The 144,179-nt window shown below is 38.3% G+C and overlaps 1 protein-coding gene and 1 pseudogene across 3 annotated transcripts; one reads left to right on the forward strand and one right to left on the reverse strand.

The window, feature by feature from the left end:
- Positions 1-35,663: 35,663 nt before the first annotated feature.
- Positions 35,664-116,506, forward strand: FAR1 (fatty acyl-CoA reductase 1). Of its 3 annotated transcripts, none has more exons than XM_032639667.1 (13): positions 35,664-35,814; positions 37,538-37,635; positions 68,675-68,870; positions 79,196-79,371; positions 86,469-86,648; positions 89,585-89,762; positions 90,800-90,844; positions 90,968-91,086; positions 92,005-92,072; positions 93,572-93,743; positions 100,859-100,988; positions 105,227-105,354; positions 115,976-116,506. In XM_032639667.1, the coding sequence occupies exons 3-13, from the start codon at positions 68,682-68,684 to the stop codon at positions 115,998-116,000; spliced, it is 1,410 nt and encodes a 469-aa protein (XP_032495558.1). In that variant the 5' UTR covers positions 35,664-35,814; positions 37,538-37,635; positions 68,675-68,681; the 3' UTR covers positions 116,001-116,506. The 3 variants fall into 3 exon arrangements, with proteins under 3 accessions (XP_032495558.1, XP_032495557.1, XP_032495556.1); XM_032639665.1 differs by lacking the exon at positions 115,976-116,506 and adding an exon at positions 107,707-110,618 and having other exon boundaries at positions 35,665-35,814; XM_032639666.1 differs by lacking the exons at positions 37,538-37,635; positions 115,976-116,506 and adding an exon at positions 107,707-110,618.
- LOC116758348 lies at positions 46,702-47,182 on the reverse strand (annotated as a pseudogene).
- Positions 116,507-144,179: the final 27,673 nt, after the last annotated feature.

Genomic DNA, 144,179 nt, shown 5'->3' on the forward strand with positions numbered 1-144,179 from the left:
TTGTGGCAAGCGGGGGCCACTCTTCATCGCGGTGCACAGGCCTCTCACTATCGCGGCCTCTCTTGTTGCGGAGCACAGGCTCCAGACGCGCAGGCTCAGTAGTTGTGGCTCACAGGCCTAGTCGCTCTGCAGCATGTGGGATCCTCCCGGACCGGGCTTGAACCCGTGTCCCTTGCATTAGCAGGCAGATTCTCAACCACTGTGCCACCAGGGAAGCCCTGTAGTGAGTTTTGGAGGTTAGAATTGTGAGACCTCTAACTTTGTTCCTTTTTTTTTTTTTTGGTATGCGGGTCTCTCACTGCCATGGCCTCTCCCGTTGTGCAGCACAGGCTCAGTGGCCATGGCTCACGGGACTAGCCACTCCGCGGCATGTTGGATCTTCCTGGACCGGGGCATGAACCCGTGTCCCCTGCATCGGCAGGCAGACTCTCAACCACTGCGCCACCAGGGAAGCCCTAACTTTGTTCTTTTTAAGATTGTTTTGACTATTATGGGTCTCTTGCTATTTCATATGGATTTTAGGATCAACTTATCCATTTCTGGAAAACAGGCAATTGAAATTTTGATAGGGACTGCACTGAATCTGTAAATTTAGGGAATATTGCCATCTTAACAATATTGCTTCCAATCAATGAACACAGGTTCTCTTTAATTTCTATCAGCAGTGTTTTAAAGTTTCCAGTATATGAGTCTTGTACCTCCTCAGTTAAATTTATTAAGTATTTTATTATTTTTGATGATGTTGTAAATAGAACTGCGTTCTTAATTTCATTTTCAGGTCGTTCATTGAAGGGTATAGAAATACAGCTGATTTTTGTATGTGATCTTGTATCCTGTAATTATGCTGAATTCATTTATTAGCTCTAATAGTTTTTGAATAGATTCTTTATGGTTTTCAATATGTAAAATTATGTCATCTGTGAATAGAAATAGCTTTACCTCTTCTTTTTCAATTTGTATGACTTTTATTTCTTTTTCTTGCCTAATTGCCCTGACTAGAACTTCCAGTGCTAGGTAGTGGAAAGAAGTGTGAAAGCAGATATCCTTGTCTTGTTCCTGATTTTAGGGAGAAAGCTTCAAACATGATGTTAGCTGTGAGTTTTTTCACTGATGCCCTTTATTAGGTTGCGGAGCATTCCGTCTCTTCCTGACTTAATACAGGTTTTTTGTTTTTTTCCATGAAAGGGTACTGGAATTTGTCAAATGCTTTTTCTGCATCTATCAAGTTGATTATGTGACTTTCCCCTCTTCGTTTTCATAATATGGTGTATTACACTGACTGATTTTCATGTTGATGCACCCTTACATTCCTGGAATAAATCCTACTTGGTCATGGTGTATAATCCTTTTAATATGCAGCTGGATTTCATTTGCTACTATTTTGTTGAGGAATTTCACGTCTTTTATTTTTTATTTTTAAAATTAATTAATTAATTAATTTTTGGCTGTGTTGGGTCTTCGTTTCTGTGCAAGGGCTTTCTCCAGTTGTAGTGAGCAGGCACCACTGTTCATCGTGGTGCATGGGCCTCTCACTGTCGCGGCCTCTCGTTACAGAGCATGGTTCCAGACATGCAGGCTCAGTAGTTGTGGCTCATGGGCCCAGTTGCTCCACAGCATGTGGGATCCTCCCAGACCAGGGCTCAAACCCGTGTCCCCTGCATCAGCAGGCAGACTCTCAACCACTGTGCCACCAGGGAAGCCCCTACGTCTTTATTCATGAAGGACATTGGTCTGTATTTTCTTTTATTGTGATTTCTTTGTCTGGCTTTGGTATCAAAGTAATACTGGCCTCACACAATGAGTTAGGTAGTGTTATCTCCTCTTCCATTTTTTTTTGAAGAGCTTGAGGACTGGTGTTAATCCTTCTTTAAATGTTTGATAAAGTTCACTAGTGAAGCCATCTGATCCTGGGCTTTTATTAGTTGGAAGTTTTCAGGTAACTGAATCAATCCTTTTACTTGTTACAGGTTTATTCAAATTTGCTATTTATTCTTTAGTCAGTTTTAGTTTTTGTGTGTTTCAAGGAATGTATCTATTTTATCCAGTTTATCCAATTTGTTGGTGTACATTTTTCAAAGCATTCTCTTATAAACTTTCTATTTATGCAAGATTGAAAGTAATGTCTCCATTTTCATTCTTGATTTTATTAATTTGAGTCCTCTCTCTGTTTTCCTGGGTCAGTCTAGCTAAAAGTTTAATTTTGTTGATCTCTTCAAAGGACCAGCCTTACACTGATTCTATTGTTTTTCTATTCTCTATTTTGTTTATCTCTGCTCTAATCTTTATTGTTTCTTTTCTTCTAGTTACTTTGTGGTTAGTTTGCTCTTCTTTTTCTAGTTCCTTAAGGTGGAATGCTGGGTTGTGGATTTGAGATCTTTCTTCTTTTTTAAAAATGTAGATGTTTACATCTATAAATTTCCCCCTGAGCACTGCTTTCGCTGCATCTCATAAGTTTTGGTATGTTGTGTTTCTGTTTTCATTCATCTCAAAGTATTTTCCAATTTCCTTTTGGATTTATTCTTTGACCCATTGCTTGTTTAAGACTGTGTAGTTTAATTTCCACATATTTGTGAATCTCCAGATTTTCTTCTTTTATTGATTTCTAACTTCATTCCATTGTTGTCAGAGAAGATACTTTATAACATTTAATATTTTAAACTTTATTGAGATTTGTGTCATGACCCAACATGTTCTGTGCTGAAGAATGTTCCTTGTACAGTTGGGAATAATGTGAGTCCTGCTGTTTTGGCTGAAGTATTCTACACATGTCTGTTAAGTCTAGTTGATTTATAGTCATACAAGTTTTATATTCCCTTGTTTATCTTCTGTCTAGTTGTTCTATTGATTATTGAAAGTGAGGTGTTGAAGTCTCCAATTACTGTTGTTGAAATGTCTATTTCTCCCTTCAACTCTGTCAGTTTTTGCTTAATATATTTTAGATCTCTGTTGTTAGTTGCATATATGTTTGCAATTGTTGTATCTTCTTGATGAATTGACTCTTTTATTATTATGTAATGTCCCTCTTTATCTGTGTAACAATTTTTGTCTTAAGGTCTATTTTGTCTGATATTAGAATAGCCACTCCAATTCTCTTTTGCTTACTGTTTGCTCTCTTTTGATTACTGAAATATATTTTTCCATTCTTTCATTCTGTCTATTTGTGTCCTGGATTTAAAGTGAGTCTCTTGTAGACAGCATATAGTTTGATCAAATTTTTATCCATTCTGCCAATCTCTGCTTTAAATGTGAGAGTTTAACCCATTTATATTTAATGTAATAACTGATAGAAAAGGATTTACTTTTGTGATTTTTCTATTTGTTTTACATATGTCTCATATCTTTTTTGTTCTGTAGTTACCCTATTACTGCCTTCTTTTGTGTTAAGTGGATAGTAATTAATTAAGTAATAGATTTCTAGTATACTATTTTTTTCTTTTCAATTCCTTTACTATATATTTTCTAGTTATTTTCTTAATGGTTTCCCATGGGATTACAATTAACATCTTAATTTACAACAAGATAATTTCAGTTAATACCAACTTAGTTTCAATAATATATAAAAACGTTGTTCCTATATAGCTCCTCCATTCCCTATGCTGTTATTGCCTCAAATTACATTTTTACACAATATGTGCCCACCATAGATTTATAATTATTGCTTTATGTAGATTTTTAAAAACTGAATAGACTAAAAAGAGAAGTTATAACCAAAAATACATTAGGACTAACTTTTGGGCTTCCCTGGTGGCACAGTGGTTGAGAATCTGCCTGCCAATGCAGGGGACACGGGCTCGAGCCCTGGTCTAGGAAGATCCCACATGCCGCGGAGCAACTAGGCCCATGTGCCACAACTACTGAGCTGAGCCTGTGCGTCTGGAGCTTGTGCTCTGCAACAAGAGAGGCTGCGACAGAGAGGGGCCCGTGCACCGTGATGAAGAGTGGCCCCCACTCGTCGCAACTAGAGGAAACCCACGCACAGAAACGAAGACCCAACAAGCCAAAAATAAATAAATAAATAAATAAAATTTTTTTTAAAAAGACTAACTTTTATATTTAGCTATGTGGTTACCTTTATTAGTGGATATTTCTTCATGTGGATTTGAATTTACATCTAGTGTTCTTTTATTTCAGATTAAAGGGCTCCTTTTTTCATTTCTTGTAGGGGAATGTTTACCAGAAACAATTTCTCAGTTTTTATTTATCTGCGAAAGTCTTGGTTTCTTCCTTTTTTGTTAGGCTTTTCTTGTGTGTGGTAAAAAAAAAACAAACAACACATGACATAAATTTACCATCTTAACAACTTATAAGTATATGTTACAGTATTGTTAACTATATGCACATAGTTGTACAACAGTTCTCTAGAACTTTTTCATCTTGCATAACTGAAACTCTATATTCATTGAACAACAACTCCCATTTCCTCCTCACCCCAGTCCCTGGAAACTACTATTATTTCATTTCTATGAGTTTGATTACTTTAGATATTTCATATAAATGGAATCATGAGTGTCTTTTTGTGATTGGATTATTTTATGTAGCATACTGTCTTCAAAGTTCATACTTGCTGTAGTATATGACAGGATTTCCTTTTTTAAGACTGAATAATATTCTATTATATGTATGTTCAATATTTTCTTTATCCTTTAATCCACTGATGGGAATTTAGGTTGCTTCCACATATTGGCTATTGTGAAAAATGATGCAATAAGTATACCTCTTTCATTCCTGCAAGATCATTTTGCTGGATATATAATTCTTGGTTGACAGCGTTTTTTTTTCTTTTAGCATTTTGAATATGTTGCCTCATACCCTCTGGCCTCTGTGGTTTCTGATGAGAAATCAGCTGTTAATCTTATTGATGATCACTTGTACTTGACAAGTCATTGCTCTCTTGCTGATTTCATGATTCTCTTTGTCTTTGATTTTTGACAGTTTGATTATAATGTATCTTGGTGTGTATCTCCTTGATTTTGTCCTACTTGAAGTTCACTGAGCTTGTTGAATATGACCATTCACATCTTTTATCAAATCTAGGAGGTTTTCAGCCATTATTTCTTCAAATATTCTTTCTGTCCCTTTCTCTTCTCTCCTGGGACTCCACTTACGTGTATGTTGGTATGCTTGGTGGTGTCTCACAAATTTCTGAGATTCTTCATTTTTTTTCATTCATTTTTCTTTGTTCTCCTCAGATCGGATAATCTCAATTGACTTATCTTTAATTTCACTGACTCTTTCTTTTGCATATTTAAATCTGCTGTTGAACCCTCAAGTGAATTTTTAATTTCAGTTATACATTTTTCAGCTCCAGAATTTCTGTTTGGTTCATTTTTAAATAATCTCTATTTATTTATTGATATTCTCTATTTGATGAGACTTTGCTCTCTTGGTTTCCTTTACTTCTTTGTACAAGTATCTTTTGAATATTATAATGCAGCATCTACAGAAATTATATTCTTTCTTCCCCAAGGTTTGCTGTTCCTGCTTGTTGTTCGTTTCTTTATTGAGTTTTCTGAATTAGTTTTGTAAACACTTTTTTTTTTGGTCATGTGGGCCACTGAAGTCTCTGTTCAATTATCTCAGTGATCAGCTAATGATTTGACAGATTTCCTTTAATGTCTGGAAAACAACAACAGAAAACCTCCCAGTTTTTTACGGGTCTCCATGTGCATGTTGCGACACACATTCAACACTTATCCAAATGTTAGCAACTCTGCCTTAGACTTCACTTCCTGCTTGAGCAGAGACTTAAGGCCAGCTAGAGGTGAGAGCCCAGGGTCTTCTCCGGTCTTTTCTGAACACACACCAGCCCTGGGCATGCAATGCCCTTCCAGAGTCTTGGGAACTTTTCAAAAGCCTTATTCCCCAAAGCATCTCATTTCCCAGGATTTCCCCTCCCAAGCTTTTCTATTGCTTGTTCCAACTGTTATTTTTTGCCCCATGTAGCAGCAGATAATACATTTGCCTTTAAATGTTTTTGACAAATACCTCCAGGTAACTGCCTTAGCATCGGGAGAGATCCAAGTTAGGTGAAATAAAGTCAAGCCCTTTGATCTGGTCTTTCAGGGAACCACCAGACAAGTTAAAAAAAAAAAAACTACCACAATTCTTTGAGAATAAGGTCTGCTCTTCTCTCTCTGGCACTTGGAACTTAACCTATAATGCAAGATGTCTTGAAAGCTGCTGCTGAATGAACCAGGGAGTGAGGGATGGAGGATAAGGAGTGAAAATCAAAATTCCACAAAGCTGTCTTACCAAGATTCACCTGTTGTTTTTTTTTTTCTTGATTAAGCATTTGCCTGGTTGCAAACTTTTTATTACTTTCTAGAGGTTCTGATAAAGTTGTTTTTGACAGTTTTATTTTTCCAGTTTATTTACTGCTTTTATGGAGGGGAAGAACTTTGGATTTCCCTCTCTACTTTAAAATTTTCACTGATGTGGGAGTTCCCTGGTGGTCTAGTGGTTAGGATTTGGTGCTTTCACTGTTGTGGCCCAGGTTCAATCCCTGGTCAGAGGAGTGAGATCCCACAAGCTGTGCAGGTGGCCAAAATTTTTAAAATTAAAAATAATTAAAAAATTAAAAATTTCACTGATGTCACTCTGATTTAGGTTTCTGAAACTCATTTAAGGACTTTCTACATCTAGGATAATAAATCTATTCCCTTAAATTTTCTTTTATTCTTTGAAAGATATGTTTTTAAAAAAACACATGGATCTGAGAGACTTCCCTGGTGGTCCAGTGGCTAAGACTCTGCACTCCCAATGTAGGGGGCCCGGGTTCGAGCCCTGGTCAGGGAACTAGATCCCACATACCACAACTAAGAGTTTTCATACTGCAACTAAAGATCCCGCATGCCTCAACTAAAGCCCGCATGCTGCAACAAAGATCCCACACGTGGCAATGAAGATCCTTAGCACCAAACTAAGACCTGGCACAACCAAATAAATAAATAAATTATTTTTGAAAATAAAAATAAAAAACATATGGGCCTGAAATTCATCAGAATTTATTTTTGTGAACAATGTGAGAAAGAGATTGTGGTAGGCTGAATAGTGGTCCCCCAAGAACCACTGAGTATTATCATATATAGCAAAAGGAACTTTGCAGATGTGATTAAGGATTTTTAAATGGGGAAATTATCCTGTATTATCAGAGTGGGTCTGAAGTAATCACAAGGGTCCTTAAAAGGAGAAGGCAGGCAATCGGAGTAAGTAGTACTAGGAGATCTGAAGTGGAAGCAAGAAGTTGGAGTGCTGCAAGGAATGAGCCATGAGGCAAGAAATGGGACATGAGGAAAGGAATGCAGGCAGCCTCTAGAGGCTAAAAAAGGCAAAGATACATTCTTTCCTGAAGCTTCTAGAATGAATACAGCCCTGCTGATATCTTGATTTTAGTCTTCTGACCTCCAGAACTGTAAGAGAATAAATTTGTGCTGTTTTAAGCCACTAAGTTTGTGGTAATTTTTAACGCAGAAATAGGAGACTAATACAGATTTCTTACTTTAAATTTTAGCCAAAGGAATGAGATATGACCTCACACCTGTCAGAATGGCTATCATCAAAAAGTCTACAAATAACAAATGTGGCGAAACGTGTACCCTAGTACACTGTTGGTGGGAAGGTAAATTGGTGTGCACTATGGAAAACAGTGTGGAAGTTCCTCAAAACACAAAAATAGAGTTATCATATGATCCAGCTACTCCACTCCTGGGTATATATCCATAAAATAACGAAAACACTAATTTGAAAAGATCCACGCACCTTGATGTTCATAGCAGCATTATTTACAATAGCCAAGATATGGAAGCAACTTAAGTGTCCATCAACAGATGAATGGATAAAGAAGATGTGGTATATATACAATACAATATTAATTAGCCATATAAAAAGAATGAAATTTTGCAACAAATGAATGGACCTGGAGGGTATTATTGCTTAGTGAAATAAGTCAGATGGAGAAAGACAAATACTGTATGTTACCAAATATGTGGTATCTAAAAAATAAAAGAAACAAATGAACATAACAAAACAGAAACAGACTCACAGATATAGAAAACAAACTGTGGTTACCAGTGGGGAGTAGCAAGATAGGGGTAGGGGATTAAGAGGCACAAACTACTATGCATAAAATAAGTACACTGCAAAGATACATTGTACAGCACAATATAAGCAATATTTTATAACTTTAAATTTATAAAATCGATTTAATCTATAAAAATATTGAGTCACTATGTGATACACCTGAAACTAATATGATATTTTAAATCAATTATGCTTCAATAAAAATATTTAGCCAAAGGACTATCGAAATATACCCAATGCCAAGTACTAAAAATGTATCCTCTCACTGATTGGAAATGCAGGGGTTGGGATGGGATGGAAGGGTTGTGCAAGAGTAACATGATCTGAATTATGTATTAAAAGGATCATTATGGCTGCTGTCTTAAAAATAGACTATGTGGGAAGGTGGGGATAGAAACACAGGAAGATAAGTGAGGAGGCTATTAATCCACATGAGAGCTATGGTGACTTGAAACAGGGTAGCATAAGTGGTGGTGATAAATGGCTAGATTCAAGTTATATTTTAAAGGTAGAAGAAGTAGGATTTCCAGAGTGACTGGATGTGAGGTGTTAGAGGAATCCAGGATCATTTTTTGTCTGAGAAATGGATAGAATGGAGTTGCCACTTATTAAAATAAGAAAAACTATATGAAGAGCGGGTTTGGGGGAAGAAAGACAGTGTTGGACATGTAAACTTTTACACTCTCCAAGTGGAGACACCAAGAAGTGGTTGTAAAAGTTATTGACTTGGGAGTGGGGTAAAGGTCAGAACTAGAGATAAGAATTTGGGGGAGTCATCAGCATATAGATGCCACTTAAAGTAATGATACTGGATGAGATAATCTAGGGAGGGAAGGTGGATAAAGAAGAGAGCTGGGCATTAAGCCTTGGTAGACTCCAATAAATGCTGAGGAGGAGAAATCAACAATGGAGGCTCTGAACAAATGGTCTATGAGGTAGAAGGAAAATCAAAGAGATATGATGCCCTTAAAGCCAAGTGAAGAAATATTTCAAGAAAGAGGAAATGATCAACTTTGTCAACCACTGCTGGTGGTTAACAAGATGAAACTGAAAAATAATCATTGGACATGGAAACATGAAGATTGATTACTTTGCCAAAATTATAAAGCCTGAATGGAGTGAATATAAGAGAGAATATGAGGATAGGAAGTAAATAGACAACTCTTTTGAGGAGCTTTGCAGTAAGGTGGAATTGAGAAATAAAGAAGATTTTGCAAGGGGAAGTGTGGTCAAGAAGCATTTTTTGAAAGATGGGACGTACTAAGTTACACGGCTCTGAGCATCCTCTAGCTAGTGATCTGACGCAGTATCATATTCCTCTGCAACTTCCCCAATACACTCTGCCCTTTGGAAGTCTTTGTCATAAACAAAATGTTCCATTCTCTCAACCTGTTCTCTGAAACTTTGCCTATTTATATGGATCAGCCCCATGTACACCAAGTTGGGCTGGGAGTAGAGGAGATCAAATCCCAATCACAGATGTTCCCTGCTCCTTCTCTTTTATGGGGAATTTATCACTAGATACATACCTTTTGTTTTCAAAGATGCATTTCCTAGGGATTCTCAAATTAGAATCACTTTTGGCCTGTGTTAATGATGTAAATACCTTGCTTCTACCCCAGACCATTTATGGCCCATGCTGACCAAGTAACCTTGTTTTTTATTATGTGACTACCTCACCCCATACCACATGGCCACAGCTGATTGAGGCCAGGTAGGCACCTGACTGAAGAACTACCAATACATAGGCACCTGACTGAAGAACCACCAATACATAGGCTGGCCCACATCCTGTACAGTGGAATGACATGAAATTCTTTGCCTTAACTGAGGAAGGAGTTTGCTTACTAAAGACTGGACCTTACAAAAAGTGTAGATGCAAGAACATTTTCATTTTATATGCTGCAAGCACCTTCTGCCACGCAGGATGGAAAAACAGATTACTTTTAGGAGCAGACCCTCCCCGCACTCTGGAAAGTATTATTTTTGCATGACTTTTTAGTTACATGAATATGAGTCAACTTTCCTTGGGGAATTCTGTAAAAATATACAAATATAGATGGTTTATGTTGAAAAATTGAGGGTCCTATTTAAAGGGGTAAATTGTTTTTGTTTTTTTTAGCAGAACCACATCCCTGAAAATGATATTAAAAACATTTTTTCTTAATCTGGAAATAGAATAGCCTACACCTAAAAATCACTGTTTTGAAGGAAGGGATGTGATTTTGTCCAAGTAACTAGAAGTAGGAAATTAGAACTGAAGACAAGCCACAAATATCCAAAACGAGCTTGACTGTTTGGTTGTAAGCCTACATGTGATATTATAAAAGATTGAGTTGTTCACATTTTGGAAAATGGACGGCTCATTATTTTCAGAGGAATCTTATGATGAGAACCTAAGGTAAGGGAGGATAGCTCTGAGAATGGGGGGGTGAAGAGAATGTGTGCTTCCACCTTCAATCACCCTGGGACAAGGTGAATTCTGGAGCATAATCTGAGGACTCTGTGGGGAAGATAAAAGCAATGGCCCCCTCCCAGAACCTTGGGGATTTGAGGAATGTACTTTAGGGAGGGGAAATTGACTCAAGGGCACTCTAGCAAGCTTTAGGTTGGCCCTCCAAACACTGTGCTGAGGCAGTCCAGGGGCAGCACTAGGGTGAGGCCAGCAAGACCGCCAGGGGGCAACATGTCAGGAGGCATTCCCTCTTACGGTTGTACAAGTGCGTGGTTGGCATCACAGAGTGCATGCCTTCTGAAATTCTGTTCTCTGGGGGCCTTGCTTGCTTCACCCTAGTCCTGGCCCTGTGTGGCACTCTGATTATTGGGGAATGAGCTGTGGCAGAGTCTCACTCACAGAAGTTTAACTGCTGAATCCTGAAAGTTTCAGTAAATTAAGGATGAAAGCAGAGGCTCAGAAGCCTGATCCCTGAGGGGAGCAGAACATGCCAAATGCGAATCGAAATACGCAACTTTGACACATTAATTATTTTGAGTGGAAGGCATTTGAGAAACAGCAGATGCAGGAAGGGCTCTCTGAACTTCTCCTTTCTACCTAAAAGCAGATCATAAAATTTCCCATAAGAAAAGTGTCCTCCACGTATCAGGAAGAGAAGAATATTCTTATCACCAGAGATCTGGAGTCAATGCCAAAACTGATCTGTACAAACCAACCTACTAAAACAACCCTTATCTTTCATTACTTTCCCCTAATATTTCCTAGTCACTTCCTCACAATTTACCACTCCTAGAAGGTTAAACTCTTTTCCTTTGTCTTGTCATTTCTCCACAGATTTATTGTCTTTTTGATTAAAAAAAGAAAAAAAGGTATATAAGCTCTTTGTCCTAATTGCTTCTTCGGGTCTTCAGTTTTCCTATAAAGGCTCCAAGTGCACATAACAATATTCAATAAAATTTGTATATATTTCTCCTGTTAATCTCTCTTATGTCAGTTTAATTCTCAGGCCTGGCCACAGAACCTAAGAGGGTAGAGGAATGGTTTTCCCTCCCCTGCAGGGGTCATGAATGTGTTGAAGAGACTAATTGAAAGTTTGAGTATACAGGAACTGTGAGCTGGAGAGAAGATAAAGGGTGAGGACGAATTCGTAGTAGGGAAAGAAACAGATGCAGAGAATAGCAGACAAAGAATAGCTGATCATGGTGCACTAGAGAGATAGTACTTCAGTTTTTACTGCTGAGGACCCAAGAGTTGTTTTGGATTCTGCATGACCACCCAGTCCCATGGGACCCAGCTCTACCATGGTTCCAGCCATTCATGAGTGAAGCTCTCTGTGGCAAGCTGCAGAAAATGGCTCTGACTAACTTAAGCAGAAGGGAATTTATTCAAAAGGCATTGGCGGGGGGACTTCCCTGGTGGTCCAGTGGTTAAGACTCTGCTCTCCTAATGCAGGGGCCTGAGTTCGATCCCTGGTCGTGGAACTAGATCCCGTATGCATGCCGCAACTAAAAGATCCTGCGTGCTGCAACTAAGACCCAGCGCAGCCAAATAAATAGATACATAAAATTTTTTTTTTTTAAAAAAGAGGCATTAGGGGTATAATCAAATTGACAGGAGGTGGGAGAGTCAGACTTGCGGACTGGTGGGAAGCAAGACAGCCCTAGAGACAATAGCTGTCTCGGTGGTAGGAATGGTCTGGTCAAGATGTTGCTATACAGACAGAGTGAAATTTGATAATTGATAGCTTCAGTCTCTTTGTCCCTGTGCTAGAGATTCAAATTCCAGGGAGGGAATATACAATGCCCTAGCTTGAGTCATGGGCCTGCCCTCCTAGCTTGGGTTACGAGCCAAATCTCAAACAATAGCTCCAAATTAATCAAAGTGGAAGAGGCAATAGGGGAAAAGGAAACTGGGGGGCTAAGAACAGGAAAAGATGAATATAGGGAAGCCAAACCAAGAACTGTCCACTGCCCAGCAACATGGCTTTCTGTCCTTTTCCGTGTTGCCATAGGCCTTCCCACATGATTCTGATTCCTGTCTTTTGATTCCTGTGAGTACCATTACCCCGGCTATCCCATAACTGTTACTTGAATGATGATTCTCAGTCCCTTGCAACAGAGACAGCTGAGGCAGATTGTGAGGAAAAGGGTGCTCTTCTGCTTTTTTTTGGTCTGTCTCCTACAGAAATTATCAAAAACCTCTGAAAAAAAGATCCCAACTTGCTTCTTCAGAGACTGTTTGGCTCTGCTGGATCCTCTTGACTTGTCAGCTTTTTCTTGGGACATTTCCCATGTGGGAAGGGAAAGGGGTCATAACATAATAGTATTTCCTTTCTCAGTTAATGTTTAGCATGGTTCGGCTCAGAGATCAGCCCAAATGGGCAATACATGGGCCCTTACACTCCCTCATTCTTTTTTTTTAATTGAGCTATAATTCACATGCCATAAAATTCACCCTTTTAAGTAATGTGACTCAGTGGTTGCTGTATATTCACAAACTTGTGCAACTATCACTACTATATAATACCAGAACATTTTCATCAGTTACTCCCCATTTTCACCTTCCCTCAACCGCTGACAACTACTAGTCTATTTTCTTTTCTTTTAATAAATGTATTTATTTATTTATTTATGGCAGCGTTGGGTATTCGTTGGTGTGCGTGGTCTTCCTCTAGTTGCCGAGAGCGGAGGCTATTCTTTGTTGCAGTGCGCAGGATTCTCATTGCGGTGGCTTCTCTTTGCTGCAGAGCACAGGCTCTAGGTGCGTGGGCTTCAGTAGTTGTGGCACGCAGGCTCAGTAGCTGTGGTGCGCGGGCTTAGTTGCTCCACGGCATGTGGGATCTTCCCAGACAAGGGATCGAACCCGTGTCCCCTGCATTGGCAGGCGAATGCACTTAACCACTGTGCCACGAGGGAAGTCCCTACTAGTCTATTTTCTGTCTCTATGAATTTGCCTATTCTGGACATTTCATATAAATAGAATCATATAATATGTGGCATTGTGTGTCTGGTTTCCTTCATTTAGCATAATGTTTCAAGGCTCATCCATGTTGTAACATGTATTAGTACTTTATGTCTTTTTATGGCTAAACAACATGCCATTGTATGGATACATCACAATTTATCAATCCACTCATAATGACAGATATTTGGGTTGTTTCTACTTTATAGCTATTGTAAATAATGCAGTTATGAACATCATGTACAATTTTTTGTGTCCATGTGTGTTTTCAATTCTATTGGGTATACACCTAGGAGTGTAATTACTGGGTCATGTGTTAATTCTATGTATAACATTTTGAGTAACTGACAAACACCATTTGCAAGCTATAAGGTTCTATTCCAGATCCTCAGCAACACTTGGCCCTCATTTTTATTTTAACCATTCTGGGGGGTGAGAAATGGTATCTCATCGTGGTTTCCATTTGCATTTCCCTAATGGCTGATGATGCTGAACATCTTTTCATGTGCTTATTGGCTATTTATGTAACTTCCCTGGAGAAATGTCTATTCAAATCCTTTGCCCATATTTTAGTTGGATTGTCTTTTTACCGTTTAGTTGAAAGTGCCCTTTATGTATTCTGGATACTAGTTTCTTATCTGATATATAATTTGCAAATATTTTCTCCCATTCTGTGGTTAGTTATTTCACTTTCTTGACACTGAAGCACAAATATTTTTAATTTTGATGAAGTCCAATCTAATTTTTATTTGGTGGCATTTTTTTTAACATCTTTTTTGGAGTATAATTGCTTTACAAAGATGTGCCAGCTTCTGCTGTATAACAAAGTGAATCAGCTATACATAAACATATATCCCCCTATCTCCTCCCTCTTGCGTCTCCCTCCCACCCTCCCTATCCCACCCCTCTAGGTGGACACAAAGCACTGAGTTGATCTCCCTGTGCTATGTGGCTGCTTCCCACTAGACATCTATTTTACATTTGGTAGTGTATATATGTCTGTGCCACTCTCTCACTTCGTCCCAGCTTACCCTTCCCCCTCCCTGTGTCCTCAAGTCCATTCTCTTCCTCTGCATCTTTATTCCTGTCCTGCCCCTAGGTTCTTCAGAACCATTTTTTTTTTTTAGATTCCATATATGTGTGTTAGCATATGGTATGTTTTCCTCTTTCTGACTTACTTCACTGACAGTGTCTACGTCCATCCACCTCACTGCAAATAACTCAATTTCGTTTCTTTTTATGGCTGAGTAATATTCCATTGTATATATGTGCCACATCTTTTTTTTTTAACATCTTTATTGGAGTATAATTGCTTTACAATGGTGTGTTAGTTTCTGCTTTATAACAAAGTGAATCAGTTATACATATACATATGTTCCCATATCTCTTCCCTCTTGCATCTCCCTCCCTCCCACCCTCCCTGTCCCACCCTCCCTGTCCCACCCCTCTAGGTGGTCACAAAGCACCGAGCTCGTCTCCTTGTGCTATGCGACCGCCCCCCCATTAGCTATCTATTTTACGTTTGGTAGTGTATATATGTCCATGCCACTCTCTCACTCTGTCACAGCTTACCCTTCCCCCTCCCCATATCCTCAAGTCCATTCTCTAGTAGGTCTCTGTCTTTATTCCCGTCTTACCCCTAGGTTCTTCATGACCTTTTTTTTTTTTCTTAGATTCCATATATATGTGTTAGCATACAGTATTTGTTTTTCTCTTTCTGACTTACTTCACTCTGTATGACAGACTCTAGGTCCATCCACCTCACTACAAATAACTCAATTTCATTTCTTTTTATGGCTGAGTAATATTCCATTGTATATATGTGCCACATCTTCTTTATCCATTCATCTGTCGATGGACACTTAGGTTACTTCCATGTCCTAGCTATTGTAAATAGAGCTGCAATGAACATTGTGGTACATGACTCTTTTTCAATTATGGTTTTCTCAGGGTGTATGCCCAGTTGTGGGATTGCTGGGTCATATGGTAGATCTATTTTTAGTTTTTTAAAGAACCTCCATACTGTTCTCCATAGTGGCTGTATCAATTTGCATTCCCATATTTGGTGGCATATTTAAGAAATCATTGGTTAATCCAAGGTTACAAAACCTTATACTCATGCTTTCTTCTAACAGTTTTATAGTTTAAATTTTTACATTTAGTTATTTGATTCATTTTGAGTTAATTTTTTTATATGGTGTGAGGTAGGGGGTACAAATTCATGTGGATTTGTTGCTGTCTCCGTGTCATTTTGCACATGGATATCTTGCTGTCCCCGTGTCATTTGTGGAAAAGATTATTCTTTTCCCCATTGAGTTGTTTTGGTATCCTTGTTGAAATCAAATGACTGTAAATATAAGGGTTTATTTCTGGACTGTCAACTTGATTCCATTAATCTATATTGCTATCTTTATGCCAGTACCACAATGCCTTGATGATTGTAGTTTTGTAGTAAGTTTTGAAATCAAGAATTGTGTGTCCTCCAACTCTGATCTTTTTTCAAGATTACTTTCACTATTTCAAATCCCTTGCTATTCCATGTGAATTTTAGGATCAAAAGAAAAGCTGTTGGTATTTTGATAGTGATTGCACTGGATCTGTAGATCAACTTGGGGTATATTGCCATCTTAACAATATTAATTTTTCCAATCTGACCATGTCTTCACATTTATTTAGGTCTTCTTTAATTTTTTTCAAAATTTTTAACAATTAAAAAAATTATTTCTAAATATTTTATTTGTCTGATGCTATTGAAAATGGAATTGTTTTCTCAATCTTATTTTCTTACTGTTGTTTACTGGTGTACCTAGGTACAATTGATATTTGTATATTGAGCTTCTATTTTGCAACTTCAGTGAGTAAATTTATTTCTTAGTTTTAATGGTCTTAATGGAGTCTTGGGATTTCCTATGTACAAGATTATGTCATCTACAAGTAGTAGTTTTACTTCTTCCTTTCCAGCCTGAATGGGGCTTTTCCTTTTTTCTTTTCTTTTTTTTTTCTTTTTGCCTAATTGCACTGACCAGACTCTCCAGCACAATGTTGAATAGAAGCGGCAAGAGCAAACATCCTTGTCTTGTTCCTGATCTTAGGGGGAAGCTTTAAAACTTTCACCATTAAGTATGATGTTAGCTGTGGTTTTTTCACAGATGCCCTTTATCAGATTGAGGAAGTTGCCTTCTATTCTTAGTTTGTTGAATGTTTTTATCAGAAATATTGAGATTATATGATTTTTAAACTTTATTCTATTAATGTGGTGTATTACATTGCTTGATTTTTGTATGTTAAACCAACATTGCATTCTTGGGATAAGTCCCAATTGATCATGGTATATAATCCTTTTTTATACGTTGCTAGACTTGGTCTGCAAATGAATAAATATGCAGCTATTATTTTGCTGAGGATTTTTGTGACTATATTCACAGGGATGTTGGTCTGTAGTTTGGTTTTGTCATTTTCCTTGTGACGCCTTTGTCTGGTTTTGGCATTAGGGTAACACTGGCCTCATAGAATTAGTCAGGAAGTTTTCCCTCCTCCTCCATTTTTTTGAAGTTTGGAAAGGACTTTAGTAATGCAACTAAAGCCAAGAAAATGAAAGACTGTTTTGTGCTGCATAATTCTACCCTTAGAATACAAAATATTACATACCAAGATAGACTATTACGAACAAGATACTAAATATTTAAAAGACAAAAATCAAGCCAACAAGTTTTGTCCCAGATTAAGTTTACCCCCTCCTAAAATTCCTAGAGATAATTTACTTAATCAATATCACAAATTTATTTTTAAACCAATGACTTCTGTGTTGGTGAAAAGGCAAATAAAGTACACTCTTTGAAAAGCATTCAAGAAGCACAGCAACATATTAGTAAGAAAGTAAAAAGAAATAAAAATACTATCCTCCAGAAATAATCATCAGAAGTATTCAGTGAACACCATTTCAGACCATGCTCTATATCACAGTTATTTAACTCCATATTTAAATGTATTCATTGTTTACCACCAATCCTCTTACTTTACCTTCTGTATACTTAAATCTCATGGATATATGGATTTTTTTTTTTTAAGTAGTTTTGTGCTAGGACTCCTGGGCAATGTGATTCCTGAGTTCCTTTCTGCTTAGGGATGTTAATATGCTTCCTTACATGTGTAGTATTCTTGTCTCACATTTTAACTTATTAGAGATTGTTCTATTATTTTCTGGCATGAATACTGTTGTGGAAGAGTCAAAGGATAATCCCATTGCCCCCTCTTATAGATGACCTTCTTTTTCTGGGTTGATGCTTAAAGAACATTCTTTAATCCTTGAAATTCAACTCAATTTGACATGTTTCATCTCAGGTAAATCATTCTGGAATGATCAAAATCAGCCCTTTAATTTACAGTTTCAGTTTCTTTTAATACTTTTTTTTGCTGCATTTTTTTGGTCACCTCTATTTAGACCTCTTTTTAAAAATCTTTTATTGGAGTATCATGTATTTACAATGTTGTGTTACTTTCTGCTATACAGCAAAGTGAATCAGTTATACGTATACATATATCCACTCTGCATTTTTTAAGCTCACTCTTCTAGGGATAATCATTAGTCTTATGTTGGATAATGTTTGTCCTCTGCAATGTCTTACTTCTAATTGCTTTCACCTTTGTTTTCTTCTCTTATAAGTGATCAACCAGGCTTTCTTTTGTGTTAGAAATCCCTTTTCAGTTGTGCCCATTCTATTTCTTCCTATTTCATATTAATTTGTTAGAGAAAGTTAGTTTTATTTTGGTCCTTGAATTGGTTTTGCAACTCTGCAATTTCCCTTTCCATCTCCTGGTCTCATTTTATCTGGTATTTGAGCTCTTGCTTTATTGAACGGAAATTCTTATTAAATTTTCCTTAGGTGTACTTATGAACATTTTTATTCCGCAAAGTATTTAAATAGTTCCAGATGTTTCTTCCTTAACATCCCACACTCATCTAAACTTTCACCATTTGGGTATTTTGCAGGGGCAGAGAATGTTTAATGCATATCCTTATTTCTGTCATGTCTTAACCCTATCAGTTAGGATGCTTTTGCCTGCAAATAACAGAAGCTCTAACTAACAATGTTTTAAACAATAAATACTTTCTGTTATCTGACATGTCTAGTATCTAGAGGTAGTCAGCTCCAAGGTTATTTCTGCAGTTTAACTATGTCCTTGAGGATATAATCTCTTCCCATTTTTCTGTTCTGCCATACCTCAAAATCATAGGATGGCTGCCACAGCTCCAAGATTCAAGTTTATACACACCAGCATCCCAGGCAACAAGGAAGGGGATGGGCTAAAAGGGCCTTATCATTTTTTATCTCTCTTTTTTTCAGAAAAGGAACTTTTCCTAAGAACCTCTCTCCCTTCCACCCCAACCCCTAAACGGACTTCTCCTTTCTTTTTTCCAGAACTTGATCATATGCTCTTCCATAAATAAGTCACTGAAAAAGGAGAACTGGATTGTCATGATTGGTCTAAGACAGTGATTCTCAACTGAGGGTGATTTTGACCTCCAGGGGACATTTGGCAATATCTGTGAACAGTTTTGGTTGTTACAACTTCAAACCAAAATCAAACCAAAACCAATATTGGCAAGGATATAGGGGGAGAATAGTAGTGGAGTATGTGCACTACCTAACTATACACCATTGTCTAGTGGAAGGAAACCCATTTTCAGTTAGAATACTAATGAATAATTTATTTTTCTCACCAAAAGGGTTGTTAAATTGTCCTTCCTTTGCCATACAAAGGACAAAATAGAACTCAGAGAGAATGTAGAGGTCCTAGATATATCGAGAGAAATGCTTCAAAATCATGCAGTCAGAAAAAGAGAAAAGTAATTGGGGTTTAACAAGTGAAAAATACTTCCGCAGAGTATAAGAAGAATAAACTTATGAAAATAAACTAATCAAAACAGTCCTTAATGTGAACTTTGTAAATAACTTTATGAACAAAAGTAAAAGTTAAGTAAAACAGAATAAATTAGAAAAAAGGACATCCATGGTAGACAGAATAATAAGTCCTCAAAGATACCCATGTCCTAACCCCTGGAATCTGTAAATGTTGCATGCAAAAGGGGTTAAGATATGAATAAATTGTCATGAAATAATAAAAAAATTGTCATGAAATAATAAAAAAATCAAATATTTCTTGATTATCCTCTGAGGCCTAGTGTAATCACAAAAGTTCTTACAAAAGGGAGGCAGGAGGGTTGGAGTCAGAATAAGAAATGTGACAACAGAAGCAGAGTTGAAGTGATGCCATAGCCAAGGAATGCAGATGGCCTCCTCAAACTAGAAAAGGAAAGGAAATGGATTCTCCGTTGGAGCCTCCAGAAGGAATGTAGCCCTGCTGACACCCATTTTAGACTTGATCTCCAGAACTATAAGATAATAAATTTAAGTTGTTTTAGGCCACTAAGTTTGGGATAATTTGTTACAGCAGCATTAGAGCATCCAAGTACAGGCTGACATACAATAAGAACAGCATGAGACAAAGCAAAGATCATCTACAAGACTTGGACAATGCAAAGACAAGAGGAATCAAAACTGGATCAAAATAGAGGCAATACCTAGCTAAAAACTAATTAAGAGTTTTCATCATTTTTCATAGTAAGAAAACTGGACATTTCTATGGGAATTCACTGTGTATTTGTTACAGTTTGATGTATGTATTATTTAAGGTTCTCCAGAGAAACAGATCCAATAGGAGATTTTATATATGTGAGGTGGTGTGTGTGTGTGTATGTGTGTTTTAAGGAATTGTCTCATACAGTTGGGAGGGCTGGCAAGTTTGAAATCTGTAGGGCTGGCTAGCAGCCTGGCAATTCAGGTTGATGTTGCAGTATTGAGAACTCTGCAGGGCTGCAGGCTACGAACTCAGGTAAGGCTTCTATGTTGCAGTTGTGAGAATTCCTTTTTCAGGAAACCTCAGTCTTTGCTCTTAAGGCCTTGAACTGATTGAAAGAGGCCCCATCATATTATTCAAATTGCACTGATTTAAATGTTAATCACATGTTAAAAAGAAAAAACAATTACAGAACATCTAGTCTGTTGTTTGACCAAACAACTGCGCATATAATCTAATCAAGTTGACAGATAAAATTAACCATCACAATGTACACATGTACATTTAACTCTATAGTAGAATACACTCATTAATTAACAACAAATCCCTTGTATTCATCAATTTGCCTTACTAGTATTTAGATAAAGATTCTTAATCTGGAATCCATGGACCTCTAGAGGGTCTCCCATCTTCAGGTGGGGGGAGGAGGTCCATGAAACATTCTAATTACATACAGCATTTTGAGTTGATGTGTGTTCATTTTTCTGGGTGATGAGTCCATAGTTTTCACCATATTCTCAGAAAACTCTAGAAGGGTATGAGACTGGCCAAGAAAGGTCAAGAAGCCACTATAGACAGACATCTAAACTGAGTGGACCATTTTTGACATTTGAAGGCTGGGTTCTCATGTCTGAAAAAGCAGCACCCTTACCAACTACCCTGGGAGTTACTCATTACACAAATGCTAAGTCCTCACCAACTGCAAATAATAGATTAAATATAAATCTTTGCTTTCCAACAACGTTTTCTATATCTTACTCTGATATGATATTGCAAAGTGGGGGCATGGAATGGTCTCATAGTTCAGTCCCAAATGAGTCTTTCAGAAGCAATTTTTCGGTCATTATAATTTTATGGGTGAGCTATTTAGTTAATTCCTGGCAGTGGAGTGAGCAGCAGTGAGGAGCCTTCTAAAATTTTAGAAATGAGAAAGAATGCTGCTCTTTGAATCCTAAACCTATCAACTCAACACATATAAGAAGCCAGCAAAATGTCTCCTAGGCCCTGAGAACAGCTACATAGTTAAAGTGAATAAATCAATTAATAGGAAAAACTAGTATTTTAAAGCAGTTCAGACTACAAATAGGCTGCACAGGGGAATTTATAGGGTGATGGAGATACTCTATGTGATACTGTAGTTTTAGACAGATGACTTATATCTTTGTCACAACCCATAGAATTATGCATCATAAATAGTGAATTTCTGCATGCAAATTTCAAAAATACCAACCAGGATGCCCAGGGATCCCAGGATGGAATGCAGACAATGACTAATGAACATAATTGTATTACAAATGTATAATATAACTTGACTGAAGGAAGTGAGGAAAACAGGAGCTAACAAGTAACTTTGGAAAACCATGTTTTGACTGGATACTTTAAGGCTAAAGACAAAACTAGTGACATGAGTTAGCATTTCTGAAACTGCTTTATATATATACTAGGGTAGAAGAATTAAATAAGTTGTAGATAATAGGAGGCAGATTTCCAACTGTCAGATAATAGTTAAAAAATTAATTACAGAGAAAGAGGCTAGAGTTAATCCTATAGTGCTGTATTAGAGTTGGGGATGTATGAACTCACGTTTATTTTAAGATATATGTAGACAGATACAGAAACATATATATGTGTGTTTACATGGGTGTCTACATGTACACACATACATACACACACACACATTTACTAGCTTTGTTCACTGAGTGGGATGAGAAACAGTGGCAACTCAGTAGCAGTGAGCACACCCAGGACCCAAACCTTGGTTTCTAAGTATAATTTTCCAATAAAAGGATACTGGAGGCAACCTGAAATAGCTCTCAAAGCTAGAAAAATTTGGCCAAAGCTGGAACTATTTGAGCAACAAAATAATGACAGTACTCTATTAAGACCCAAAGAATAAAATATCCATGAACCTATACTGATATAAACAATTGAATAAATAAGTAGATAGGTAAGTGCTGAAGAAAGAATAAATTTTTCTTACAGAAGAATTCAAAACAATATTTGTAGATACTTCCTCCTCCAGGAAGTAGAGATAATTCCCCTCTCCTTGAGTGTGGGCTGGATTTAGTGACTTGCTTCCAAAGAAAGTATGGGAAAGAAAAATAGTAACTTTCAATGGAGAAAACTGGCAGGTACTACCTTAACCAACTGAATAAGGTTAACATCATCAGTAATAAATCATTTTGATATCATATACCTCCTGATACATGATGTGCAGAGAAGGTACTTCACCTTTGTGGTAATTTCCCCCAAAACTCATAACTCTCATATAATCAGGAGAAAAACCCAAATTGAAGGACATTCTCAAAGTATCTGACCAGCTCTCATCAAAACTGTCAAAGTCATAAAGAACAAAGAGACTGAGAAACTGTCAAAGATTGGAGGGGATTAAGGAACCGTGATGACTAAATGCAGTATGGGATACCAGGTAGGCTCCTCAAATAGGAAAAGGGCATTAGCGGAAAAACTGGTAAAATAAAAATAAAGTGCAAGGTTAATGGTATTATAACTATGTTAATTTCTTAGTTTTGACAACTGTACTGTGTTTGTGTTAAGATGTCAACAGTAGGGGAAGCTGGGTGAAGGGTACAAGGGAACTCTTGATACTACCTTTGCAACTTTATAGTAAATCTAAAGTTATTCCAAAAGTATAAGGTGGTTCTGAAAAGCAAATTCTGACAGAGTGCCTAGTACAAGAAAAACGTTCTTCTGTGGGTCAAGAATACTTCCCCAGGCCTGAGCTGGCTGAAATATGCCTCAGGTCTAACTATATGCTTTGACTGGAATTCCCTGCTTATTCAACAACTTTTGGAATGTTGATTCAGCCTACAAGGGACTGTGGTCCTGGGAAAGGAATACAGTGAAGAGGGCACAGGAGCATAATGTCACTAGAAAGACATATCCCCTTACTATAAATCAATCATCCAGCATTCAAGCTAATTGCACCAACTCAGAAGATTCTGTTATGAATCTCTCACTGAGAACCTGTTCATTCTAGGGTCCAAAGTCTATTTTCTGGACTAGCAAGCCTCAAATTCAGACCTTACAGTCTGGTGGGTTCCCTCTCCAATTCCTCCCCACCCCCACTCCCAGCACCCCTTTATCCACGTATCCACGTATCCAGCCCATTAGGCCTCCCAATAGTCAGCTCTCCCAGTGATACCTCCAGGAACACCATACCAGCTATATACAAGGTATTTCTGATATCTTGGCATCCCTTTTACTTTCTTGAATAACATGAGTACCAGTTTAAAAAGTGAGATTCCCTCACTTGATATTTTTACTAAGTAAATATTGTGGCTGTATCCTAGAAAAATTAGGGCACAACACCAATAAACAATGACTCTAGAATACAGCCTCTACCAGGTTTTTACTGTGCTGAAAGAAAAGAACTTGATTCTCTCCTTCCTGTATAACTAATTTTTCTTTAATCTCTGTGTACATTACTTGTGCTTTTCCTTACCATTCTATGTTTGAAGGCCTATGTAACCTGAATTGCCACTTTCCTTTACAGAGATGAAGAGAGAAGTACTCATGTCATTTGTATTTCAAGTATTAAGTCATTCCTCTTTCTCGCTTTTTTATCCATTCTAAAACTTTGCCTTGAACATCAAGTTCTTCTGGCCCACATGACTCTAACCTGGTTGTCAATAATTTTTAGTAACTATTGTAACTGAGAGCTTTTCTTTCCACTCAAAGTTCACCAAACCCTATACTAAAAACAGAAATGTGTTAGTGAATCAAGCAGAGGCATGCAGAGCATCTTCTTGTGTAACCCGCAATGAAAAGTAAAGTTGCTGAATATTAGTTTCCTTTTCATTATTCAAACTTGATTACATATAATTTTGTGTGTGTGTGTTTCCTACAGTAAATACACACTTAACTTTGAGAAATGGATGGGGTGATTTTTGACTGAGAGAATTTTTGTCTTATTACTACTGACAAGCCTGGACCTTGAAATGCCTGATTTCTGTATATTTCTCTCACAGGATTGGGTAAAGAGTGGGAAATTTCCTTCCCTTTACATTGTGGATGAGCAGTTGACCCCCCTCATTCTTCTCTCTGGGAGCTGATCCTTGCCAGGGTCCCAGGGCCTTGACTCAGTTTCCTCTTCATTCTGGTCCCCTGTTCCATACTGTGCTCACAGTAGGTGAGGTGAAGGCGAAAGCAAGCAAGGAAGGGGGAAAAAAGCCCAACCCGCTGTTGCCACGATATTAGTCAACACCATGTCCTTCTGCATCACCTCCTTCCTAACTTTTATACTACCCTCATGGTCAAGAAAGGCTGACTGGACTGGGAACTTCCCAAGTTGGGATTTTATGAGAAGGAGAAGGAATGAGAAAGGGTAAACTCCATCCCAATACAGCTTCAGACCCTAATTCTCCCACTCCCTGAAATAATGCCTCACCCTTTTCCATAGAACTTTCTTTAGGTTCTTTGTACACTAATTTCTTGCCTCCTGTTTCAGCCTTTGGTCAGTCCCTATTCTCCCTGCTCCTCAACCATCCCACACCCTACTCCATTGTTATGCTGTTCTTGCACCAGTGCCAGTAATGCGGAAGGCCCACTCTCATTGTCAGAGGGAAGAGAACAGCACCTCCAGGGAATGGTACTGAAGAAAGATTTGCTTCTAGCACCTCAAGATGGAATTCTGTCACTTACCTTGATAAACCTAAAGAATAAGCATATACCACTATCTCTTGATTCATTTATTTTATCAATGAATGATCAATTAACTGCCTAGTCCCTCCACCTTTTCAACGTACTCACATATTTCCAAGTGAAGATACTTAGTAGGCAACGTTCAGGGGACAGGATAAGCCTGGATGTTTAAATTTGGGAGTTGTCAGCATCCATATGATATCTGACATACAGATTGAATAAAGGCGCAAGCTTCAATCCTTATAATAAATTTTAGTAAAGCTCAATTTCTTTTTCATTTCTGTATATATACATATTTTAAAAACACATCTATAGAAGTTCTCACATTTTCTTCCCACACATGCCTGGGGTGGTAGAGCCTTGCTTTGCGGAACAGTGCTCAGGGATACAGAAATCCAATGGCCAAGTTCTACAAAATGTACATTTTCAGTTTTACTGCAAACCGCCAAATTGCTTTTCTAAATGCAACGTACTAATCTGCAAGCAGTTTATGAAGGAGCTCCTCTTTCTTCACATCCTTTCTTAAACTTTATATTATCAGACTTCATACCTGCCAGTCTGTGGATTGATCTCTCCCCTCAGGGATCAGATTCCTGCTCTATCTCATTAGAGGAGGAACTGCCACTCTCACCTTAGCACAAGACCTTTGCCCATTTAATGTCCCTGAAAATAAGATTATTCCACAGAAATAAAAGTTTCGTTAGTGGGCCAGTAATTAAATGTGGATTTAATACTTTCTTTTCTGATCCCTATAATCACATAACGTTAAGACATTGTACCAAGAGCCCATTAAGCACTACTACCTACTACTTGGCACATAAGTAAGCCTTCAATAAATATTTTGTGAATGAACAGAAGGAGATGTCACTACATAGCCATGTACAAATACAACTGGGCATCTCTCTTGATCCCTCTCTTTTTGTTGCTTCCCTGACATGAATTACCAGGTCCTGTCAGTTCTACTTCTGAGATATCTTTTGTGGCCCTGTCTTATGAATTTCCACTACCATTGCCCAAGTTATGGACATCTAAATCTCCTCTCTTCCTTTCTCATTCTTCCATCCCCAAATTGAAAATGTGTGGGTTATTCTCTCATGTTTATGTGACATTCTACATGCTCATCTTCTGCCTAGAAAATACTCACCTGACAATATTCTTACTTATCCTTCAGAATTCAAGTCAAATATTACCTCCTCTGTGAAAACTTTCTTGACTCCTGGGCAGTTTCTCCTCTGTGCTCCCACAGATGTTCTAGTGACTCTTCTCATTGGACTTACATTCTGTTGTGTTCATCTTTTTTGCTATCTTGACCAATGCTGTCCAATAGAAATATAATGCAAGCCACATGTAACTTTTCTAGTAGCCACATTAAAAAATGTAAACAGAAACAGATTAAAAGAATTTAAATATTTTAATTTAACCTGATACATCCCAAATATCATTTCAACATGTAACATTTATTAATGAGGTATTTTATTTTTTGGTACTAAGTCTTCAAAATTGTGCGTGTTTTTTATACTTATAACATATTCCACTCCAGACCGGCCACATTTCACGTGCTCAATAGCCACATGTGGTTAATGGCTCCTGTACTGAAAGACTAGTATGACGTTCAAAAGGAATCATATCTTGTTAATTTTTGTATTCCCAGGTGTTCGACTTGTCAGAAATGCCTAACAAATGCTTGCTAAATGAATTAATGAATAAATGAACAATGATAAAAATTAGCTAGTGCTGATTGCATGTGAAAGGCACTGTGGTAAGCAATATACATAACTTCATTCCTTTCCCTACCGGCAAATGTTTAGTTGGTATTCAATAGCTACTTAAGAGTCATTAAGTAATTAGTCTTGGGAAAGCCACTTGTTTGTTAAGAACTCAAGTTTTCCTACTTGTGAAAGACAGAGGGGATGGGCAAAGTGAGACTTAGACCAGTTCTGAAATAGTGTGGATATAAATGAATGCAGAGCATTTAGAGTTGAGTCATGAAAACAATGAATGATCAGATAAATTTTAGGAGACAATGTTGCACAGTGGAAGGGCACAGGCTTTGGAATTAGGCACACCTGGTTAGAATTCCCAGCTCCACTACTCAGTTATGTGCGCTTAGGCAATGAAATTAAATTTCCCAGTCTTCCACTTCTTCCCTGTAAAATGGAGACAATAGCTACCTGTTGCAGGGTTCGGAAATAATACCTATAAAGTCTTTGGCATGTTAGTATACCTTTAAAAAACAGAAGACATTATTATTGGTTCTGAGAAGTCTTTCATTCTATTTTTTCCCCCTTAGGATTTAACAGTCGTAAAGGTAAGAGTTTAGATAAGGCTTACCATGTGCCGGAAACTGTGATAAAAAGCTTAAAAATATTAACTCATTCAGCTTGATAGCACCCCTATGAGGTAAGTGCTATTACTGTCATTTCCATTTACCCTCAGTGATCTGAGGCACAGAGGGTAAGTAACTTGCCCAGGGTCACACACATAGTAAGTCGTAGTGCTTCGATTCTACACCCAGGTGTTCAGAGTCAGGACTGTTAATCACTGCTCTATTCTTCTCAAGCCAACCACTGACTAATTTATTAGAAAAAACCTACAATTGGCTGCTCTAATAAATATCATAACAGAGTGGTTAAATGGCTTTTTTATGGAGAACCTAATCTGCACACTGTTCTCTGATCTGGAGAATAAGTGATTAGGAACTGAGTTAAATATAAGTTTTATTTCCTTAAGAGTCATACACGTGTGTATACCCTGACAGATTTTTTTTACACATAGGTGTGGTGTGCTGTCTGAGGTTCTCCCAGTTCAGGTCCTTTGTTTCAGCTGTTTCTGGGAAGAGGGCTTTCCCTAGAAGCTCAAGGGTGAGCTGATACTGATCTCAGAGACTTTAGGCACAGTTCTCAAAAAGCACCACCCAGAGAGCAGGACATAGGGGAGTCAGAGTCTGTGGCTTACCCCTTGGACATGCTGTGATGTTCTAATACAGATAATGAACTAGTGATTCCCACTTCTGGGCATCTGAAGCAGCTCAGTTCTGACTAATGTGCAAAGAGAGTAAATCCCTAAAAAAGAAAGAAAAAGAAAAAAAGAATAATTTCCAGGTCTCAGGGTCCTACTGAGTTACTACTGCCCCCAAAGTGAGCTCCAAACAATGACAATGCCACCCACAAAAGAAGGGCAAATGACCACCAAATCAGTTGTGGGAAGAAACAGGCCAGCAAGATGGTTACTTCTTTCCACAGTGACACTTGGAAAAAAGACAGCAGATGGTATTTAAAGAAATGTTACAAATACTGTTCCTCTTCCTCCCAATACCTGTGAGTCGGGTAACACCAGAACACTGTTAGCAATAAACAGGGTCTGGAGGAGACACTTGAGAATGTAGGGAAGGCAAAATTTTACCTCTACCTCCTTAGGGGTTTTCAGCTGGGCCTGAGAATTAAACTGACATAAGACAGGAGAAATGTATACAAATTTATATGTTTTACGTGACATGGGGGCTCTGATAAGAAAATGAAGACGCAAAGAAATGGCAAAACCTACAGGCTTTTACATTAGGTTGAACAAAGAGAGGAAATTGTGGGAAAGTAACTAAATTATATGGGGAGGTTAAAGGAAGATAAGAATTAACAGTTCTGTTTATACAGGATTCTCAGCTTTGATTCCCCATTGAAGAATGTTTCTTTCTTCTGGTATAGGAAGGGTATCTTTCACCTGGGAGATTTTATCTCCTGTTTTCAGGAAGAAATGGGAAGATTAGAAGGCCACTTTGGCATCTGCTATTCTTTCAAGTGCCTTTAGTTCAAAATAATCCTTATGTCACAGTAGCATATTTTGGGGTGGTATATTCTGCCACTTTTTATTCCTCCCCTGTGAAACTTTACCCCAAAGATTCATAGTGCAGAATCTGAGCTTGCAGATTATTCTGTTTCTCCTTGAATTAGTCTTGAGAATAGGTCAGTTTATTTGAACAGTTGTGTCTTAGTTAAGGAGGCAGTGGTGCAGGTGAGAGCAGTAGCTCATCTAAGTTAGATCTCTATATGATGTGAACAATCAGGCATTTAGTGAGGGATTTTTGTTTTGTTTTGTTTTGTTTTTTTATGGTACGTGGGCCTCTCACTGTTGTGGCCTCTCCCATTGCAGAGCACAGGCTACGGACGCGCAGTCTCAGCGGCCATGGCTCACGGGCCTAGCCACTCCGCGGCATGTGGGATCTTCCCGGACCGGGGCACAAACCCGTGTCCCCTGCATCGGCAGGCGGACTCTCAACCACTGCGCCACCAGGGAAGCCCTCTCCAACTTTTTTAATGTACTGCTGTGTTTGACATGCATCAAGCAATTTATTTTTACTATACGTCCTGATTTTAAATTGAGTTTAAAATTTTACAATCTTAAACATCTAGTAGAGATAACATAAATTCATTTGACTAGTAAACCCAAATAGAATAAGTGCTATGTCTTCATTATATTTACTGTTGACAACTCTGAAGACATGACTTAAACAAGCTTTTATCCCAGATCCTGTGAACCTGAGAAACATTTGGGTTAGTTTCTATATTTCTGAGAGTTTTAGGAATACTTTATATAAGCATTTATTTTTTTAAACCAGTTAAATAGAACTCTTTTACAGAGTAGTTTTGGCAGTATCATCCAGAGGTAGAAAAATATTACATATATACATAGACATATAGAGACATATACAAAAAGAGATCTTACAGTTTTCATTTTAAACCTTAGCCATGAATTAGGTATAAATATAGAAACACAAAATTTACTAACTTATACAAGAGTTATCTTCATCTTATTAATTTTTTCCTTTCAATTTGACCTTCCCATAGGTAACAGTAGGATAATTGTATAGGGTGGGAGCTCTCTAAAAAATCCTTTTAGATATAGAAGTCCAAATATTCAAGAGTATACCTATTTTAATTATGACTCAAAACCAATAAGCCTTTTATGGCTTAGCCACGGACATGAGAGGCATCCCCAAAGAGAGTACAGAAGATGCAGCCCTCCCAAAATCCAGAAAGTTCACTCCCAGAGTTAGCCTAAGAATGCAAAGAGCTTTACTGTCACAGGCAGTAAGAATAGTGTTTGTGAAACTGGTGTCTCTTGTTTCCTACAGGAACTTGAAATGTCTCCAGCTATAGACCAGCTCATTTGTGGCATCGGGTGGGTGACATTAGGATAAGGGCTTCCTAGCACTATGAAGACAACAAAGGTCAGACAACCAAGGCTGCTTATGGACTGGAATCTCTCAAGACAAACTGGAATCTCTCTTAAGACACACTTCTCTGAGAGGTGGCAAGGATGGACAAAGAGAATGCTGCTTGTCATTTTGTGTCTTGATTTCCACCCTGTCTGGCTCGTTACCTGACTCAAGCCAATACTTGTACTGTCCAGTCCAGCTGGTGGAGACCAGAGAGAATATTTTCCCTGCTCACAAAGCCAAGCTCTGAAGATGTGAAACAAGATGAATGGTGCAGCTCATTTTATGATTTTCCTCCTTATGACAAGCACCACTAAAGACAGAGACAAAGAAACAAAGACTAGGAGGCTGTGGATTATAACCGATGGGTACTCAGAACCAAATACAAAGGTCACAACTCAAAGAACTAAGTTTTACATACTTTTTCTCCTGCCAAGCTACATTTAGAAAGGGAAAAAGATAAGGAGAGACTTTCATTATTCTTGCTTTGGTTGGGCCATGCAGGCAGAGATCTAAGGGATTGATGTGTAAGAATTCTTACCTTCTGCTGGCTTTTTGTCAGCTGTCCCAGGATCTCTCAGTGTCCCAACCATTGAAATCCCAACCTCATAACCAGAAACTGTAGGGGAGGCAAAATTTTACCTCTATCTTCTTAAGGATTTTTGGCTGGGCCTGGGAATTAAATTGGCATAAAACAGATTAACAGTAGAATTGTATACACATTTATGTCAAATGAAGACTCAAAGAAATGGCAAAATCTACAGGCTTTTATACTAGGTTGAACAAATAAAGGCAATTGTGAAAAAGTAAATTATATGGGGAGGCTAAAGGAAGATACGAATTATTTTAACAAAGTCTATGTATACAGGATACTCGGCTTTGATTTGCCACTGAAGAATGTTTCTTTTCTTCTGGTATAAGAGCATCCTTCACATGGGAGCTTTTATCTCCTGTTTTCAGGAAGAAAAGGGGAGCTTAGAAGGCTCTTCTTGCATCTGCTGTTTCTTAGGTGACTTTAGCTCAAAATAATCCTTATGCTAAAGTGGCATATTTTGGGGTGGCATATTCTGCCACTCTTCAAGAACCAGAAAGTCAGTGGTCAGGACACAAGGAATATTTTAGAAGAGCCAAGAACACAGCAGCTCTACTTTTGTTCCACGTAGATTAAAGCTGTTGAATAACTGAGGGTCAGATGATTCGCCTCCAGGTGAAAACCAAACTTATTTCACAGATCTCTAAAATACTCAGAACAGATACTGGGCATTAAGTTTCACCCTTCTTTTAGAGATGAGGAAATGAAGCCACAGAAACCTGTGTGTACTCGTTCAGACTGACAATTGATGTATTAGCAGAAATGTTAGAAACTTGGCAGAATTTTTTTGTTTGCTTTTTAATAACAAGCTTTAAAAATATGTTTAAAGCAGACCAATTCTGGATGTCATAATTGAATACAGAACAAGGCAGAGATCACCAAATGAATTGCAGAGAGTAACTGTACTCACTAGAAATTTGGCTCTCTTGAGAAAAGCTGCCTGAAACTCTTTCTATGCTGTGCTCAGTCTATGCTATGAAAGTGAGCATCTCTGTTGCATTCTAGATAGCAGTAATGGGCTCTTCACTGCAACTACAAAGTTGTGTTCCCTTTAGTTTTGTCAAAAGAAGTAGTTACTTTTAAATAGTTCACACTCTCCTTTGTCATGAAACCTGTAAAGATAAAGCATGGTGAAAAGAATTATTAACACCATGAGTTCCACGAGAAACATACGTAAGATTCTGTGCTACTCATTGTGAGGAACACAAAGATGTATGGAGGAGAAGGCAAAATGACCAGATCTTGTTTTGGAGGAGGCAAATGTGGCATAGTAAAAAGATTATGGAATTTGCCATCAAATAGACCTAGATTTCAATCCCACTTCTGCCACCTAACAGCTGTGTGACTTTGGGCAAATTACTTGTCTCATTGAGCCTCAATTTTCTCTTCTACAAAATTCAGATGAATAGATGAACATTTGCATAGGGTTGTTGTAAAGATGGAGTGAAGAACCTCAACAAAACTATGTTTAATGAGACATTGACAGAACAATGTATCATATGAGTTAGAAAATGATACATGCCATGAGAAAAGTATTTCCTCAGAGCAGGAAGAGGTACTGTTTGCATAAAAAAGTTAATGCTTGACCTTACTTGACTTCTGTTTTTAAAGAAGTTATAGAAGACTGAGGGAATGCACAAATAGCTATAACTAGTTTATGAGTAACATATGTGTTTTTGGTGTCTATTCCTATTTATTTTCTCAGTAATATATGGTATCCTTAGGCTGTAAACTATAGTAATACATTTTTGGCATGGTATAATTTACCTTCATTTACAGAACTGTGTTTCTGTAGCAAGAATCAAAAGTATATACAGGTGTTCATACGTGAATAAAATTACAATGTAGTAGATTCCAATATATGGCAGCCCAATTTTCCGGGCTCTTGTTGAAAAGAGATGGGAAAAGCATTTGAATGAATTATTACTTTTTTTTTGGTATTACTATATTTTAAGTGTTAGGCTCTGGGCAAAATCCTTCATTACCTTTTGTGAAGACTATTAGTCACTTTTTATAGATATATGACTTGGAATTCACATAAAAATGGTGGTGCACTGCAAGGGACATGAGCCACACAACATGCCCATGAGACTGTACCATCTTGGATAGTAAACTGTTGTTTTAATTTTAAGTCCTCTTCCAGAATGCATGCTGCCCATCTGTGGGGGGTCTCTGCTGGAGGGACATGTTACATACACATCGACTTGAATCAAATGAATGCCTTTAAGCTTGCAACCCTAAAGTTATTTCTGAAAGTCATAATGTATTCATTAAGCAATTACTTAATTTCTTCACATGTTTTTCTCAGAACTAAGTATTAATTTATATATTTATATATAGCTATTATATTGTTATATTTACATATAACTATTTTTTAAAAATGAAGGTATTTGCACAAAAATTTAAAGATTTGTAATGAAAGTACTCTCCAGAAATAGTGCCTAATTGCTTGTGGTATGGTGATAAACCTTAGCAGTGGTTAACTTAGCTCTGTATCTTCTAAGAAGATGCCCCTAAATTCCCTAGGCTGGGTTAGATCCTTTTTATATATATTCTCTCATCCTTCATTATAATGGAACTATCTGTTTATGTCTGCCTCCCTATTACACCCTATACTCTGTGAGAAATACTGTCTTACCTAACTTTATGTGCCTAGTTCAGGGACAAGTACTTTAAACAAAGGAATTTATCAGAAATGAACAACTTAATGACTGAGTTAATAAACACGAATCCTGTAATCTTTAACTTGTTTTGCTGCTGATGCCCTTCCACAGGCTAACATTTGGCCCATAGTTCTTGTGGCTATTTTGGGAAGAATATTATTGACTTATAGCTAAGAAGTGTTTCATCTGACTCTGGATATTTCAGAATTTTGCTAATGGACTGGGTTTTAGACACACATACATCTTGCCTAGTCTAGGAAAATGACTCATCCCTGAGGGTAGGCAGCTGTATTAGTTTTGTGTTCAGTGCCCTCTGCCAGGAATGACTGTATCGACAGCCTCAGTATCTGTGGGTTCCACATCTGTGAATTCAAATAACTGTGGATTGAAAATATTCAGAAAAAAAATTCTAGAAAAGTTCCAAAAAGCAAAAGTTTGAATTTGCTATTTGTCAGCAACTGTTTACCCAGCATTTACATTGTATTTACAACTACTTACATAGCATTTACATTGTATTAGGTATTATAAGTTAACTAGAGATGATTTAAAGAATGTGGGAGGATGTGCACAGTGGTTATGTTAGCAGTGGTTAACTTAATTCTGCATCTTCTAAGAAGATGCCCCTAAATTCCCTAGGCTGGGTAAGATCCTGTTTATATGTATTCCCTCATCCTGCATTATAGTGGAATTATCTGTTTATGTCTGTGTCCTTATTATATTCTATGCTCTGTGGAAAATACTATCTTACCTAACTTTATATGTCAAGTTCAGAAACAAAGATTCTTCACCATCTCACATGAGGAACATGAACATCTGTGGATTTTGGTATTTGCCGGGGGGCGGGGGGAGAGTGTGTCCTGGAACCAATTCCCCAGGATACAGAGGGTGACAGTACTTGGTGCTGGACTGTGAGCTCCTCCAAGGCAGAAGCCATGGTGTTCAAATGAAAGTAAAGTACGCAGCTCCGTAAACTTCTGTAGTTTCCAACTGGGTGCAGCACCATGGGTGCTTTAGTTCTGGTTAACAGTGTCAGGCACTGAAACAAGCTCTAAATTCTCAGAGAAAAATCATTCTGAACCATCTTAGCTCATCCTTAAAGCACCAACCTGTGAGTGTTATTCACCGTGCCAGGAGCTTTTACTCACTTTAAATTCTCACAGTCCTTTTTTTCTTCCTCTGGTTTCTAGTTTTTGAACGATAGCTAAATCCTAGTGGGATTGTTTATACCACGGGTGTCCCATGGAGCCTAAGGTTATGGTAATATTAGAGTTTTTCTCACAATCCTTTTATCATTTAAAAAATTGAGATATTATACATAAAGTGCGTTGAGTGAACTAATCTTAAGTGTACGACTCGGTGAAGTTTTATCTAGGCAGACACCACCTCGGTAACTACCACCCAGATCAAGAGGCAGAACGCTCCGAGCTTCCGTGAGGTTCCCTTGTGCCCTTTCCATTTCCCCTCCTCCCCCCCGCGAGATAACCATTATTCTAATTTCTCTCATCATGGATAAATTTTGTATGAAATTACTCTGGAAGCAGTGTTAAGTGGAAATATTTGACCCACAGTCCCGCGGGGCTGGACGAGACGCACGCTCGGCTCCCTCTCTATAGGGCACCCCGCGGAGGCTCCAGGGGACCACAGAGCCACGGTTCCGCTCTCACCGACCCAAACCAGCCCCGCCAAGAGGCGCGTCGGGACTCACGAAGACAGCGCGGGAGCACGCCACAATGGCTGCCAGCGGTCACCTGCGGCTGCCTCGCCGCATCCTCCCCACCTTTCCAGTGGGCGCCGCTCCCAAGCGACGGGCAGCCCGGGTGTGGCCCTGGACGCGACCCGCCAGAACGCGAGCTGCCGGCGGGGGCGCTCGTGAGCTCGGGGTGTGGGGCGCGCGACCATTGGATGAACTTTCCCCGCGAGCTGGCCGGGAGCAGAGCCCACCTCCCGGCCCTCTCTCTGCCCTCCCATTGGCCGTTCGTGTCCCACCCGCGCCCGCTCCCGTCCTCCTCCCGCCCGGATGGAAACGGGGTTGAGGGGGTGGGAGGCCGAAGCCTGGCGGAGGGTGAGCGGTCCTCCTAGTAAGGGGGCACGAGGGAGCCAATCAGGACAAGACGTGGAAAAGAGGCGCCGCGTCAGCCAGTCACATTCCGAGGTCCGTGTCGGGGCCGGCTGACGCGAGCGCGGGCCGCAGCCAATGGGCGTGCCACCGCCCGTTCGCTCTTCAGCGGCCGGTCGGGGGCGGTGGAAGAGCGAGTGAAGGGAGCGCGACGCCGACGGCGACAGAGCCCTCTCTGGACTGCCAGGAGGAAAGCGAGGCCCGAGCCTCTGCGTCTAGGTGAGAGGCGGGGACGCCGGGCCGGAGAGGCGGGCTGCGGGTTCCTCCTCGCCTGGCCGGGGCCACGGCTCTGGGAGCCGGGGAGGCAGGCCTGGCCGAGGCGGGGGCTACACCAGCTGCCCCGCCCCCGCCTACGGCTGCGTAGAGCGGGGGGCGCCCGCTTCTGCCCGGATGGTCTCTGCGAGGCTTGGCGGGGCCACCGCCCTCTGGAGAGCCGGGACAGAGAGCGGTGCCATAGGGAGGGGTTTGGTTTGCAGACGCGGAGCCTGGGGGCGCCGCCTGGGGCGGAGAGACCGCGTAGAGGTGGCGAAGGTGGGGCTGAGTAGTTAACGGAGGAGCAGGTTTGTGCGCCTGAGGGTGGCAGTGAAAGGAGGCCTGTGATGGCAGGATTTTGGGTCTGGGGACGAAGAAAGTGATGGGAATAGGGTGATGCTCAGAAAAGGGTGCCCGGGGAGAAGGTGCGGAGCCGGGGCGTGTGGTTGGCCTCTTGGAAGTAGGCATTGATTGAGACTGGGGGGAAATCAGCTGGGAGTGAAGGGAGGACAGGCTTGGGACACGTGAATCTGGAGTAAGAGGCACTTACTAAAGCCGGAAGGTGACTGAGAGGCAGAGGTTTTAGGTGAGGTGTGGTTGGAGGCTGTTTGACTAGAAGGCGTTGGGTGGCCAGTTAGGAGAAAGTATACGAGGAGCAAACGAGGTAGGTTTATGTATGGTAACTGAAGGGTGTGGATCTTTTATGAGTAAGTCAGCAAGAATAACTGTCGGTTTTGTCAGGTAGGAGTCAGTCAGCCAGGTCCATAGGTTCATTCACTACTCATCGATGGCCAAACTCTCAGACTTGTTAACTCTCACTGCTGAGGATGATTGTCCTCCCTCCCCCAACCCTCCTCCTTCCTCCCCAACCCATCTCCCACCCGTGTGACAGTTCATCTCATTGTTTTGCCTCAGCAGCACACGAACTCATCTTCTCACAAGCCATGGCACAAATATTGTTAGCTTTTGATTGGATGGCAGTGAGGAATCGCTTAATTCTTATATAAAAAAAAGTAGAATGTGTTAGTTTAAAGACAACATCACAGGATACTTTGCGAAAACTGCAATACAGGGGAGTTTCTCAACAGTTACGTGTCATAAAAATGATGCAAGATGTCTTACAGTAACACAAGTAAGAGTGAACATAAGTACAATTCTCTTACTCTATAAGAATCAAGCATTTTGATGTAGAATTTGATTATGCATCATGCTTGTTGGGAAATTTTTCAGCCTTGGGAAGAGTTTTGTAGCTAAATAGGTTCAAAGTTCTTTTCACTTACAGGAAAGAAAAACATGGTATCACTGCTACTACTTTTCTGTTTAAAGCTTTGGAAGTTTTATTTGCGGGGTATGGGCAGAGGTTGGGGGCAGGGAAAAGATAGTAGAAAAGAAAATGGTCCATTACTACGTTTCCATTGGATTTAAACAGGAGGAGGTGATACAACTGAGGTAGTATTTCTGCCTGAGGATAGGACAAAAGGATTGTGAAGAGTTAAGTGCTTCTTTACCAACATGAAGTAGCATAGTGTTAAGGACAAAACCCAAAGAGGGCATTTGTCATATAGGATGTTTCCTAATTAACCAAATCAACAAAGCATTATAGGTAATGGACCATTCTTTAGGATGTAGAAATAGTTTTGTGGAAGTAATTTCTTGGTAATGCTATTCACTGATCACATTTTACTCTTAGTATAACAGAGTACCTAAGTGCTGAGGGGCTGAGGCGACTCGGAGCAGAGAAGTAATCTGAGTGGTGTGGAGTTAATCAGGGAAAGTTTCCTGGAAGAGGTGAGTGTTGAGCCATCTTTTGAACTAGGAGTTGGGACATGGGTTATTGCAAGATAGGAGGATGGCATTCCAGTAGTATGCACATGTTATAAGCAACTGTGGACAAGAGTGACAAACTAAAAATGGTTTTTAAGGAGGATTGAAGATTTGAATGAAGACTTTTTAAAAAATAAATTTTATTTATTTATTTTTGGCTGAGTTGGGTCTTCGTTGCTGCGCGCAGGCTTTCTCTAGTTGTGGTGCGCTGGGGCTACTCTTCTTTGTGATGCATGGGCTTCTCATTGCGGTGGCTTCTCTTGTTGTGGAGCACCGGCTATAGGTGTGCAGGCTTCAGTAGTTGTGGCACGCGGCCTCTAGAGCGCAGGCTCAGTAGTTGCTTGAGGCACACGGGCTTAGTTGCTCCGCAGCATGTGGGATCTTCCCGGACCAGGTTTCGAACATGTGTCCCCTGCATTGGCAGGTGGATTCTTAACCACTGCGCCACCAGGGAAGCCCATGAATGAAGATATAAAGGTGTAGAAATCAACTAAGTCTGTTGTTATAGCTTAGTTGATAAATGATGGTTTTGTATGGTGGCTAGGAGAGAAAAATTAGAATAGTTGATGATGGATTGGAGATAAGTAGTGAAGAGTACAAAAATGTTTTTTGATAGTTATGATAAGAGGAATATGGTGAAAGTAAATTAGGTTATTGAGAGGTAGATTTGGTGTTCAACCATATATAATAATAAATATTTTTGATTCCTGTACTAGATTATGTTGATAATAATAGCAAAATTTATTGGGTGCAACTTTGTGCCAGAAACTGTTTTGAGCTTTCCAAGCATCATCTTCCTTTGATTATCCCTACTTTATAAATGAGAGAACTGAGGTTCAGAAAGATTTAATTTAACCAAGGTAACACAACTAGTAGGTGGCAGGTCAGGGTTGGCAAAGTCAGTAAGTAAACGTGAATTGAGCATCTGCTTCATGCCAGGCATTGTGTTATTAAGTGCTAGGGATTCAAGGTTGACAAGCAACTTCAAAGTCAGGACTGAGCCATGTTTTAGAGATTGTCAGGAGTTAACAGAAGAGAGCCAGTGAAGAAATAGAAAAAGATTAGTTGGAGAGACTTTTGTAGACACTGAGGAATATACTGTTTAGGGAAACTTAGGATAGAGTTTTAAGAAAGAGGAAGTGATCATCAGCAAAATATGTAGAGACTCAGAAGAGGAAAGATTGAGAAGAAACCATTGAGTTAAGTGAGGAAAAACAGTGTGAATTTGGTCTCAAGAAAGCCATGATGAAGATACTAACATACGGACTGGTAGTTAATTGTGTTTAGTGGCAAGTGCTCTGTACAAATTTAAAGTTTGGTATGATCATAATTATGGTCAAATTCATAGGAAAGATGTTGGTATGTCCTTTTGTAATATTTTAGTTATTGGCTGGTAAGATCATGGGTAGTTTAAAAATGCTGGTACTTTTTGTATTTTTCCAAGTTTAAAAAAAAGCATTGTTATTTTTATCATTAGTGGGGAAAAATCATTCAACTAAAATGAACTAATAGTGAGAGAATATGTGGGTGGTCTAGTCTGTACTATGTTTGGGGTGGGAGAGAAGATGGTCTTATTTCAGTGTCTACTGCATATGAGCCACTTTGCTAGGCACAGTCCCATCTTGGCAATGACTTGTTATTGTTGGAAACAACCTGAAACTACATTTGCTTAATCTGAGGGATCAGGTTACTAAAGCATCCTGAATCATGGAGATATGGTCTTGGCTTTTCTGAACATTGTTTAATAAATGAATTTAAGGTTAAAAAAAACCAAACCAGTCGTACTTTGAGTAATTTTAAATGTGTCTTTTTGGCCTTATACCCTTCTCTCCTCCCACACGTAGGCTTATAGTTCCTCTCTTCAGTGGGTTTGTATTGGGCTTAGAGTCTCAGTTCAGTAAGGCAACATGAAAGTGCTGAGTTTACATATAACAAGTTTAACTTAAACACTTAAAATTTGTCATTGTTTTCTGTTCCCAGTTTGAAGAAGAAAAGAGAGAAATTTCAAGAAAATAAGCTTTTCTTAACAAGTAATTATTCCAAAGCAAATTAGTAGTATTTGCCCTAGGGTTAATACAGATTTATTCCCATCTTATAAGTCAAGAATGGGACGTAGTTTTTAGTTTTAATTTCATTTGGTCCATAGGAACTGTGGAAGGAAACTTAACATTTCATCTAGGCACTGTACTATGTTCCTTAAATAAATTATTACATTTAATTCTCAGGTAGTTCTCTAAGGTGGTTATCTTATTTTATGAAGAGAATGAGATTTGGAGAAATTAGTAACTTTCCAAAGGCCAGAGAGCTAAGTGGCAGAGCTGGAGATTCCAGTTTGCTTTCTCTGACTCCAGAGCTCATGCATATGAGATGTATGGCAAAAAGGACTTGTTTATTAATACAGACAACTGAAAAAAATGCCACATAGCCTTAGGTATTTAGTAACTATTTGTTACTTTAGAAGATGGGACTCTTGCTCTGTGTGTTTGTGCCTGTGACATGGGGTCTTAAATGATAGTGATTTTTGTGTCTTATAGGGTGCGTTATATTTCATTGCTTTAGAGGTGTGTGTTTTCACATTTTAATATTTTTTGAAATGAAGATTTTACAGTGTCTATATTTTTTAAAAAATGTTTACAAAATGGATACTATGTCTTAAAGTCAAATGTGTCTCAGAATTAAGGAAGTGTGGTATGTGCATATAGTATTCATGTATAACTGTCTTAGCAGTTTGTTTGCATTTTCTACCCAGCCTCCTCCCTTTACTTAGTGTATTGCTTTTTTTTTTTTAGTATGGTAGAATACAGAATTGAAGTGTATATTAATAATAAAATAGTCATTCTCTTTCGGTAGTGAATATTATGGGGTAGGAGAAAGTTTTTTATGTAGAAAATTCGCATTGCACTGTGAATGAGCAGATCTGAATTTTACTTTTGGTTTTGTTAGCAACTTGATGTGTAACTTGAGGCAAGTCACTTCCCCTCTCTGAGCTTTAGTTTCCTCATCTGTAGAATAGAGTGGGGAAGGGAACTTTTAGACCTGTCTAGCTTAAAGAAACTGTATGCCTTCTTTCTAATTAAAAATGCGAATGCCTTAGAGCCCTTTCTTAAAATACTGTATTTGTTGCTTTTTACTATTTTTTCTTTCCCTTCATCTCCCTGTCTTCCCTCCCTGCCCTTTTTCCCATGGATCCTTGAGGGTATTGTCAGATTCTTAATTTATTAGAGAGTATGAATTACTTTTTATATCCTCCATTTATCAAGACAGGATATCTGAGAAAAGCAGGTATCCAGTAAGTAGTGAATGAATGAATATGTTTTATCTGGGTTAATAAAAGAATTGTTTATATAAAATACCATCAAAGAGTTGTTGAAGTTTCATTGAAGGATAGTACTGCTGCCTTTCACATAAAGAATGAAATGTGTTTAGCAAAGTGACTGCTCTCTACTGGGCAGATGTACAAAGAGGAAAGCTCCTGCACCTGTCTTTAAGAAGCTCTCTGTTCTAATAGGCGAGGCCAATGTCTTTAAACTTTGTATTATGGAAAATTGCAAACATAAAAATATAATAATATGCATATCACCAGCTTTAACATTTTTCAACTTGTGGTCAATCTTGTTTTATCTGTATCTCCATCCACTCCCCTCCCCCTTCTTAATTTTGAAACAAGTCCCTAGACATTTTTACCTGTTATTACCATACAATGCAACAATAGACATGCTAATCTAAGTGAAGTGGAAATTTCTTCATATAAATATATTTGAGACTTGTATATTATACTGTTCTGAGCAAGAGAAATTAGAGATAATAATCTACTGTAGGACAGGGATAAGTAGTTGGAGAGACTGAATATACATGTATAAAACAGAATGTAGCAACGTAAGATCATATGCCAGTATTAGAGATTCTAAGTGGGAAATGACATTGGTGGAGTGTGTGTATGTATGTGTGCGTGTGTTTAAGTTTTAACTGTTTGACAGTTTTAAGATTACTTTGAGATATCTAGTCTAGATCATTCTTGTTCTTTATGGAATTTTGCTGCCATGTGGCATGGCAGCCACATGAGAAATCCTTCTTGAATGTAAGGAATTCTTACCACTATATCTTATTATTTTGGAGTATTGACTTAAAAACTTTGAACTATTAACTGAGAATTAAAATCTTAAAATATATCCCATAATGCAGAGTCTTAGTCAAAGGTCATAAACTTCTTTGAGCATCTCAAAGCTTTGTGCTATCTCTTCTCCTCAGAAAAAATATACATATACACTTAGTTTTTCTAATAATTTCAGGAGGCTGATAATAAGACTTTCGAAACCCATTCAGATATCTTTGAAGGTTTACAGATTCTGGTTTAATAATCCATTCTTTAATGTATAGGCAGATAGCATACTGCTAAAATTCAACTTTATTTATTTCTTTGTGCTTTTCACCTTTTACATACAAGTGTTTTTGTTTTTTTTAACTTTAAACAATTTTTATTACACAAACGTTTTCACATAATTGGATATTGCTCTACTCTGTACACAATTATTCTTACTCTTCACAGAAAGGCTGCTTCTTAACTTCTCATCTGTTGATGGCAATCACTAAAATCCTGATTTTAATAGAATAGTAGTAAAAATGCCTCAGTGATTTAAGTTGAAAGCAGTACATTGGTACATGGCTCTTATACTCATTTACCAGGAATGTGCAAATGTCTTTATTCAAAAATACAAAATCAATTATCTGTAGGTATGGACAATGACAGCAGTAAACCATTCTATGTTGTCAACTGAAACCAGTAACTGATGGTTATAGTGATTTTCTTAAACATCAGCCAGCCTTTTCTTCAGTCATCTCCTTCAACTGACCTCTCTTAAAGTTATTGGTGAGGAACGCTGCCTTGAGCTTCCTTTCACATCTCATTAATGATGGTAAAACACTATTCTAGGAATTAGGACATGCCACCTCCCATCCCACCTCCCATCCCACCCATTCCGCCCATTCCAGGATCCTTCTCTTCTTTTCTCTTCTTTAGGAATTTCTGTGACTACGACTTCTACTGTAGTTAACAGAGAGGCCACTCCAGCAGCATCCAGTAATGCACTTCTTACAACCTTAGTTGGATCGGTGATTCCTTTTTCCACCATATTCACAAAATCTCCAAGCATAGCGTCATAACCAGCTTCTGAAGAACTTTGCAAAATTTTCTCAACTATCAGTGATCCTTCGACACCTGCATTCTTAGCAGTGGTCATTGCAGGAATTTTGAGTCAAACAAGTGTTTTTCATTATTGAGTGAAATTATAAAATTCATTATGCAAATGCTAATTTTTTAAAAGACCAATTCTTAATTGCATTCTTGGGGGAAAACAAGCTGTAGCCAGTTTGAATATGTAGGAATGATTTTACCAAAGATTTTGGAATAAGTGTATGGAACTTTATATAATGGCTGCTATCCATCCTGAATTAAGGTGAAGTAGAATATGATTTAAGAATGAATAAATACATAAATACCACTTTTTCAGAGGTAAAGGAAAATCATCTTTGACCTCTCTTGCCCTTAAATAGTTAAGATCTGTGGAGGAAAGGATCTGTTAAAATATTTTGAGGTTCACATTTGTGTTAAAACAACTCCTAGATATGATACACAGAGGCTTAGAAACATGTATTGGTCTGACAGAGGATTGATTCTCTGTAGAGCCCTGAGATCATAAGTGTTTATTGTCCATCTAGTTTGAAGGATGGGCCTAAATATATTTCTTAGAAGTATGGTTTTTTTTTAACATCTTTATTGGAGTATAATTGCTTTACAATGGTTTGTTAGTTTCTGCTGTATAACAAAATGAATCAGCTGTATGTATGCATATATCCCCATATCCCCTCCCTCTTGCGTCTGCCTCCCACCCTCCCTATCCCACCCCTGTAGGTGGTCACAAAGCACTGAGCTGATCTCCCCTTGCGATGCGCCTGCTTCCCACGAGCTATCGATTTTACATTTGGTAGTGTATATATGTCAGTGCTACTCTTTCACTTTGTCCCAGCTTACCCTTCCCCCTCCTCGTGTCCTCAAGTCCATTCTCTACATCTGCGTCTTTATTCCTGGCCTGCCCCTGGGTTCATCAGAACCATTTTTTTTTTTTAGATTCCATATATATGTGTTAGCATATGGTATTTGTTTTTCTTTTTTTGACTTACTTCATTCTGTATGACAGACTGTAGGTCCATCTACCTCACTACAAATAACTCAATTTCGTTTCTTTTTATGGCTGAGTAATATTCCATTGTATATATGTGCCACATCTTCTTTATCCATTCATTTGTCAGTGGACACTTAGGTTGCTTCCATGTCCTGGCTATTGTAAATAGTGCTGCAGTGAACATTGTGGTACATGACTCTTTGAATTATGGTTTTCTCAGGGTATATGCCCAGTAGTAGGATTGCTGGGTCGTATGGTAGTTCGACTTTTAGTTTTTTAAAGAACCTCCATACTGTTCTTCATAGTGGGTGTATCAATTTACATTCCCACCAACAGTGCAAGAGGGTTCCCTTTTCTCCACACTCTCTTCAGCATTTATTGTTTGAGGATTTTTTTTTTTTGATGATGGCCATTCTGACCTGTGTGAGGTGAGAAGTATGGGGTTTTAAAAATTTGTGGATTGTACCTAAAATATAATCATAATAATGGTTATTAGCATAAGCAGAATCCTTAGGAGATAGGAACAGATCAGTTAGCTGCTAAATGAGACATTTGACTGCAGAGCAGAGCATAGGTTATTTGAAGGTCAGTGAATATTAGGTGTATGGCTTTAAAGTGATAACCTTGTGACCCATTGGAGTTAATAATTTTCTGAGTATCTAATGTATTACTAGGAAATAACTTATTCTAATATACAGTAATACATAGACTTTGAGAGCTAGAAGAGGATTTATCCATCAGTGATTTAGCCTCCCCTTCAGTGAATTTTATGACTGATCAGAGCAATTAATTGACTTGCCCAAGGTCACGTGGTTAGTGGCAGTCACAACAGTGTAGTCTGTTGCTCTTATTTATCTTGGCTGCCTTTTCATTCTGGATCTCAGTTTCTGGAGAAGGAAATATCTTGACAGAGTTTTTAGCATTGTGACTTTGATTCTCAATTGATAAATTGACTAAGAATTCGCTGGGCTTCTTAGATGCGTTAAGTCAGTTTCAGAGCTGGAAAGAGATTCTAAGAATCCACAAAGTCATCAAACACTTCCCTCCTGTTTTCTGTACCTTTCTATGCTTGACAGCATTTTGTTTGTTGCAAGCTTTACATAAGAACCTGGCAAGGTTTTAAAGCTAGACCAGGAAGATTTTTGAGAAGAGGCTTTGTTATGGGATTCAGTTGTTTAAAGAGATTCCTGGAAGCTTCCTACTCAAAACTAGAGACTGGAGGGATCATTGACATTCAAGTTCAGAGAAGTTTCTATTACTTCCACGAAGAGCTCTGATTCCAAGTCCTCATGCCACATTTGGTTGGTGTGGACCTGGTGACCAGGGAGAAGACCTGCGCCTATAGCTGGGGTAAAGACCTTTAGAACGGTGACCCTCCAGCTCTTTTAATCCCGGCCCTTTAGCTGGGTCATTCTTTAGCTCAGTAATTCCCATTTTCTAGTGGAATAATAACAACTAAATTGTCAAGGTATAAGCATTTTGGGGGAGAGAGGGACTTTCTTCAGCAGTTAGGGAAATGGGTGGTTCCTGTTTGAATCACAAAAATATACTTATCTTAAAGTCTAGACTAGTTAGAAAACTGTAGGTCTCAAATTCTAGTGATGGAATTATATAACACATTCTCCTGGTTTAATAAAACAACTAAAATGATAATAATTAAGCTCAACTTAATTAGAAGTAAGAATAATGATAATTGAAAACCATGACCAGTTTCACTGACAATGATTGATTGCTCCTCTTGAAAATTACAGAATTCCAGGTTTTGAGTGTGCATATTTGGAGCATTGTGAGTTGCAGCAAGCAGAGTTATTACTTATATACAAACTGAAGTTTTCGGTACATTCTAATAACATACTCATATTTGCAACTCTTAATAACTGGCTTTATAGTTTATTCATAAGTAGCCTTGTGGATCAATGGAAGGTCATGCTTTCTAAATAATTTGTAGACCATGGGAGGTTTGCTCCATGTTTGTATAGTCATTACCTTAGAAGGCTGATGTGGCAATAATGAGCTTTTCAGGAGCATTGTTTCCCTAGCGGTGTTGGGAAATTGGTGAAAGGCCAGCCTTAAAAAGAGGTCAGATGAACCGGTTTGCAGGGCAGAAATTGAGACATAGATGTAGAGAACAAACGTATGGACACCAAGGGGGGAAAGCGGCGGGGGGGTGGGGGGGTGTGTGATGAATTGGGCGATTGGGATTGACATGTATACACTAATATGTATAACATGGATAACTAATAAGAACCTGCTGTATAAAAAAAATTAAATTAAAAAAAAGAGGTCTAGGAGTTTCTTTACCTCAGTACATTTTGTAGGTCTTTGATATGCTAATGCACTTTGTAGCTCTCCTGGTTGGGGATAAAATGTACAGCATCCCAGCCCCATTTACCACAATTTGGAAAATGCTGCCTTGGTGGACTAGAGCCTGTTTTTAGGTTCAGCCTTGGGAACAGATTCAGAAGGCTTCATAAGAAAGTGATACAAGAGAAATGGAGAGGAAATAACAGCATACAGCAGGAGCTTCAAAGCACTTTTCCATAGTTAAGAGTTGCAGGTTATTTGCTATAATAATCAGACTGAGTATAAACAGCTTTCAAACAAAGTCTACTTCTGTAACCAGTGAAATACCTGATTCTAACAACTTGTTCTTAAAGTTACTAATCTTCATGAATAGGCTTTGGTAGTTTTAAATCAGACCACACAAGATACATGATTAGTAATCTGCCTGAGTCAGTTTTTTGGGTAAAGTTGTGTGTGTACGTCTACATGTAATGTTCGCGGTATACATGGAACATTTTCATGTTAAAATCAATTTTGCCGAGTAATTTGAAATGTGTATATATTTTCACGTAAAAGTTCTTAGTTTATTAATCGTCTCATGAAAAATCTGCACTGTCACCACAGATACAGTCACTGCAGAGTCTTTACTCCTTCTGTTGTCCAATCTCCAGCTCACTTTTACCCAGCACCAACATTGGCCTTTGCAGTCCTCTTGACTTTCTTCATTCTGTTCTTCGTTCCTTTTGCTGTTTCCTTGAGGTGTTTTTCTTATGCAGGCCATGTCTTGCACGTCTATGTTAGGGTTCATTTTTCTTTCTGTAGTCCAAGGAATCGTAAATCCTGCCAAAGCCAGTTGTCTTGCCACCGCCAAAATGGATTCTGAATCCACATCCAAAGATGACATCTGGTGTGGTCTTGTACATTTTGGCTAGTTTTTCCTGAATCTCTCTCTTAGCTACTTTTGCCTTCCCAGGGTGAAGGATGTCGATGATCTGCTGAAGTAGTTGGTTGGTCATGAACTTCCTGGTCTGGAGAGCTACTGTGTCATTTTATGATGGCTGCTGATCTTCAAGCAGCCAGAGAGAAAAAGAGTAAAATATTTTTATATTAATTCTTAGGTATATTATGGAGTCAGATGCACAACTTTAATGAGTTTTTAAGCAAAATGGGATATTTCGATTTCTGTGTTGTATTGGAGAAGTTTAAGAAGCCTTATCTTTGCTAATACACTTAAAATACTAGTATGCCTTTGTATATTGTATATCACTTTTTTGAGTCTGAAAGTGTTAGGATAAAAATTACAATATTTAACATGAAAACATTTTTATTAAGGTAAGGAGTCTGTAGCACAATAGTTGATCTAAAGAATATCATGTATGACTTTTGGAGGTTACTTTTTTAAGATTGTTTTCTCCCAGAATGGAATTGGATACACGTTTTGCAAGCTGTGGAACTGTTTATTGCCAAACTGTGTTAACAAGAGCACAGCCCTTCTTCTGTAGGCTTTACAGTAGAGAAGTTACCCTACTGGTATATAGGCCTGGAGGACAGAAACAAAGGAAAATGGGTATTGCTAAAAAATTTAAGTTTTCTTGTCAGCAAATAATTTTAATGCTGTAGAATGGACATTTCCTCTCTGATGAAGTAGAACTTGACTTTTAAGGATGTTTTTGTGTTTGATTTTTACATCACTCAAAGGAATTCTGAGTCTGATTTTTCTTAACGTTTAATATTTTCCAGGATAATGAGGTTTTAGAGGCATTTTAACTTGCCAAAGTGCCATGCTTACAGAGTAACATCAGTATACAAAATAGTTGTGTAGTGCCCTAAGAACTAACGAGCCTACTGAGATTCCTTACCAAGATGTGTCGTAGAAATTGGGGAAGATTGGATATAGAGAGTTAAATATTGGCATATCAGTGTCTGTGTAGGCAAACAGAGTGGCCATTATATTCACTTCAATGGGTGCTTACAACAGGGTTGGACACTAGCATCTTTTATTGAAAACCAAGATGCTAGAGTTATTCTTTTGTTTGTTGAAAAATGCTTTGTAAGCCTTAATTTTTGAAAAGAAAAAGGAACCCACTATTCTTATCAACTTGTACATTTTGAGTTTGCATTTTTTAGTCCTTCTTTTGTTGTTTACAGTTCACTTGCAGAGGTTTTCTTTTATGTTGAGTCTTGATCAAAACACTAAATATTCTAGAGTTATTAAAATATAGTAAAAAGACGCTATACCAGTGGTTCCCGATATGCCTCCAGATGAGAGTCTGTGAAAAAATTTAAAAGAAAATATATGCTTACCTATAATATGAGGCCTCTTAATAGTCTAACTAAAATGAGTTGGCTTGTTTTTGGCTACAAGTATGTCAACTCCAAGTAGAAATCTACTGGTTATAAGTTCACAATTAAGTGAATATGGGAAAGTGAAATTTTTATTCAGTGAATGAGATTATTTGGTGGGCAAAATCAGTTGACCCTGGAGCAGCAGTGGAGGTTATGGGTGCCAGTCTTCCTAGAAGTCAAAAAAATCTGTGTGTAATTTTACAGTTGGCTCTCTGTATCTGTGGTTCTGCCTCCTCAGGTTCAACCAACTGCAGGTTGTATAATGCTGTAATATGCATTTGTTGAAAAAAATCTGTGCATAAGTGCACCCATGTAGTTTAAACCTGTGTTGTTCAAGGATCATCTGTACTTAGAAGTATGAGGCCCATGGGGCCATATTTTTTTTAAGGCATTTTGGGTAACTTGAACATGGATTAAATGTGTTACCGAACCAGGTTTGTTTGCCTGATGTGCAGCAAGCCAAACGCTGAGACACCGAGGTTTGCAGCAGAGAAAGGGTTTATTCAGGAGACAGCCAAGTGAGGAGACAGGAGACAGGAGAGCAGATCTCAGATCTGCCTCCCTGAAGGCAAGGGGTTTGAAATATTTATGGGATAAAGAAGCAGGGTGGTATTAGGCATGGGGAAAGGTGATTGGAGGTGGGGAAAAGGTGAGGTAATTGGTGTTCTTTGCAGGCATATCTGAGTTACATGCTTCTTCTTGAGATGCATGTTCAAAAATGGAGGCACTTAGCATGATCTGAGGGTGGAGTTTTGAGTCCTCTGACATCAAAAGGTCATTTATTGGACACCTTTGCAGGCCCAGTTTTAGGGTCAGTGGTCCCAACCAAAAATCTTAGCCGGCTTGAACTGGATAAGAGCTGACTCCAAGTTTCTGGAAAACAGCATAAGCCCCCAATACTGTAGGGACCCATACGACAGAGGTGTTACCTATAGGTGGTGGGTAAGGAGCCAAAAGAAATAATTAAGATGAGCTCGATCAGTGAAAGCATATTACAATCAGGGCGGTTTTTAATAAGCTGTTCCCTTAGCTGCTGTTCTGTAAGACAAGCTCAAGAATTTCTTTTAGTCATCAGTTTCTGTTAACCTATGGGACAGTTTCAAATGGTTGACCATCTCAGGAGTAATGAGCAGTTACTTTACCATATTCTTTGTGGCAGATTGTATTTTCTAAAAGTAGTTGTAACAATGTGTCCCTTCTCACATGTTCTTGTGACCTTGACCATTCTCTCATCCTGAGGTGGAGTTATGTTCCCTTCCCTTGTATTTGGGTGTTCTTGTGAATCACTTGTGAGCAATAAGGTGAGGTCAGAAAAGGTGAGCTTCTATCCAGCTCACTAAAATACTGGTCTTGAAGTCTTCAACAGCTTTTCATCAGTATAGCCTGAGATTGCCATGCTATAAGGAAACCCAGACTGCCTCATGTGGACAGACCACGTGAAGAGGCTCTAAGATAGGAGCTAGAACTGTTCAGCTAAAACTGCTTATTTGAGCCATTCCCAAATTCCTAACTCTCAGAAACTATGAGAGAGAATAAAAATGATTATTGTTGCTTTAAGATGTTGTTTTAGAGTGATTTTGTTACATAGCAATAGATAATCAGAACACTACTTTCCCTGAACCTGCTACTATATACTGAGATTTGTCAGTGTACAGATGTACAGTCAGTGATATACCGCAATGGTTTGTTCTGGGATCTGAACATTAACTTTATTTTGGTCTTTACCTTTGATATATAAAACTTTTTTCTATCATTCTTTCCTGTACCCATTTGGAAAAGCCATTCCATCCTTAACTATTTAGTAGAATGTATTTTGGTAATTGAAACTGTCATGTTTGTTGGAAAGTGTCCATGATATGTTTATTATGTCATGAGAGCATATGATCATCTTTAGAAGGCCTTTTGCTTTGTACCTTAATTTTAGTTACTGTGGTATTTGGCCTTCTCTTAGTTTCCTAGGGCTGCTGTAACAAAGTACTACGAACTGGGTGGCTTAAAACAACAGATATTTATTGTCTCACAGTTCTGGAGGTTAGAAGTCCAAAATCCATGCTCTGTCTGAAACCTGTGAGGGAATTCTTCCTTGCCTCTTCCTAGTTTTTTCTTAGCAATTTTGATATTCCTTGGCTTGTAGCTGTGTAATTCCAGTCTCTGCTTTTGTTGTCAGGTGGAGTTCTCCCTGTGTATATCTATGTCTTTACATGCCTCTCCTCTTATAAGGACACCAGTGATGTTGGATTAGAGACCCATTCTGCTCCAGTGTCATATCATTTACCTTAACTAATTACACCTTCAACAACCCCATTTCCAAATAAGGTCACATTCTGAAGTCCTAGGGATTAGGATTTCAACATATCTTTTTAGGGGGAACACAGTTCAATCCATAACAGGCTTCAAGGGAGATTGATATAATTATGTTTTAACCATTTAAACATTTTTACTCCAGATTAGATGTGAATGGGGTTTTTAATCAGTGACCATGAAGCTCTATTCTCTGCAGTTTAGGTCCCCTTTCTCTCTAGCATACATACATACTACACATAAAATTTGATAGTAGTTTTTTTTACTGTTTACGCTCATTGACCCTTTTGAGAATCTGATAAGAACAGTGGATTTTTCCCCTAGAAAAAATGTACAGATATATGCATGGGAGTGCACACTTGTACACACACACATAAACACACTCAAAACAATATTTTGCATGAAACTTTAACACGTTCTTGGATTTCCCCGCCACCCCCCAAGCCTGTTCATGAACTTCTGGATTAGAGAGTTATTAATTCCCATCAGTTACAGATACCTAATTTCTATTTCCCTTTTAGTGGAAAAGCAAACGAAAAGGAAAAATAATGAGGAAGCAGAAGTATGTATATGGAATCCCCTCATGGTCATTGTAGCTCAGTGCAGCTTTTTGGGGAATTTTCATAATTCTGTGATATTTTCCATGTGCGTAGTCTCTTTTCTGCTTCCATTCCTGTTCCCTTAGCCATGTATATAACGTTTGGCTACATAAAATTATAAGTAATGTTATACTTTTATGTAGAAAAGAATAATCTATGTAGTTTTAGACCTGTACACAGTATATAAACAAAGCTTTGTATCCTGCAACAGTGTTGGGTTAACTCTTGACCTCTTTAAATTCTGTGTTATTTTTTGATTATTATATCAAGATTATTTTGAACATGGTAGCGGTCTAGGGTTTCTGAGTCTGCGACAGGATTATATTCTGTGCTCTTCTTCACTTGTAGCCTTTTCTCCAAAATAATATCGCCCAAGCTTCACCCCTGAACATCTTATCTTAATGGGCTCTCTTTTTTAAAATACACATTTTTAAGTACACCTTGAAAAAGGCTATAGGTCATGTCTTTGTGTTGTGTTTAGTCTCTGACATATCTGTGTTTCTGAAGCCTGTCATTCATTTATTGTTTTTGTTTTGGAAATATTATATCAATTATTTACTGTCCATTTTAGAGTGATATGCATAGTAACTCTAGTAATAGTGAAATCATAGGCAATGGATATTTAGACTGTGCTGGTTTCCCATTGATGCCTTTCTTAGTAGTTCATTTTTCTGAATGTGGAATATTCAGAATCTTTATTTAGAACAGGGGTTGGCAAACTGTGACCTGCAAACTGTTTTCCTGTCTTTGTGAATAAAGTTTTATTGAAACAGAGCCGTGCCCATTTGTTTACTTACTGTTCATGGCTGATTTTGTGCCCCAAATGGCAGAATGGAGTAGTTGCTACTAAGATTGTATGGCCCACAAGCTGAAAATATTTACTACTTGACCCTTTACAGAAACCTTTGCCAACTCTTGGTTTAGAATATTTTGGAATTAATTCCCCCTCTTTTAAGGATATTTGAAATTCTTTTATTTATTTTACTTATTCAGCCATGGAATCTAAGGGATATTAAAAGACCATTTAGCTCAGCATTCTGTCTACTGCTGCTTGAATTTCCTCCAGTACTCCTGCCAAGTGGTCCTCCAGCTTAGAGGTGTAGTAGGATTATGAGACAAAACAGCATTGGATGTGTCTGTGTTAAACACAGAATTGCCCCTGATTGGGAGTCAATCAGTGACTCTCAATAAAAAGATAGATGAAATAGCTTATTCTTTGTCTCTTTGCTCTCCCCACTGTCTCCATTGGTAGGTTATTTACTTTGGGTTTGTTTACATGCTAGAGGCACAGAGGAGTCACTTTTTAAGAGGAAGACAACTAAGTAGATCCTACTTTAAGGTGTAGCTGTAGGTGGAAATTTATAGGAAGCTGGAATGAATGTTTAGACATTATCTAGAGATTTTCATATTCAGTGCTTAGTTTCCCTAAATAAATTTATAGCAGCTAAAACAAGGAACTAAGAGTTCTTACAATTACCTTTTGTCAGTTTTTACTGTATGTTCAATAAATAATGGTGCAGAAAGAAACATATAGGTAGAGCCAGTCTCACTGCAGAACTTCACTGCAGAACTGTGTTTGGTAATTCTGTGTACTTGACTCCTTGGTGAACATGGTGAGCGTAGGGGTCCTCTCAGGAGATGGGAGAGAGTGGTATCTGATCCAAAGATCAACATTATCCAGACGGGGGAAGAATTTCTCACATTCCATTTAGGAAATCCAGCCTGCTAAAGTCTTGTTAAACAACAGTTTCATAGTTAAAACATCATCTGGTTTTTAATCTAGTAGGTTTGCCATATAATAAAGAAATGAAATAAAAACTCAAGTAATAAAGATTAGCAGAAGAACGATATTACACTTTTTTTCTTAACACAATGCTCGTCTTTTATTTTTCACTTTAGAAAAGATTTTTCGTACTTTTTTTCTCATAGATGAAAGTGGGTTTGTAAATTGTTAGACGACAAAAGATAGTATAGGCTGGCTAATTGATGGGAAAATATACGCTTTCAAATATTTTTTTTGGTACCTTCTGATTTTTCTGTTTACTGGCTCTACCTGTATGTTTCTTTCTGCACCAGTAGTTTAAAATATATAACACATGCACTTTGTACATAATTTTAAATTGTGCAAAAGGATATATAGTGTGTATAGTGAAAAGCAAGTGCCCGTCATTTCTCTTCCCTAGTTATCCAGTTCTCCCTCCCAGAGGCAACCATTATTACCAGTTTTCTGGCTTTTTTGCCAGAAAAATCTGTGTATTTATAAACATATGCATTCATTTTTTCATTCCTTTTCCATGAAAGGTGGTATATCATACAGAATATTACATCTTGGCTTTTAAAGTTAATCATGAATGCCGTGTTTCATATCAGTATAAGTTGAACCACCTCTTTCCTTCTTTAGTCCTCAGAGGTTTGGTTTAAACCTACTTCTCCTAAAATCATTAATTTCCTTCCCAGAATTAAAAAATGGGTATATGTGCATGTGACTGTAACAGTATACAGTCCAGAGATAAAGTAGCTATTATTTTTACTTCGGTAATAAAAATTTTTTCCTAGTCTAAAAATTACACTCATAACTAAATGATTATTTCCATAAAAAAAGATAATTAAAGTTTTTTAGACTGAAATATTACAGATCAGACTGACTGCTGAGGGACCACAGAGAAATCACTGCCAAAGAAGTATGGGGAAGATGAATAAGGAAATGTAATTATGTGCCCAGCCTTAATCCTTACACAGATGCTATGAAGTGAAGGGGTGGGGATGTATATGCTGTCTATATGTTTTAGAGATGAGGAAACTACAGAAACAAACAGATAAGTAAGCTCACCCCCAAGATAAATGGATGAGCCTGGATTCCAGCCCAGCCCTGCTAGACTCAGAGCCCAAAGGTCCCCACTACATCATGGCATTGGGTTATCTGAAAGGCTTGTTTCCACAAAGGGGGCCTACCTTGTTTATCAGGAAGCAGTTTATAACAGGGCCAGATTCAATAGAGTACTGAAAATGGCTTCACTAGAGACTTAATTTCTTAATAGCTTATGTAAGGGAGGAAGACTTTTCTTCTATCCTTTTATGTTCTAGGACTGATGCCTGCAAATTAAACTGACAAAAGACATTAATAGAAAAGGCATATGTATATTTTTAAAATGTGCATAAAGGCTTCACAGAAAAGTGAAAACCCAAAAAAAGATGGTTAGACTTGAGAGCTTATATACCATATTAACAAAGGGTTATAAATTATGGAGAAGTGACTAGACAAAGGAAAAGGAGTTTGGGCTTCTAGGGGCAATAAATTGTGGGAAGGTAAATATGTGGGAAAACTAATAGAAGGTATCGGTTGCTAACATTCCATCTTCTTCATGGCCATAAAACTCACCCATAGAGTCCTCATTATGGCAGCCCTCATTTCTTGGAGGTTTCTGCTTTTAATCAGATGAGGGAAGCTCTGAGAAGAATTCTTTCTGCATCTGTTGAATCTCAGTTCCTTCATCTCAAAGTAACCCATGTGCTATTAGTGATAAGCTTTGGGGTGTAAATTCTGGTCCCATACTCCCTTATACAGAACTCACTGTTTTTCAAAGGTAGGTAAGTGTGATACATAGTATATATATTGGTATAGATATTTGCATATATTGGTATAGATATTTATAGAAACATGTTTGAATTTTGTTATTAATCTTAAACAAGACCTTAAGAAGCTCTCAGAGCTTCTTGTTTTTATCTTATCTTATTACCTTTACTGCCTTGAGTTTTTTGTTTCTAGTCTTCCAATAAATAGTTCTGTTTAGGAAAGGTCTTTCAGTGGGGTCGGGTAGAGTAGAGTTGGAAATAAATCCACTAACCTTCGATAAGTGTCTATTTCTTAACCTGAGAATGATGTCTGATAGTGGCAATAATTAAGTCCACTTCGGTGTTCTTGTGAGTCAAGTTCTAAGTTTGACAACAGACCTTTTCCTTTCTCATTCTCTTTGTTGGGTGCCTCTGGAAATGGCCTTCAGGGAAATACTGGTAAAGTCTAATTGCTCTTGAGCTTTAATTGTTTAAGAGTCTACCTGAACCAGTTAATAGTCTCATTTCTAAACTGTGTTGCTTAATTGGCCCATCAGCTTTTACTGTGAAATGATGTGGAGTTTTAAGGATTTTTCAGCCAGAATTTGCCTTATTTCATATGCTAAAATTTTCTGTGGAGCAGGTTCTTGACTGTTATATGCCAAGAAGATCCTGTAGTAAAGATACTGTCCATTTCCTCTTATAGTGAATCATACAACTTTAGAAATGGAAAGGAAGACCATCTGTTCCAGCCTCTTCACTTTCCTGCAACTTCTCTTCCAGTGTTATGCACTCATTCCTTACCCATGAGTTGATGCCTTTACCTCACTGTAGGACAAGTGGAAACTTCTTATACTCTCTATAAATGTGGAATTTAGTTAGAAGATACTGGTTTAAATTTGCCTCTGTCTATATATAGGTGCTGAGTGACCTTAGGCAAGAAAAATTATTAAGAAGACTTGTAGGAAATTGTATCGGGAAGCATGAGAGATACAGTTTTTTGTGCTTAATCTCTCCTTTTCCTGTCTTCCTTTTGTTATTTATTTTTCTCATCACTGATGACTTCTGTAAAGCTTTGCTTCAAGCCCATGGACCCACCTTGTTCCTCTCACCATATCCTAATCTCCATGTACTTTGTTCACATTTGTCTTTCTGCTTAGCAAGTTTCTGAAACAACTACTTGACAGTATATTAAAAGTTTTAATTAATTTGAGTTGTTTTTAGCAGTAAGATAGGCAAAGGAATTCCCATTTCTTGGCACTAAAGAGCTGCTTTTTTGGGCAGATTTTTGTGGTTTTCATGTTACTGTAATACCCCAGTCTCTCACTTTGATTGCTTTGTCTATTTAAAGAACTCTTTTTTAAAAATTTAAGTTTATATTTTTAGTTTTTTACACATATCCCCTCTTTTTTGGATTTTCCTCCCATCTAGGTCACCACAGAACACCAAGTAGAGCTCCCTGTACCACCCAGCAGACTCTCACCAGTCATCCACTTTATACACAGTATAAAGAACTCTTTTTTAAAAAGTTGAAAATGAGAGAAGGAACTTGTCTCTAATTATTTATCTTAACTAGGTTTCTGAAAGTAATGAGACAACATGATTGGCTTTCCATTAATTTTAGGACATCTATTAAGAGACTACAATTATGTTACAAGGGTGCAGTTTATATTGATTGGGTGAGTGCTATCTTAGAATTATCTGTGGTTTCTCCATTTACATCCATTCCAGGCTCTTTTTGCCCATGAGCCTGCATGTTCTCCTTTTATAGATAAGGAAACAGGTTAAGAGTAGTAGGTTTATCTTAAGATCTCATGGCTTCAAAGTGGCAGAGCCTGGACCTCAGCCACTAGCAAGTGAAGGTATCTTAGTTTAAGTAGCTTTGTAATATGTTCTCTTAATGTAAGTTTATGTGCATAATATAAAACCCACTAGGAAAACCCACTTTAGCAAGAAAGCCTCTAAAGTAATTGTGTTATTTGGTACCCACCATTTTGCTGGTCTTCTGAAAGATTTCTGCCTCTTTAACTATTGAACCATAGGATAAGGTACTTTTTGAAGAAAATACCCAGCTGCCACTGCTAGGTGGTGTATCCTAAGGCATCTCAAGAACAGTGAAAATAAACATGAATCATGTTTCACAGCTTCTCTGCCCTGGCACATGGAATAATATTGCTGCTTTTCTCATTACTGCAGTGCTGCAGCTACTTTTTAACAGCTGATAGGAGCTTTAGATATTTTCCTGTGTAAGCAGAATCACACAGTAGGAACCTAAACAGCATGCTCTGGAAGGATTGGCAGCATTTCTTTCCTGGCTTCTGCTTTTCCTGTAGCTTTTGGCCATACTAGCAGGACTATGTGGAAGATGTGATAAGTCTAGACTTTCCTTAAAAGGAGTGCTCATTTGTACTTACTTTGCCAGTAAGTTAATAGGGTAAAGTATATTGGTGGGTGGGGGAATCAAGAATACCTGGAGACAGAGTTTAAAAATACTTGGTGCTTGTAAAGTTTTTGGTTGCATTGTGATAAAGTTGGGGAGCTGTGGGAATCTGTTCTTTCTTCCATGAAGAGAACCTTAAGGATAAAATCACATGCAATTAGCTTTAAGCTAGTTACCTGAAACTGGTAAGAAGTAGTTTCATTCTACAACTCTCTTAGCAAATAATCTTTATACTGTTAAGGAGAGAGTATTAAATTCGGTAAAAATTTTCTGTTGTTTGGTTTTAACAGATTTTTATAGGGAGGGTGTCCTGGTAGGTGAGGAAGGGTTGAGCCAATCCTTTGGTTGAGCCAATCACATATTCAGGCTATAAATCCTCAATTATTAAAGGGCAGACTGCTTAGTATCTTTTTCTGTCTTAAATGCATGTGTACACCTATGGAAAACTTTCTGGTTCCTGGTATCTGGTAGGAGCTTAATAAATATTTCTTGAATAGATTTTTACATATGAAGCTCAGAGAATTAAATAACTTGTTCTAGGTCATGTGTCTAGGACACTATGTTTAATATATATTTAGTATGTAATTGTCATTAATACTTACCAGATTTGTTCGGTGTATTGATGCAGAATTATTCTTCATTTCTCCCCTATGACAACATTTTAATGCTCTATAGTTTTAATTAGGTTTGGGGGTCAACGAAGTCTTGAAATAGTCTTATTAGACCTGAAGCAGATTATAAGTAGAGTAACCATACAGTGAAAACTGGAACGCTTTTGAGAAGAGGGGGCTCTAATCAAAGTTAAGCTGGAATAATGTGTAAAACCAGGCTTATTCCGGGAAAACCAGGACATATATGGTCACCCTATATTTACTTTTATTTTTTACAGTAAACTTTTTTTTTTTTTTTTTGTGGTACGCAGGCCTCTCACTGTTGTGGCCTCTCCCGTTGCGGAGCACAGGCTCCGGACGCGCAGGCTCAGCGGCCATGGCTCACGGGCCCAGCCGCTCCACGGCATGTGGGATCTTCCCAGACCCGGGCACGATCCCGTGTCCCCTGCAGCGGCAGGTGGACCCTCAACCACTGCGCCACCAGGGAAGCCCTACAGTAACCTTTTTATTGACATGTAACATACCTTCAGAAAGTCCATAAATCCTGTGTACAACTTGACGAGTTTTAAAAAATGAGCCACCCAGATCAAGAAATAGAACATAACCAGTATCCCAGAAGCCTCCCTCACACCCTTTTTGGTCGCTACCTCTTCCTCCCCTGGAATATAACCATTGTTCTGACTTTTAACCGTAGATGATTTTTGCCTGTTTTTGAACTTTATATGCATGATATCATACAGTATACACCTTTTGTGTCTGGCCTCTTTGGCTCAGTGTTCTCTTTGTGAGCCCCATCCATGTGGTGTGTAGGATAATTCCTTCATTCTTATTGTTTTTTAATATTCCATTGTATGAATATACTATAATTTATGTAATATACTATTGACCAGACATTGGGTTTTTAAAATTTTGGGTCAGTAGGAATAGTGCTGCTACAAACATGTAAACATTGTTTATGAGTCTTTTGGTGAACAAATGTACTCATTTCTGTTGGTATATAATCAGGAATGGAGCTGCTACATCATATGATATGTGATTGTTTAGCTTTATTAGGTTGTACCACTTTTACTAAGTGTTATAACTATCTGTACTTCCTCCAGCAGTAGATGAGAGTTCCATTTTTCTCTCTCTGAAACTTTACCAGTACTATGTATTGTCTGTCTTTTTCATTTTAGCCATTCTGGGGACAGTGTACCAGGATCACATTGAGGTTTGATAACTAATGAAGTTCAGCCCTTTTTAAATTTTTTAAACTGTATTTTATTTTTATTTATTTATTTTTGGTTGTATTGGGTCTTTGTTGCTGTGCGCAGACTTTCTCCAGTTGTGGGGAGCGGGGGCTACTCTTCATTGCATGCGCGGGCTTCTCATTGCAGTGGCTTCTCTTGTTGTGGAGCATAGGCTCTCGGTGTGTGGGCTCAGTAGTTGTGGCACACAGGCATAGTTGCTCCGTGGCATGTGGGATCTTCCCGGACCAGGGATCGAACCCATGTCCCCTGCATTGGCAGGTGGATTCTTAACCACTATGCCACCAGGGAAGTCCTCAGCCCTTTTTTATGTGCTAATTGGCCATTTGGATACTCTCCCTTATGCTTCCTTTTCTGTTCTAGCCTTTCCCATTTTCTATTGTTTTTTTCACTTCTCCTTATTGATTTGTAGTTCTTCATATATTCTGGGTAGTAATCAGTTGTCATTTATACATACTACTGCAAATATCTTTTACCTGTTTTGCCTTTTCTCTCTGTTAGTAGTGTTGTGGGATGAACTCAGTTTTAGTGTCTTCCAGTTTATCAATATTTTTCCTTTTTGGTTAGCACTTCTTGTGTCCTATTTAATAAATATTTGCCTACCCCATGATCATGGAGATGTTCTGTGTCATCTTCGAGAATCATAACTATTTTACCTTTCACATTTGGGTGTATAGTCTGTCTGGAATTCATTTTTGTGTGTGGTGTGGTATAGAAGTCAAGATTCATTTTTTGCTATATGGACATCCATTGATTGTACTCTTCTCTTCTTGTCCCAATACCACATTTCTGTAGCTTTATAATACATCTTGTTACATGGTAATATAAGTTCTCCAGCTTTGTTGTTCTTAATGCTTGTCTTGGCTACTCTTGGCCCTTTGCATTTCTGTAACATTTTAGAGTCTTAGTTTCCATACATAAATAAAAACAGCTTAAATTTTGATTGGGATTGTATTGAATCTAAGGAATGTAGTACATCTCTCCATTTATTTAAGTATTGTTTGATTTCTCTCAATGTTTTGTAGTTTTCCATTAGTATCTTTTACATTTATTTCTAATTTTTGGTGGTCTCAAAAATAAAATAATTCAGGGGCTTCCCTGGTGGTGCAGTGGTTAAGAATCCGCCTGCCAATGCAGCAGGGGACACGGGTTCGAACCCTGGCCTGGGAAGATGCCCCATGCCATGGAGCAGTTAAGCCTGTGCGCCACAACTACTGAGCCTGTGCTCTAGAACCGTGAGCCACAGCTACTGAAACCCATGTGCCTAGAGCCTGTGCTCTGCAACAAGAGAAGCCACCGTAATGAGAAGCCTGTGCACCACAACAAAGACCCAACTCAGCCCCCCCAAAAAAATTCGTTGAGGTGAAATTCACATAATATAAAATTAATCATTTTAAAGGGAAAAATTCAATGACATTTGCTACATTCACAATGTTATGCAGCTGCCACCTCTGTCTAGTTCCAGAATTCCTTCACTCCAAAGTAAAGCTCCTGAAGCAGTTTTCCTCCACTGCCCATTCTCTCCACTCTTCAGCTCCTGCCAACCACCAGTCTGCATTGTCTCTATGGATTTATCTATTCTGGATATTTCATAAAAGTGAAATCCTATAGTATGTGATCTTCTATATCTGATTTCTTAAACTTTGTATGTTTTTGAGGTTCATCCCCCATTGTAGTATGTGTCAGTACTTCATTCCTTATTATGACTGAATAATATTCCACTATATATACATGTTTGTTGATCCATTCATTTGTTGATGGACTTTTGGGCTGTTTGTACTATTTGGCTGTTGTAAACACTGCTGCTATAAACAAGTGTGTATATGTACTTTTTGAGTACCTATCTGCAGATCTTTTGGGGTGTATACCTAGGAGCAGAATTGCAGGGTCATATGATAATTTTTTGTTTAACTTTTTGAGGAACTGCCAAACTTTCCCACAGCAGCTGAGTCATTTTTCATTCCCATCAGCAATGTGCATGAGTTCCAGTTTCTCTGCATCCTCATCAGTCGATACTTGATATTTTCCATAATTTTTTGGTGTTTTGGATGGTATTATAAGTGGTATAGTTTTTTTTAACTTTATTTCTTGTGCGTTGGTGGTGGTTTTTTTTTCTGTATAAACCTTGTATCTAGTTCTCATATTCACTTGGTAATTCTAATAATTTACTTATATATTGACTGAATTTTCTGCGTACATTTGCATTTCTGATTTCCAATGCTTTTTTAAAATTTTTAAATTTTATTTTTTTATACAGCAGGTTCTTATTAGTTATCCATTTATTACATATTAGTGTATATATGTCAATCCCAATCTCCCAGTTCATCACCCCACCCCCACCCCCCGCCACTTTCCACCCTTGGTGTCCATATGTTTGTTCTCTACAGCTGTGTCTCAATTTCTGCCCTGCAAACTGGTTCATCTGTACCATTTTTATAGGTTCCACATATATGTGTTAATATACGATATTTGTTTTTCTTTTCCTGACTTACTTCACTCTGCATGACAGTCTCTAGATTCATCCATGTCTCTAAGATGACCCAATTTCTTTCCTTTTAATGGCTGAGTAATATTCCACTGTATGTATGTACCACATCTTCTTTACCCATTTGTCTCTCGATGGGCATTTAGGTTGCTTCCATGACCTGGCGATAGTAAACAGTGTTGCAGTGAACATTGATGTGCATGTGTCTTTTTGAATTATGGTTTTCTCTGAGTATATGCCCAGTAGTGGGATTGCTGGGTCATATGGTAATTCTATTTTTAGTTTTTTAAGGAACCTCCATACTGTTCTCCATAGTGGCAGTATCAATTTACATTCCTACCAACAGTGCAAGAGGGTTCCCTTTTCTCCACACCCTCTCCAGCATTTCTTGTTTGTAGATTTTCTGATGATGCCCCTTCTAACTGGTGTGAGGTGATACCTCATTGTACTTTTGATTTGCATTTCTCTAATAATTAGTGACGTAGAACCACTTTTCATGTTCTTCTTGGCCATCTGTATGTCTTCTTTGCAGAAATGTCAATTTAGGTCTTCTGCCCATTTTTGGATTGGGTTGTTTGTTTTTTTAATATTGAGCTGCACAAGCTGTTTATATATTTTGGAGATTAACCCTTTGTCCGTTGATTCATTTGCAAATATTTTCTCCCATTCTGAGGGTTGTCTTTTCATCTTGTTTGTAGTTTCCCTTGCTTTGCAAAAGCTTTTAGGTTTCATTAGGTCCCGTTTGTTTATTTTTGCTTTTATTTCCATTACTCTAAGAGGTGGATCAAAAAACGTCTTGCTGTGATTTATGTCAAAGAGTGTTCTTCCTATGTTTTCCTCTAAGCGTTTTATAGTGTCTGGCCTTACATTTAGGTCTCTAATCCATTTTGAGTTTATTTTTGTGTATGGTGTTAGGGAGTGTTCTAATTTCATTCTTTTACATGTAGCTGTCCAGTTTTCCCAGCACCACTTGTTGAAGAGACTGTCTTTTCTCCATTGTATATCCTTGCCTCCTTTGTCATAGATTAGTTGACCATAGGTGTGTGGGTTTATCTCTGGGCTTTCTGTCCTGTTCTATTGATCTATATTTCTCTTTTTGTGCCAGTACCATCATATTGTCTTGATTACTGTAGCTTTGTAGTATAGTCTGAAGTCAGGGAGTCTGATTCCTCCAGCTCCGTTTTTCTCCCTCAAGATTGCTTTGGCTATTTGGGGTCTTTTGTGTCTCCATACAAATTTTAAGATTTGTTGTTCCAGTTATGTAAAAAATGCCATTGGTAATTTGATAGGGATTGCATTGAATCTGTAGATTGCTTTGGGTAATATAGTCATTTTCACAATATTGATTCTTCCAATCCAAGAACATGTTAAACATCTCTCCATCTGTTTGTATCATTAATTTCATTCATCAGTGTCATATTGTTTTCTGCATACAGGTCTTCTGTCTCCCTAGGTAGGTTTATTCCTAGGTATTTTATTATTTTTGTTGCAGTGGTAAATGGGAGTGTTTCCTTAATTTCTCTTTCAGATTTTTCATCATTAGCATATAGGAATGCAAGAGATTTCTGTGCATTAATTTTGTATCCTGCAACTTGACCAGATTCACTGATTAGCTCTAGTAGTTTTTTGGTGGCATCTTTAGGATTCTGTATGTATTGTATTTCTGGTGGCATCTTTAGGATTCTGTATGTATAGTATCATGTCATCTGCAAACAGTGACAGTTTTACTTCTTCTTTTCCAATTTGTATTCCTTTTATTTCTTTTTCTTCTCTGATTGCCGTGGCTAGGACTTCCAAGACTATGTTGAATAATAGTGGTGAGAGTGGACATCCTTGTCTTGTTCCTGATCTTAGAGGAAATGCTTTCAGTTTTCCACCATTGAGAATGATGTTTGCTGTGGGTTTGTTGTATATGGCCTGTTTATGTTGAGGTAGGTTCCCTCTGTGCCTACTTCTGGAGAGTTTATCATAAATATGTGTTGAATTTTGTTAAAAGCTTTTTCTACATCTATTGAGATGATCATATGGTTTTTATTCTTCAATTTGTTAATATGGTGTATCACATTGATTGATTTGCATATATTGAAGAATCCTTGCATACCTGGGATAAATCCCACTTGATCATGGTGTATGATCCTTTTAATGTGTTGTTGCATTCTGTTTGCTAGCATTTTGTTGAGGATTTTTGCATCTTTATTCATCAGTGATATTGGTGTGTAATTTTCTTTTTTTGTAGTATCTTTGTCTGGTTTTGGTATCAGGGTGATGGTGGCCTCTTAGAATGAGTTTGGGCATGTTTCTTCCTCTGCAGTTTTTTGGAAGAGTTTGAGAAGGATGGGTGGTAGCTCTTCTCTAAATGTTTGGTAGAATTCACCTGTGAAGCCATCTGGTCCTGGAGTTTTGTTTGTTGGAAGATTTTTAATCACAGTTTCAATTTCAGTGCTTGTGATTGGTCTGTTCATATTTTCTATTTCTTCCTGGTTCAGTCTTGAAAGGTTATAGCTTTCTAAGGGTTTGTCCATTTCTTCCAGGTTGTCCATTTTATTGGCATAGAGTTGTTGGTAGTAGTGTCTTAGGATGCTTTGTACTTCTGCGGTATCTGTTGTAACTTCTCCTTTTTCATTTCTAATTTTATTGCTTTGAGTGCTCTCCTTCTTTTTCTTGATGAGTCTGGCTAATGGTTTATCAATTTTATCTTCTCAAAGAACCAGCTTTTAGTTTTGTTGATCTTTGCTATTGTCTTCTTTGTTTCTATTTCTTCTCTGATCTTTATAATTTCTTTCCTTCTGCTAACTTTGGGTTTTGTTTTTTCTTCTTTCTCTAGTTCCTTTAGGCATAAGGTTAGATTGTTTATTTGATATTTTTTTCTTTTTTCTTGAGGTAGGCTTTTATTACTATAAACATCCCTCTTAGAACTGCTTCTGCTGCATCCCATAGGTTTTGGATCGTTGTGTTTTCATTGTCTTTTGTCTCTAGGTACTTTTTGATTTCCTCTTTGATTTCTTTAGTGATCTCTTGGTTTTTTTGTAACATATTATTTTGTCAAAATATGAACAATCCATGTGTTTGTGTGTTTTACGTTTTTTTCCCTGTAATTGCTTTCTAATCCCATAGCGTTGTGGTCAGAAAAGATGCTTGATATGATTTGGATTTTCTTAAATTTACTGAGTCTTGATTTGTGGCCCAAGACATGATCTATCCTGGAGAACGTTCCATGCGCACTTGAGAAGAAAGTGTAATCTACTGTTTTGGGGTGGAATGTCCTATAGATATCAATTAATTCTATCTGGTCTATTGTGTCATTTAAAGCTTATGTTCCCTTATTAATTTTCTGTTTGGGTGATCTGTCCATTGATGTAAGTGAGGTGTTAAAGTCCCCCAGTATTACTGTGTTATTGTTGATTTATTGTTTTGTTTTGTTTTGGTGGTATGTGGGCCTCTCACTGTTGTGGCCTCTCCCGTTGCGGAGCACAGGCTCCAGACGCGCAGGCTCAGCGACCATGGCTCACGGGCCCAGCCGCTCTGCGGCATGTGGGATCTTCCCGGACTGGGGCAGAAACCCATGTCCCCTGCGTCGCCAGGCAGACTCTCAACCACTGCACCACCAGGAAAGCCCCGATTTATTCTTTTATAGCTGTTAGCAGTTGCCTTATGTATTAAGGTGCTCCTATGTTGGGTGCATATATATTTATAATTGTTATGTTTTCTTCTTGGATTGATCCCTTGATCCTTATGTAGTGTCCTTCCTTGTGTCCTGTAACATTCTTTATTTTAAAGTCTATTTTGTCTGATATAGTTTTGCCACTCCAGCTTTCTTTTGATTTCTATTTGCATGGAATATCTTTTTCCATCCCCTCACTTTCAGTCCATATGTGTTCCTAGGTCTGAAGTTGGTCTCTTGTAGACAGCATATATATGGGTCTTGTTTTTGTATCCATTCAGCAAGCCTGTGTCTTTTGGTTGGAGTATTTAATCCATTCACATTTAAGGTAATTATCAATATGTACGTTCCTATTACCATTTTCTTAATTGTTTTGGGTTTGTTTTTGTTGGTACTTTTCTTCTCTTGTGTTTCCCACTTAGAGAAGTTCCTTTAGCATTTGTTGTAGAGCTGGTTTGGTGGTGCTGAATTCTCTTAGCTTTTGCTTGTCTGTAAAGCTTTTGATTTCTCCTTCGAATCTGAATGAAATCCTTGCCATGTAGAGTAATCTTGGTTGCAGGTTCTTCCCTTTCGTCACTTTAAATATGCCATGCCATTCCCTTCTGGCTTGTAGAGTTTCTGCTGAGAGATCAGCTGTTAACCTTATGGGAGTTCCCTTGTATGTTATGTCGTTTTTCCCTTGCTGCTTTCAATAATTTGTTTTTGTCTTTAATTTTTGCCAGTTTGATTACTGTGTGTCTCAGTGTGTTTCTCTTGGGTTTATCCTGTATGGGACTATCTGTGCTTCCTGGACTTGGGTGGCTATTTCCCTTCCCATGTTAGGGAAGTTTTCGTGTATAATCTTTTCAAATATTTTCTCAGGTCATTTCTCTCTCTCTTCTCCTTCTGGGACTCCTATAATGCCAATGTTGTTGTGTTTAATGTCCCAGAGGTCTCTTAGGCTGTCTTCATTTCTTTTCATTCTTTTTTCTTTATTCTGTTCCACAGCAGTGAATTCCACCATTCTGCCTTCCAGGTCGCTCATCCGTTCTTCTGCCTCAGTTATTCTGCTATTGATTCTTTCTAGTGTATTTTCCATTTCAGTTATTGTGTTGTTCATCTCTGTTTGTTCTTTAATTCTTCTAGGTCTTTGTTAAACATTTCTTGCATCTTCTTGATCTTTGCCTCCATTCTTTTTGTGAGGTCCTGGATCATCTTCACTATCATTATTCTGATTTCTTTTTCTGGAAGGTTGCCTATCTCCACTTCATTTAGTTGCTTTTCTGGGGTTTTATCTTGTTCCTTCATCTGGTGCATAGCACTCTGCCTTTTCATCTTGTCTTTCTGTGAATGTGGTTTTTGTTCCACAGGCTGCAGGATTGTAGTTCTTCTTGCTTCTGCTGTCTGCCTTCTGGTGGATGAGGCTATCTAAGAGGCTTGTGCAAGTTTCCTGATAGGAGGGACTGGTGGTGGGTAGAGCTGGCTGTTGCTGTGGTGGGCAGAGCTCCGTCTCCAATGGTTTCTTCTTCTCTGTTCCTTTTTCATAGTAGTTTACTCGATGGATGCAATATTCTTGTGAATGACTTGGAGGGTATTTATTAGAATTTAAATTTCCTGTAAATTTTTCATTACCTTAGTTTTCTTCGTGGTTGGTTCTGTTGCTTTTCATTTTGGTCCTTCTTAATTTTGTAGATATTTCTTAAATATCTGATGATCCTTAGTTATCCATATTTATGAAGGACTAGTATGATTGGTTTTGGTAGCTGATACTGCCTTCCTCTCAGTTTTCTGAAGCCTGATTTTCCAAGAGATCTTTTCTCCAAGTGGAATTACTGCGAGCTCTGTATGAGTTTGTTTTAAGGGTCAGCAGCAGCCAGATAATCTGAGGACCTAAAATTTATTTCTGGGGCACAAGTGCTCTGAAGACTTTTCTTCTTTTGGTTGTTTTTCTTTCCTTTCTCCCAGTGCCCCACCTCCATTTGTGGATGTACAGAACAACCTCAAACTTAGCCCTACTTCTCTTTTGTCCTTAGCAGCCATGCTGGATGTTCTCAGCAGATCTGGATACTAAGCCTGGGAGCCAAAGTTTATACAGGAAGTAAGACTGTCAGGAGTGGCTTTGCTGTTCTGTGAGCAACCTTTAGGTACCTTAATTTCCCTAAGCTTTTATTCAGCTTCTTGATCCTGAACTTGGTGTTTTCTATTTAGGGGGTTGGGACAGCTCTTGCCTCCTTAGGGTGCTTTCCTATGTTTTTTTTGCTTAGGTTGTTATTTCTTATGCTATGGCTTCTCTATCAGTTTAGTCTCATCTGTTTCTTGTGGAAATTCTTTTTTCTTGCCTTCCTTCCTACCTTTCTTCCTTCTTTTCTTTTTGCTTGTTAATGGGTTTTCAGATTGTTATGAATTTAATTTTTTATAATTGTGAAAAATGTAGATATAAAGTACAGGTATCTACTCCTTAGCTTAAACAAAACATAAATACAATTGAAGCTTCTTATTCTCTTTTCTGATTGTATTATACTCTCTCTAATGAATTTATTAATATTATCATGTATATGCATTTCTAAACAGTAAGTAGCATCATTTTGAATGTGTTTGAGCCTTGAATAGTGACATACTGCATGAGTCCTTCTGCATCTCATTTTTTCCACTCATCATGGTTCTTTTGTGTGTTCATTCTATTAGTATACTCTCTTTTCTGCTGTTTCAGTAGAATTTGGGTAGGGAGGATAAGTCAGTCTATATATTCCTTACTATATTTCTTACTAAAAGGGAGGTTTAAGTACCTTTTGAATATATTGTCACTACAGACATGTAAAAGAAAGGACTTGGTGTTACCTCTTGTTTCAACTGGTGATGATAGGTGAATATGACACCTCACCATGTTATACAAGCTAGGCAATTGAGTCTTGCTGCTGACCTCTATTTGGTGTTATAAATACTTTTGGAGACAGAGAAACACCACTTATTCATGTTTGGGGTTTAACTGAGGTTTAAGTGAAGATTTGGATTCTTATTGCTGAAGGAATTTTTAGAGGTCACTTGGTACAAACTGTACTAAAGAAACCCAGGCCCAGAGAAGGTGAGTGACTTGTCTGAGGTGGTCCAGGTAAAAACAGGGATTAGAAGCCAGTGTTGCAGTTCACTGTACTTTCCACCTTACTACAATGAGCCAAACGTTAATGTCCCCTTTTGTGTTAACGTTGAACTTTGATTTTTGCCTGTCCTTGAAAATACTTATTTGAATACCAAGAGATTTTCAGTATGTAACAATGAACATAAATCTTTGAAGTGATGCCTATTTGTCATATTTTCCTTAGGATCAGAATGGTTTCAATCCCAGAATACTATGAAGGCAAGAATGTCCTCCTCACTGGAGCTACTGGTTTCCTAGGGAAGGTACTTCTGGAAAAGTTGCTGAGGTCTTGTCCTAAGGTGAATTCAGTGTATGTTTTGGTGAGGCAGAAAGCTGGACAGACACCCCAGGAACGAGTAGAAGAAGTCATTAGTGGCAAGGTAAGTATGGAAAATGATCATTTGGAAGAGAGAAAAAAGTGTGTGTTTGTGCATGTAATTATTGTAATCATCAACAGCTTAGTATATTTCCTAAGTATCCTGAAAAAAATTGGTAAAAAAAAAACTCTATAAGAATGGCAGTGGGGCTTCCCTGGTGGCGCAGTGGTTGAGAGTCCGCCTGCCGATGCAGGGGACACGGGTTCGTGCCCCGGTCTGGGAAGATCCCACATGCCGCGGAGCGGCTGGGCCCGTGAGCCATGGCCGCTGAGCCTGTGCATCCAGAGCCTGTGCGTCCGGAGCCTATGCTCCGCAACGGGAGAGGCCCCAACACTGAGAGGCCCGCGTACCGCAAAAAAAAAAAAAAAAAAAAGAAAAAAAAAAAAGAATGGCAGTAAACTGAATATGACTTGTGATCGGTAGGAGAAAAAAGCTTTCTTCTATGATGAACAAAATTATATAACAAGTTCGAAATTACCTTTATGGTAAAGGTTTAATGTGTTTTTAGAATATTTGAGGCAGATTATTTGTAATTACTAGATGTTTAAATAGTTTCAGAATGATAATAATGAGTTAGTTTCTAACTGCTACTATGCTGTGAGACAGTGCTTTGATAACAGTTAAAAATTTGTAAGCACTAATTGCTCCTCACAAAAGTATTAGGAAGTAGCAAAGTCACATATTCCCATTTGACAAATAAGAACATGGTGACAGGGGTTATATAGAATACAAGAGTATGTCATATATTTGAACCTTTAGTAAAATATGGCTAAGAAAAAAATGGAAATGAACTGGAGTAAAATTATTTCACAGTTATAGGCTTTAGAATTTATCTGACATTCATTGTTAGTAAGTTTGGTATAGTAGCTATGTAATTTTTTAGTTATTAGGTGGGTATCTGATACCTTTTAACCTTCTAGGGCAGCTGTGACTTATGTATAAAAAAAACAAAAAAGACCAAAACTAGAAACCTCTGAGTTACTCTGAGCAGTGAAAGAATTGCTGCAAAGTATCAAAAGATACGTTGATTACTTACAGATTAACAATTCTCTAGAGTTAATAAGTAATTTATTAGACATGATTTGTATTCCAGCCTGTTTTGATCTTTCAGTAGAAATCCATAGTTAATAGTGGCTGACATTTATTGAGTGCTTAAGTTGTGCCAGGCACTGTGTGCAAAGCACCTTATATGTATTTAATTATCACAGGAACTCTTCAAGGTAGGTACTGGTCTTATTCCCATTCTACAAGGTCATATAGTTAGTGTTAGAGCCAATGTCTGTGAACGATTGAAACCAGAGCTCACGCTCTGGTAGGGACAGATGTTGATATATCCCATTTTACAAATATGGACAATGAGTCTCAGAGGTGGTTATTTTATCTGAAGTTGTGTAGCTAATAGATGTCGGATATAATGCAGATGACTTGATAACAAATCCCTTTCTACTTTATAACATTACTTCCCCAATAGATAAGAAAGTAAGGCAAAGATGATGGAACGCTTTGTGATAAAATGGAAAAAGTAATCTTGAGAGTTGGATACCTTACTAGTTGTATGTTGTAGCTGGTACACACTGAGTAAAAATAGCTTAATTTCCCTAAGCCAATGGCAAAAGGCTTGGTGCCCAAGTTTACAAAAATTAAAAGAGAAGATGACAAAAGCAAAAGAGAAGTGCATGAAGGGCAGCGAATAACAGAGGTTAACATCAGAAGGAATAAGAGTCAGTTTATGGGTTAGGGCAGTAGTGGGAAGCTTATCTCCTAGGAGTGGTAAAGTATGATAACAGAAAAAGAATCAAGAGAAAAAGAGAAGGTACACAATAAGACCTGTACAGAAGTGTGGGAGGGTTTAAATATAACTTTTAATTTTCTTAACATTACAGAGTTATAATAAAATACAATCACTAATATTCACTACAGTGACTTAGGATAAATTAAGAAAAGGTTAAACTATATTTAGAATGTTTTCTTTACTAAGATGTTACGTTGTTTGAGAATGATTTCCATTCAAATATAATTTTGGTTCAGAAAGATAAACTTCTCTTTTGTGAAGCATCCACGTTTTTCTTGTTTGTATTCCCCCTCCTCCCCATTAAGAGGTAATCCTAGACCTACAGGGTTTTAACAGTGATGTAAATTAATATTTGTTTTTACTTTTAAAAATAAATTGTTTGAAACTATTAATAGGGCATTAAAGAATAAAAATAATATTTACTTTTGTCCCACTGTTTATTGAGTTTGTCCCCACATGAAAACTTTAAATAATCTTTATTTCAACTAGAAAAACTTCTTTTCTCTGAATTACTTTTTAAAACAAATCTACTTCTTTGAGGGCTACTCAGTGACAGTATAGCTCACAAGGGTAGTTATACTCTAGTAACGTTCTTCCCATTGCCCCAAACTCTCGTGCACTTATGTTCTTCCCATTTGCCCTCCCTTCCGCAAAGATGTGAGTCCTGCTACATACTAGAAGCTGTTCAGGTTACTAGAGATACGGCAATGAAGAAAACAAAATCCCAGCATTTGGAATTTACATTCTAGTTAGGGAGACAAGTTAACAACTATATAACATGTTGAATAGTGGCACGTGCTGTTCAAAAGTAAAGCAGAAAAGGGGGATTGAAAGTGATGGAGGTGCTGCTTTAGATACGATGGTCAGAAAAAGTTCTCTGAGGTGACGTTTGGTCAGAGACCTGAATGATGAAGTGAGGAAGAATCCATGTGGTACGTGGAGGAAGAGTGTTAAAGGTAGAGAGAACAGCACGGGCAAAGGCTCTGAGAACTGCTTGGTAGGTTGGAAGAGTGTCAGAGCAAGCTGTGGTGTTTGCTTTACTGGACTCTGTATAAGACATGTAAAGTAAATACTAAGTGCTGGAGTATTCCTACTAACACTCTCCTCTACCCAAGTGAGGTTTTTGCCTTTTAAAATATCGAAAATCAAAATTGTTAATTATTCTTTTATTGTTAATTAATTGTTAATTATTAAAATATCAAAAATCGAAATTGTTAATTATTCTTTTAAATTTTTGCTTGTTTAACTTGAGGAAGAGGGTTTCAAACAAATATTTATACTTACACATGAGAAAAATGTAGCAAGTGTTAACTTTAAACTCTTAGATTAAGGAATTATCACATGAACTTTCTATGTACTTATTTTTAGAAGTAAGATGTGGGTTAAATGTGAAAACAGAGAACAGAGTAGTGATTACCAGAGAGGAAGGGGTTGGGGGTAGGGTGAAATGGGTAAAGGGGGTCAACTGTATGGTGACAGATGGAAACTAAACTTTTCTTGGTGAGCACGCAGTAGTGTATATAGGAGTCAAAATATAATGTCCTAATCGTGGAACTTATATGATGTTATAAACCAGTGTTAGTTATCTCAATTAAAAAAAAACACAAGGGACTTCCCTGGCGATCCATTGGTTAAGACTCTTTGCTTCCACTGGAGGGGGCATGGGTTTGATCCCTAGTCGGGGAACTAAGATCCTGGGTGCCAGAAGGAATGGCCACACACACACACACACACACACAAAAAGACAAGTTTTAGTCATTTTCATTATTGTTTCTAAATTCTTTAGAGACAATAAAAAAAAGATGTGAGTTAATATTTCAGTATTTACTACCATAAAATCTAGCTACATAATAACTATGCTTGAAGAATTTGCCATCTTAAAGTGTGGTAGGTACAAAGGTCATTTTCAGTTTTTCCTGAGAACTGGGAAGATCAACTAAACTGTATTCAATATCATTTTAAAATTAAAAGTATTTGGTAGCCTAGTGTAAGGACTTTTTTAAAAACGTGATATAATTTATAGCTTTTTCCAAGTGACTTTTAATTAAAACTCTTGAGCAAATTATTTGATAATGTATATTGACTGCAGTGTATTGCAGACTGATATTATTACCTTATGGCTGTATTTTTTCATATCATCCAAATAGGTTGAAAGATTCTATTTATTTAAGGCAGTGATTCTCAAAAACTTTTGACCTCTGGACCCCTTTACACTCTTAAAAATTATTGAGGACTTCAAAGAGATTTTGCTTTTGTGAGGTTTTATTTCAAATATCTTACTGATGTATTATCGTAGTAGAGATTAAAATTGAGAATTTTTTTTTTCAGTCTGTAACACCTCTTTGTAAAGTTTTGAGACTTTAACAATACCTTACACAGACCACGTGTTAAATACATGTTGAATGATTCATTCAAATAAGATACTGCTATTTAAAACATTTTGCACAAAGCCTGGGCCATAGTAAAAACTCAAAACATGATAGAAGCAGTAATAGCAATGATAGTGATTTAGTACTTATGATAATTGTAGTGCAATATTAATATTAATATTGATTTATTTTATACTGGATTGCTAGATCATTCATCGAGTGCTGAGAGTTATTTAAAAAGAACAATTTTCCAAACAGTCGGGTATTCACACTGTAGGTATGATCTATGCTTCCCGAGTTCAGCTCTTCATCCATCTTTTTCTATGTATAGATTTATCAAAGTAAGCTTTATGCTGTATTCCTCTTCTAGTTTCCTCTCTTCTTTTTTTTTAACATCTTTATTGGAGTATAATTGCTTTACAATGGTGTGTTAAGTTAATGCTTTATAACAAAGTGAATCAGCTATACATATACATATATCCCTGTATCTCCTCCTTCTTGCGTCTCCCTACCACCCTCCCTATCCCACCCCTCTAGGTGGTCACAAAGCACCAAGCTGATCTCCCTGTGCTATGGGCTGCTTCCCACTAGTTATCTGTTTTACCTTTGTTAGTATATGTAAGTCCATGCCACTCTCTCACTTTGTCCCAGCTTACCCTTCCCCCTCCCTGTGTCCTCAAGTCCATTCTCTACGTCTGCGTCTTTATTCCTGTCCTGCCCCTAGGTTCTTCAGATCCTTTTTTTAGATTCCATATATATGTGTTAGCATATGGTATTTATTTTTCTCTTTCTGACTTACTTCACTCTATATGACAGTCTCTGTGTCCTTCCACCTCACTACAAATAACTCAATTTTGTTTCTTTTTATGGCTGAGTAATATTCCATTGTATATATGTGCCAATTCTTTATCCATTCATCTGTTGATGGACACTTAGGTTGCTTCCATGTCCTGGCTATTGTAAATAGAGCTGCAGTGAGCATTGTGGTACATGACCCTTTTTGAACTATGGTTTTCTCAGGGTATATGCCCAGTAGTGGGATTGCTAGGTCATATGGTAGTTCTATTTTTAGTTTTTTAAGGAACCTCCGTACTGTTCTTCATAGTGGCTGTATCAATTTACATTCCCACCAACAGTGCAAGAGGGTTCCCTTTTCTCCATACCCTCCAGCATTTATTGTTTGTAGATTTTTTGATGATGGCCATTCTGACTGGTGTGAGGTGATACCTCATTGTAGTTTTGATTTGCATTTCTCTAATGATTAGTGCTGTTCATCCTTTCATGTGTTTGTTGGCAATCTGTGTATCTTCTTTGGAGAAATGTCTGTTTAGGTCTTCTGCCCATTTTTGGATTGGGTTGGTTTTTTTTTTTAAACATCTTTATTGGGGTATAATTGCTTTACAATGGGGTTGTTTGTTTTTTTGATATTGAGTTGCATGAGCTGCTTGTAAATTTTGGAAATTAATCCTTTGTCAGTTGCTTCATCTGCAAATATTTTCTCCCATTCTGAGGGTTGTCTTTTTGTCTTGTTTATGGTTTCCTTTGCTGTGCAAAAGCTTTTAAGTTTCATTAGGTCCCATTTAAAATTGGGAAATTTTTAAAGTAAAAGAATATACATACAAGCACACATTCCATGAGCCATCGAGAGTGATGATGTCATTACACCTGTAGCTTTGGAAAATTCCTCTCTATACTTGTGAGAGAATGAAAGTGAAAAATGCAAATAATGTTTTACTTTTATTATGAAAATAGTTTTGACTTCGTGAACTCCCTAAGTGGGGGTCTCAGGGACTCCTAGGATCTTCTACACTTTGCGAACTGGTGCTGATTAAGAGTGTACAGTGTTGCTTAGACCATGTGGGGACAGCCTACTGGCACATTCTAATGGATATACTGAATAGGGGCAAATGTTCATGCTTTAAGGAGAGAGTTGACTTTTGCAGACATCCAAAATTAATTTGAACCCAAGCTTGGCAGTAAAGATTCAGAGAATAAAATTAGAGTCAGAAACAAAAGTGATTAGAAAGCTGTGAGCTCAGTTTTGCAAGGACTCTGACTCTATAGGCATATCCCTCCAAAGAAATGTCAATGATAGCATTATTTTTTTTTTTTGGAAGAGAATGATGCTCATTTGTCTATCTAAATTCTTATAGTCCTGTTGGAAAAAACAAAAAAATTAGCAAATCCTTACATAGCAACTAAGCAGACTTTTTACTTTGAATGAACTTTGTATACCTTTGTGATAGTTCTTTGGATTAGAACTAATTGTCATGTCACAGTAGCTTTTCTTTGACATCATGCAGCAGATACTTAACATGTTGCTTTTATTTTTATTTAACTGTAGGATGTAAAATCCTTTCTCCAAAATTTAGAAGTTATCCCTGAACTTCTTAACTACTCAGATAGTGTATGTTAGTCTCTCTTCTTTTTTCTCTTTCTGATTTTTTGCCACATCCTTTTGGAATTCTTTGCTTCCCTGAAAACCTGTGAGAAGGGAGTCATCAAGGGGGCTATCAGACCACAAGGCCTATTTTAAGTAATAATGCCTGCATGTGTGTTTTGCTGCCATCTCTGCCCTTTGTTTACTCATCTTTGCATTTTATCATGAACCACTTGTAATTGGTATATTGTAATTCCCTTCCCAACACCCTCCTTCCCCCTAATGAGAGGTTATTTTTTCTTATTCATTTTTTATTTTTCAGAAAACATTTATTGTGTGTACTCAGTGCTGGGCACTTGACTTGATGTAAGGGGTTGAATTCAGGAATAAATAAGAGTCCCTGCCTTAATGGAGCCTACAGTCTAGAGAGCTTTTAAGAGGGAAGAGGGAAGGAAGAGAGAGTGTAGAGGTGTTAAGAGAGATTGGATAGGAGCAGTTATTGAAGCTGATGTCTTGGTTGGAATTGAGGACCTAAGTAAAATGTGAAAGAGTTGGGCATCTTCTCTGGGGTCTCCAGGGTAATGCTTCTAAAATTTTTCCTCACCAGTAAGTCTGATTTGTAAAGAAAATGATTATCTTCTACTGAAAGCCTGAAATTTCATTGAACTTTTATAGTTTAGTCTAAACATATGGCCATTATTTTCAATATAAAAGTGCCTTGTCCCCAAGTATTTGTCTAAATAAATATTTGACTAAAATACTCTATAAAATTTTGTCATTTTATCTTACGCTTTTAATTCCCCCCGGCACATCCCACCACTTACTCCTAGGGCCATTCATTCCCACTTATGTATAGCATTTCTGGTGAACCAATAAAATGAGTTCTTTTTATATGAGGTAGCAGTGAATATGTACACTTAAAGTTGTTAAGAAACCTTTAGGTAGAGCCTTCTATGATTTTGCAACAGGAATAAAAGAGCATAGGCATAGAGCATATACTATAGTGGGACATTGTCTTATAGCAGAATTTCTCAACTTCAGCACTATTCACATTTTGGGCCAGATAATTCTTTGTTATGGGGAGCTGTCCTATGCATTGTAGGGTGGTCAACATTCCTGGCCTCTACCCACTGAATGCCAGCAGCTCCCTCTCCTCACCATCCCAGTTTTGACAAAGAAAAATGTCTTCAGACATCACCAAATGTTCCCTGGGGGCTAAAATTGCCCCAACTTGAGAACCACTGATTTACAGGAATGTCTCTGGGAAGGTAAACCTCATTGCTGGCAAGGAGTGCAAATAGTTGACCACGAAATAAATTCTGGAAAGGGAATAAAATACATTAAAGAGGGCATTAGTGGACTTAATAAAGTAGGAACTAATTGGGGTACCAGTGGGTTAAAGACTTTGGAAAAGATGGTATTGAATAAAGAGATGGTAGCTAAAGAAGGGAAGAGCATTACATTTGAGATGTAACTTGTGAAGCAGCGTGATCATGTATTGGTGGTAGTGGTGGAGATATCTGATATGAAGGGGAATTAAAGGTCATTGGCAGTCTGGGAGAATGAAAAAGTCTGAATTCAGTGTGTTAAAAGTACTTTTCTGGTCATTCCTCAGGCTTCTTTTTCTCTGCTAGCCCCTTAAATATTCTTCAGAATTCTGTCCTAGGCCTTGATCTCTTCTTACTAGGTCCATTTAGGTAATTACTCAGCACCTTCTGTTTTGTGTGAGGTGAAAGGTTGTATTTTAAATTAGATTTGGAAAAAGCTTCATATAGTCTGGACCTTGGGTGCTCATCACTGCTGCTACCTGGGTGGTTAATAAAATCTGTATCAGTAGTCTGACTCTTTCTTCCCTGAACTCAGGACCCACAGAGCCAGTTATCTCTACTAGACCAGTCTTCTGGGGTGTTCTCATTGGCACTTTATACTCAGCATTCACAAAACTGAACTCATATCTCCATAGCTGTACTTCTTTCTCTTCCAGTGTTTTCCATCTAATGAATTTATTCATTTAACAAATGTTTATCATGTCACTATCTTGCCAGGCACTCTGTTATCTAGGGCCTTTGTTCTGAGCAAAATAGACCTAGTCCCTGTCCACGTGGAGTTTATATTCCTTATCCCTCTTCCAGTCATTGGCCAAGTCTTACTGAGTTTTTAAAATTTCCCAAACATTAATGCTCTGTTACTTCTAGGTGGTTATACATGCTACTTTCTCTACCTGAAACACTATTCTTCTACTTTATAATCTCAGGTCCTTCCCAACTAGCAGGGCTAGATGTTGCTCCTGTACAGTCTCATAACACTTATATTATCCCTATTTTATTACTTATAACATTATATTTTAACTGTTTACTTGTCTAATTTTTCCTATTAGACTCTAAATAGGCTGAGGCAAAGGTCATAATTCTTGTTTTCTCAGTGTCTAGAAGGTACTTAGTTCATCTGAAATGCTTAGTAAATGTTTTATTAATTAATATAAAAAAACAATAATATTGAAGTCACTAGCTAGCAGTGGTGGAGGGGAAGACTGTTACTTACTAGAAGTCACCTGGGAAGATGAAAGCGAGTACCATATATGTTTTATAGACTTTTTCCCCAGATTTCAGAATCTCTGCTTAAACTACAAATATGGACTTTAAATGGAGTGGAGAGTCAGGGTGTAATAGAACAGTGATCTGGAGGTGACATCAGTGTTCCTCTATAAAATCTGCGATAAAAAATTAAATTTGACTCAAAATTGAATGTACCTTTATACTGTAACCATTTTGGGATCTGATTCTCCAGTTAAAAATTTATTCCTTTGAGTATACTTAAGGAATACTGAATTTTCTATTTTCAAGTTAGAATCCTGTATGTATTTCTCAAGTTTATCCAGCTTCATATTCACATTTGCTTACCAAATTTTTTTTCCTTTAACATACTTACTTTGTTTTCCCCTTTAAAATTTTCCTAAGATATTAGGTAGAGTATGATTAATGGTATTTTAATCTACTAAAAGAGACTAAAAGCAAAATAAAATGAAGTGATAAATTAAGGTTTGGATTTTAGAGATCTGAATGATCTTTTTATTTATTTTTTAAAAAATGTTATTTATTTATTTTTATCTGAGTTGGGTCTTCGTTGCTGCATGCAGGCTTTCTCTAGTTGTGGAGAGCAGGGGCTCCTTTTCATTGTGGTGGCTTCTCTTGTTGCAGAGCACGGGCTCTAGGTGCGCAGGCTTCAGTAGTTGTGGCACACAGGCTCAGTAGTTGTGGCACACAGGCTCAGTAGTTGTGGCTCGTGGGCTCTAGAGTGCAGGCTCAGTGGTTGTGATGCACAGGCTTAGTTGCTCCGCGGTATGTGGGATCTTCCCGGACCAGGGATCGAACCCGTGTGCCCTGCATTGGCAGGCGGATTATTAACTGCTGCACCACCAGGAAGTCCCTGGATGATCATTTTAAACGTTGTTCTGATGTCTGTGCTGCTTATGTCTATTCTGAGAGATAATACAATCTAATCAACAAAGGCATGGACAGTTAAAATTTAACTCTGCAAGCTACCAGCCCTGTGTCCTTTGGCAAGTTACTTAACCTCTCTGTGTCTCAGATTCCTCATCTATAAAATGGGGATAACAATGTGGACCCCATAGAGTGTTTTTCATGCAGAATGATAGCAATTTAAGCAACCTTAGGATTCACGTAGTGGAAATTTAAAAAATAGTGATCCTTGGGGGAGGAAAAGGTGGTGATGATGGGTTTTAGAAAGTTGAAAAATACTGCCCTAAAATGTTTTTCCCCTTTGATAGCTTTTTGACAGATTGAGAGATGAAAATCCAGATTTTAGGGAGAAAATTATAGCAGTCAACAGTGAACTCACCCAACCTAAACTGGCTCTTAGTGAAGAAGATAAAGAGATCATCATAGAGTCTACCAATATTATATTCCACTGTGCAGCTACAGTAAGGTTTAATGAAAACTTGAGGTAAGTAAAGGTATTTATATGATATTTGAACTGCAGCACAGTTAAAAGATCTAATTTGAATTCTACTTTTTAGTCAAGTCATTTGAAAGTGTTTTGAAAATGTTTGCTCTCTGTTAATTGTAGCATTCTGTGTCCTACAGAGTATTAAAAGAATTTTCTTTCTCTTCTTAACAGTTTAACAACATCGGATAGCTAGTATATGTTTATTAGAAGTTGCCATAAATTTATATATGGGGCAGGGAGGAGGCAAGAAATGGGAAGTGTGGAGTAGAAGAAAGAGAAGTTTCCCTTGGGTAGGAGTATTAGTCTTAACAACTAATAATGTTTATTTCCTCTGCCCTCCATTCTTTCAGAAGTGTATACCCCAGCAGCTTTGTCTACTTCACACATATTCATCTGAAAATTTTAAAAAGTTAGGCTCAGGTTTTGCAGAGTAAGATGAAATGGCTTATACATTGAAGTCATACCCTGTTTTTGTTTTAAAACTTTGGTATCTGTGTTAAGGGCAGGGTACATTGGATATAGGTTTACTTTAAAAACGGTTTGGACTTCCTTCAAGATGCCCTATTTCAAGAAAAAAATAACATTTTAAATGGTCACTATGTTTTTAAAAATCTAACAAATACACATTTCAAATAATGGTGCTTAATTCAGAGCATTTTTTGATGTTATATACAGTTTTATAATGTTAATCTAATTGTATGGTCTTAGATCAATTAAAATGGTGCACACTTCTTTAGGTTTCATAATTGCTTGAAGGCCTTCTTAAAATGTTTTTAAGTTCAATTCTGATTGTAAAGAGTTTGGAGATTATCCCCCATATTGTCTATGTGTAGAAGTATAAACCTTAATCGACAGTGTATATAACATGACAGTTCAGTGCCAAAGCATTACAGTGAGTTTTGCCTATATTGCAGGTAAGGACACTATAATAGTCCCTTAGATTCCTCTAACAATGCTTTATAGTTTCAGGGCGTTTTCTCGCTCATTATTTCATTCCATGCTTAATGTTACCCAATGTAATATAATGGTCAAATCCATTTTATACTTGAGGAAGCTGAGGCAGCACTGTATCATGGAGAGGGCGGGAGCTTTGGAATTACACACCTTAGTTCTAATCTTGACTTTATCCTTTATTATCTGGTGGTAATAATTTATTTACATTTTAGTTCTTTTTATGCAGCAATTATGTGTTCAGGATTCAAAAGTGACAAAAGAATCTTATTAGAACTATAGTATAATCTCATTTTCATAAAATATGTGTGTACATAAATGTGTATTTATATACATATCTTTTAATATTGGCCAGTTATTATATTTGGATAGTGCAGTTACAGGTAGGTTTTTAATATGAAGTAGTCCATCTAACTGGTATTTTTCCCTGTAGTTCTAGCTTTCATTTTTTTCATAACCAAAAGAAAGAGTTCACATAGCCTTATGAAACTGTTTTCAAGGAAAAAGGTATATAGATACTTGATAATTATGGAATAGTCCTCAAAGGGAAAATCAGATGCTTTTGGAGGGGAAATTGTTTTACAAACAGGCAACATTCATTAGGGTGAAACTCATCCAAGTAACGAGGAGAACCAAAGTGTAATACTTTTGGGGAATGTTCTCTCTTCTTTCTCCACTCAGGGTAAGCAAAGTTACCATTAACAAAAGGGAAATCTTTTTATTATTATTATTATTCTTTCTTCTTTCACTAGTGATGCCATAGTGGAAGGAGGTAGACAGGTGAACAAGAAAATTTATTGTTCTTCTCTTCCTTGTCAGGGCATGACCTAATCCTAGTCATTAATTGATATTGATGTCTAAGTGGTGATACTACAACATTCTAAAATACTGTAGGTTGACATATAATAACTACTTACTAAACAATTATTCTTTATAGCCACTTTTTAAGTTAGCCCACAAATAAAAAATGGTTCAGAGCCTTTACTGCCAGGACAAGAAAATCCAGATTTTACTCCCAACATTATACTCTGTATTTTGGGAGAAATCAAAATAAATTGTACACAGATCCTATTTGCAAAGTCCATATTGTCTATTAGAGGAAATGGAATATACTTAAATAACCATAAAATAGGATAGAAAATGTGGAGTTACTGAAGAGCATACATTAAAGTGCTGTGAGAGTTGAGAGGTGGCAGAGCTCATTTATTTTCAGATACGGTGGTCTATAAATCTTGAAGTGGGAAAAAATGGATATCAAGATTAGGAATTATAAAGAAATACAAAAGTTGAGGAGAGAGTGATATTGAGGATAATAAAGGGAGTTACTTAAATAGTTGACCATAGGTATGGTATCTCTTAGAAGGTAGAATAGGGCCATTGGACTTGAGAGTAAAGAAGTATCAGGAGACTAAAGACCATGATGAGGACAGAAAACTGGCTTAAGGGCAGAAATGGGAGGACAGGTAGTGTGGTCTGGGGAAAATTCATAGTATGAGATTTTAGAGCTAGAGCAATTTGGGGTATGAATATGAGAGTAGGTGTTCAGAAAGCAGTGGAAGTAAAGATAGATGATTTAGAAAAGATCAAGAAACTGTTGAGCCTAAGGGCATGGATTCTCAAACTTTAGAATGTATTATGAATCTTAAGGATTACTGGAAAATGTGTTAAAAATGCATAGTCTTGGACTGTATTTGCCAAATTCAGACCCTCTAGTTTTGAGATAATACCCAGGAATCCTCATTTTTAATAAGAGCCTAGGGTGTGATTTAAATTACAAGCGACCGGATCCCCTACCCTGATTGATTAGTTGTCCCCTTAATAGACATCTGTTTCTATATCTTCATTAAGTTAAAAAAAAATCAGCAGCAGTATAGTGATGAGATCTCATGTAGGTAGTATTTTTTCAGAGGTGGGGAAGGGAGTGATGAGGAAGAGATCAGAATGGCCTGGGGAGCTTATATAAGATGTGATTTAAGGGCTTCCCTGGTGGCGTAGTGGTTGAGAGTTCACCTGCCGATGCAGGGGACACGGGTTCGTGCTCTGGTCCGGAAAGATCCCACATGCCGCGGAGCGGCTGGGCCCGTGAGCCATGACCGTTGAGCCTGCGCGTCCGGAGCCTGTGCTCCTCAACGGGAGAGGCCACAACAGGGAGAGGCCGTGTACCGCAAAAAAAAAAAAAAAAATGTGATTTAAGACACATTAAAAAGTGTCTGAAGATGAGGGCCAGCAATCTGCATTTTTAATAAGCTCACAGGTGTCTGTCAAGCAAAGCATGATCTCTGGTTTAAGGTCTTAAAAGTGTTATCAGCATAGATTTTGAACAACCCAATATGTCAATAGAAGACAGGTGAATAAGAAAATTTATTGGCAGTTCAAGTTGAGCTTTTTCCTTTATTAAAGTGGTTTCTATGTCTACATTAGTGATAGACCATAATTACAAAGATTTGTTCATTTTTGCTCTCCCCCCAAAAAGCCAGTGTTATATAAGATGCGTTTATGAATACCCATAACCAAAACATAGTGAGAACTTTATGTTTGTTTGGTACTGCTAAATGCTTTCAGATCTAACATTTCAGGGTCTCAGCCTAAAGTTCAAGGTGTACAAATTGGATGGTAGTAAAACAATGAGGATACTAGCCTGGCAGAGATACTAAGTTATTTACATGGGCACAAAATGCCTTCAGGTTTGCGCTGTCAGGTGCGGATGGATGGGAAGAGGTGAGTAGGCAAAGCTCAGGAGTGCTTCCTCTCTCAAGTTATTCCTTATTTTCAGTGACCCAGAAATTCTGTCACCATCCTCAGGAACCTGTAACAAAATATCCTTTGTGTTCTGTTCCCAAAACATCACTCTCCCTACCACTATTGTTTTGCAAATGCAAAAGAAAATAGCACATTGCCTTATAGTCTAGTGGACAGTATCCTCTCTGTGAAACGTCTTTTTTGCTGGATATCTATTTAAACAGATTTTCCTCCCTCAGTTGAGATAAGGAAGGAAAAAGATACACTCATGTTTTTAAGATCCCAGCCCAATTAGTCCATTAAAAAAATTTTTTTTCCTTTTAGTGTGTTTTCATAGGTTCTCAGATAATATTAAATTAAAAGAAAAAATAAGTCCCAAGAGTTTTTCCTCTCATGAATTACTTCTTATTCCTAGTGACCCAGAACTTGTTGTTCTGTCCTCAGAAACCTGTAACAGGATATTCTCTGTATACCTTTTCGAAAACAGTACCCTCCCCATTCCCACTGTTTTGCAAATGTGATACGCATCAAAGAACTACTTTACAGTCAAGTAGACCAGATTCTATCTGTGACATATCCTGGCCTTTTAAAAGAACAGTTGGATTTTTTTCTTCTTAAATACTGAAAATGTAAGAATTTCAGAAAGTACTCAAAACTATTTTTATTTAAAAAAAAAATTTTCTTGTGGTCTCTCTTTGAAAATACGTTGTTTTCCATAAAACGTAAACATAGAATTTGTAATTTTACTTATTGAAACAATTTCCATATTTCTAACTTTTTCATAGTTATAATTTTCATGATATGTTATTTCATCATGTTACTATACTGTAATTTATGTCATGTTCACTTAGTATAGCAAATATAGGGAATTTTTCTGAGGGTGTGGAGAAAAGGGAACCCTCCTACGCTGTTGGTGGGAATGTAAATTGGTGCAGCCAATTTCTATGGAGAACAGTATGCAGGTTCCTCAAAAACTAAAAATAGAGTTGCCATATGGTCCAGCAATCCCACTCCCGGGCACATATATCTGGACAAAACTATAATTCAAAAAGATATATGCAACCCTGTGTCCATAGCAGCACTATTTACAATAGCCAAGACATGGAAACAACCTAAATGTCCATCAGCAGATGAATGGATAGGGAAGATGTGGTGGGGTGTGTGTGTGTGTGTGTGTGTGTGTGTGTGTACACACACACACACACACACACACACACACACACACACACAGAGAAATATTACTCAACCATGAAAAAGAATGAAATAACGCCATTTGCAACTACATGGATGGACCTAGAGATTATCATATTACATGAAGTAAGTCAGAAAGAGAAAGACAAATACCATATGATATCACTTATATGCAGAATCTAAAATATGACACAAATGAACTTATCTACAAAACAAACTGACTCACAGACATAGAGAACAGACTTATGGTTGCCAAGGGGTAGGGGCAGGGGAGGGTTGGATTGGGAGTTAGGGACTAGAGGATGCAAATTATTATAGATAGAATGGATAAACAACAAGGTCCTAATGTATACACTGGGAACTATATTTAATATCCTGTAATAAACCATAATGGAAAAGAATATGAAGAAGAATATATATGTATAACTGAATCACTTTGCTGTACACCAGAAGCTAACACAACGTTGTAAATCAAGTATATTTCAATTAAAACACAAAAGCAAAAACACAACCAAAAAACCCAAGAAACAAATTTAAGGAATCTTAATTTCTTTCTGTTTGAAAAATTACGGTTAGAACAAGTTTTTCCTCTCAGTTAATTTCAGTGGGTTAACTAGATTAATAACTCTGTCATTTCTGTAATTCCTGGTACTTTGTCCTAGTCTCTTTCGGATCAGTTGTATCAGTTTATAGTGTCACCAACAGTGTATTACTTTGCCAGTTTTTTCACAGTATTACTGGTTTGGGGTATTTCAACTTTTTTCCCCTCAAGTAAGTTATAAACAAAAGTATAATAGAAAGCAAAAACTATCCACCCCTTAAGTAATATTTATTGAATGCCTATTTTGGGACTATGTTAAGAATAATGCTGAATACTTGCAAGCTGTTTTGTTTAATTTAACTTTATACAAATCTTAGTAGTTAGTCTCCATTACGTATTCTCCTTTACAGATGAAGAAATTGAGGCCTGAGTGCTTGAATGACTTTACAAGGTCACCTAATCCTAGCTGATAGGCAGGCTAAACCAGGGTTTGAACCCAGGTCTTATTCCAGAGTCTTGTTTTTAATCCTGTTTCACTTCATAATCTATATATTTAAAAAATATTATTCACACAGATTTTCCATGTTTTTATAGTTGTCAGTTATTTAATGGCTGTATTCTTTCGTTGTGATAAGATACCTACTTTATTATACCATTTCATAGTGAATATTTGAGCTCTCTAGGCTTTTGCTATTACTAGATGATGCTTCATCGATTATTTTTCTGCATATATACTTTTGCATTTGTGAACTTATTTACCTCAAGTAAACTTCAGGAAGGGAATATATAGATCATCTTGGGGTCTTGCATTTGCCTCTTGTAACAAATGTATTATAACACCCCTTTGAATTTTGTAAGGTAGTCTTAAAAAGGTGTTTGGGTTAATTGCTACAAAGAGAGAAGTAAACATACTTTTACTTGATTATATATTAATATAATTTAATGTTTTTGAGTTTTCTTTGACTGTTTTACCCTTATTGATGACTCTACCATAGCATTTTAAAATTACTCAATGATTCCTACTTCTCCTGGTGGTATAGCCATTCATAAAACAGTATGCTTTCAAAAATCAAGAGGCAGGGCTTCCCTGGTGGCGCAGTGGTTGAGAGTCCGCCTGCCGATGTAGGGGACGCGGGTTCGTGCCCCGGTCTGGGAGGATCCCACATGCCGCAGAGCGGCTGGGCCCGTGAGCCATGGCTGCTGAGCCTGCGCGTCCGGAGCCTGTGCCCCGCAACGGGAGAGGTCACAACAGTGAGAGGCCCGCCTACCGCAAAAAAAATAAAAAAAAAAAAAAATAAATAAAAAAAAAAAAAAAATCAAGAGGCAAAAGAAGTCTAAAATGACTTCAAAAATGTATGCATAAAAGCCAAAGACTGAAATTATCTGTGTCTATTTCTGGGTAATTTAAAATTTTTAATTTGTGCTTTTATTTTTACAATCCTAATATGAAGTTTATTTTATAATCAGAAAAATTTTAAACACAACTGGTAGAATGGTTGTACTTCATGTTGAAATAACACACAAAATCTGAGCTAAGGGATCAGTTGTAAAGAAACAAAAACCTCTTTGTCCCTTTCTGTCTCTGATGCTCTAAAATGGAAATAAGATTTTTTTAACAGGTGAAAAAATGACACAGCTTCCCAATTTTTTATTGTCACTTTTTCTTTTACAGAGATGCTGTTCAGTTAAATGTGATTGCTACACGACAGCTTATTCTGCTTGCACAACAGATGAAGAATCTGGAAGTGTTCATGCATGTATCAACGGCATATGCCTACTGCAATCGAAAGCATATTGATGAAGTAGTCTATCCACCCCCTGTGGATCCCAAGAAGCTGATTGATTCTTTAGAGTACGTTTGTTTGAAATTTATATACATTTGCTTTGACCCCAAACTTTGGATCCAAGTTTATCTATTTACATGTATCTCTTGGTCTGTTTCAGTTTCTATCTCTTTCTCTCTAAATCTCCACCCACGGTTATGTATACATTTACCTCTTCCTTATTCAGCAAATTATTATGTATCTACTGTGTTCTTTTTATTTTATAGATTTGTCCCTAAATGACTCTCCATAAAGTCAATGTGTAAAGTCAGTGTAGAGCTTTCACTTTTGACCAGGTGTGATGGTTGGAGGAAAGCCTCTGAACAACTCATCCATGGTATTAGAGTCTCCGTTTTTCCAAGGAATCAATCTTAGCTGCTAAGAAGTGCCTGATATCCATGGAGACTAATGACTGCCTATTTAATAGCAAGGTCTAATTTATTAAAAGATTATCCTTTTTTTTTTGCCCAATGGAGTTGACCCTTGAACAACATGGGCTTGAACTATGTGGGTTCACTTATACACAGGTTTTTTTTCAGTAAATAAGTACTCTAGTACTACACAGTCTGCAGTTGGTTGAATCTTTTGATGCAGAACCATGATACAGAGGGCTGACGGTAGAGTTATATGTGGATTTTTGACTGCGCAGTCAACGCAGTCAACGCCCCGACCCCATGTTTTTCAAGTGTCAACTGTATATCTGCAGAGAGGCCTTGAATTATTAGGGAATCAGAGGAGTCATGGTCCTTTAATTGATACTCCTAGTGTTGTTGTTTGTCATCTTTCTGAGGACTAGGATCCTGTCATCAATTATTACTTGAGAAATGTTTGCATTTGATGGATACAAATAGGCATAGCCAAGATTTCATTTGCTTCAGCCTTTACTTTCTCATCGAGTGAAACAAACAAACAGGATCAGAGCAAGAATAAATAAAGGGTCTTTTATAGACGATAATTATAGAAAATTCCAGTATCCGTATCTTCACATATTTGTTAATCCTCATATAATATTCCTGTGAGCTTTTTCCTCCTTTATTCTGTTTTCTTTTCGGTCTCTTTTATTCCAAGGAATCCTATTCACGTTCAGCTCTTCAGTTACCATCCCCTGTTTTCTCAGTCGAATTCTTTTCTTCCCAAGGGTGCTACAGAATGTTGGTAGCTCCTTCTCCAAGTTTTCTTCTAAAATAAACACATAAGTCCATTTCTTTAAAGCTTTCCTGGAAATATGAGGAAGTGGACAGATTTGTAAGGAAACTAATAAGTATGGGAGCTTACTGAGACATTCTTATGGCAGTTCCCTGGTTTCTGTTTTCTAATTCGTTTCTTAGATTGTCCCAAATGTCTACCTCATTTTCCTCAGGTCAGTAGGCAGAAGTGTTTAATATCTCTGGGAACAGCTGGGTGTGGAAGTTAATAAATCTTTTTACTTTTTCTCTTATTAGCAGTTTGTATAGCCAGACATCGAAGTTGCTGAGAAAGAGCCTATAACCTTCTAATTCTATTATTTCCTTTCTTTGCTTACAAAGAAATCTGACCAACTGGCCAACAGATAATTTTAGGATAACTCATAGATTGGCTCTGTAAACTCACTCCAGTGATGAGGCTTACTGACTCTAAAAGTCTTTCCTTGGTTTAGCTAGTTTGGTTTTTTTTTGCGGTACGCGGGCCTCTCACCGTTGTGGCCTCTCCTGTTGTGGAGCACAGGCTCCGGATGCGCAGGCTCAGCAGCCATGGCTTACAGGCCCAGCCGCTTCGTGGCATGTGGGATCTTCCCGGACTGGGGCACGAACCCGTGTCCCCTGCATCGGCAGGCGGACTCTCAACTGCTGTGCCACCAGGGAAGCCCTTGTTTTTTTTTTTTAACATAGCAGCTCTCTCTTCCATTTTTCAAAGTTCATCTCCACTATGGAATTTTTCCTAAGTTGAGTAGCAACCTCCCTTCAATTTTGTTAGTGTTCTTTTCCTTCTGCATGCAAAAAGTACTTCTACACACAGAAGAAAGTTTATCTTGATAGTCTCCATTTTATGCATCCTTATCAGTTAGTATGGGTATCATTTGTGCACTGATAGAGTACTTAGTATGCATACAAGTATGCATTGTATTATAGACAGGAAGAAAAACTATCTGAAAACAAGTACATAATGTTTTGGAATTAGAAATTTAGACTGGAAAAGACTATAGAGATCACCTAGCGTATCACTTTCCTCTTACAGATTATCATAGTAGAACTTTTCTTCAGAGACACTGTGAGAGAATTGGAGGAATTTTGTGACTTCACAGTAGGTTGCTAATTGAATTTTTACAGCACGGTTCAATTTATTTTTATCATTTACCCCAGTGTTTGTTAGTGTTGGTAGTGAGAGCATAACAAGTTTTAGTGCTTCACCTTAAATATTTAGATTACTAGACCTTTTATGTTGATTGTAAATGTATGTTCATTTAAAATATATAATTTACATGTTATGCTGTTATGGTGATTATACACAAATCTGTAATTCCTAATCTGAAACCCTTGGGGCCAGATGTATTTTGGAATTTATTTAGACTTTAGAAAGGAAATATAATCTATGTATTGTGTAATATGAAATAACTTCAACTGGATTCGGGGTAGCACCCCTCATCAAACACATATGAAGTATACGAATACGTACAACTAAATGATGTTTTTTTTTTTTAAAAAAAAGACCATAAATCAGTTCTGATTCACTTTTGCTACCTACCATATGAGTTATTAAAGAACTCTTGGTTTTCAGACCTTTGTGGCTATAGAAACTGGATATAAGAGATAGTGGAGTTCTGGTTGATATTTAATGAAAGTAAAGCTAATTTCCATTTTTTTAGTAAAAGTTGTTGTCAGATCACTTGAGTCAGAGCAACAGATATGTTTGAAATATGCAAAGTGTTTTTTCATTTTATAGTAAAACATCCGAAAATATTTTTGCATGCAATTTCTTTGTTTACCAGGTGGATGGATGATGGCCTAGTAAATGACATCACACCAAAATTGATAGGAGACAGACCTAATACATACATATACACAAAAGCATTGGCAGAATATGTTGTACAACAAGAAGGAGCAAAGCTAAATGTGGCGATTGTAAGGCCATCAATTGTTGGTGCCAGTTGGAAAGAACCTTTTCCAGTAAGTTGTTAGAAATCTTTGTAAATAATTGGAATTGGGGATTTTAAGGCATAATTCTGTATAAAAAGAGTTGGCAATTTTTTATGAGCAGGTTTTGTTTACTGAACATGGCTTACTATGGCAAAGTTGTTTCTGTTTGTAGAAAGAGACACTCTTATTGGTACTTTTATTTCTAATGTAATACTGTATGTATATATATGCAGATCAATTTTTAAAATGTTAATTGAAAATTAAATCGAAGGCTATGGTGTTGTCTGGAGTCAAAGGAGACCATGAGTTTCCTTCATGATTGATGAGGGATTGGACTCTGACACGTCAACGTTTGTTGGAGTTTAAAATTATTTGCAGATTAGTTTCCCTTGCAGAGGTGAAGGAAATAGAGATGAGAATATTCAGATCTTATTTTATTTCATTTGCTTTTTAGTACCAAAAAGAGGCAGGCCTTCCAAGAGGTTGACTCCTCCCTGTATAGATTACAAGCTAAGGAAGATAAGAGATTTCTGTGATCTGCTGTAGAAAAGCAAGGCATTATGGTATTTGTGAATCCCTGAAATAAGAGAAAACATAAGAGATAAATTGATTTAGGAAAAACTTAGGTCTCTGTAATGGTAGTAAATGATAGTATCTCTTCTGTTGCTTTGGCATTATTCTGTTTTCTTCTGTTTTATTCAGTAATTTTGAGGAGGATTTACCATTTCCCTCAGTCTCAGGTTACTGCCTTAGTAAATAGCACAAAATCAAACTTAAACAGTCATCATTTAGCTAAAATATTTGACAGATATAAAATTCTCTTTGCAGAGAGTTAATGGAAGAGTAGGTACCCCTTTGGAAACTATTTTACTTAGTCATTTGCAATCTCAGAGGAAGACTGCTTCTATTTAAGATGGGGAGAAATATTCTGGCCTGAATCTAGTCTGTTTTTTAGGTTTTAGAAGAAAACTACCAAGTATGTATGTGGAGTTATAGATTTCAAATGATAAATCTCTAGTTTCATAATATTTCTAAGCTCCCTCCCTTTTTTTAATTTTTGGTATTAGGGATGGATTGATAACTTTAATGGACCAAGTGGTCTCTTTATTGCGGTAAGTAAGCCTTTTGTTTTATTGAATATTCTGTACTTTTTTTCTGTTTTCTGTGTTTCTGTATATTGTGTATATGTGCTTTGGCTTATATATCTTAAGGTGTTGTTTTTAATTTCAACAAAGGCAGGGAAAGGAATTCTTCGAACAATGCGTGCCTCCAACAATGCCCTTGCAGATCTTGTTCCTGTAGATGTAGTTGTCAACATGAGTCTTGCGGCAGCCTGGTATTCCGGAGTTAATAGGTATATGAGATGACAGTGTCACTTGTTAAATATATAGTAACTGAGATGGGAATACTAATGTTAAATAATCCCTCATAACTGATATTTATCAGTTTTATTAACCCATACCAATATTATATAGGCATTATCACTTTAAACTGCAAGTGGTGGTTTAAATAGGTGATGAAGTGGTTCCATCAGCAATTATTAAGAATTAACATAAATTCTTGTGTACTGCCCACAGGATGGACAAGGTCATTAGAAATTTAAAAAATAAACATGTTTTTTTTAAAATCCAAACTAGAACTTGGTATAAACTTGGCATATATAAAGAGCTAAAATTCGCAGAGAATGGCTTACATATATCAAACATGCACACTAGAGCCCTTCAATCAACTCATGGGCCTCCTTTTAAAAGAGAGTAGTAGCATTTACAGGTAACACCTAAGCCTAAACACCTAAGCTTCTTAATAACTTTTTTTCTAAATAATAAACTGCCCTTATTTTTGAAGTCAGTATTTTATATCTTAAAAAGGAGGGATATGATTATATGAATATATTGTTTCTGGTGAAAGAGAACTCAATTCATAATTGTTTCAGCTAGAGCCTCTGAAAATGGGAAGGAGATAGGAAGAGCTGAGGTTGTTTGTTGTTCTTTTTCCTCGCATGAAAAGCAGACACTCCTGCTAATACAAAGAAGAAAATAGGAAGTCTATATTATTTTTTATAAATAATTTTTTTGGTAGAATAGGGAAAAAGGGTAGTGTAAATAGTCGTTCAGACACAAAAATTAATCCTTTAAAGAAAATATTTTAAATATTCACTGTAGAAGAGGTACCCATCATCCTCATTTCTTCCTACTTAAGTATCATGTAAGATTTAGATTGGTTAAGTTTAGCCTCTTTTTATGTTTCATTGCTTTGATCTTTGTCTTTGCAGACCAAGAAACATCATGGTGTATAATTGTACAACAGGCAGCACTAATCCTTTCCACTGGGGTGAAGTTGGTATGATTTTACCTGTGTTTTTGAATGTTAGAATAAATTTTAACGAACTTAAAATGTTCACTGAGTTTTTACGTTAGAACCCATGAGGCATTAAAGCCACCAGTTACCAATTTATTCTTACTTTAATTGCCATGTTAGAATATCTACTAGTACTGCCTTTTGGTCCTTAATAATGTTTCATAAATTTTAAAATATCCTGCTGTATATTCCTTCCTCATCCCACCCTTGTCTGACCCTTACTATTTCTCTGCTGCCATCTGCAGCAACGCCTATAGATACTCGTGGTATGGAAATAATGCTTTTTTCCTCCCTCGTGGGTACTCTCAATCCTGATGTTCCCTGTTCACAGGCAGTATCACTTCCAACTACAAGAGTTGGTATATTGTAGGAGATAGCTAGTTGTCCTAAGAGTAATAACTGAAGGAATTAGCAAGTAGAAAACATGTTGCCAGAATATTTTCTATTACATTTATTAATCTGTTTAAATTCACAGATTCACAGCAGGTAGTGTATATGCTATGTTACTTGTTTTAGAATAGGAATAGTATAACTTAAAGGCCTACTTAAATTGAATCATTTTTAAGTTGCTGGTTTATGTTTTCAAATTTAAAGTAAAATGTATTCACAGTGTTGATTTAGTACTAGGTCTTATTTTACCTCTAATTGAACAATTTTTGTTACCCTTGAGGAGCGATTTGATTTTAAAGTAAATCTTTGTCTTTCATCCTCGGGTTTTTTATGGCATTTTTATTTCAATTGAAAGATTGACTGTTAGAGCATATAAGAAAAAGAAAATCTAGGGTCTTTTTATTTTATGATAATTTGTATTCTTTTACGAATTAAAACACTTTAATGAGGTAGGTTTTTTGTAGTCTTTCATTGTGTTATGAAGTTTAGCAAAAATCAAGTTGAGCTTTATTTTAGTGAATATTCCAGTATACATTTCCATTGAAGTATTAACATACATGATAATAGATTTGATTATTTTGATATTGCATAACCTAAATAAATTACAACAGAAGTTAATTTGGGGTTGTTTTAAGCTTGTTGATATATGTTAATTTGAGCAACTTAATTATTCACAAGCAAAGGATGATGGTTTCCCTTTTCTTTTTTAAGTAAGTACAGTAATAAGAATCTGGAAAGAGGAACAGAAAGAAAGAAGCTATCATGAGAGGTGAAATATAGAAACTGACATTGTAAACTGATGTAGGTAAAACATTAAAAGGATTTTTAAGAGTGAATTTTAGCAAAAATTCATTCATCTAATTAAAATTCATAAATAGTGGCAGTTCTAAAATCATTTATGAGTTCAGCAGTCTAATACCCATATTCTCTTAGCTACTATAGAAAATAGAAAAGTTTGTTTTTTAAATGAGCAAACTCTTACATCTTTGGTAAAATATTTTGCTTTGTAAAAACATGTGTTTTTGTTTTTTTTTCTCAAAACTTCATTACATGGTTATTATCAAAGCTGTTACACAACTTTTCTTCCTCAGAATACCATGTAATTTCCACTTTCAAGAGGAATCCTCTCGAACAGGCCTTCAGACGGCCCAATGTAAATCTAACCTCCAATCACCTTTTATATCATTACTGGATTGCTGTAAGCCATAAGGCCCCAGCATTCCTGTATGATATCTACCTCAGGATGACTGGAAGAAGCCCAAGGTAATGGTGACTAGCTCTGTCTTATCTGTTCCTCTGACTGTTAAGCAACCCATGCTTACGCTAAAATGCATATTAACTCTGTATTTGTTTATGCTTATGATAAGGCTTAATGGCCTTTTGTGAATGAGAAGACTCTTGAATTTAAGAATTTGTCAGAAAAGCGAAGGTAGTATTATAATTCACTCTGTTCTAAAGTTTGGATGATAAATTATTGTCATGTGTTGAATTCTAGGTCTAACTTCAGGTTATTTTTTCTGAATAACAAATAACATTCAAAATGCTTTGACGCTTATTTTTCCTACAGGATATTATCTAAATCATTCCTTCAAGATGAATCCTTTAAACCAAGTATTCAGGCGCCCCAATATTAAGTTGTATTCCAACAACTTATTGCTTCATTATTGGAAGGGTGTCAGACATACAGTACCTGCATTATTGCTCGATCTTGCACTCAGGTTGACAGGTCAGAAACCGTGGTAAGAAGAATAGCAGTAAATACACTATGTATTGGTAAGGTGGTGGAAGCTTGCTGGAGAGACAAAAAGTCGCTAGCATGAGCTTACCTTTAGAATTACTAACCTGATTAATCACAATCACAGTCAGGATGCTAGGACATTTCTTAGAAATTAAGCATATTTGGGGAGACTAACTGTGGATCTCATCTGATTGGGCCATTGATCCTCCAGAATCCCATAATATAGGAAATGTCCAGCGTCAAGGTTGTCATTGTTATTATAAGCTGAAATTGAGCCCTTTTCTCCCCGTTAAAAACTTGGAGGTGAGTTTTATAGGGGATTAAGGGTTAAATGTTTTGCTTTAAGTGGATTGTGCAGTTTTATATGAAAAAACCTAGGATGCGTCTAGAAAATTAACTGCTTGAGCTATCTCAGCTTCCTATTCAGCTTATAATATGGTAATTACCGTTTTTGACTAATTTTTAAGGTTGAGAATTTAAAACAAAAGTTAACAAATGGAAAACTTTCTATTATAGTTGTTACGGCCTTTCTTTCTTTTCTTTTTTATTGAAACCCCACAAACTTAAATAAAGTAATCCTACTGTCTTTACCACAATTATAGTGAAATATACTATAAAATATTTATTTTTTTAACTACATTGGCATTATAGTGGAGCCTTTGATTAGAGAGTTCAGGATTTGAGTATTTATGTATAAAGAAGATGCTGATTCCAGAACTTTCATCAACTGCTCAAAAAAATAAAAGTGAGGTATCTTCCAGTTATAGTGTATCAGGATCTGAGTTACATGTAGGGAATTTTCTGTGGATTCAGTTGTCCATTATGTTTCTAACCCTGTATGTTAAATATTGAAATACAAGAGAGGTGTTGAATTGAACAACTTTAGAATAGGTAAAGAAATACTCAGTGGAAAGAAGATCCAAAATACATTAAAACTATCTTCAAGTTTTCCTAGAATGATCTGCAAAGTACAGTATTTGTCATTGGCAACATTCTTTCGTGGCTAAAAAGCAGATGTAAATTTATGAGTGATGGCAGTGATGCTGTCTTGATATTAATAAAGTTGTTGCAAATTAGAGCAGAACAATCAAAACTAGGTCAGAAAAGTAAAATAAGTTAAATATATCACAGTGCTTTACACAGAAAATGGGACTTAGTAAACTTAAAAAATGAAGAGCCAAAGTTTATTAAATAATTTATAGTAGATGTTGCTACATAACAAATCATCTCAAACTTAGTGGCTTAAAACAGCAGTAGTCATTTTATTTCTTTCAGGATCTGGAATTCAGGAAGGAATCCACTGGGCAACTTTGTCTTAGAGGTCTTTCATGTGATTGTGGTCAGATGGAGCTGAAAGGGGGGCGTGCAGTGGAACAGCTGGTATCACTGTCTCTTCATATTGTGTCAGGATCTCTTCATAGAGTCTCTTTGCAAGGACCAGTGGTAGCCTTAGGGGAATTGGACTACTTACATGGCAACTGAAGGCTTCAAGGAAAAGTGCTTCAGCAGGCAAGGTGGAAGTTACGTGCATTTTCTGACCTACCTAAGGAAATCATGCAGCACTACTTCCACATCACTCTTTTAGTCACAGGCGAGTCACAGATCCTCCAAGATTGAAGAAGAAGGGATATAGAGAATAGTCAAGATCATCTTGTAAATGAACGGGTGAGATGAAAGGTATTGTTGCAGCCATTTTTGGAAAGTGCAGTCTGCTATAGTCAGGCCTCTGGTGCAAACAATTCATATTCCTCCTACATGGAAAATACTCTTGCCTTTTCCCCCCAAAACCTCTCTGACATCAGCTTGAAGCCAGTGTGGTCAGCGAAATCTGGTAAATTGTGGATGAAGCTCTTTAGGAGTGTTTTTTCAGGTATAGTTCCTCAAGTGTTAATCTGAAAACCTGTGAACTAAAGTGACAGGTTACCTGCTGCCCGTCCACCCAACATATAATAGTGAGACAAGCATAGGAAATACTTGAGACAGTCTTGTTCGAAAGAGAGAAAAAGAGAGGCACGCAGCAATCACTGGTCCATAACAGTTCTGCATTCCAGCAGGGTCCCGTTTGATGGTTTCTTAGTTAGGGCTCATTCCCACTGCCTGGTTGTTTTCTGAGGCTTTTGGCTCTCCCCTCTGAGTCATCCTTCTTTTCCCATAAAAAAATGGCCTGTGTTTGCAACTGAGTAGCCTTTGTACCCTACTTCCTGCCTGTAAAAAGTTGGGAATCTTCAGGGCAGGGATTGGCAAACTTTCTGTAAAGGGCCATATAGTAAATATTTTAGCCTTTGTGAGCCATGGATTCTGTTGTAACTACTTAACTCTGCTGTTAAGTGTAGCTTCCATCTTGTAACTACTCAATTCTGCAGCCTTAGGCAATGTGTAAATGAATAAGCATGACTGTGTTCCAATCAGACTTTATTTACAAAAACAGGTGGATTTGGCCCCTAAGCTCTGGTTTGCTGGCCCTTGATCCAGAGGCCTCTTTTCATTTGGTACTGTCTCTGTCCTTTTAAGTGTAAACTCATAGGATTCCTTTTAAAACTGTGTGGGTTTCCCATGTATCTATTTTAAAACAATCCACTCCATTATACCAAAGCCCACATATCTTTTTGAGACATAACCTTCTCTATCTTGGGTTCCTTATGAGGTTGCTGTGGGATAACACCCTTGAATCTTAGATTCTTAGACTCTTACATCCTGCCTCTTAAACAATAGAGCTTATGTAAAGACATAAAGATGTCTTTAACATCTAGAGTGAAACTTCTGTTTGTCTGAAAGGTTCTATGAAGTATACTACCTTAAATCTTTCTGCGGTCCTAACGAAGAATCTTATATTTACATTCTGGATTTGATCTATCCCCAGAAGATGTTTCTTAAAGAATTCCTGGCTGGAAATTTACATTCCTTCCACATTGCACCCAAACAGATAGTTCATTTTTTAAGATCATCTTTGAGGAAATCTTAGCTAGATCATCGAGTTTATTAGATACATTTTCCATGTGACCACAGGTGACAATTTTGTTCTTTTAACTTCCAACATTATTTTCCTCACTTACCTTGAAACTCTCACCAACAGTTTCCTTAGAGCCCTTTTATTTTTTCCACTAACACTCTTGGTCCTTCCAGGATTTAGCAGTGGTTTCCAGGGCCTTCCAGTTTCTGTCTGCCCCCTAATCCTAAAGTCAGTACTGCATGTTTAGATTTTTATTATAGCAGTCCCTCACTCCCAGTACTGATATCTGTTCCCATTATTTGTGCTGCATAGCAAATCTTTCAAATTTATTATCTTTCTTTTTTTAAAAAATTGAGATCTAATTGGCATCAAACTTAGTATCTTAAAACAGTAATCATTTCATTTATTGCTCATGATTTCTGTGGGTCAGAAATTCTAGAAGCCTTTGATGGGGTGGTTTTTTCTCAGGATCTTTCAAGTGGTTGCAGTCATAGGGGCTGGAGCAGGTACACTGTAGGAATGGTAAAGGAGAGGAAGGGTACAGAGCAGCTGGGTGGCCAGGCATCTTTCTCTCTTCATATAGTCTCAGAGCCTCTCAATGTGGTCTCTACACGTGGACTAATTTGGGCCTCCTCACAGCCTGGCAGCCTCAGGGGGAGTTGGACAGCATACATGACCTCTGAAGGCTTCAAGGGTGAGTATTCCAGTGAGCAAGGCAGAAAGCTACATCACTTTTTCTTACCTCCCCACGGAAGTCACACAGTGTCACTTCCACCTCATTCTTTTTGTATAAGTTACCTTCACCTCTTAATAGGGTGATAATTAAGGTGATATTATAGGTGAACATGTAAGATGGGAGATAATATTTGCAGCCACCTTTGGAAATTAAAATTTGCTACAAATAGGAAACATCAAATAAAGAATCTTCTTACATGAGGTTTGTCCTGTACAAGGCTTCCTAAGTATCAAAGCAGGAATGCTTTGGGAGCCTATACTGTGAAAGCAACAAGAGACATAAAGGTTTTTTATTTAGGCAATATTATAAATGTTAAATATAAATATAGCAAATTTATATTAATTTATATGTAATATAAATTACATATTTACAAATATAAATTATATTTAAATTTAATTTAAATTTATATAAATTTAAATTAAATTTATATTTGTAAATATGTAATTTATATTATTTAATTTGTTCAGATATTTACTGAGCAAGGTACTGGCCCCTATACCTTATATTGGGGCCTTAATATAATGCCTACTTCTGCATTAAACTAATGTCAGTCATGTCATTCGTGATGTCCAGTTTACTCATTTACATTATTCTGAGTACCAGCTAGATAAAAATCTGACTTACTGTATATCTTGACATAATTTAAAAAGTATGCACATCATATGGATTCCTGGTTAATAGTCACTGGGGACTAAGATGCATGATATTATCACGTAGAAGCAGTATAAATTATTTACTCTAGCTCTTGAAATGTAGTAGATATTTCATCACTCTTAAAATGGTATTTTAAAAAAATGTTTCCATTGTCTTGTTCTTTTTTTGATTATTTAGCTTAACTTTCTCCAGCTTAACTTCTCTGAATATGATATTTTTTTATCTTTGTGATTCTCAGTGGAGGACAATTTTGCCTCCCTCAAGGGACATTGGACAATTTTTGGAGATGTTTTTAGTTATCACAACTGGGGGATGGGTGCTACTAGCATCTAGTGGGTAGAGACCAGGGATGCTGCCGAGCATCTTACAGTGCACAGGACAGCCCCCTACCACAAATAATTATCTGCCCTAAAATGTCTATAGTGCTGAGGTTGAGAAACCCTGGACTAGATGACCGTTAAGATCTTGCCTGCCTCTAAAAGATTGTGATTATTTTTTACAGGTTGCTGTAATAAAGAATAAATACTCAGAACATACATGGCAGTGTAGTCCCAGGCATCTGCTCTTACAGCATGTTTAACCAGAGATTGATGGTGCAAAGTTTTAAGTTTCTTTTTATCCCCCATAGTATTCAATCCAGAGTTTTATTGCTTGATAAGTATTCTGTGAACTTCACACATATATGACCTTTCAGATTCCTTCTCCCCCTCCAATTTTTTATTGTCATTATGGCTGAATCAGTGATTGGTTTTAGGGTAGTTCTGTCACTTGAATGAATCTGAAAATAAGACTAGGTGAGAATTGTCAGTGAAAAAGGAGTTAGGAAGAAAAACTTTTTAGTAAGATGTATGTTGGAAAATCACATTAACTAAATAAGTGTATATGTGTGATTCAAGTGTACTATACTGGCTGTGATAGTGGGTGTTAATTACAAATCTGTTAAATCTTTTTGTTGTTTTTTAGAAAAAAATTGCCTAATCTCTTTTCTAAAAGCAGCATGAATTGTTTTTTTTTCCCTTCAAGTACTTTCTATTTGAACTATTCCTGTCCACATTTAGCCTTTGATGCTCAATAATTCTTTTTGTGTTTAATGGAGGTTTTATTTTGGAATTGCTTCCTTGCATGAAGTACAGTTTTTCTTTACATAGTCCATGTTGCCTCATTTTCTTTCAGTATTCTGGATTTAGGGTTTCTTTCTAAATGTATGTGTCATCAGAATTTCTTAGCTAATGTTACTGTTTTGATTTCCCCCCCCATTTCTAATGTTCTAATTTTCTCCTATTTCCCCCGTTTCTGAAGCCCAAAATTTGGGGACTTCTAAACTGCATATAATGCTATTCCTTATTGTGGGACTATAAATAGAATTCTTTTTAAGTATTACTTCACACGTAATTTTTCTGTTTACCAGAGGTTAGGAATTTTTGGTGTGTGTTTTGTTTCAAAAAGTTCTTTCTTCTGTTTCTCTACTTATCATAGGTAATTATTATTGTATAGATGTTGCTTTTCTGGTTAGTGTTATGATATCAATGACTTATGGTGAGCCATGATATATAAAATGACAAATTTAAAGATTAAAGCCCTTCACCCTTCTAAAAAGAAACAAAAAAAGTATCGAACTCCCTTGTTTCCATAAGGATGGATATTGGGGACATGGAAGGTGAGTGAATATCTTGAATATTTTTTTCAGAAAGCTGTCAACATGAGTCATTGATTTCATGGCACGTCCAGACAATCACGGAACCCGTTAGTGTTCAAGAGAAAGTTATTTAAAATATATATAGAGAGTTGACTAAATGGCAAATGAATATTTCTGTATACTTTGCTTCCATGATGCTGAAGAGTTGAGATTATAATGGAACAGTATGTTATGAATTCACAGATAATCTTAGTAAAATGCAGCTGAACTAAAATGTGGCTTAAGGAACAAAAAGGAAAGGAATACTAATTGAATCCATTTATTTGCTTAGTATTGTATGTAGAAAATTTGAGCTTGAAGTATTGCATTTCCTTTGAAAATTAATTTCATATATCAGCAGAACTCTCTTTAGGCATTTACTGCTGCTTAAATTCAATTACTGCTGCTTAAACTTACTGCTGCTGTATTAAATTCATTTTGGATTTATAGAATGTTCTTCTAAGATGCAGAAATATTCTTATTTCCTGGTGGTTTGGTACACTTATTGAATTACGTGTTACAATTTTATTGTTAATGTCTCAAAATAGAAACTGGTACCCTGGGTGGTGATGAGATTTTTCCCTATCTATGCAAATTATGAATCTCAATTTTTCTTATAATACAGGATGATGAAGACAATAACTCGTCTTCACAAAGCTATGGTGTTTCTTGAATATTTCACAAGTAATTCTTGGGTTTGGAATACTGACAATGTCAATATGTTAATGAATCAACTAAACCCGGAAGATAAAAAGGCAAGTATTTTCTGTTTTATATTAGAAAACAAGTAGCATACTAATTAGAGTATGCTAATTAGCAACTCGAGAAATAATTGAGTATTTTCCCCAACCATTATACAATAAGAAATTTGATCTATTTATAGTCTCCCATTAAAGCTTCAGTCATAATTGGTGGTGATAAAGTTGCTTTATCCTAGAATTTATAATGTAAGTATGAGAGTAGCAGAGGTATTTTCAAAGCATGATTGACATGTTGATTCTCTTTTTCTCTTTAATGTCAGATTCAAAGAGAATTTTGACTTCTTTATGCATTTTCCCCCCAAACACTCTGTTTTCTTTAAGTTTTAAGGAAAACCTTCTCTCAGAAACTGCTTTTCTATACTCTTTTACTTTTTGCCATTCCACATTTTGCTCTCTGTTAGTTTGAAACTAAACTCTGTATTTTCTGTTTAAGGTTACCTTAGATATTTGAACATGCATACTTAAGAAAGTCTAAATTGAACAATTTCTGTAGTCTCTTCCTTAATAATATTTAGGACCATAAAATGTTTTAGCTCTGATTACCATCCTCATTAACTTATATGGTTATATGTTACTTTAGTTCTCTACTTAAACCTCATAATTAGAAATGATTATTTTGTTCAGTTTTACTGAGATTTAACTATATATTTACTAGAGTCTTTGCTATAAGATCTTCTCTTTAGGGTCATTTTTTTTTCTGCTTGAAATATATCCAGAATACAAGAATATGTTTGAGTAGTAGGTATGTTGGTAGTGAATTCTCAGTTTGTGATTATGTTACATGATTTCAGCACATTAAAGACAACTTTCTTTTTATATTTGTCTTATTTTCTTGGTGTTGAAAAGCCAGTCTAATTTGTGGCTGCTTTACAGTATCCTTTCTTTTTTTTTTTTTTTAAACATCTTTATTGGGGTATAATTGCTTTACAATGGTGTGTTAGTTTCTGCTTTATAACAAAGTGAATCAGCTATACATATACATATGTTCCCATAAGTCTTCCCTCTTGCGTCTCCCTCCCTCCCACTCTCCCCATCCCACCCCTCCAGGCTGTCCCAAAGCCCCGAGCTAATATCCCTGTGCCTTGCGTCTGCTTCCCCCTAGCTATCTACCTTACTATGTTTGTTAGTGTGTATATGTCCATGACTCTCTCTCGCCCTGTCAAAACTCACCCTTCCCCCTCCCCATAACCTCAAGTCCGTTCTCCAGTAGGTCTGCGTCTTTATTCCTGTCTTACCCCTAGGTTCTTCATGACATTTTTTCCCCTTAAATTCCATATATATGTGTTAGCATACGGTATTTGTCTTTTTCTTTCTGACTTACTTCACTCTGTATGACAGACTCTAGGTCTATCCATCTCATTACAAATAGCTCAATTTCATTTCTTTTTAAGGCTGAGTAATATTCCATTGTGTATATGTGACACATCTTCTTTATCCATTCATCCGATGATGGGCGCTTAGGTTGTTTCCATCTCCGGGCTATTGTAAATAGAGCTGCAATGAACATTTTGGTACATGACTCTTTTTGAATTTTGGTTTTCTCAGGGTATATGCCCAGTAGTGGGATTGCTGGGTCATATGGTAATTCTATTTGTGGTTTTTTAAGGAACCTCCATACTGTTCTCCATAGTGGCTGAACCAATTCACATTCCCACCAGCAGTGCAAGAGTGTTCCCTTTTCTCCACACCCTCTCCAGCATTTATTGTTTCTAGATTTTTTGATGATGGCCATTCTGACTGGTGTGAGATGATATCTCATTGTAGTTTTGATTTGCATTTCTCTGATGATTAATGATGTTGAGCATTCTTTCATGTGTTTGTTGGCATTCTGTATCTCTTCTTTGGAGAAATGTCTGTTTAGGTCTTCTGCCCATTTTTGGATGGGGTTGTTTGTTTTTTGTTATTGAGCTGCATGAGCTGCTTGTAAATTTTGGAGATTAATCCTTTGTCAGTTGCTTCATTTGCAAATGTTTTCTCCCACTCTGGGGGTTGTCTTTTGGTCTTGATTATGGTTTCCTTTGCTGTGCAAAAGCTTTGAAGTTTCATTAGGTCCCATTTGTTTAGTTTTGTTTTTATTTCCATTACTCTAGGAGGTGGGTCAGAAAGGATCTTGCTGTGATTTATGTCATAGAGTGTTCTTCCTATGTTTTCCTCTAAGAGTTTGATAGTTTCTGGCCTTACATTTAGGTCTTTAATCCATTTTGAGCTTATTTTTGTGTATGGTGTTAGGGAGTGATCTAATCTCATACTTTTACATGTACTTGTCCAGTTTTCCCAGCACCATTTATTGAAGAGGCTGTCCTTTCTCCACTGTACATTCCTGCCTCCCTTATCAAAGATAAGGTGTCCATATGTGCGTGGGTTTATCTCTGGGCTTTCTATCCTGTTCCACTGATCTATCTTTCTGTTTTTGTGCCAGTACCATACTGTCTTGATTACTGTTGCTTTGTAGTATAGTCTGAAGTCAGGGAGCCTGATTCCTCCAGCTCCTTTTTTCGTTCTCAAGATTGCTTTGGCTATTCGGGGTCTTTTGTGTTTCCATACAAATTGTGAAATTTTTTGTTCTAGTTCTGTGAAAAATGCCAGTGGTAGTTTGATAGGGATTGCATTGAATCTGTAGATTGCTTTGGGTAGTAGAGTCATTTTCACAATGTTGATTCTTCCCATCCAAGAACATGGTATGTCTCTCCATCTATTTGTATCATCTTTAATTTCTTTCATCAGTGTCTACAGTATCCTTTCTTAATTTAGCAAGGTCTAATATAATATTGATACTTCTACCTTTTCTTGGATAATGCAAAGGGTAACACCTATCTGCTATGTTGTTATGTTTTTTAATTCTGTATTTATGTTATGTGCCTCACAATCATTCCTATTGTAGTCTAGTCAATTAGTATTCATATAGATTTACTGGCATAATTGTCCTTTTACTGCTCTTATTTCTTCCTCCATCGTCCAGCCTCCTCTAATTATTCCAGACTTCAATCTGGAATCATTTTCATTCTGCCTAAAGAGTACCTATTAGTATACTTCTTCTAGTGTGTGTCTTGTATTGATGTCAGTTTGTATCAGTTTTTATTCTTCTGGGACTATTTTTATTTTTCAAAGATATTTATACTGGTATAGAATTCTATGTTAGCAGCTTTCTTTGAGCATTTGGAAGACATCTTCTCATAGTCTTTCGGCTTCTACTGCTTCTTTTCAGAAGTCAGTTGGTCAGACTAATGTTTCTTTGGAGGTACTCCACAGTGCCTTCTCTGGTTTTTAAAAAAATTTTTTCTTTGACTTTCAGCAGTTTTACTCTAATATGTGTAGATATATGTGTGTATATGTGGTATATGTGTGTTTTGAATCTTTGGCTTGGTCTCTCACCATTTTTGGAAAATTTCCAGCCATTGTCTTTTCAGATACTGCTTCTGTTCTATTCTTTTTCACTCTTCCTATGGGAATACAGTTGCACATATGTGTGACCTTCTCATAATATCTCATATCTTGTCAAGTCTCCATTTCAGTGCACTGGTACTTTAGTGATTTATTTATGGTAGCTTTTTTATTTTTGGTCTAGAACTTGCTATTTTCAGAAATAATGGTAAATTAAATTGTGAATAATTTATTACACCAAAAAAATTACCTGATTGTGTGTGGAGGAGCACTGAGCAGTGTATAGCCCTCTTATTTTGTCATGAAATAGCATTTTTGTAGGCTTTCTTTTTCAGATTTATCTACCCTTTTCATCAAATGGCCTACTTAAATTTATCTAAATTCCTAAGCCAGCTTTCATAACATATTCTATCTCTTGATGTCAGTACTATTTCTCTAGGAAAATTAATCTGTGTGGTATGCAGGATGTTCAAGAAGAAGAGATAGTGTAGACAGAAGGAAACTGGAAACAGGTGTATTGTTACATGTATAAAAGGAATACTTAGGTCTCTTTGGACAATGGGATTTTGTCGGTTTATCTATTTATTTTTAATGGTGCAGGCTTCTTTCTTCTTTGTGTACTCCTCTTTAAAAGCTGACATGAGTTTTTAGATTATCTTCTCAAATGTTTCTTTGTTTAATGGACGATATGAAATAACTTTTGTGAATAGCAGTAACATTTAAAAAATTAATACAGTAAATGTTTTGTAATCATGTCATGTGGAATTAGCCTTTAGAAAAAGTGTGAATTTTTGACTGGTTGTGAAAAAAATTATGCAAGAAAGTAACCAATAATTTTTTTGTTTATGTAGACTTTTAATATTGATGTACGACAGTTACATTGGGCAGAATATATAGAGAACTACTGTATGGGAACTAAGAAATATGTATTGAATGAAGAAATGTCTGGCCTCCCTGCAGCTAGAAAACATCTGAACAAGTACGTTTTTATATGGGTTTGATTTCATCTTGTCTTCCTTATGAAATATTATAATTTTTTCTAAGCTGATAAATTGAGATACTGCTAATAACATATTGTATCAATATTTAAGAAAAGTGGTTGCCTTTGAGCTGTAACTATGGTAGTATTAATTTAGCCTATGATTGTTGAACCTTACTATTTTCATCAGCTTATACTGTCCATTAGTAATAAAGTCAGGTGGAATTTAGTTTTAAATATCACTTTTATCTTACCTTATTGCTAGTGAAGGAAGAAGTAAAGATATTAGGAGAAAATAAAAATATATTTTAAACTGGAGGTAATGTAAAGTTTCTTTTACCCTATTTAAATACATCTTTAGAAGAGGAAAAGAGGTATAATAATACATTATTCACTATAGAACTTTTCTCCTTGTTTATAAAATGGTTGTAATTATTCTCTTAGTCTCTTATAAAAGTAATACATACTAATTGTTAAAAAAAAAAACCTCAGAAAATAGAAAAGGAAAAATTACTATTAATCCATTATTCAGAGATGCAGTTAGTTTTAATAGTAATCTCTTTTATTCATAGTAATTTTTTGTGTGTGTGTGTGGTACGCGGGCCTCTCACTGTTGTGGCCTCTCCCATTGCGGAGCACAGCCTCCGGACGCGCAGGCTCAGCAGCCATGGCTTACGGGCCCAGCCGCTCCGCGGCATGTGGGATCTTCCCGGACCGGGGCATGAACCCGTGTCCCCTGCATCGGCAGGCGGACTCTCAACCACTGCGCCACCAGGGAAGCCCCCATAGTAATTTTTTAATACAAGTTTTATAACAGTTTTCAAAAGTCTCACATTATTTTTCTTGTGCTTTCAACTCTTCGAGAATTTTTAGGGCAGCTAGTTGTATAGATGAGGAAATGGAGACTTAAGAAAATTGTGTTTGACAAGGTCGTATTGTATTAAGTGGCAGGGCAAACTAGAATACTGATCTTTGACTCCTAATTCAAAGCTCTTTTGTCTACACCCATTGTTTGTGTGTTGTTTGGTTAACCCTTGAACAACATGGGTTTGAACTGCATGGGTCCATTTATTGATACATGTAGATTTTTTTCTACAAATACATACTGTATTACTACACAATGTGAAGTTGGTTGAATTCACTGATGCAGAAACACGGGTAAGAAGGGCTGACTGTGAAGTTATACTTGGATTGTTGGAGGGTCGATGCCCTAACCCCCACGTTGTTCAAGGATCAACTGTAGTCCTATATCTTTCACTGCCTGTTGAAGTTAATGGAATTTATGTAACAGTATTGCATATCTAAAGGATTTATATTCCTTTCTAACACCATTAAAAAACATCAAAAATGTTTTGAAACATGAGCAAGATAATGTGCATGTTGCTCTTTGAGAATAGGAGGGTCTTCCTATTTAGAGCAAGTGCCATGTTTCTTTCATGAATGAGGACTTGTCCAGTTGGCTTTTGATCCTGTGACTGAAGGAGTAAATTCACTTGTCTGACAACTTGTAAGCAGCTAAAGATGTCCAAAAAATGTTTATTTTGTCTGTAGGATGATGTATATGATGAATCTACCTTTTTAGATTAGATAGGAAGCTCCGAAGTACAAGAGATATGTCTATTGTACCTACTAATGTACTTGCTGACTAGCACAGTATAGGGCATACAGAAGGATGCTAAATAATACTTGTTAAATAAATAAATTTGCATCCCAAATGTAGTTATAAAAAAACTTAGCATTATTCGTTATTAATAGAGGTAATGCATTGTTTGATGGACTCTTGTCCAGAATGTGCACAGTCAGGTTTGTTTGATGTTTGCTAACTTTCTAATTTAAGGACTTCTAGTTAGTTGTTGTGTTTTTTTAATAGATTTATTTATTTACTTTTGGCTGCGTTGGTTCTTAGTTGCTGTGAGCAGGCTTTCTCTAGTTGTGGAGAGCGGGGGCTACTCTTCATTGCGGTGCGCAGGCTTCTCATTGCGGTGGCTTCTCTTGCTGCGGAGCACTGGCTCTAGGCGCACGGGCTTCAGTAGTTGTGGCACACAGGCTCAGTAGTTGTGGCTCACGGGCTCTAGAGCGCAGGCTCAGAAGTTGTGGCACATGGGCTTAGTTGCTCTGTGGCATGTGGGATCTTCCCGGACCAGGGCTCGAACCCATGTCCCATGCATCGGCAGGTGGATTCTTAACCACTGTACCACCAGGGAAGTTGCTTCTAGTTAGTTTTTAAATAAGTTGCAGCTTAATATGGATTTGAACTTTGATTAGATTAAAACTGAGCATGAATTATCTGCTGTCCAACAATATTCTATTCTAGAAAATAGTATCCAGTACATTTCTTGATTTGCTTTTCAGGTTGAGGAACATACGTTACGGTTTCAATACTATCCTCGTGATCCTGATTTGGCGCATTTTTATCGCAAGATCACAAATGGCAAGAAACATCTGGTACTTTGTGGTTAGTCTGTGCTACAAGTTTCTGTCTTACTTCCGAGCATCCAGCACTATGAGATACTGAAGACAAGAATTTAGCATTAGAACATCTATGCATATGGTGGTCTAAATGCACAAAATGTAAAATGTACTTAAGTCATTTCACCTTTTGTCAAGACATTAAACCATCTTAACTCAGAGTGTGGAGTAAATTATGGAACATTTTATGTAACATATGCTCATAAAAACCTAGTGAATACACTGTGGTATGCCAACTCAAATCTATAATAGCCACCAAAACCATGACTTAACATTTTGATCCCTGGGGAAAAGGGGTTGGGTGAGGATAGGAGTGGGGAAATAGGAACACTGACCAGTATAACTGTGCAATTCTGGAACATATTAATTAAAATATGCCTTAACATACAGTGATTTTCTAATTATAATATTTAGTGCAGTGGAAAGCATTTATTTGGACAGGAATACTAGCGAAGTGGTAGATATTTGATTCTTCAGTGTTTGATTCTTTTCATCAGTTCAAGTGGGTTTTAGTTTTGTTAAAGTTACAACCAAACTATTTTCACCTCATCCTGTAAGGTATTGAGTGGTCTCAGACATGAGAGACATGTTCTCATTTTTCTTTCTCTGATTAGAGGTCTGATGCATATCATTTTTCTATAAGCAGTCAGTTGCTTTCATAATCAGAAGGCTATATATTATTATAGAGGCCCTACTGGATCTAAATGAGTTTGAGAATCATGTCAACATATGCTATGTGTTTTTAGAAGGAAAATGAAAATTCAGTAAGACAGTTAGTATCAAAAAGAATAGGAATACATTTTTCTTGACCACATTATGACCAAATGAAAATCAGTTCTGTGACATTTTGTTCATATTTTGAAGCTGGATGATTACTTGAGACTTTGACAAGCAGGTGTGGGTGCAGGGAGGAATTCACCATACTTATGCTCTCTGCCCTTTATAAATTTTATTAATAGGACTTTAAAAGGCTTATACTGTCTTTCCAATGAAAACTAAAAGTACATTACTATGGAAGAATGTATTTGCAGGTAGTCATAGCATTAAGAAAATGTTCTCATGTGTGTAAACACATACTAATTTTTGACCTTGAGAGCTGAATTTCTTCCAGAAAAACAAAATAATACATAAAATAATGTGTATAAAATTAAAGAACTTTATTTACATACCACATAAAGTAGCAAACTGTTGAATGAGTTTAAAGATACCATTTATTTTTTTCTGCATGTGGTTTTAGCTTTTAGAAAGGAATTCATTATAGAAACAAGTAATAGCAAGAAAATCAATGTATATTTTAATGATACATTATAATTCCCTTTAAATCTTAATAGTAGGTAACTCTCCTTACTGTTATAACACATTTGCTTTAACATATCAGCATAACATGTTCTAATTTAGCTGATTAAGTTGTACTATATTTAAATCATTAACAATATATCTTGAATATGTTTAATGAAGTCAGTTCACAATACAAAAAGTTACATAGAACTTTACATCTTAATTTTCTTCATCAATTTAAATGCAATGTATAAGAAATTTATTTTGTTATTGTGAAAAAACTAAATGTAAAGGAAACCACCTTCTTCCATGCAGGTGTATAATCTTGAAAAGGAAAATGCTTCCATGTTGAAGCCAGATTTTCTGTAGTAAACCTTTTAAAACATTATTTTAAAAGAAATATGTATATAAATATAAATACATATGTATTCTTTGCAATGATACTAAAGTCTCTGGTTTAGGACCATACCTTGTGTAAGGTGTGAGAGACCATGGCAGTGTCTAAAGATGGAATAAATGATGATGCCTTTGATTTGAAGTGGCCCACAAAGTTAACTATAGATGCTCTATAAATTGAGTACTCCATCTCTCCAAATACATTTCCATAATGTGTTGAAAACATGCTAACATTTGTATGATTTTTACACATCTGCTGAATATACTTAGAACCAGATGAATTGTCTTTGTGTCTTGCAAAAGAATCAGGTACAACTTTGGCAGGTGTGTGAAGCACATGGAAGGTGTATGTCTCTGAACTCTGTCAGTTCTAGTAATTGTTCTTGTAATCTAACTTAAAGAAATGATAACTGGGAGGGTGCTGAGGCCACTGCATTAATTTTGTGTGTTTAGAATTCTTCTGTCAAAAGAAAGCTAATGAATAAATTAATACGTCATTCTGGAACTTAAAGTTCTAAAATTAGTATAAAAAGTATATAGGTTGTTAATCCTCACCAGCTTGACTTTAAGCTTAACTCAAAGATTTTGGAAATCATTTGTATTTATGTCATTTGCTAGATATGGTTTTTAGTTCTTTCTGATTGTGTTTTACACACAAACTCAAATTTTAACAGGGTAGCCTGTTAAATAAATCTAATATTTCATTTAACTTATTTGATAAAGCTGATTTTTAAACATTGGGTTTTTTCTCCCTATTCACCCTTGATTCTTATAATTCTAACACATGCATTTGTCAGTCGTGAAGTCATTATAACTGTATTTAAACTTGACTTGGCAACATTAATATGTTCAAAAACTCAACACAGAGAAGCATGGCAATACATTCTTTGACTTAAGGATGGTATAAAATAAATATTTTCTGAATCTGTGTAATAAAGCTTGGAAGCAGGGAGGAAAAATCTTCTCTCCCTTTTTTGTGCTTGTCTGTAGGAACTGTTTCAGGGTTTTTTGCTTTTTGTTTTAAATGTAAATCGATAGTCTTTTATAAGAAATAAATAGAAGCATTATTGGGTGCCTTTGTTTGTAAACCAAAAAGTAATAAATGAATCCCTATATTTCCATTATAGTATTTATTGTATTTTTACAATAATTGTCCTGAAAATTACTCATGGGGTAATGTGGTTAGGATTACAGGAAACAGTTCTCATTTATACTTCTTACCTTTTTAAAGGTATACTCATTACTTTTTATATCCTAATTTTATTGAATTCTAAATCTCTTACACAGCATTTTAGGGGAAGCAGATAGGCAGGATGAATACTTTTTGTTAAAGTATCATTTTTATTTATTAGCTGGAATGAAGTGGTTTTTCTAAAAACAGTGCCAGGGTGTCATTAGGCTCCAGCTCCTCTCCTCCACATTGAATGATATTATATTAATTTATAAATACATTTGTTGTAATTTGTCTATTGAGTAAGTATAAGGAATCATTCATTAGTAATAGAGGGTAACTAAAAAAGGAGAGAGCTGATATCAGGCTGGGGTACAGGTGAATATAAATGTCCTTCCTAGCCAAGCTCTTCTAGGCTGACTCCAAGCTGTGACTTGAAAATATTAGCACTGACTTGCTCTATTTTGAGAAAAACTCCCTAATCTTTTGCATGAGAAGCTAGAGAAAGGAAGGTATACTGCATAACTTGATATAGAAATGTGTTAATTAAATTTACAGTCTCTGTGATAAAAGAAATATGAAATATTTTCTTATTGAATTAGTATTTTTATCTTGAGACATTTTCAAGTCATAGAATGAATGAATGCCTTTTTTTTTATGATGGTACTCTCTTAGCATACATCTCTGCTACCCTTAAGATTCCTAAACAAATCATCTCTGTCATTTGAGCATATTTGTTGAATTATTCCTTTGATTTTTCTTTATTAAAGAAAATTTGAGTAACATTAAGTTTGACGTGCTCCTTTGCAAGTTGATGGCTGTAAGAATACATTTATATAGAAAAATGTAAAGTGATAAATATGAGTTAAATATCTTTATGGTGGGCAAATAAGGCTGTAATTGTCGTTTTCTTTCTTTTCTTTCTCCCTCTCTTTCCCTCCCTCCCTCCCTTCCTTTGTCACAGATCACATACAATACCTATACTTTTATACAAGATGAAGAGAGTCAGGGACTTCCCTGGCAGTCCAGTGGTTAAGACTCCGCACTTCCAATGCAGGGATGCAGGGGGTGTAGGTTCAGTCCCTGGTCAGGGAACTAAGATCCCACATGCTGCGTGGTGCAGCCAAGAAATTTTTAAAAAAGATGGAGAGAGGCAGTGGAGATTTTTCTGAATTCATTAAAATATATAAGCATACCTCATTATTCTCTTCAAAATATTTACTTTGAGATTCTCTCCTAGACATTTGACTTTTTTTTTTTTATGGGGTTGAATTAGGTGTCCTCCAAAGATGCTTTGGAGGCAGAATTCCTTTATTTTCTGCTGTTATACAGAAAACCTAATTCTCTTTCTTTCTCTCTCTCTCACATATATCTGTGGAAAGCTTATCTTCAGTTTTTGAGAGCAAAGTGTAACTAGAAAGTGTTAGGTTGAAACACATAAAAATGCTAATACTTGATGGTCTTTGAACTACAAAGATAATCTCATATGACTCTACCCTAGTATTAGAGCTGCTTTTTTTGTTTTATTTTTTAACAAACACACCTGAACCTAAACATACAGATGAATGGATTTTATTTAAAATAGTAATCCCAGGAGAATATATATTTATTTCATCAGTACTTAATTTTTTGACATATAATACCTACTTCTCTGCTTTATGTTACATCTTTCACAGGTTTGTCATTTTCCCGAACTGGGTTGTTGATTTCTGGTTGTTGAGAGGAAAACCAGCTCGCACCTTTTACACTGTAGAAATAACATTAGTGAACACTTGTTGAGCACTCACTATGTGCCAGACACTACCCTAAGCATTTTACATGTATTAACCCATTCGTGACTTACAGCAACCCTTTGAGAAGGGCACCTCTGTTACCCTAAGGTGTGTAACATTAGTAATTTATCCATGTTACACTGCTAGTGGCAGAGCCAAGGTTTGAACTCAAGTAAGTCTAGCTCAAAAGCCTGCTACACTTGTCCATCACACTATACTGTCTTTCACTATAGGAGCACGTGCTTCTGGACCATTTAGAGAGGTTCTCTTATATGCTGTTGGGTTAGGCACTGTGTTTTATATATTGCAATTATCTGTTTATGTGTCTGTATCACTCAACACACTCTAAACTTGTCAGTGGTTCAGATCGGAGTATGACACACTACCTACCCTTTAGGGTTGTATGACTTAACATAGGTAAGTAAACATAGTTTTAATATAACATATAAAGAACAAAATACTAAAAGCACAAAGGAGTGATTTACTGCTTAGTGTTTCAGGGAGGAGCTCATACAGACATACAACAGTTGAATTGTGGTTTTAAGTCTCATTGGAAGAATGGTGGGAAAGGGAAGCATTCCAGGTATAGAGAAGGGCATGTGTAAAGGGAAGTGTGGGGAGCCATGAGGAAATATCTTGGTGCCAAAGGGGAGGATGACTAAGGGAAGATGAGGCTGGGGAGGCAATTGGGGGCCAACCAAGGGCCTTTATATACTCAGAATTCACTATGGAATGTGGAATGGCTGTGGTCAAAAACACTCAGAAGGTCCTCCTAGCCAAAGCACACCAATTCCTATTAAATATGAATAGATTTTGGACTTCAGTGAACTGACCTATAACACTTATTTCCTGAATGAAATCAACTTAAGAGAAAAAATTCTACTTAAATAGTGACACTAAGTATTTTTGAGAATACAAGCCACACCAGTGTTTAAACAGCTGGTCTCTCTGTTTTTCAGTTTTCTGTGATTCTCAGAGTATGATCCCAGACCAGCAGCAGCAGCATCTGCATCACCTGGGAGCTCTATAGAAAGGCAGCTTTCCGATCCCAGCCAGACGTACTGAATCAGAGACTGGGGGGGGGGCCAGCAGCCTGTTCTGAGGTGGCACCCTAAAGTTGGAGAACTGCTGGTCTGAGTAGTCAGTCTTCGTGAGATACCAGCAAGGTCCAAGTAGAGTACATTCCTAGGACCTGGGACAAGGTCTGGAAAGTCCCACTTGAAAGTAAAAATCAATATATAAAACATGACACGTAATACATAGGAAATGGTCTGGCCTCACAGGAATAATGCCAAAATGTTCAAGAAGTTAGCCTTATGTGATAATTATGGGTGGTCTAGCTTTTTGACCCTTATACTTTCATATTTTCTACGTTTTCTGCAATGAGTCTGAGTTTTTTGTAAACTAAAGCAAAAGTTTTTATTTTACGGTAACAAATGAGGGTGTGTGGAATCTGGAGAAATAAGAAAAGCCTTAAAAAAAAAAAAAAAAAGTCCATTCATTCTGGGTTTTTAACTCCAGATCTTGAGATGGCATTTTTGTCTCATGGTTAGAGAACAACAACTTACTATGCTATGATAGCCTTTGAAATTGTCCAGGTCTTTGTTAGGTTTTTGGTAAACTTGGTAAGTATATTCATTTCTGTGCTTACTAGTTTCTTACTTGGTCTTTATCTGGTACTAAGCATGAGTGTATGTCCTTTCTGTGCAGCCAAGTTACCACAGTCCTCCAACTAGCTTACTTTCCCATTGTAATTCCCATTATAATGCTCATTTTATATATCAATTAATTGTGAGTTTATGGAGAGTCAGCTGTCACAGAGAATGCTCAGCTCTTCATAGGTTGAGAAGGTGTTTCTGTCCTTAAAACTGGGTTCTAGAGCCTGTGCCATGGGAGCCTCGCGTAATTACCAAAGCATGCAGGCAGTTGAAAGTATTGCTAATTTTAGAATGTTTTACTTGAGAAAATCTGAAATGATTAGGGAGTTTGCCTTAAGCTATATGAAAACAGGATCTAACCCCATTAGATTGAAAATACCTGTTTACTTTGTTTACTTCATACACTTGTGAGCTCTCCCATAGGGCAGGGCCTATTTCTTTAAGGAACCTGGCACATAGAAGTTACTCAATAAATGTCTCAGCTTAATTGATAATATGAAGTTTGTCCTTCCTTCTATCAGCCCCAGAATTGTTAAGCTTCCTTTTCCTATATAATACAAAATTACAATCAAGAATTTGCCAAGGGCTTCCTGGGTGGCGCAGTGGTTGAGAATCTGCCTGCTAATGCAGGTGACACAGGTTCGAGCCCTGGTATGGGAGGATCCCACATGCCGCGGAGCAACTGGACCCGTGAGCCACAACTACTGAGCCTGCGCGTCTGGAGCCTGTGCTCCGCAACAAGAGAGGCCGCGATAGTGAGAGGCCCGCGCACCGCGATGAAGAGTGGCCCCCGCTTGCCACAACTAGAGAAAGCCCTCGCACTCGCACAGAAACGAAGACCCAACACAGCAAAAATAAATTAATTAATAAACTCCTACCCCCAACATCTTCCAAAAAAAAAAAGAATTTGCCAAAAGGAATATAAAAGTTGACACCAATAATTTCATTTTCTTTCCTCACCTAGAGATGCTAACAAAAGACAATGCAAATGCTCCAAGTTAGAAACTCCACAATTGACAAACTGTAGTAAGGCTTTTATTCCATAAGCATTGATTGGCTCTTTGCTATCCACTAATGTAAAGTCATGCTAAATACAATCTTCTGAATTCTTAGTAGACCATCAAGTACTAGTTCTGCTGTCTGTACTACTTCTAGAGTTTTTCTTTATGAAGACACTTATCCAAAGAAATCTAGTTGTCTAGATTGAAGGGCAACTTGATTCCTGGTGTGTGGTGATTCCTAGTGGTGTGTGCTTTAGATTAGAAAATCTCTGGATAAGCTTTATGAATCTGCTTAGCTCAGTGGTGCGAAAGCAACTGGGAGGGTCAACTGTGCATGTAACACCTGGCAGCACGGTAGAATGGCCTGATGGCACATTTTTGACCTGGCTATATCATCTGCCTTCTTCCCCAGTATACCAGAATGATCTTGCAGGCCTAGGCCAATTTTTGAATTTTTTCCCTTTGACACAAGAGGTAATGTTCAGTACACTATATGAAATGCCCACCCTGCTCTGACATCACTTCAACCCTCAATTTCCTCATTGTATAATTCCAGTATTGTTCAAACTTATACCATGTTATGAGCACCCTCCTACTTCTCGAATTGTCAGATGCACTTTACCTGCAAGCATATTGTATCCATATACATCAATACTCTGCTTAACAGACCATAAAATTGTAGGTCATCACAGAGCATAAGGACAAATTCTTCAAGAAATGTCAGTACTGGGATCCTGGAGTATCCCGAGATCCTCCTTGGCACTAGGCACACGTATTAGCATAATCTCAAAAAGGCACACAGAACCATCCCCTAGGTTGGGCATCCTAGGAGGAATCCCTTTTGTCTGAAAAGAAACCTTTTTTTTCTTAACACAGAAAAAATGCAAAGGGAAAACGTTGACTTTGAGGCATTTTAAAACTCCAGCTCTGGGACTTCTTCACAAAGCCCAGGTAATGTACTAAAACCTAGCCTCATCTGTTTGAGAGTCACTACTGCTTGTTTGCCCACTCTGGTCCCATTGCTACTCTGCCTTTTGTCACATAGTTCTTGACAGTTCTCTCTCTGCTCTTGTCTTCTGCATTTCCCATTTGAAAACTCCCTTTCCAGCTGCAGTGAATCTTCCAGAATTACTGACATTCTTCTTGCAGGGAATTGGACTAATATTCCTTCTAGGAGGCTTAATTCCTATAAGGTCCGCACACATGAAGGATTTGCTGTTTTAAAAAATAACTGAGGTCGGCGGGAAGATGGCGGAAGAGTAAGACGTGGAGATCGCCTTCCTCCTCACGGATACACCAGAAATACATCTACGCGTGGAACAACTCCTACAGAACACCTACTGAAGGCTGGCAGAACACCTCAGACCTCCCAAAAGGCAAGAAACTCCCCACGTAACTGGGTAGGGCAAAAGAAAAAAGAAAAAACAGAGACAAAAGAATAAGGACGGCACCTGCACCAGTGGGAGGGAGCTGTGAAGGAGGAAAAGTTTCCACACACTAGGAAGCCCCTCCGCGGGCGGAGACTGCGGGAGGCGGAGGGGGGAGCTTCGGAACCGCGGAGTGGTGCACAGCGACGGGTGTGGAGGGCAAAGTGGGGAGATTCCTGCACAGACGATCGGTGCCGACCGGCACTCACCAACCCGAGAGGCTTGTCTGCTCACCCGCCGGGGCGGGCGGGGCTGCGAGCTGAGGCTCGGGTTTCGGTTTTGGACGGAGCGCAGGGAGAGGACTGGAGTTGGCGGCTTGAGCATAGCCTGAAGGGGTGGGTGCGCCACGACTAGCCGGGAGGGAGTTCGGGGAAAAGCCTGCACCGGCCGAAGAGGCAAGAGACTTTTTCTTCCCTCTTTGTTTCCTGGTGCGCGAGGAGAGGGGTTTAAGAGCGCTGCTTAAAGGATCTCCAGAGACGGGCGCGAGCCGCGGCTAAAAGCGCGAACCCCAGAGACGGGCGCGAGCCGCGGCTGAGGGCGCGAGCCCCCGAGACGGGCGCGAGCCGCGGCGGGAAGCGCGAGCCCCAGAGACGGGCGCGAGCCGCGGCTGAAACCGCGGACCCCAGAGACGGGCGGGAGACGCTGGGGCTGCTGCTGCCGCCACCAGGGGGGCTGTGTGCGAGCACAGGTCACTCTCCGCGCCCCTCTTCCGCGGAGCCTGTGCAGGCCGCCACTGCCAGGTTCCCGGGATCCAGGGACAACTTCCCCGGGAGTACGCACGGCGGGTCTCAGGCTGGTGCAGCGTCACGCCGGCCTCTGCCGCAGCGTCACGCCGCCTCTGCCGCCGCAGGCCCGCCCCGCACGCAGTGCCCCGCCTTCCCCCATCCCCCAACCCCCGGCCTGAGTGAGCCGGAGGCCCTGAATCAGCGGCTCCTTTAACCCCGTCCTGTCTGAGCAAAAAAACAGACGCCCTCCAGCGATCTGCGCGCAGGGGCAGGGCCGGGTACAAAGCTGAGCTCCTGTGAGCTGTGAGAGCAGGGAGGAGAGGGGGAGGTCACTCCCGGCAGCCGCGGAGGCGGCGGATTGAAGCTCCACAATCAACTTGATGTGCCCTGCATTGTGGAATACCTGAATAGACAGGGAGTGATCCCAAATTGAAGAGGGGGAATTTAGGAGCGAGATCTGTGATTTTTTTCCCTTTTCCTCTTTTTGTGAATGTTCCACCATTTGTCCTAGGGCTCTATCCGTCCATGGTTTTTTTTTTTTTTTTTTTTTTTTAAAAATTTTTTTTTTAATAATTAATTTTAATTGTAATAACTTTATTGAACTTTACCTTCGTTCTTTCTTTCTTTCTTTCCTTCCCTCCTTTAGACAGCGAATCACCCCAGGTTGAGGGGGTGGTCTCTGGGAGCAGGATTTATGATTTTTCCCCCTTTGCCTCTCTTTGTGAACGTGTATTCTTCTGTGTAAGATTTTCTCTGTATAGCTTTGCTTCCAACAGGTGTCCTAGGGCTCTATCCGCCCATGGTTTTTTTTAAAAAAAATTTTTTTTTCTCAATAATTAATTTTAATTGTAATAACTTTATTGTACTTTACCTTCGTTCTTTCTTTCTTTCTTTCCTTCCTTCCTTCCCTCCTTTAGACAGCGAATCACCCCAGGTTGAGGAGGTGGTCTCTGGGAGCAGGATTTATGATTTTTCCCCCTTTGCCTCTCTTTGTGAACGTGTATGTGTATGCTTCTGTGTAAGATTTTCTCTGTATAGCTTTGCTTCCAACATTTGTCCTAGGGCTCTATCCGTCCATGGTTTTTTTTAAAAAAAAATTTTTTTTTCTTAATAATTAATTTTAATTGTAATAACATTATTGCACTTTACCTTCGTTCTTTCTTTCTTTCCTTCCTTCCTTCCCTCCTTTAGACAGCGAATCACCCCAGGTTGAGGAGGTGGTCTCTGGGAGCAGGATTTATGATTTTTCCCCCTTTGCCTCTCTTTGTGAACACGTATGTGTATGCTTCTGTGTAAGATTTTCTCTGTATAGCTTTGTTTCCAACATTTGTCCTAGGGTTCTATCTGTTCTTTTTTTTTTTCTTTCTAAATATTTTTTAGTACAATAACTATATTATACTTTATTTTATTTTTACTGTATCTTCTTTCTTTCTGTCTTTTTTCCTTCTTTCCCTCCTTCCTTCCTCCCTTCCTCCCTCCCTCCCTCCCTCCTTTCTTTCCTTCTTTGCTTCTTTCTTCCTTCCTTCCTTTCCTCCTTTCCTCCTTTCCTTCTTTCTTTCCTCAAACTTCTACTAATTCTCTCTACATTTTCTCCTTCTTTCCCTCCTTCCTTCCTTCCTTCCCCCCTCCCTCCCTTTCTTTCCTTCTTTGCTTCTTTCTTCCTTCCTTCCTTTCCTCCTTTCCTTCTTTCTTTCCTCATACTTCTACTAATTCTCTCTACATTTTCTCCTTCTTTCCCTCCTACCTTCCTTCCTTCCTCCCTCCCTCCCTCCTTTCTTTCCTTCTTTGCTTCTTTCTTCCTTCCTTCCTTTCCTCCTTTCCCTCTTTCTTTCCTCATACTTCTACTAATTCTCTCTATATTTTCTCCTTCTTTCCCTCCTTCCTTCCTTCCTTCCTCCCTCCCTCCCTCCTTTCTTTCCTTCTTTGCTTCTTTCTTCCTTCCTTCCTTTCCTCCTTTCCTTCTTTCTTTCCTCATACTTCTAATAATTCTCTCTACTTTTCCTCCCTTTTATTCTGAGCCGTGTGGATGAAAGGCTCTTGGTGCTCCAGCCCAGGAGGCAGGGCTCTGCCTCTGAGGTAGGAGAGCCAACTTCAGGACACTGATCAACAAGAGACCTCCCAGCTCCACATAATATTAAACGGTGGAAATCTCCCAGAGACCTCCATCTTAACACCAGCACCCAGCTTCACTCAACGACCAGCAAGCCACAGTGCTGGACAACCTATGCCAAACAACTAGCAAAACAGGAACACAACCCCACCCATTAGCAGAGAGGCTGCCTAAAATCATAACAAGGCCACAGACACCCCAAAACACACCACCAGACGTGAACCTGCCCACCAGAGAGACAAGATCCAGCCTCATCCAGCACAACCCAGGCACTAGTCCCCTCCACCAGGAAGCCTACACAACCCGCTGAAACAACCTTAGCCACTGGAGACAGACATCAAAAACAACGGGAACTACGAACGTGCAGCCTGCAAAAAGGAGACCCCAAACACAGTAAGATAAGCAAAATGAGAAGACAGAAAAACACACAGCAGATGAAGGAGAAAGATAAAAACCCACCAGACCTAACAAATGAAGAGGAAATAGGCAATCTACCTGAAAAAGAATTCAGAATAATGATAGTAAGGATGATCCGAAATCTTGGAAGTAGAATGGACAAAATGCAAGAAACAGTTAACAAGGACCTACAAGAACTAAAGATGAAACAAGCAACGATGAACAACGCAATAAATGAAATTAAAAGTACTCTAGATAGGATCAATAGCAGAATAACTGAGGCAGAAGAACGGATAAGTGACCTGGAAGATAAAGTAGTAGAAATAACTACTGCAGAGCAGAATAAAGAAAAAAGAATGAAAAGAACTGAGGACAGTCTCAGAGAGCTCTGGGACAACATTAAACGCACCAACATTCGAATTATAGGGGTTCCAGAAGAAGAAGAAAAAAAGAAAGGGACTGAGAAAATATTTGAAGAGATTATAGTTGAAAACTTCCCTAATATGGGAAAGGAAATAGTTAATCAAGTCCAGGAAGCACAGAGAGTCCCATACAGGATAAATACAAGGAGAAATACGCCAAGACACATACTAATCAAACTATCAAAAATTAAATACAAAGAAAGCATATTAAAAGCAGCAAGGGAAAAACAACAAATAACACACAAGGGAATCCCCATAAGGTTAACAGCTGATCTCTCAGCAGAAACCCTACAAGCCAGAAGGGAGTGGCAGGACATACTGAAAGTGATGAAGGAGAAAAACCTGCAACCAAGACTACTCTACCCAGCAAGGATCTCATTCAGATTTGATGGAGAAATTAAAATCTTTACAGACAAGCAAAAGCTGAGAGAGTTCAGCACCACCAAACCAGCTTTACAACAAATGCTAAAGGAACTTCTCTAGATAAGAAATGCAAAAGAAGGAAACGACCTATAATAACGAACCCAAAACAATATAGAAAATGGGAATAGGAACATACATATCGATAATTACCTTAAATGTAAATGGACTAAATGCTCCCACCAAAAGACACAGATTGGCTGAATGGATACAAAAACAAGACCCTTATATATGCTGTCTACAAGAGACCCACCTCAGACCTAGAGACACATACAGACTGAAAGTAAGGGGATGGAAAAAGATATTCCATGCAAATGGAAACCAAAAGAAAGCTGGAGTAGCAATTCTCATATCAGACAAAATAGACTTTAAAATAAGGACTATTAAAAGGGATAAAGAAGGACACTACATAATGATCAAGGGATCGATCCAAGAAGAAGATATAACAATTGTAAATATTTATGCACCCAACATAGGAGCACCTCAATACGTAAGGCAAATACTAACAGTCATAAAAGGGGAAATTGACAGTAACACATTCATAGTAGGGGACTTTAACACCCCACTTTCACCCATGGACAGATCATCCAAAATGAAAATAAATAAGGAAACACAAGCTTTAAATGATACATTAAACAAGATGGACTTAATTAATATTTATAGGACACTCCATCCAAAAACAACAGAATACACATTTTTCTCAAGTGCTCATGGAACATTCTCCAGGATAGATCATATCTTGGGTCACAAATCAAGCCTTGGTAAATTTAAGAAAATTGAAATTGTATCAAGTATCTTTTCTGACCACAACGCCATGACACTAGATATCAATTACAGGAAAAGATCTGTAAAATATACAAACACATGGAGGCTAAACAATACACTACTTAATAATGAAGTGATCACTGAAGAAATCAAAGAGGAAATAAAAAAATACCTAGAAACAAATGACAATGGAGACACAACGACCCAAAACCTATGGGATGCAGCAAAAGCAGTTCTAAGGGGGAAGTTTATAGCAATACAAGCCCACCTTAAGAAGCAGGAAACATCTCGAATAAACAACCTAACCTTGCACCTCAAGCAATTAGAGAAAGAAGAACAAAAAAGCCCCAAAGCTAGCAGAAGGAAAGAAATCATAAAAATCAGATCAGAAATAAATGAAAAAGAAATGAAGGAAACGATAGCAAAGATCAATAAAACTAAAAGCTGGTTCTTTGAGAAGATAAACAAAATAGATAAACCACTAGCCAGACTCATCAAGAAAAAAAGGGAGAAGACTCAAATCAATAGAATTAGAAATGAGAAAGGAGAAATAACAACTGACACTGCAGAAATAAAAAAAATCATGAGAGATTACTACAAGCAACTCTATGCCAATAAAATGGACAATCTGGAAGAAATGGACAAATTCTTAGAAATGCACAACCTGCCAAGACTGAATCAGGAAGAAATAGAAAATATGAACAGACCAATCACAAGCACTGAAATTGAAACTGTGATTAAAAATCTTCCAACAAACAAAAGCCCAGGACCAGATGGCTTCACAGGTGAATTCTATCAAACGTTTAGAGAAGAGCTAACACCTATCCTTCTCAAACTCTTCCAAAATATAGCAGAGGGAGGAACACTCCCAAATTCCTTCTACGAGGCCACCATCACCTTGATACCAAAACCAGACAAGGATGTCACAAAGAAAGAAAACTACAGGCCAATATCACTGATGAACATAGATGCAAAAATCCTCAACAAAATACTAGCAAACAGAATCCAACAGCACATTAAAAGGATCATACACCATGATCAAGTGGGGTTTATTCCAGGAATGCAGGGATTCTTCAATATACGCAAATCGATCAATGTGATAAACCATATTAACAAATTGAAGGAGAAAAACCATATGATCATCTCAATAGATGCAGAGAAAGCTTTCGACAAAATTCAACACCCATTTATGATAAAAACCCTCCAGAAAGTAGGCATAGAGGGAACTTTCCTCAACATAATAAAGGCCATATATGACAAGCCCACAGCAAACATCATCCTCAATGGTGAAAAACTGAAAGCATTTCCACTAAGATCAGGAACAAGACAAGGTTGCCCACTCTCACCACTCTTATTCAACATAGTTTTGGAAGTTTTAGCCACAGCAATCAGAGAAGAAAAGGAAATAAAAGGAATCCACATCGGAAAAGAAGAAGTAAAGCTGTCACTGTTTGCAGATGACATGATACTATACATAGAGAATCCTAAAGATGCTACCAGAAAACTACTAGAGCTAATCAATGAATTTGGTAAAGTAGCAGGATACAAAATTAATGCACAGAAATCTCTGGCATTCCTATATACTAATGATGAAAAATCTGAAAGTGAAATCAAGAAAACACTCCCATTTACCATTGCAACAAAAAGAATAAAATATCTAGGAATAAACCTATCTAAGGATACGAAAGACCTGTATGCAGAAAATTATAAGACACTGATGAAAGAAATTAAAGATGATACAAATAGATGGAGAGATATACCATGTTCTTGGATGGGAAGAATCAACATTGTGAAAATGACTCTACTACCCAAAGCAATCTACAGATTCAATGCAATCCCTATCAAACTACCACTGGCATTTTTCACAGAACTAGAACAAAAAATTTCGCAATTTGTATGGAAACACAAAAGACCCCGAATAGCCAAAGCAATCTTGAGAACGAAAAAAGGAGCTGGAGGAATCAGGCTCCCTGACTTCAGACTATACTACAAAGCAACAGTAATTAAGACAGTATGGTACTGGCACAAAAACAGAAAGATAGATCAGTGGAACAGGATAGAAAGCCCAGAGATAAACCCACGCACATATGGACACCTTATCTTTGATAAAGGAGGCAGGAATGTACAGTGGAGAAAGGACAGCCTCTTCAATAAATGGTGCTGGGAAAACTGGACAGGTACATGTAAAAGTATGAGATTAGATCACTCCCTAACACCATACACAAAAATAAGCTCAAAATGGATTAAAGACCTAAATGTAAGGCCAGAAACTATCAAACTCTTAGAGGAAAACATAGGAAGAACACTCTATGACATAAATCACAGCAAGATCCTTTCTGACCCACCTCCTAGAGTAATGGAAATAAAAACAAAAATAAACAAATGGGACCTAATGAAACTTGAAAGCTTTTGCACAGCAAAGGAAACCATAATCAAGACCAAAAGACAACCCTCAGAATGGGAGAAAACATTTGCAAATGAAGCAACTGACAAAGGATTAATCTCCAAAATTTACAAGCAGCTCATGCAGCTCAATAACAAAAAAACAAACAACCCCATCCAAAAATGGGCAGAAGACCTAAACAGACATTTCTCCAAAGAAGATATACAGAATGCCAACAAACACATGAAAGAATGCTCAACATCATTAATCATCAGAGAAATGCAAATCAAAACTACAATGAGATATCATCTCACACCAGTCAGAATGGCCATCATCAAAAAATCTAGAAACAATAAATGCTGGAGAGGGTGTGGAGAAAAGGGGACACTCTTGCACTGCTGGTGGGAATGTGAATTGGTTCAGCCACTATGGAGAACAGTATGGAGGTTCCTTAAAAAACTACAAATAGAATTACCATATGACCCAGCAATCCCACTACTGGGCATATACCCTGAGAAAACCAAAATTCAAAAAGAGTCATGTACCAAAATGTTCATTGCAGCTCTATTTACAATAGCCCGGAGATGGAAAGAACCTAAGCGCCCATCATCGGACGAATGGATAAAGAAGATGTGGCACATATACACAATGGAATATTACTCAGCCTTAAAAAGAAATGAAATTGAGTTATTTGTAATGAGATGGATAGACCTAGAGTCTGTCATACAGAGTGAAGTAAGTCAGAAAGACAAAGACAAATACCGTATGCTAACACATATATATGGAATTTAAGGGGAAAAAATGTCATGAAGAACCTAGGGATAAGACAGGAATAGAGGCGCAGACCTACTGGAGAACGGACTTGAGGATATGGGGAGGGGGAAGGGTGAGTTTTGACAGGGCGAGAGAGAGTCATGGACATATACACACTAACAAACGTAGTAAGGTAGATAGCTAGGGGGAAGCAGCCGCAAGGCACAGGGATATTAGCTCGGGGCTTTGGGACAGCCTGGAGGGGTGGGGGGGGGAGAGTGGGAGGGAGGGAGATGCAAGAGGGAAGACACATGGGAGCACATGTATATGTATGGCTGATTCACTTTGTTATAAATCAGAAACTAACACACCATTGTAAAGCAATTATACCCCAATAAAGATGTTAAAAAAAAAAAAAAAAAAGAGAAAAACTCAAAAAAAAAATAAAATAAAATAAAATAAATAAATAAATAAAAAAAAATAAAAATAAAAAAATAACTAAGCGGAATTCCCTGGCGGCCCAGTGGTTAAGACTCAGTGCTTTCACTACTGTGGCCTGGATTCGATCCCTGGTCAGGGAAGTAGGATCCCACAAGCCGCATGACACAGCCATGTTAATAATAAAAATAACTAAGCAGTTAAAGATTAGTGTCGAAAGGGATTCTCACAGATATTCTAATTGTTCTTGAGAATGAATACTCCATGTCTACTTTTCTAACATACTGTTCCATGGTAACTGGAGCACAAGTACATAGTCACTTCTAAAATTAAAAAAAAATACAACAAAACTTCCCTAAGGACAGAGAAGCAGAATTGTATAGTAGAAAAAGCATTCATTTTGCTGTAAGACTAGGCATGAATCAACTGCCACTTATGAGCTGTGTGACTATGAATGAGTCATTTAACCTCTCAGACTCAGTTTCCACTTTTGTAAAATACCTGCCCAGGAACGTGGTTGTAAGGATTAAATGATATAATGAATATAAAGTGTGTGTTACAAAGTGTTCAGTAACTATTTCTTCAAAATCACCAAAAATGCCTAAGGAATAAAGCTATGGAATAATTATGGAATTAGTTATACTAATGCAACGCAATTTATATTCTCCAATTTTATACTATGATTTCCCCATTTCTGATGTCACTTTTTTTTAAAGATTTTTTTAATGTGGGCCATTTTTTTAAAGTCTTCTTTTAAAATCTAAATTTATTTATTTTTGGCTGCGTTGGGTCTTTGTTGCTGTGCATGGGCTTTCTCTAGTTGCGGTGAGCGGGGGCTACTCTTGTGGTACACGGGCTTCTCATTGCAGTGGCTTCTCGTTGCGGAGCACAGGCTCTAGGCGTGCGGGTTCAGTAGTTGTGGCACGTGGGCTCAGAATTTGTGGCTCATGGGCTCTAGAGCGCAGGCTCAGTAGTTGTGGCACATGGGCTTAGTTGCCCCATGGCATGTGGGATCGTCCCTGACCAAGGATCGAATCTGTGTCCCCTGCATTGGCAGGCGGATTCTTAACCACAGTGCCACCAGGGAAGTCCTCATTTTTTATTTGACACAATATTGCACACACAATATGAATTTGACACAATATTGCCCTTGCTTTTACGTTTTTGGTTTCTTGGCCCCGAGGCATGTGGGATCCTAGTCCCCTGACCAGGGATCAAACCCACACCCCCTACATTGGATGGCAAAGTCTCAACCACTGGACCACCAGGAAAGTCCCAGATACCACTTTTTTTAATCATTAAGGAATACAAATTTTGAACATTTTGAATAAAAGTATAAGAAATCAGTTCTCTTTACACCTTGCAGTGTTAGTATTATTATCACTTTAATTGAGCACCCTTCTCCACTGTGGCTTTTCTGCAATCAACAGGACTTGCCCACTGGATAAAATGAGGATCCTTCAAAATTTCCTCATACGGGAACAGAAGTCCCACTTAGTCATTTCACCCGCGGGCACGTTGAGACAACTGGCCCTCTTTATCTGCCCTAATGATCTGTAGTCAACCCAATAGTTTGTCTTCTTGCTGAGGTAGATTATAGCACATGACCTGGGCCTCATTTGTGTTCCAAGAATTCTTTGGGGAGTTTCCCTCCTCTTGCTTTTATTTAAAAGAGATAAAACAAACTTGAACTGCAAACTGTCAATTTTTTCTAATTGTTTATATAACTTGGCTGCTGGAGCATTTTGCATTCCATTAGCTCTGTAGTCCTCAATCCTGATCAGTGGCCTGTAATTAGGAAAAGCCTTGAACTATCCAGAAGCCAATTCTGGAAATCATCCCACCCTCACACGTACACATTTAAAATCTTCATTTTTGAACAAGGCTTCTTCCTCAGAATCAAAAATCTTCAGGAAATTTTCACTTACAACTAGAAATTGCAGGGTACGTGTATTTGTATACTGTTAAATCACAGATTCTTAACTCTAGATTTGATTCTTTGCTTTGCCAGGCATTCTGTACAGCTTTCTCAGTCTTCCTCATTTTCAAAGGAGAATGTACAGTGTTTCCATATCAGTTGTCAGGTTCCCCTCTTCCCCCTCCCACCCCCACCCTGGGCTTCAATTATTTTTTTTCCAAGATAAGTCTAGTTACTTTTTACCTTTTTTCCTTGGTTAGAGCTTGCTGGTTATTTCATTTGAGTCTCTAATTCTGATTCACAGTCCTCACTTTAGAGGCACCCCGCCTCACCCTTTTCCCTCAAGAGGAAAGTTCCTCTGCTGAATGTTCTTTGCCCCTGCAGACCCACTCTATTCTCCACGCTGCTCTTTGCCACGTCAAGCTGACCTCTGTGGATGACACATTTGGGTTCCCTTGCCTTCTGGCTTCCAGTTGGATTCAGCCTGTGAGAGGCACTGGCAGGAGTAGAGGACAAGAGGAGAGAAAGGACAGGGCTGTTTGCTCCTCAGTCATTCCCTCTGAGCTCTGGTTTGGCAGTGGTTGCATTCCTCTACCAAATGCCATTGCTGCTGCATGCAGAGTGGCCTCCCTCCTACAGCTCCGCATTTCTCAGAGTTCCAATCATCGTCTCCTCCCCTTGCCTGCAGCTCCCCACTGTTGATAGTCCCTGTGCTTCACCGTTCCTCGTCGTTGCTTTAACCCTGCTCATACTTTTGTAGTCCCTTCCTTGACCTCTATTACTTTTCTCAGTGTGCCATCTGTTTCCTGTCCGGTTTGGATACAGCTCCTCATCTACATCTTAGCAATGCTGGTACCTTCCACTAACACAGTTCAGGACCCCAAATGTGGTAGAATAAAGCCTACTGGTTGGTCCTGAAAAAGTGTTCACTGCCTTTCTCACTTTTTCAAGTTGGCTACTACTTCCTTTGTCAGTACCTGATATGGGCACACCATCATTACATGGGAATCATCCTTGCTCTTCCATATGTATTATATCACTGTGGAACCGATTGCTAATTCGCAGATTTGGTCCGCCCACCAACATCTAGAAGGCAAATTCTTTGCCTGAAAACAAAAAACAAAAAAAAACCCCACTCTTTCTACCTAGTCTGTCTTCCCCATCTATACATCCCATTCCCAAAAAGGCGTGTGCACACGCGTGCACACACACACACACGCACACACACACACACTGTTTTGTTGTTTGTCAGTGGAGTCACGGTTGTAGTACTTCAATAAAGAGCCCTTCATCTGTTCCTTAAGATGAACTCAGCTCTGGAAGAGACTGTTCAAGGTTGTCAAAAAATGGAAATTATCTCTTATATTTTTCTCCCTGTCCCCCAAACTCTCTTCCTCTGTCCCATCAGATGGACTCCATCATCCACCCAGGTAAACTAGAAATGGGAATCATTCCCTCTCTTTATACTAATTTTTGCATTAGTCACCAGATCTTTGCCATTCTATTCCCTTAACGTTGGGGATATGTTAACTTCCTTCCATCTTCATTGCTACCGCTGTGGTCCAGAGAACAACATTTCTCTTACCTGGATCGTGATGACATTTTCCTAACTGATTTCCATGCCTCTAGTCTGGTTCCTCTCCAAAGCATGCTCTCTTCAACAACTGAATGATCTTTCTAAATCACAATTCTGATATGTTGGTTTCCATACTTAAAACCCCTAAGTGACTTCCCATTTGTACACTGTACCCAGGATAAAGTTTGTACTTCATAACACAGATTTCTAAAGCTCATTACGATCTGAACATTCTCATCTCCTACATTTTTTCCTGTTCCTCATGCCTCAACCACTTGCTCTTCTACCAAAGTTCTAATCTCTGTCTCGTCTTGATCACGACGTGCTTCTACCTGCAATATTTTGTCAGCTCTCACCCATCTTTCACATTTCAATTTAGGCATCAAGTCTGTATCAAGAATGCTTTCAATGGCAAATATCCAAAAACAGATTGCTACTAATTTTTCTTATATAAGAAATCTGGAGATAGGCAGTTGATAGCATTGATTCATTATTACTGTCATCATAATCATTACTGTTATTATTTATAATAATAAGATTAGTCTTCTAACCATCATTCTTAAGTGATCCCAGACTTCTGATAAAACTCCATTCCACATCTCATTCTTCTGGTCCAAACCAGGTATTGTAAACAGACTTTATCTTAGGTATTATTGCCAGTCAGTTGATAACTAATATCTGTATTGAGAAAAAATTTGAGACCCAAGAGAGGCTCGGCAGAAGAGAATGCGAGGCGTGATCATTTATTGATGTCTGCCATGGGTGCAAAAAACAGAAACATGGGCTGTGTGCAATATATCTGCCATCTTTTGTCAAACTTAAGCATCTCTATGTGGCCTGGTTTGAAGTTGCACAGTTAGCTTGTCAGGATGGAAAAGGACAATTCTAGAATAGGAAAAACATGATTATTTTTTTCTCCTTTAATTTGCATAGAGTGAATTATTCCACTTTAAATTATAAAACAACCTCACTTTTCTAGAATTAAACCCAATTTAGTTTTGGTATAGTGTCTTTTGTATACACTACTGAGTTTGGCTTGCTAATATCTCTACTTATCACAGTCTACATGGAATTAATGTTACACCACTTAGCATATAAGAACCTTACAACAGTATATTTCCAATTACCCCCTTCCCATTCTTCATTACACTGTTACCAAACACTTTTCTTTTTTTTTTTTTTGCTTTTCCAAATGTTGTAAACTGTAATAAATTGTTAATACTTTTGCTTTAAACAGTCAGCTGTTTTTCTTGTAATGAAAACAAGACTTTGTATTTTCTAAAGTACTTTTAAGAAAAAGTATTTAACATTTCTGGAGTTCTTCATTTCTTCATGTAGATTCATATTTCCATCTGGTGCCATTTCCCTTTGGCCTGAAAGCATTAACATATCCTGTTGTGTAGGTCTGCTGGTGATGAATTGTTTTGCCTTTGTCTGGAAATGTCTATATTTCATCTTCATTTTATAGGATATTGTCTCTGGAATAAGAATTCTAGGTTGACAGTTTTTTTCTTTAGCACTTTACATATACCATTCTGTTGTCTTTTTTTTTAACATCTTTATTGGACTATAATTGCTTTACAGTGGTGTGTTAGTTTCCGCTTTATAACACCGTGAATCAGCTGTACATATATCCCCATATCTCCTCCCTCTTGTGTCTCCTTCCCACCCTGCCTCTCCCACCCCTCTAGGTGGTCACAAAGCACCGAGCTGATCTCCCTGTGCTATGCGGCTGCTTCCCACTAGCTATCTATTTTACATTTGGTAGTATATATAAGTCCATGCCACTCTCTCACTTCGTCCCAGCTTACCCTTCCCCCTCCCTGTGTCCTCAAGTCCATTCTCTAGTAGGTCTGCGTCTTGATTCCCATCCTCTCCCTAGATTCTTCATAACCATTTTTTTTTTAGATTCCATATATATGTGTTAGCTTACGGTATTTGTTTTTCTCTTTCTGACTTACTTCACTCTGTATGACACTCTAGGTCCATCGACCTCACTACAAATAACTCAATTTCGTTTCTTTTTATGGCTGAATAATATTCCATTGTATATATATGCCACTTCTTCTATATCCATTAATCTGTCGATGGACACTTAGGTTGCTTCCATGTCCTGGCTATTGTAAATAGAGCTGCAGTGAACATTGTGGCAAATGACTCTTTTTGAATTATGGTTTTCTCAGGGTATATGCCCAGTAGTGGGATTGCTGGGTCATAGGGTAGTTTTATTTTTAGTTTTTTAAGGAACCTCCATACTGTTCTCCATAGTGGCTGTACCAATTCACATTCCCACCAAGAGTGCAAGATGGTTCCCTCTTCTCCACACCTTCTCCAGCATTCATTGTTTGTAGATTGTTTGATGATGGCCATTCTGACTGCTGTGGGGTGATACCTCATTGCAGTTTGATTTGCATTTCTCTAATGATTAATGATGTTGAGCATTCTTTCATGTGTTGGCAATCTGTATATCTTCTTTGGAGAAATGTCTATTTAGGTCTTCTGCCCATTTTTGGATTGGGTTGTTTGTTTTTTTGATATTGAGCTGCTTGAGCTGCTTGTAAATTTTGGAAATTAATCCTTTGTCCATTGCTTCATTTGCAAATATTTTCTCCCATTCTAAGGGTTGTCTTTTCGTCTTCTGTATGGTTTCCTTTGCTGTGCAAAAGCTTTTAAGTTTCATTAGGTCCCATTTGTTTATTTTTGTTTTTATTTCCCTTTCTCTAGGAGATGGATCAAAAAGGATCTTGCTGTAATTTATGTCATAGAGGTGTTCTACGTATATTTTCCTCTAAGAGTTTTATAGTGTCTGGCCTTACATTTAGGTCTTTAATCCATTTTGAGTTTATTTTCGTGTATGGTGTTAGGGAGTGTTCTAATTTCATTCTTTTACATGTAGCTGTCCAGTTTTCCCAGCACCACTGATTGAAGAGGCTGTCTTTTCTCCATTGTATATTCTTGCCTCCTTTATCAAAAATAATGTGACCATATGTGCGTGGGTTTATCTCTGGGCTTTCTATCCTGTTCCATTGGCCTATATTTCTGTTTTTGTGCCAGTACCAGACTGTCTTGATTACTGTAGCTTTGTAGTATAGTCTGAAGTCAGGGAGCCTGATTCCTCCGGCTCTGTTTTTCTTTCTCAAGATTGCTTTGGCTATTCGGGGTCTTTTGTGTTTCCATACAAATTGTGAAAATTTTTTTCTAGTTCTGTGAAAAATGCCAGTGGTAGTTTGATAGGGATTGCATTGAATCTGTAGATTGCTTTGGGTAGTATAGTCATTTTCACAATGTTGATTCTTCCAATCCAAGAGTATGGTATATCTCTCCATCTGTTTCTATCATCTTTAATTTGTTTCATCAGTGTCGTATAGTCTTCTGCATACAGGTCTTTTGTCTCCTTAGGTAGGTTTATTCCGAGGTATTTTATTCTTTTTGTTGCAGTGGTAAATGGGAGTGTTTCCTTAATTTCTCTTTCAGATTTTTCATCATTAGTGTATAGGAATGCAAGAGATTTCTGTGCATTAATTTTATATCCTGCTACATTACCAGATTCATTGATTAGCTCTAATAGTTTTCTGGTAGCATCTTTAGGATTCTCTATGTGTAGTATCATGTCATCTGCCAACAGTGACAGCTTTACTTCTTCTTTTCCAATTTGGATTCCTTTTATTTCTTTTTCTTCTCTGATTGCTGTGGCCAAAACTTCCAAAACTCTGTTGAATAATAGTGGTGAGAGTGGGCATCCTTCTCTTGTTCCTGATCTTAGAGGAAATGGTTTCAGTTTTTTACCATTGAGAATGATGTTTGCTGTGGGTTTGTCATATATGGCCTTTATTATGTTTAAGTAAGTTCCCTCTATGCCTACTTTCTGGAGAGGTTATATCATAAATGGGTGTTGAATTTTGTCAAAAGCTTTTTCTGCATCTATTGAGATTATCATATGGTTTTTATCTTTCAGTTTGTTAATATGGTGTATTGCATTGATTGATTTGCGTATGTTGAAGAATCCTTGCATTCCTGGGATAAACCCCCCTTATCATGGTGTATGATCCTTTTAATGTGCTGTTAGATTCTGTTTGCTAGTATTTTGTTGAGGTTTTTTGCATCTATGTTCATCAATGATATTGGCCTGTAGTTTTCTTTCTTTGTGACATCTTTGTCTGGTTTTGGAATCAGGGTGATGGTGGCCTTGTAGAATGAGTTTGGGAGTGTTCCTCCATCTGCTATATTTTGGAAGAGTTTGAGAAGGATAGGTGTTAGGTCTTTTCTAAATGTTTGATGGCTTTGTCTGTGAAGCCATCTGGTTCTGGGCTTTTGTTTGTTGGAAGATTTTTAATCACAGTTTCAATTTCAGTGGTTGTGATTGGTCTATTTATATTTTCTATTTCTTCCTGGTTCAGTCTCGGAAGGTTTTGCTTTTCTAAGAATTTCTCCATTTCTTCCAGCTTGTCCATTTTATTGGCATAGAGTTGCTTGTAGTAGTCTCTCATGATCCTTTGTATATCTGCAGTGTCAGTTGTTACTTCTCCTTTTTCATTTCTAATTCTCTTGATTTGAGTCTTCTCCCTTTTTTTCTTGATGAGTCTGGCTAATGGTTTATCAATATTGTTTATCTTCTCAAAGAACCAGCTTTTAGTTTTATTGATCTTTGCTATTGTTTCCTTCATTTCTTTTTCATTTACTTCTGATCTGATCTTTATGATTTCTTTCCTTCTGCTAACTTTGGGAGTATTTTTGTTCTTCTTTCTCTAATTGCTTTCAGTATAAGGTTAGGTTGTTTATTTGAGATGTTTCTTGTTTCTTGAGGTAGGATTGTATTGCTATAAACTTCCCTCATAGAATTGCTTTTGCTGCATCCCATAGGTTTTGGCTCATCGTGTTTTCATTGTCATTTGTTTCTAGGTATTTTTTAATTTCCTCTTTGATTTCTTCAGTGATCTCTTGGTTATTAAGTAGTGAATTGTTTAGCCTCCATATGTTTGTATTTTTTACAGAATTTTTCCTGTAATCGATATCTAGCCTCATAGTGTTGTTGTCGGAAAAGATACTTGATATGATTTCAGTTTTCTTAAATTTACCAAGGCTTGATTTGTGACCCAAGATATGATCTATCCTGGAGAATGTTCCATGAGCACTTGAGAAGAAAGTATATTCTGTTCTTTTTGAATGGAATGTCCTATAAATATCAATTAAGTACATCTTGTTTAATGTATCATTTAAAGGTTGTGTTTCCATATTTATTTTCATTCTGGATGATCTGTCCATTGGTGAAAGTGAGGTGTTAAAGTCCCCTACTATGATTGTGTTACTGTTGATTTCCCCTTTTATGGCTGTTAGTATTTGCCTTATGTATTGAGGTGCTCCTATGTTGGGTGCATAAATATATACAATTGTTATACCTTCTTCTTGGATTGATCCCTTGATCATTATGTAGTGTCCTTCTTTGTCTCTTGTAATAGTCTTTATTTTAAAGTCTATTTTGTCCGATATGAGGATTGCTACTGCAGCTCTCTATTGATTTCCATTTGCATGGAGTATCATTTTCCATTCCCTCACTTTCAGTCTGTATGTGTCCCTAGGTCTGAAGTGGGTCTCTTGTAGACAGCATATATGTGGGTCTTGTTTTTGTATCCATTCAGCCAGTCTGTGTCTTTTGGTTGGAGCATTTAATCCATTTACATTTAAGGTAATTATCGATATGTATGTTCTTATTACCATTTTTTAAATTGTTTTGGGTTTGTTATTGTAGGTCTTTTCCTTCTCTTGTGTTTCCTGCCTAGAGAGCTTCCTTTAGCATTTGTTGTAAAGCTGGTTTGGTGGTGCTGAATTCTCTTAGCTTTTGCTTGTCTGTAAACGTTTTAATTTCTCCCTCAAATCTGAGTGAGATCCTTGCCAGGTAGAGTAATCTTGATTGTAGGTTTTTCTCTTTCATCACTCTAAATATGTCCTGCCAGTCCCTTCTGGCTTGCAGAGTTTCTGCTGAAAGATCAGCTGTTATGGGGATTCCCTTGTATGCTATTTGTTGTTTTTCCCTTGCTGCTTTTAATATTTTTTCTTTGTATTTAATTTTTGATAGTTTGATTAAGATGTGTCTTGGCGTGTTTTTCCTTGGATTTATCCTGTATGGGACTCTGTGTGCTTCCTGGACTTGATTATTTCCTTTTCCATATTAGGGAAATTTTCAACTATAATCTCTTCAAATATTTTCTCAGTCACTTTCTTTTTCTCCTCTTCTTCTGGGACCCCTATAAATCGAATGTTGGTGCCTTTAATGTTGTCGCAGTAGTCTCTAAGACTGTCCTCAATTCTTTTCATTCTCTTTTCTTTATTCTGCTCTGCAATAGTTATATCCACTATTTTATCTTCCAGGTCACTTATCCATTCTTCTTCCTCAGTTATTCTGCTATTGAGTCCCTCTAGAGAATTTTTAATTTCATTTATTGTGTTGTTCATCATTGTTTGTTTGCTCTTTAGTTCTTGTAGGTCCTTGTTAAACGTTTCTTGTATTTTCTTCATTCTATTTCCAAGATTTTGCATTATCTTTCCTATCATTACTCTGAATTCTTTTTCAGGTAGACTGCCTATTTCCTCTTCATTTGTTTGGTCTGGTGAGTTTTTACCTTGCTCCTTCATGTGCTGTGTGTTTCTCTGTCTTCTCATTTTGTGTAACTTACTGTGTTTGGGGTATCGTTTTCACAGGCTGCAGGTTCATAGTTCCTATTGTTTTGGGTGTCTGCCCCCAATGGCTAAGGTTGGTTCAGTGGGTTGGGTAGGCTTCGTGGTATAGGGGACTAGTTCCTGTGTTCTGGTGGATGAGGCTGCATCGTGTCTTTCTGGTGGGCAAGTCTGTGTCCAGTGGTGTGTTTTGGGGTGTCTGTGACCTTAGTATGATTTTAGGGTGGTTTTCTGCTAGTGGGTGGGGTAGTGTTCCTGTCTTGCTAGTTGTTTGGCATAGGATGTCCAGCACTGTAGCTTGCTTATCGTTGAGTGGAGCTGGGTCTTGGCATTGAGATGGAGATCTCTGGGAGATTTTCACCATTTGATATTATGTGGAGCTGGGAGGTCTCTGGTGGACCAATGTCCTGAACTCGGCTCTCCCACCTCAGAGGCACAGGCCTGACAGCTGGCCAGAGCACCAAGACCCTGTCATCCACATGGCTCAGAATAAAAGAGAGAAAAAAAGAACGAACGAAAGAAAAAAAATAATAAAGTTGTTAAAATAAAAAATAATTACTAAAAATTAAAAAGTAATAGAAAGAAAGAAAGAAGAGAGCAATCAAACGAGAAAACAAATCCACCAGTGATAACAAGCAGTAAAAACTATACTAAAAACAACAACAAAAAAAAAACAAAAACAATAAATGGACAGACAGAACCCTAGGACAAATGGTAAAAGCAAAGCTATACAGACAAAATCACACACACAAGCATACACATACACACTCACCAAAAGAGAAAAAGGAAAAAAAAAAATACATATATATACATGGTCGCTCCCAAAGTCCACCGCCTAAGTTTGGGATGATTCGTTGTCTATTCAGGTATTCCACAGATGCAGAGTACATCAAGTTCATTGTGTAGGTTTAATCCGCTGCTCCTGAGGCTGCTGGGAGAGATTTCCCTTTCTCTTCTTTGTTCGCTCAGCTCCTGGGGTTCAGCTTTGGATTTGGCCCTGCCTCTGCATGTAGGTCACCTGAGGGCGTCTGTTCTTTGCTCAAACAGGACAGGGTTAAAATAGCAGCTGATTAGGGGGCTCTGTTTCACTCAGGCCAGGGGGAGGGAGGGGTATGGAATGAGGGGTGAGCCTTTGGTGGCAGAGGCCAGCATGACATTGCAACAGCCTGAGGCGCGCCGTGTGTTCTCCTGGGGAAGTTGTCCCTGGATCACAGGACCCTGGCAGTGGCGGGCTGCACAGACTCCCGGGAGGGGCGGTGAGGATAGTGACCTGTGCTTGCACACAGGCTTCTTGGTGGCTGCAGCAGCAGCCTTAGCATTTCATGCCCGTCTCTGGGGTCCATGCTGATAGCCGAGACTCACACCCATCTCTGGAGCTCGTTTAGGCGGTGCTCTGAATCCCCTTTCGCACACCCCAAAACAATGGTCTCTTGCCTCTTAGGCAGGTCCAGACGTTTTCCTGGACTCCCTCCCGGCTAGCTGTGGTGCACTAGCCCCCTTCAGGCTGTGTTAACGCAGCCAGCCCCAGTCCTCTCCCTGGGATCTGACCTCCGAAGCCAGAGCCTCAGCTCCCAGTCCCCGCCCATCCCCGTGGGTGAGCAGACAAGCCTCTCGGGCTGGTGAGTGCTGGTTGGCACTGATCCTCTGTGTGGCAGTTTCTCCACTTTGCCCTCCGCAGCCCTGTTGCTGCACTCTCTTCTGTGGCTCTGAAGCTTCCCCCTCACCCCACCGCCCCCGTCTCCACCAGTGAAGGGGCTTTCTAGTGTGTGGAAACTTCTCCTGCTTCACAGCTCCCTCCCACTGGTGCAGGTCCCGTCCCTATTCTTTTCTCTCTGTTGTTTTCTTTTTTCTTTTACCGTACCCAGGTACATGGGGAGTTTCTTGCCTTTTGGGAAGTCTGAGGTCTTCTGCCGGCATTCAGTAGGTGTTCTGTAGGAGTTGTTCCACATATAGATATATTTTTGATGTATTTGTGGGGAGGAAGGTGATCTCCGCGTGTTACTCTTGTGCCATCTTGAATGTCTCCATTCTGTTGTCTTTTGATCTCTGTTGCTTCTCATGAGCAGTCAGTGATTATTCTTATCATTGGCCCCCATATGTAATGTGCCTTTTTTCCTCTGGGTGCTTTATTTTTATTTTCTTTTAGCAATTTTTAGTTTAGTTTTTTTTTTTAATGTTTATGCTGCTTGTGTTTTATTGAGCTTCTTCTGGGATCTGTGGGTTGACAGTTTTTATCAAATTTAGAAAATTTTGGCCATTATTTCTTCAAAATCTTTTCTGTGCTGATGTTTCTTTCCCTCTGAGGCTCTATATATATGTATATTAGACTGCTTGACATTACCCCATAAGTCACTGAGGCTGTGTTTTTTATCCTTTTTCTTTCTGTGTTTCAGTTTGGATAGTTTCTATTCACCTGTTTTCAAATATACTGATTTTTGTTTTGTAGTGTCCAACTTGCTGTTAAGCCCATCCAGTAAATTTTTGTTTTGTTTTCTTTGTTTTTTCTTCTTGGCCATGCTACACAACATGTGGTATCTTAGTTCCCTGACCACGACCACGGATCAAACCTGCACCCCCTGCAGTGGAAGCGCAGAGTCTTAACCACTGGACTGCCAGGGAAATCCCAAAATTGCATTTTAAATATTATAACTTTTAGTTTTAGAATTTCCATTCTGTTCTTCTTTTTTTTTAAATAGTTTCCATTTCTCTGCTGACATGCCTTACCTCCATCTTTTTATTTTTTTTAATCTTGAATATATTTATAATAGCTGTTTTAAAGTCCTTGGCTGTTAATTCCAGTGTCCTCTCAGAGTCTGTTTCTTTGGACCATTTTGTTTTTGTTGTTGCTACTCCTGGTTATGGGTCGCATTTTCTTGCTCCTTTCCAGGTCTAATGATTGTTATTGCTTGCTGAGCCATGTGGATATTACATTATTGAGAGTCTGGATTTGTTTTCTTCCATCAAAGAGTGTTGTTTTTTTGTTCTTTTAGGTAGTTAATGTATCGGCACATCAGTGTGATCCAACTGGGACTTGGTTTTAGGCTTCATTAGGGTGGGACTAGCATAGCCCTTATTCTAAGGCTAGAGCAAACCTACTTCTAAGATATGGCCCTTCTGAGCTCTCCACTGAATGGCTGGGATGTCACTTTATTCTGGCTGGTTGGAACACCAATATCTCAGCACTGTGCAAGCTTCAGAATCCTCATTTCACTTATACAGACCCCAATGGATAATTCCTTTCTGACAGACCTGTGGTATCTTGCACTGTGCATCTACAGGTTGGTATTTGGTCAAAGACCCAAGGGGGTTCATACGCAGATTGCAGGAGCTCCTTCCTTGTGCAGCTCCCTCCTCTCTGATATTCTGACTCTCAATTTCCAGGCACCTCAGCAGCTCCATACTCTGCTCTCTGTTTCCTCCACCTAGGAAGACCACGCTCAGTCCTGGGCTCCCCAAGGCTCTGGAAGTCCCTCCTGAGTGAGAAGCGGGTGATCTTGCTACTGTTTCTGGCCATCTCATTAGGGAGGTGCCTGATATCCAGGAAGAAATCTGCAGCTCCCTTTCTCCCCCTAGATCCACCTGGGGCACCCAGCTTCCTGCCCCTGATGTACTCCTTGCTAAGTTTGTCTGTACACACAGGGCTTCCAAACCAGACAACTCTACCAGATGTCATTGTGGTGAAAAGGGAGGACTGGGGAGCCTTCAGCTTCTCCATCATCTCCACTGACACCCCAGAGCCGCCACTTGGTATTCTTCGGTAGGGATGATTTTTCTCAAATGTATGAAAAGCTTGAATACAAGAAGTTTAGAAAATATTGATATTTGTATTTATCTTTAAATTTTTAAAAATTGGGCAGTTTGGGTTTTGGGGAACAGACTCTGGGTTGGGGTTCTGGGATCAAGCTGTTTGTTAGGGATTAACTCCTGTGAAATTGGTAGAGGTGGAAATCCAACTGGATGCCGATAGAGCCTCAGCCCTCCAGCAGGGAGCCCAGGAGTCAGCGTTGCCTGTTAGATGTCTTGCATCAAGCCAAAATAGCTAAGCCTAGATACGCCACCTCCCTCGGTCACCAGATAGGGGCTGCCCCGGTGAGGGCATGATTTTGGACATGGCAACTCTTCAGCTGAGGCAGACCCTGTAGGAGCTGACATCAAAGGCTGTCTGCTGACCATGCTCCCTGCAGCTGAGCAGCAAGTCCTCCCTCAAAGGGGACTGTGGTGGTAAACCACACAAAAAAAGTGCTTGCTATGGAAATGCAACTTTAAGACAAATCCTCTTGCCAATCTTCCCAACCTGATTGCTACTCCTAAGCTCCTTCTAAATAGAAATTCTGGAGCCAACTGGACTCATCCTTTGAAATACCAGGAAGTAGTGAGAACTGGACTGTCATGGAGCCTCACTGGGGTTAAGTCACGGCAGGGACTCCAGCAGGCATTGATCCATTTATCCAACCATCTGTCCATCTTTCCACGGGTCCACCCACAAATGTTCCCTGTGCCAGATTCTTAGACATGTGTTGGGAAGGTAATTGTGGCTATGACACCTTCTCTGTCCTCAAGGAACCCAGAGTCAATGGGGCTGACATCACAGAGAGCACAGCAGCCCTCAGTGTGACCTGGGCAGATGATTGGACCCACAGCAGGAGGGCCTCAGCTAGTCAGTTGTCCCACTGCTTCTGGGCCCAGAAGCCAGTATCAAGGCAAATGGGAGGCACTGAGAAGTCAGCCCGCATGGGAGAGTAGCAGCCATGAGGCCATGACAGGGCTGGGCTGGCAACAGCTGCCATAAAAGGGTCAGGCCTCGGGCTGGGGTGCCTGGGGTGGCACAGGAGAAATAGGCCCTGGGCTCTGTGGCAATCCTGCTGGGCCGGAGCCCTGAGGTGTCTGGGCACAGGCTGCAGCTGAGCTTGGAGGAACTGAAGAAAGTGTAGCGAATCCAGAAATGAGGGGGGAGGAAACGGGCTGGGTGGACGTAGGAGTGGAGTGGGGTGAGGGGCACCAGTAGTGACTGTGACAGGTGGGAGGGGCACAGATTCAGACAGTGGAGACAGAAGGTCAGCTTCCTTCTGGGGTTGAGGGTCCTGTTTCTAAATGTTCTTTCTCAGACGAGCTTACCTGGTGGTCCCTTACTCTCTCCTTCGTGCTCTGCTGCCTTCTCCCTGACCCAGAGCTGACCTAGGAGGAGGCTGATCTTCCAAGAGAGAAAGCCACGGTGAATGAGAAAACAGGAAGACCAGCCCTGATATGGGCACCAGCCTCACCTGGCTGACGATGACCCTCTACTGAGGATTTCAGCCAACAGAGGGCAGCCGGAGGAAGATGCCCTGGGTGTACCTAGGGCTGCAGCCATCGTTTCTCAGGCCTCTGCTGTTTGGGGAGCTTGAAGCTCAAAACTGTCCTACAGTATGCTTCATCCTGGAAATATTTCCTCTGCCTGCTGCAGAGACACAGCTCCCATATCCAAAACATACCTGCTTATGTCACCTTCTCACCCAGGCAGATCCAGTCAGGCTGTGAGGAAAAACGGCCTTCGGAAGGTCTGGAGCCCTGCAGCCAGTATTCCAATAGGCGTTGCCTGACCGGGGCCTAAGGAAGCGGACCTGAAGGCCGGAGGGAGGCCTTTGAGAAACTTCAGCAGTAATATTATTTCTGGGCAATTTAGGCCTTCCCTCAAAGCCCTGGCACACGCTGCATCTATGGCAAGAAAAGAGACAGCTGAAGGTTTTTGCAAGATACTTGCCTTTTGGAGAAAAGCCAAAGAAAAAAGAAAGGATTAGCACGAACGCTCAAGCTGTTGTTTTCTGCTGGGGCAAAATTCTCTTGCACCTAGGTTGCAGGGGAAAATCCAAAGCACAACTCTTCTGAGCATCCCTGGTGGGCTGCTTTGCCCACTTCCTGTGTTAGTGCTCTTCTTCACTCTCTGCAAGTTCCCACATCAGTCCAGACTCCGTTCCCCCAAATCACAGACCTTCAGGTGTGAACCCTTCTACTTACAGACTCACTGCTCAGCACTGCCGCCCTTCCCTGGGTCTCAGAAGCTGCATCCCTCCACCTGGTCAAGGCCAGGCCCACCCCTCTCCTCAGGTGCCCTTCCTGCCTTGACTGCTCCAGGACACTTTAGCTCTCTATGATTCTTTCTAACCTCTCACTCCCCCTGCTTCCTTTCCTCTTTCCTAGCCACCTGCTCAGATGTACCCCATCAAGAGGCAGAGACTCTCCACCGGCTCCTTTGCACACTAATGCCTCTTGTTTCTCTCCTGTCACTCCCAATCTTGAAAGGGCAGTTCTTTCTTGCTTTTCTAGCTTGGCTCCCTCGCTGCCACCCACATTTCAGCACGTTGTGCTCAGGCTAGTCACATCCAACAGATCCTTGTCCGCAAGCCTTTATCTCCTTTGACCTTGCTGAACCAGTTGGCAGAGTTGGCCACTCCATTCTCCTTGATCTCTCCCCTCCCTTGGCTTTCCCTAACACAGCTGTATCCTGGGTGTCCCCAATCTCCTTTATTGACATTGCTTTCCTTTTTTTTCCCCTTCTCTTTACACAAGCTCTGTCCTCAGTACTCTTCTCTCCTTCAAGTGCTCCCTGGCAGTGACCCATCCACAAGCATGAGTTTCCCCTCTAGTGATTCCAAGTCTGTATCCTCAGCTCAGATACCTCTCCTGAGCTTCAGATCCACACTTCCAGAGTCCACCTGTCACCCTTGAGGATGTACATAGACATTTCAAAAAGGTCATCTTCCCACCTTCCATTTCTCTCCCTTCTCCTGTGTTATCTTAGTCATGTCTCTGTGTTATCTGTCCTAGTCCACTCAGTACATGTGGTTGCCCAAGCCAAGCACCTGGGAGTCATCCTTGCTCCCCTACTTGTGCACTTGCCTCAGTCCCCCTCCCCCCCTCCCCCTCTTCCTCTCTCTCCTCCGTTACCACTGCTCTACTCTGGTCCTTATCTCCTCTTACTCCAGTCACTCCAATTGCCCCCTAGTAGAGTCAGCCGCCTCCTGTCTGACACTCCTGAAACTCATTCTGTGTAATCAGAACAATCTCACAAAGCACACAGCTGATCATCTCACTCCTCTGCTAGACACCTTCAATGGCTCTTACAGTACAATCTCCTCATTGTAGTCCATAAAACCATCTCTGACCTGGCTCCTGTCGACTCCTCCAGCTTCCCTTCTCCCTCCATGCCTTGCATTTTACACTCCAGCAACAAGCTGATGCCTCTGTAACTTTGTTCATGCTGTTCTTTCTGTCTGGAATCTGTTCTCCTTATATTTTCACTTTCCCTACTCCTTATTTAATGCTCAACTCTGATGTTCCTTCTCCAAGACACACATCTGATTTACATGCCCCTTCTCTGAGCTTGCACCTATGATAGCTTGTGTCACCATTGCACTGTAGTTACTGATGCAAAAGAGTGTTCTAAGTGAGCCTAGAATGGGAGTCAGAATTGGTGGACTGGACAGCCCTTGGATTCTATTGGCAAGAGCTGATATGCATGAGGGTAGTTTAGGGGGAAGTACTGAGTGTGAGATTGCACAACTGGGTGACTGAGAGAAAGATGGGCGATAAGAGAGGCATTTATTCTCTGCAAGCCCCTTGAAATGTGAGTCCTGGTGAGGGTGAGTCATAAACCTTGTGCAGCTCTGGGCCCTGGCAGCATTAGTTGGCCCCCAGGTGGCAAAGTACAGTGCAAATGTAAGGAGAGGCTGTTCTCTTCTCAGCATGGACCACTATCAGTCTGGCACACCTGAAGCCTAGAGGTCTGGGGATCATCCTTGGCACCCAGCCCTACCTTGTATGGTTACACAGGTTGTGACTTCCACGTGGGCTCCCGGACAAAGGGTTGGGAGTGGAGCTCAAGTCCCACCCAAAGTAAGCAAGACCTTCCTCTGCTTTGCATAGAAGATTTTATGGTCTTGTGGCGGCTCTGTTGGAGTAGCCATGGCTTTCCTGGAAAGGGCACTGTCATTTCTGGGTGTGGAAAGGCTCCCTTGTGCACCTGTGAGGACACAGGACATTGACAAGAGAGAACCAGGGCAAGCTGTAAGGTAGGGGTTAAGTGTTGGTTCAACTGATGAGTTGATTCATGATTATAGGTCAGACACTCCTTGGAAACTTCAAGAAATATTTGAGGGATTCTGTAGGGAATTAAAGTCCCTGAGTGAGTTATTTGAATGCATGAACCCCCATCTGTATTCATAAGCTGCTGAGGACTGGGGACATTGAGTTTATATTTTCAGTCTCCCCGTACTGGACCCCCAAATCTAAAGATTAGACTATTCTTATTCCTTTTTCACTCCCTGAGGCTAAGCACAGCGCTTGGACATAACAGATGATAATGGATGGATGGTTGGATGGATGATGGATGAAAAGACTATTCTATTGATTCCTTGCCCCAAATCCAAGGGATTTAAGGAAGGCCATAGCAGCCCTGCCCAGGCCAGTCCCAATAGCAATTTTCTCTTTGTTTCTTCAGGGCAGGATAATAGCCCTCTGACAGTGAGAGACTTGACCCTCACCCAGGAGGATGCAAGAAAAACACCCAGTGGTGGATCTGGCTTGTGCACTGGCTCTGGGGACTGTGAGCTGCGGGCCTTTATGGGGCCCTGGGGAGAGAGGAGTGCTTCCATGAGGTGCTGCCTCCACAGGCTCTGGCTCCTCTTCCCTACGTAAAGGTGGCTAGATCAGTACATCCCTGTGCAGCCAAGGCGCCAGCCGAAAGCGAGGAATTGGGTGAGGCAACTTTGGGCAGCCCTGGAAGAGAACACCCTGCCCAAGCTCTACTTCCCCTTCCTGCTTCCACTCCGCAGCTCTCCTGGCCCTATTCTGAGCTGAGCGAGGGCCCGGAGAGTAGTGGGCATGGAGCCCTCGCACCATCGTGCACGGAACCCACTGTAGTCCTCTGCAGACCTGTCCTGCCAGGCGGGAGTTACCTGGCTTTGGGCCCTTTCCTCCCTTTCAAGAAACCACCATTTTCTTGTGACTGAGAGGAACAGGCCGGTGTAGGGGAAAGGGCAAAGGCCTTTAGAGTCAGAAAGATCTGGGGTTCAAGGCCTGGTTCTCCACTTGGGCACC

Source organism: Phocoena sinus, chromosome 8 (assembly GCF_008692025.1).
Source record: "Phocoena sinus isolate mPhoSin1 chromosome 8, mPhoSin1.pri, whole genome shotgun sequence".
In the NCBI taxonomy this organism is placed as follows: domain Eukaryota; kingdom Metazoa; phylum Chordata; class Mammalia; order Artiodactyla; family Phocoenidae; genus Phocoena; species Phocoena sinus.

Excerpts from the sequence above, each read along its gene's own strand:
- FAR1 (XM_032639666.1), top strand. The coding sequence starts at position 68,682 with ATGGTTTCAATCCCAGAATACTATGAAGGCAAGAATGTCCTCCTCACT. Across the intron at positions 91,087-92,004 it reads TGGTATTCCGGAGTTAATAG|ACCAAGAAACATCATGGTGT; the intron begins GTATATGAGATG and ends TTGTCTTTGCAG. Across the intron at positions 100,989-105,226 it reads TAAACCCGGAAGATAAAAAG|ACTTTTAATATTGATGTACG; the intron begins GCAAGTATTTTC and ends TTGTTTATGTAG.